Below are 137,468 nucleotides of genomic sequence, written 5' to 3'. Positions count from 1 at the left end.
GGTAACCATTGGATACGCGTTAGATTGCAGTAACATCCATTACAAGGAGTCTGAAGGAGTTTTGAATTATTTGGCCAATGTGACATTTACCGTTCCCTACACGACGAGCGGATGGAGGTTCTATTTCCAATTCGACCGGAATTTTACTGGAATTGGGGTAAGTACTTTTTTCGTTGTCATGTCGACAAATAATTTTGATAATACAAACCCGTGTTATTTGGTTCGCGAGGGAACTTTTCCGAAAATGACACTCATATTGTAGAAATCCTAAGCGATTTTCATATACAACTCTCGTAAGTTAGTATTGAGAAGTAATAGTAACAGTAAAAGCTCTTTGTTAAAGTTTTTCCATATCAGTACCAAATTTTTACCGACTGGTATAACTTTAATACTAAATGGTACAAACTTTAGTTCCGAGAAACAAATACCTGCCTGACTATGCCAGACTTCAAACAGTGAATTTAAATTATACTTCTTTTTCTTAGGTGTGGGACGGTTTCATTCAAACGAATGGTGACGCAGGGAGCGCAATTATGACGAACAAGACGAGCAATGGAGAATTGACCAGAGGCGATGAATTCAGTTTCAGATTCCGAATTAATTGGAGTGAAGTTACTCCGGCGAAAAATCCCCCAGTTTTGGAACGCTTTGGAGTTGGGGATGTCGAATTGTGCTTGTAATTCGGAAATTTAATGAAGAATTATTTATTGTTCGGTTGTTTCCACCCATGGTTACGAAGGAAATAAAGAATGTCATTCTTCATGTACTGCACCCATTGTTTGTTGCCACATTTCATACATAATCCATGTCAGTATGAAGAATTTGGTTTGATTCCCAAATTTTAAAAATATTCGATTTCAATGAATATTAAAGATTGGCAAGAAATTGTCACCATTAAGAACTAGCTGTAACTCTTTGTAAGAATTTCACATTATGGAAAATTTACACGACACACTTCTCTGCACGAAACTTTCCAAGCAATTTATAAAGAAATATCGTGGTATCCATTTAAATATGTACATACATACCTATGTACACATGTCTCTGAATATCATACATGAGTTTATTACATCAAGGAATGGATGAAACAAACCACAAAACTATATCTGCTGATTATTTTATATATTCACCAAATCATGATTGAACCTTAATTTTATTTATTTTGGAAACAACTACTGTTCGTCAAAAAATAGGGAAAAAAGTCATTAAATGATTTTTTTGGTAGCATGTACATGAATAGCCTCTCAGGCTTTTTGACTCTATTTATTTGAGCGCACACTAATTATTTATATTATTAAATAGTTCAGAAAAGAATTAGTGTCGTGTGGAAAGGAAAATACATATATGCATATTGTGAACGTCTGTATGTCGCAGGATTATTTTCTTATATGTAATTTAGGATCCATTTAAATTTGGTATCGGGCCGTGCTACAGGAGCGTCAAAAGGGTATAATACATGCATGCATGTTATCGCCTTGCATGAATTGGTCCCATTCTCCCCGAATACTACATGTGACCGAGGTAAGGGGACATACATAAATTGTGACCCAAAAAAAGGGATTTTCTTGACCCCACTTTAACATGTGTCACATAAGAACAATATATTATCATTGGAGCCTTAGCCCCCACTCCTCATTTCCGAATGACATAATTTATGGACGGTCCCTCATCTGAACTTGTGCTTTGAGCAACACATTAAATAATTAATTATGTTTAAATTAACCTCTAAGCTACCAGTTAATTCTAAGAAATATGTATTCCGTTTTGTGTCAAATTATATATAATTTGAAACTTATAATTTGGAACTAAACAACGTGTATATACGTTGTTGTATAAAAGTTTCAACACTTGGTTACGAAGCTATTTTTCGAAATACGTATTTCTATATATACCTATCAATTAAACACATTTGTGGAGCAAAACTATATCTCTTAGCTACTAATTACAAATGCATGAGATTGCATACCAGTTACACAAATGTGTTCGATTATATCGCAATATTTTTAATAATCAGAGTTTATTTATCACGTTGTAAAACATCGGAGAAAGTCAAACTTTCAGAAATATCTTGGTAGTCAAAAGGTTAATCTGACTGTAAAATGTTACAAAAATTAAATATCCGCAAAAACAAACCATGCCAACAATACTACATGTTTATTATTAAATACAATCAAATAACAATCTGGGTCACGTAGGTCAGATCCATCACCACAGCCAACCTGGCAAGTTGAACGAATAAAGTAGGCCACCGGAAATAAATCCCCATCTGTTCAATCGTACCTAAAATTATGAGGGTTTCCGTCGCCATAACCATATTGCTGGGCTTGGGTAAGTAACCTTTAAGCAAATAATTTTTAAATCACTCATTAACTAAACTCTATTTATTATCCAGTCTGCCAAATAAATGGAGGGGGTCAAATGCCCCAAGCCATGTTTGACGAGATGAAGGGTGCGTTTTTCAAATTTATGGATGGGAACTTTCCAAAAGCCAAGGAGGGAATTGTCGCCGCCTTGAAGCCTTTGGCTGCCTCGTCAGAAAAGGAAATAAAACTGGCCCTTAAGGACGCCAAATCATCTGCCGGGATGGCTAGTCCAGCCGCCCTGGTTGGACAATTCGTCTCCCCTGCAGGACTCGCAATCGGACAATTTCCGGGACGATGTATGGAAGGGCTGGCCTCATTTGCCGAATTTTACACCGCCAACCAAGAACAATTGAAGAAACTTCCTCCCTTCAAAATGGGAGATACGAGGTGAGCCAAGTTGTAAATAAAGGGTGGTCAAAAAAGGGTGTTGATATTTCACGGGGAGATTCTATTTTTACTTTCCGAACTAAATGTTTTTTCTATGAAATTTGAATTATGACTTTAATTTGTGGTATTATGGTTATTGAGTGACGTCAGCAGCTTTATGTTATCGCTTTGTCCGTCCGTCCGTCTGTGGCGCGATATATCCAAAATGTCTCAACATAATCTAACGTCGTTTTCTCAAGGAAATTTCGGCACGAAATATTTTTGACCTCGAACTAACCCATGACCGTGAGAACTAAATAGGTCAAGGCTTTATACATAATTTTAGTGTGGTATTATTTTGCATTTGACCGTATGACGCCACTTTTATTGTTCCTTTATTTATTTATATTAAAAAACACCATTTTTTGACCACCGTATATATATACATAAAGTACATATTTAACTTATGTTTAACTGTATGACCTCAGTATTTATTTATACAATAAGGGCACCCGCCTTGATGGACGAATTCAAGAAGAAGTTTGAAGGGTACGTGGCTGAACTGGCGCAGGTTGTTAATGCCAATTTCGAAGACTTTCTTCATCTCGCGGACGCTGTCAAGAAAGAGTTTGAACCCGTTTTGAAGAAGTCCATTGGAGGGAGGGACGGCGACTTTTTTGGAGATCTGAACCAACAATGGGGACAGGCTGTTAAGGACGCTAGGGCCGACATGCAAACAAAAATTAATGAATATAAGCAAAACTTAATTGTATAAGAATAATGGACATAAAATTATTGATTCCCAAGTAAATAGCTTCATTATTGAAGCAAAAATAAAATAAAATTTTGACAAGGATTTTGGTTCATTTAAGATTGTACTGACTATACATACCGTAAAACCTATATTTATAGCCCTCTTCTAATTATAGCCGGTCTCCAAATATAGCCGGGTCTAGGGACCAAGATTACCAAATTTTAGCCGGGTCTCTAATTATAGCCGGGTCCCCAATTATGGCCGGGTCTCTAATTATGGCCTGTCTTGTCCGCTGTGTCCCTGTTCATAGTCCATTAAAGAAAAATGTTGCACATTATGCCAATCAACGAATAAGCTGAACTACTAATTTTTTCATATTAATTTCAGGTTAATAATGGATATAATCATGACAGACAATTTAAAAAACCTGCTAAACTTCGTTTCAAGATGTAGATTAAAAGAGAATGGGTTACTTATGGCTTATCTTGCTAAATTAGAAAACTCAAATTGAGTCAACATGAATTATATTTGATTTTGTAGCATCTAAAATTTTTGGAGCAACAAAATTTAGCCGGGTCTCTAATTATAGCCGGTCTCCAATTTTAGCCGGGTCCGTGACCCTCCGGTTTGGATTTTAGCCCCGGCTATAAATAGAGGTTTTACGGTATGCATGTATACCTGAAAGAAATACATACTAAAGAATTTAGGTGCTTGATAAGTAGAGGTGAAAACAAGCAGGCTATTCATTCAGAAATTTTCGATAATTTTCAGAAAATTATCAGCAGGAAATTTACTGGAAGTCTTGAAACTTTTATTAAATTTCTGTTTTAAAACAAATTTTATGTGGTCTATATAAAATAATTAATTGTAAAATTGATATTTACAAAACAGCTTAAAATTTATATGAACAATTACATTAAATGTTTTGCAGGAAAGATACTGAAAGATTGAACGACTAAAATAAATATAAACTTTGAATAAAGTTTGTACAGTGTAGTTTAATTGCAGATTTATTAAGATATCAAGTCAGCCCAATCACGTTTTAATGTGAGACCTGCATAATTTACAATCAAATTAAATGCTAATTTAAGAACAGTTCAGCGATAAACTTTATTTCGGAGTATTTGCGTCATACACAATAAAGTGTACCACAGCGTGTTTGCTGAGCCCGAGCCAGGATTTAGAGTGTGACGGTTCTGAACCAACAATAAATTGTCCTACCAAATGTCCAACAAATATGTACTGTTAATAATTCGGTAATAAATTATTATCAAGTTGTTACGTATATGAGTCTGCAATATGGGAATTTAAAGCACTACTGTGTTGTAACGACTTGATAATTACCCGTTACCGTCATAGTAATAATTTTTTAACCATTTACATATAGCAAAAAAACTACCTACCCTTGAAAAATTATTCGAAAAAATCGTAACGTGTATGATCCTGCAAAATTGTTTACAATACATTTACTAAATCCCACTAAATGCCAATAGGAACATCTAACAGAACATTATTCTCACCGTAAACTTTAAATTTGGGACCTGTATACCAAATTTCAGGTACCATAATTTATTAAAATAGCCTAGGTCATGTCAGATAAAAAATTCGGCTTCATATTTATTTCTAGACACACACAAACGACGGACAAATCAGCTACATAAGCCCTAGACCGGAGTAAAAATTTTGGTTAAGAGGAGTCCCTGAGACTGACAACATTTCAATTTTATGTGCATCTGCTAAGCTCAAGTTCCGTGTGTGTATAATGGGTGTGTATTTAAATGAAGCGTAAGGATCCATATGTCCTCATTCAATTACACTTTCTACACCAAATTGTCCAACAACTCAGAAAAGTTTCCTTTCCAAAAATGAAAACTATCTTACTTGTCGGGATTTGTGTCATTGTGGGGCTGCTCATGTCTTCATGCGTCCAAGGGGAGCAGTCTCCCGGGGTCCACCGGGGTGGATTTCTCAGGCAAGTTAACTCAAAAAAGTAGTATTTAGGATAAAATTTTACAGACATTAATGTCCAAAAAGTGATAAAAAACCTTTCCAAATTTGAATTTGGATTTTTCGTAGGGGAGACCGTGCTGGACCACATGGACGACAGTGAGTTTTGCCACCCTCTGCCCCCAGCTCTGGATGGAAAGCTTGTCTCAATTGATACGATGGGCAGCAGCTTTAATTTGTACGATGACCTGATTTGCATCTCACAAATTGGCTTCGTCCAAGAAGGAATCTACCCAAACCTTGATTTTGCTGAGGGGTGCGAAGGCTGTGCAAATAAGGCACGTGCCATTAACTTTATGTAATTATCCAGTCAACTCTTTATATAATTTTCTGTAATAAGACCATCGCAGAATGAAAATAAAACAATGAATTGAAAACAATGAATAAAACAATGAAATGCAACTAGAGTACAGAATGTTTCATTGTTAAGTATTTTATTAAACAAGTTTCATTTACTTTCAAGTACTTTCCATTTTGGCATTGTTCGCCATAATTTAGAGCTGTCTAGTCTGCACACAACTTGTCATGATCCTCCTGTGTTTTCTGCTTCCCGTTTTAGTTTCCGGGAAAATTTACATGGATGAGGACTGCACCTGTAACCTTGACCGTCCCTTAGCGTCTGACAAGGGCCAGACTTATCTGTTATGCGGCCACGAGCTACAAGCTACCAGTCCATCCTGCTTCCCCCATGCTGAGTACCACTGTCCCCACGGGAAGGGTGGGAAGGCCTCCGTCTTGGCAAATAATTGTCTAAACACGCCCTGCAAATCTGCCGTCACTCAGCCAATGATGCATGGGAACCTTTGACTCAAGTGGGATGAATATGCGAAAGGTAAATATTTTGTAGAAATCAGACTGGATTTAAATTTGTACACATTTAAAAATATATAATGTTGATGTAGGGATTAAAATAATAATTGGGCACACTCACGACCGTCTTATTTCGCATCGCAACTCTTTTAGCAAACTTGCGAATATAAAAATATTTCTGTCGTAAGGGGATTCGCAAAATATGACTTCGTAAATCTCCTCTCCAATCTCGCAAATCTACTGAAAATATCTATTTTGATGTAGTTTCCATGGATTTCTGTAACTTCCCTTGCTGGCGTTTGCGAAATAATTTTGCGAAATAAGAACATGCCCAATTGCTGGGTAAATTTGAGAAAAAATCCCATGGTTTTGCACCAAAATTTTTGCGAAATCTCGCATATCTCGCAAAACTTCGCAAATTATGTTGCTATGCTCAATTTGCGAGATATGCGAGATATGCGAAGGTTGACATGAGTACGCTCATTACATTTTTCTCTCGGCAGGATTTGATTAATGTGCATGTTTAATTTGCATTCCATCGATAACTATAGGCGTGAAAGCGGGAACTATCGAAAAGTGCGAGGGTTGCCGACTTATCGAGGATAAGTGGGATAAAAATTCGACGGAGCCTTGGGACTGGAAGCTTTTTGGCAACACCTACTACGAAGGACCCTACAATGTCAGACCACACAGGTTTAAGCTCATGAAAAGGTAAAAGAATTACAGAAATGATTTCAAAGTACGTGATAGTTTTTGATACAATTTTTATTTCATAGGATTGGCGACACAGACAAGTTTGAAGAAGCTGAACGTTAGAATGTGCCGACTTGAACAATTTTAAATTAAAGTATAAAGGGATTTAATCATTTATTATTAAAAATTTGACCAGTAATTTACGTATTAAAATGAAATTTGTTTCCGTTATTCTTTCCATATAATAAATTTCTAAATAAACTGGCTAAATTTTAATTAAATTATTGGATAAATTCTTTAAATTGGGGAATATGGTTCCGACCAGATATCTGGTGGTAAATTGATTAACATTGAATCTGATATCTGATCTGATATCTGGTAAATGTTAATCAAGTTACCATCAGATATCTGTTGGGAACCATATTGGGGAACGACAACTGACACCATTCTTTAAGCTTTTCCATACCATTGTTTTAATTTCCTACCAAGTAAGACGGGTTTTTCATAAAGATTTCACTAATTTTTATGATTTTACTCCCAAATTTTGGTATTTGATGACGACGGATTTTCTAACCACTGGACAGGAAACAAGCTCAATTCACGGCTCTCAGCCTCCGCAAAGTCTCAATTACATAGTAGCAGGAACCATTTGGGGATAAGCAGAAGAATATGACGCCAGATATTGACATAGGTTTAGGGTTTGCATTTAAGGTTCTCGCCCAAGAAACTCAGACACTAGGTATCTTAGTGGGGGAGGGATCAAAACACTCAGAAATAAATTCAGAAATCTGAAATTTGTTTAGAATTTGCTAAATGTATCTAACTACGCACGCTCAAAATTTCAAACGGTTTGAATGAAAGATAAGTTACGAGGAACCTAGAAACGAATTTATGCAAGGACGAGTTGTGGCGGGAAGAATGGTGTTGTCACTTTTCGAAAATATCAAGCTTTCGAAGATAAGCGAAGTGACGTTAACTAATTTGACGAGAATTATAGACGCTGACAATAAATAATTTATACATTCATTCCTCTTCCTGGGCCCCCAACATTAATATGAAATGATATTTAGCTCGTAGGAATTAAAATATTGGACCTTACAAATTTCAAGTTGAAATAACTGAAGAACTACGTAGGACAATATATGCATGAACACAACTATAGGTTCCGGCATTACAAATAACATATACCTATTTATTAATTATGTGGAACTATTGAAAGTTTTAATTACACACGAGCCTACTTATATATGTATCTAATTAAAAATTTACGTATGTATTGTACCAAAAGATATGAACGAAGTCGTTAATTGCAAATTATTAATTATCCCGACAGGAGCTACTAATTGCTTCGTGCTAATGAAATTCATACCGTCCGTGTCAGTGCATGTCAACATCTGATCAATCCTTGCAGTTGCCACTTGGTTGCGAATCATATTTTTAAACTTATCTTGAAATTGTTTGAAACCGATAATTATTAAAACTCAGTATTCATCTAGCCTAAAAAATGACCAAATTGTCTATCCTCTCTCGCGTAAAGCATCACCTCAAACTGGGCAACTTCATCTTTGGCGTACCGGCCAAATGGGACAAATCCGAGGGAAAAATGATCTCAATTTCCGAATCGAAGGAAAAAATCGTAAAGGCCTTTACTGATTTGAACATCCTCTTCATCATTGCCAGGATTTGGACCATGCTTACAAAAGAGGCAAGTCTGCTTGAAAGGATTGTCGGTAACACGTTAACGTCACTGGCCGTTGTTGACTTTTTGCTTGGATATAATCCTTCTGACCACGCCCACATGCAATTCGTTAACTGTATCTTTTCCTCAGAAGGTAAGTCCACTGTTGAAAATCTGGCATGACATGTAGGTAATGGATTTTCGGTATTAAACTTGCTACCGCTCGGTCTTGAAACTATACAAGTCCGTAAAAATTTCCTACCGAAGTGATGAAACCCTAATATGCAGCTACTATATTTATGCTTTACGGTACTACTTATCAATATCATTTTGTTAGAGTCAGATACGAACACAGGTTGATACTATTTTAATGCATGAGCTGCAAATTTTTTTTAGAATTATTACGGGGATTGGGGCCAACTGGTTTTGAGGTTTTCAATATCACAATATATTCTCGCCGTACTGGATATAATTTCCGCATAGATTACTGATTTATCAGTCTAGTTGACAAGCGAAAAAATGGATATCGTAGCTCGCCAATAATTTTAACAATTGACTAACAATCATACATATATAAATTACTATTGTATCGGATTTTCGTTCATTTTTATTATCTCCACAGATATCGAACCAGGCAAACAGTGGGCAACCGTCCTTACTGTCTTGGGCTTCTTTTTCGATGTTATCGAAGTCGGCTACTACGTCATAGGCGCGAGCCATGCCATGCATTCTAACGATACTTTTCCCATGTCAACCTGGACTGCTCAGCTCAATCCTTTGCTCGTCAGAGGGGGTTTTTGTAAACGTTCCCATCTTTAAATTCCTCCACTTCGCTTTCTTTCCCGCCTTAGAGTTTCTCATTTTCCTCCAACTCTCCGTTTGCACGGCGTACTACCTCCTGACCGTTCTCCTTACGGGCGTCACCTTTCTCTGGATTGAAATCGAAACTTTCATAAAACGCTGCAAAACGGAAATATTTGACCAGGCGGAATACAGGAAAGTGCAAGTTTTTGAAAAACTACTCAACTCTTGCATCCGGGAAAGCATTTTTCTAAAAGTTGCCCTTCTCGTGCCTGCCTTTCAAGTGATAATTCTCTACGTGACGATTAAAATGTCACACGCCCATCAGTATTTCCTAACTATGGCGTTTCTCTATGTTTATCTTGGCAGCATCGGATTTACGGTGCTAACCTTTTCTGCTGCGGGAAAAGTGTATGCCGCGAGTCAGGATTGGATTGCGAAAAGTAAAACTGGCGAAAGGAAGAAGTATGGGAGGAAATTTCACTATTCCTTGATCCCCTTAAGGTTGCAGTTTGGTAGAAATTTTGTCGAGCCTCTAACGCCATTAGTTGTGCAGGAATTTTGTATCAGACAGACGATTTCGTTCTTGCTTGTGACGAACTAAACACCAAAGGGCCGTTCATAAATTGTATAACTAGAAAGAGGGAGGGATCTGAGGGTTGTTACAAAAGGTGACGACAGGAGTGGCGGTCGTAGTCCTGCGTTACGTCAGTCAAACTAAAGTAGGCCAAAATCAGTTAATATAGCAGTTACACCAATTACTTAATTAAAATAGAACAAGGAAAAATTAAAACTAAACTTCAATCAAATTCTGACCAACAAAGAAATGACGGAAGCATCCATTTTGGGTTGAACATTTTTCGAGGAAAATGAGATTTGCGTTACGTAAAACTAGTGGTCTTGCGTTACATTATTGTCCATTATTATTTTTTTTCGATTCAAATAAATTTAGGGAATTTCAACCTTTTATTACATATATTTAAGATTAATTCATACAATGAGAATTCCAAACACAACTAGTCTAAAAAACGGAACAATCATCATACAAATGCTGCTATAATTAGGCCATGATTTAAAATATGCCGAAAACTTAGAGATACAATTTTATATTTCATTCATTCACGAAAAACTGAAAGAATGGCTTTATATGATAAGGAAATAAGAAGATTCAGCCTAACCTGACACCTAAGTTGTTGACATACCCACGACGCCAGGTAATGGGTTGGGATCCTCCCTGGGGCTGTGGGTATGTCAACGCATCCCTAACCTTACCAATGCCAAGTGCTAGGAAATGACTGAAAATAAAGAACCTTCCCAACCCGGGTACGCTCGCATTTTTTGAAATTTCTATAGGTTCTTTAAAAGAATTTAGGAAAGATGTGCCAAATGCAACTTAATACTAAGAAGTAAAATTACATGCTAATTACAGTTCAGTCTCCCACGGCGGTGGATCTTCTTGGGAGGAGGACTTTACTTGTGTCATCAGGGGTAGGAATTAAACACTGCCTCTGACTCACTCTGCTTCATGACCACGTTAGTTAGTACAATCACAAATTAATAAATAGTTCTTAGGAAGAGATTTGTAGAATAATACATGCTTGTGTAAGAATATTTTAACTACCTAAAGGTGGGAGATTTTATCAAAATATTATTTTAAATTAAGATTAATGTTTATTCTATTATTGATCATAGTGTATAGTTTATATTTTTTCCATTTTCGATGGAAATTGCCCATCAAAACTTTCCCACCTCGCATGCAAACATGGAATTCAGACAAAATTCGTCCGAAAACCATGTGCCCAAAGTGGGACAAATAATCAAAATTGTCCCCAAAGTGATTAAGAAAGTGAACATATGACTTGTATATCGTGCAAAGACCATAATAAATAAATATATTATCGTACTTCATATTTCTAGACCCATTAATCCCTAATCGAGAGACATTAGTCAGGTCTCTGCTCAGAATTTTTGAAATAAAAAGCCAAAGGGGCTGAAAATGGATACATTTAAAATAATGACTCGATTTGATATCTTTAAATGGACAGAAGGGGCAATCCCTACCCTCATGTATTCCCATTGATTCGGCCATTTTTGGCGTAAGACCAGTATTGTGCAAAAGTTTATAAATTACGTCTTTCTCCGTATTACTCACTTCGCTTTTTTGAAGGGTAAGCAAGGCGGAATTATTTAGGGTGTCAAGTGATACCTCCGACCATTTTATTTTTCGCAAATTTTAGTGTCCATTAGGGGGGAATGGGTCTGAAAAAGTAGATTCGGCCCACAAGTCGGGAGGCAACTCGGTAAGTATGTAATATCAAGTAGGTAACTCAATACCGGATAATACTTGAATTCATCTATGCATGTTTCCAAAATATATTGTTTACTGAAATTACGAATAAGGTACATAGCACAGGCACAATTCTTCCCTGGGAATTGTAATTTCGTCATTTTAAAGCATACAGCGTCGGACGTACATACATAGTAGCGATGATGGATATTATTGTTGTTTAATGTAAACCGTAATAATTAATTAATATAGGTACCTCTGTATGCGGTATTACTTGAAATGATTTTGTGAATAATAAATAACGCAGATCAATCAATACAGTCTATTGAACATAGATAATTATATTCACAAATACTTGCATACATGCATAAATTACAAGTGGAATCTTTTTAATAATTACAAACTTTTTCCGCTTACTACGGAAAAATCATAGCCATGCACAAAAAACGGACCACTATGATTTTGGTTTGGCAGTCGTAAAAAGTCAAGATATCCCTGTTAGGTTAACAGATATTGACAGATTGGATTATTTCGGATTTTTCATCCTGGATAACCAATTTTTACATTCGACGATCTACGGATTTTGAGGTATCCAGGAACCCTTAAGGCTTACCCTCAAGCCCAGAGGAGTGAGTTGGGTTTGGGGCAATATCCCAGTTTCAACCTTCTCTCTCGCTTTGCAGAATACATTGTAGTGCCTATCTCGAAACTTCGCATCGACCCTGTGGGTGGGAGGAGTCGACCTCAGGGTTCATAATAGTGGAATGTGTTGCACTCGTCTTTCTGCGTCTGATGGTATTTTTTTCAAATTTTTTGGACTCGCGCGAGGGGCTACAAATGGTTTACCATCAAGTAATGTAACCTTATGCAGACTGCTAAACCATTTGTAGCCCCTCGCGCGAGTCCAAAAAATTTGTAGGTTATAAAAACAGCTTCTTGGGCCACCCAACTGTATTACCAACCTGGTACGAAATTACTACCAAATCAATATCAGTTCCGACAGCGGAACAATATGTATGTGGCTCTACCCGATGATTTACAGTCCGCAAAATAATTACTTCAAGCAAGATATTGCAAATTTTGATTACACAAGAGTTCTTAGATCTCGTTAATAATTCATGTAGGTATGCATATATCTATGCCTTGTAACTTAGAATGTGTGCATACGAAGTCGTTACCTGTAAATTATTAATTATCAGAGCAAGAGCTACTATCTCATTATTTAGTGGTTATGAAATTCATCACATCCTGCCCGTACGAATGATCAATCCTTGGCAGTAGCTAGTTAGTTGCGATTGGTTCACGTTTTCAAAATTGTCTCCAAATTTCTTGAAGCCGATAATTATTGAAACTCAATAACCGCACTAAACTATAAAAAATGAGCAAATTGATTATACTCTCCCGAGTAAAGCGTCACCTCAAACTTGGCAACTCCATCTTTGGCGTGCCGGCCAAATGGGACAAAACAGAGGGAAATATTACCTCAATTTCCGAAAAAAAGGAAAAACTCGTAAAGGCCTTCACTGATTTGAACTTCCTCTTCGTCATTGCCAGGATTTGGACCATAGCTAGAAAAGAGAAGGCAAGCCTGTCTGAAAGTATTGTCGGTAACACGCTAACATCACTGGCCGTTATTAACTTCTTGCTACGACATAATCCTCCTGACTACGTCCAAATGCAATTCCTTAACTATCTTTTTTCCTCAGAGGGTAAGTTTATTTTAAAAGCACGACGTCTAGTACAGTCACACAGGTGTTGGTATTAATATCTCGGTATTAAAATTATAGTAATCGATACAAATTTAGTTTCGGAATGGTAATAGTCTAACACCCAGCCATTATATTCAGCATAGCGGTACTGATCAATACCACTTCGGTAGCGTCAGAAACATAAGAATACCGCCTTAGAGTATTGAAATAAATACGGGATTTCGATGAGTATCACCTTATATACGGGACAGTGATTTTCGTTATGTATTTTTAAAATAATTTATTTTGTGTTGTGATGAGATTTATAATAGTCGAAATTAAGTTTAATATGGATTCATACACTTTAGTTTCCACCCGATCCATTGAAAGAAGACATAAATGCTTAAAAATTTGCGATGATTTTTTTCTGGTTGTGAAAGTAAATTTATTTGGATTACATTGCACATTACGAGCCGGAAATATGCATGGGTTGCAGGTAAATAGGTTTTTCGAATTGCTAACACCCTCGTTTTGAAGTACCAATTTCACTCAACGCTCACCGTAATGGTTACATATATTTAATTTTTGGCTAGAACTAGTTTTTTATTTGATTTGTCAGGTAAGCATTGTTCAAACGCTCACTTGTATGTATCTAATGTATGTATGCAGGATTTCCACATCAATCAAGTACCAATAATTTTAACAATTGACTAACAATCGTACATGCATATAGAAATTATGATTGTATCCAATTTACGTTCATTTATTTTCTCCACAGATATCGATCCACGCAAACAATGGGCAACCGTCCTTACTGTCTTGGGCTTCTTTTTCGATGTTATCGAAGTCGGCTACTACGTCATAGGCACGAGCCTTGCCATTTTAACGATGCTTTTCCCATGTCAACCTGGACTGCTCAGCTCAATCCTATGCTCGCCAGAGGGGGTTCTGATAAACGTCCCCTTCTTCAAATTCCTCCGCCTCGCTATCTTTCCCGCCTTGGAGTGTCTCATTTTCATCCAAGTAGCTGTTGGTTCGGCATACCACATCCTGACCGTTCTCCTCACTAGCGTCACCTTTCTCTGGATTGAAATCGAAACTTTCATAAAACGCTACAAAACTGGAACATTTGACCAAAAGTTGTACAGGAAAGTACAAATTTTTGAGAAACTACTAAATTCTTGTACCAGAGAACGCATTTTTTTAAAAGTTGCCCTTCTGATGCCTGCCTTTCAAGTGATGATGCTTTACGTGACGATCAGGATGTCACACGCCCATCAGGATTTCTTAACTGTGGCGTTTCTCTATCTTTATCTGGCCAGCTCTGGATTTACTGTGCTGACCTTTTCTACTGCGGGGAAAGTGTATGGGGCGAGTCAGGATTGGATTACGAAAAGCAAAACTGGTGAGAGGAAGAAGTATGAGAGGAAATTTCACTATTCTCTGATTCCGCTAAGGTTACAGTTTGGTAGCAATTTTGTTGAGCCTCTAACTCCGTTAGTTGTGCAAGAATTCTGTATCAGACAGACGATTTCGTTCTTGCTTTTGACGAAATAAATACTGAGTCATTCGCATTCAGTTATTTTAGTTCAAATTCATTTCATTTCACCGGACTTCATTTCTTACTTCAACCATGCATTAAGCATTCGGTGGAAAATGAAAAGAGGGAAGAATCCTTCATTGAATCCTTCATTCATCTGCAATTTTTCACTCATCTTCACTTAATAGGGACGAAATTCATACTCCTTCACTATCATTCCCTATGACTATCGCTCATATGAATGAAGGTGAACAGGTGTGATCCCACTATTATGGGTAGTTACTTTGCTTTAGCTATGCATTTTTACGGAAATAAATTTTTTACTGGTGTTACTAACAATTTGCGGCACAACCACCATATTTCGCTCGAATTTGAGTTGCACTTAAATATTGTATTTCAAAGCTCGGTGACGATGTTGAATATTGTTGTTTAATGTAAATCGTAATAATTAATATCTATCTCTGTTGTCTGAAATAGAGTTTAAGAATAATAAATCAAACAGATCAATTAATATACTATTTACAACATACATACTTGCATGCACAAATACTTACATGCATGCATAGGTAAATTACAAGATGTATGGATAAATCATGCTAGGAGTTAGCCTGTAAGTCTATGGGCTATGAGCCTTGTAAGAATTGATTCGTTGAATAAATAATTAGTATTATTCCATTATAAATTGCAGCATCAATGTTTTTGGTAATAAACTATGTAACGTAAAACAAAGATTTAACATGGTCAATGTATATCGATGATGCAGATATATTAACCAATGCGCACTTGATTTCTTTTATTAAGTTGTAAAAATTTTATTTGAACTGAAATTTGTGTACTAAAATTTTACTTATTTTTATTTTATTTTCAGTATTTAAGAGTAAAACAATTTTCGATTCTATTTATTCATGTATGTATTACAAAATATCCATGCATATTTGTAGGTGCAACTCAAAATTTGTATCATGGACCATTTTATTTGTCCAGTTACAGTATAGACTCTCGTGTCGGCACATAATGACGATTGTATTTAATTATATGCAGATCCGCAATAATATATTTAGGTAATTATGTAAGTAAATATATTTACATAGCTACAAAATGTGTCTAAATTATGCGTTTTATCCTTATAGTTTTTATTTTTGCACACAAATGTATGTACATTTTTAAAATCAGCTCCATGCAAAATATATAGGTACGAAATTTTCCAAATTTCACAAAAAACAAGGTTGATCATCGCTTGCAGGTTTAAATGGCTTCCTTATTTGGTCAACAACAGGAACGTCGCCGTCTGTCTAACACAGTATTCTTGGACCAACAACGGAGTCAAAATTTCGACAAAGTTGTTCCCAAAATATAACCTCAACGGAATCAGAGACCTGTGCATTTTCCTCGCATATTTTTTCCTCTCACCTCCCCTGCATCCCTCGATCCATTTTGTACTCGTATCATAGACCTTCGCCGCTGCAGAAAAGGTGAGCAGGGTGGAGCCCAGTATTATCACGTACATCCAGACGAACATAACCGCTAGGAAATCATGACCTGAATGTAACATCTTAATCACCACGAAGGATATCAACATTTGTAACGATGGGATAAGGATAACAAACTTCAAGAAGATTCCCTCCCGGGTGCAAGAGTTCAAGATTTTTTCAAAAATTTGAATTTTCCGGTAATCCGCTAAAGAAGCAAATTCCTTTTGGTAACATTTTATGAAAAATGCACACTCCAGCCAGAGAAATGTGACGCCTGTGAGTAGAACGGTCACAAAGTTGTATGCAGTGCCTACGGTGACCTGCATGGATATGAGGAACTCCACGGTGGGAAAGAATAAGATGTGGAGAAATTTAAAAACGAGATCGTTCGGCAAAACTGCGTCAGATGAACAAATGACCGAGCTTGTCAATCCGGGTTGGCAAGGGAGGAAAAGTGCCAGCAAGCTCAGAAGCGTTGAAACACTGTAGTACCCGAACTCGACCACGTTGAAGAAGAGAGCCAAGTAGGGCAGAAAACGAGTCGCTTTGTCGCTGAGTACATCTGAAAGTTTCATAATATAAATATATCCGCACCGGTAAACGCTACATATTTAGCAGCTTGACGGAATTTGTTGCACGTTTGGCGTATTACGTCAAGCTGCGTATGATTGAACTCAAAAAAATGGTATAACCAACAATGGAGGTCTCCCAACGTATGCTCACAGATTTAGACCAAACTAGTATTAATCGATCACAAATATAATCAGTACGAACTTTGCAAATGGAACTATCTGCCAATGCGCAGGTTTGGCGGAGATATTTGCATAAAAAGAGGAGAAGACGCACCCCCAAGGCTGGCAAATTTGTCATTTTCCAAATTTGCTGCGTATTTTTCCCGCTTTTTATGCAAATATCTTCGCCAAACTTGCGCATTGGTAGATAGTTCCATTTGCAAATTTCATACTAATTATATTTGTGATCGATTGACACTACTATGGTCCAAATCTGTGAGCATACGTTGGGAGACCTCCATTGTAAGTACTCTAAAGCTGCGCAGGATTGATCTTGAGAAATCTGAGAAACTACGCCACTGCCAGTCTCGAATTCCCTCAAATTATGTTTACGGGGAACTTTGGGATTGTCAGTGGTGTAGTTGCTCAGAATTCTCAAATTCTGTAAAGGTTAAGTCCTACGTGGATTTAGGGCATGTTCATATTTACATAATGTTCTGGTTGAAGAACCCACCTTTCGAAGTAAATACATAATTCAGGAATTGCACTTGTACATAATCCGGAACCGGGTCACATCGCACCACGAATCCAATAACTGTCAAGGAGGCAATTGCAACACCCAAAATACTTTCTAGAAGATTCGCCCTCGTCGTGGCGATCGACCAGATTCGAACGATGATAACCATGAGTTGCAAAACTGTGAAGGATAACACGAGTCGTTCTTTCTTCTTCGAAATTAAACTTATCTTTCCGCCCATGGTGTCAAATGTTGCAAAAATGCAGTAGAAGTAGTTTCCTATTCTAAGGTGGCGCTCTACCCGACGGAAAATAATGATTTTTCTCATGATTTTTGGGTTGGTTGGAACAAGCAATTTGGATTTCGCGTATGGAAATCTTCGTTTTAATGATTTTTATATGCTTCACTTAAAGCTGACAGAGTTAAACTACTACGCCTTCAAATTGCATTTTGTGTCTGTGTAAATACTAAATGCATAGATTTAATTTTAAGTATGCAAATATTTGTCAAATATTGTCACAAATAATTAAATAAAATTTTCTCGGGCGGAAGTGTGTAAATATTCACAATATAGGCGTATGTATTTAGACAATAAGGTGGACTTGGTATAATAACTTTAGTAAATAGTTTTTTACATGTGCAAAACTTCAGGCTGCTTGAAATGCGTAGAATCTTCTTCATATTCTGGAAGCCTTTCCGTGGACCTTAATTGCGTCGAGTTTCAGCGATTTATCTATCTACACATGTAGCCCAATCAATCAATTTGATTTTCCAGGTTAGCCAGATAGTGGTTTATATTAAATATGTATTTACATAGTTAACTTGCAATATTCACAATTATTTGATTTATGTACCTCACCAGCAAAAGGTTTCTCGAACAAAATGATCAACACAAAGTGACGTCAAACTTCTAGTCACACTATTAAACTTATGAAGGTCAAACCTAATTATACAAAAGATCAAAATACAATATTTATTAGCAGGATTGTTGTCTTGTTTGACGTCGTCGTTTGAAAATATTTCGTTTAAATTTGGAAATGGCTTTACCTGAACTTTTGCAGGAAATTGAAACCAAATTGTTCTTCATGAAAATTATTCCAAGCCTACATATTTATTATTTTCCCGTGCATGTACATACATATGTACGTACGTTATATCACTGCAACATGATCTATTTTTTGGATTTAAAATTGATCAACAATTTTATATGCGGGTCTTAGCATCGTTGCAAATATCTATATTGGAATATGTTTTGGCAATTCAATGGAAAGATAAGTGCCACGTGGACGTGATTGTTGTTGTTAAGACGAAAATTGGTCTTGTTTGAAAACAATTTGATATTTTCGTGTGATTAGATGTTTTTTAATACAAAACTGTGCGATTTGAATTGCGAGGATTAGAATTAGAATTAGAATTAGAATTGCGACGTGAATCCAAGGACTTTAGGTCTAAAATTTCTACTTACCTTTTTTATATTGAAATAAGTACATAGCATATGCAAGTACGTACTTGTGTACTTACTAATGGTAAGTAAGTCATTATTTCGTAGTAAATTACTACATATATAATAATGACATCAATAAAATAAAATAAAAAACAAAAATATGTATGTGGTTTAAAATAAAATGGAGTAATACATATACAGAATATTTATATTATAAGTACTTTCGCCCTGTATGAAATAGGATACTATGTACATACTTTGGATAATTCAGTCACGTGATCTCTTCAATTACAAGTACTAGCGATTAAAGCACGTGCTAGCATTTGCATAAACACTTTGTCAAAACTGCTCATGTGACATGACTCATGTCTACTTAAGTTGGCAATGTGTAGAGAAGTGCATGTCATTCATAAATACTCCTTTGTACATACATACATTGCAAAGGAAAATTTGTTTAATTCTGTACCAAACTTCTGCACCGATTAAAATAAACAGGCAACAAAAAGAGTGGAGAAGAGAAGCAAAGATGTTTTTTTTCAGAAATATATATCATTATGCTGGACGGTTACTCACCATCTCATCTCATGAATCATAATATATACGCACATTGGAATTTGATCAGCAGTAAAAAATCATTTACTTGTACAGGAATACGGGATACGACGCTTGTACAAACCCATCTTTACATACATAACTGAATGGTTAACTTATTTTTTTTACAAGACCTCCACGCGTTTCGTAGTACGTGATACATGCTTACATATTTCGCGATTATTAATTTCTTGGGAACATGTCGATACTTATTACGCTCTGGTTCATTAAATTGAACATGTTTGGATGATTTTTAACCATTTAGCCTCCTGTGAATACTTGACTATGCACAAGTCTTGCCTAACTTTGCATACTTTGTAAAATTTGTGTAATACATAAGTGTAAATCAAGGAATTTAAAAGAAGTTACAAAATGTACAAAATACAAAACTTAATACAAAATGAAGTCAAGACTGGTAGTAATAGCAGTGCTGCTTATCACGGTTAGAATTCAGCTAAATTTCGCGTCCTTAATTCCCCGAAACATTGAAATTCATGTCACAAATGACACAAAGTCAATAGGTAAAAATATAAACAAAAATTAGTTGGCTCGAATTTTCACTAAATTACTGTATTAAACATTAAATTATTTTAAATTAACATTAAATTTATATAACAATAAATATTTATATAACAATATTTATATAACAATAAATTTACATTAAATTATTTCGAATTTTATTTTTTAAATCGATTTATGCAATTGCATTAGATATACAGTATGTGCACCAATCGGAATATTTATCCATATTTTCTTTCTAAATATTTGGCAGTACGTTACAACGCGGATCGTTGCATTCCCGTCATACCCAAATCCGAATCTGGCGACATCTCTCAACTTGAAACAAATGGGAACTGTATCAACATTCATTCTCGAGAAAACTGCACAGGTCAATTCATCCGACTTCAAACAATTCCTGTGCTCACATATGTGGACGACATAGCGGCACATCGTTCGGAGGACGACATTTTGGTTGCCAATGAAAACATGATAATTGGTTCAATCGGACCTTGTTTTGAGAAATGTGACCCTCAAAATTGGAATGAGGACAGATATCCCAACTAATGTTACCCTGTATGACGTGGAGAAGTATGAAGGTGAGTAGAGAACGGTACATATATGATAAGCTCAATTTGTGAGAGAAAATTAAACCAATTGACGTCTCGAATATTTCAGGAGCCAATTATACATCACTAGCTGGCATGCAGTGCATCACAACTTCACCCCTTTAAGTTGTGGGAGTCAATTAAAATTTCAGGAACTAAGACAACCGCATGTGTCGAATTACATGGAGACCCCTCGTGCGGGGGGAATTCGGTCCAATTGCGGCCAGGATATCCATTCCTGCATCGAATATGGCGGTTGGGCTTCCATGATGGGAAAGATATTTCTATTACGTCCAGTCAATCTCACCTTGCGGATATGCTTGCCCAACATCGTTGGACAACTGCTCAATAATGAATAGTACATCCACCACCACGATGACAAGTACTACGCCCACCACAATAACCACGCGACCAATAACCAGCCCAAAAACGACGACAAACACACCCGCAACGCCAAGAACAACAACAACCACACCTACAACAATCAAGCCCTCAACGACGATAACCACGCCTATAGCAACAAAAGCAACACCCATTACGACCAGAACCACACCCACAACGACAGCAACCACGCCCACAATGAAAGAAACCACACCTGCAGCGGAAACAATCACACCCACAACGACAACAACAACGTTCGAAAGGACAACGACGACGACGACTACCACACCTACAACGGAAACAACCTCGCCAACAACGACAACGACAACGACAACGACAACGACAACGACAACGACAACGACAACGACAACGACAACGACAACGACAACTACAACGACAACGACAACGACAACGACAACGACAACTACAACGACAACGACAACGACAACGACAACGACAACGACAACGACAACTACAACGACAACGACAACGACAACGACAACGACAACGACAACGACAACGACAACGACAACTACAACGACAACGACAACGACAACTACAACGACAACGACAACGACAACGACAACGACAACGACAACTACAACGACAACGACAACGACAACTACAACGACAACGACAACGACAACGACAACGACAACTACAACGACAACGACGACAACAACCACCACAACGACAACCACTATGACTTCAATTACGCGACGCCAATAAGCTTAACTTAATTCAAATATGCATACTGAACATCAGTTATCAGTAAATTCATGCGTATATTTTTATCATTTGTTTTAGCTGATCATTTTCACAAACACACATCAAATACACAATCATATTATGAATGTTATACATTTACTAGGCTATCGACCTTGTCACACTTTGTCGAGATTGCTTACGCATTTATCCAGTCCAGGCCTGTGCTATCCATCAAGTTAAGGCAACACTTCAAGCAAACTCTGATCAGGAAATATTTATATGTACAGTGTGTATCTGAATTTGCAAAATTATTAATTTCTATACACAATATGGGATGGCATACTTCGTCAAACCTAGATATGTATCTTCAGGTAACGGGATGGTTAACTAATTTATTCATATATGTCGTAGATAGTTAAGACGATCACGAATTTTGCATTACATGATATGTATATTAATTATGATTTTCTTGGCCATATCGATGTTGAGTAAGTGGTGGTTGATTAAGTTAAACATGCTTGGATTATTGTTCGCCACTTTTATATTTATGTAGAATATGAAGTATATATAACCTCCATGCAAACTGTACAACATCTGTGTACAAATCTTGACAAAATTTGTATCATTTTTCAGATTAGTTACTTGTGTGTGTAACAAACTACGTTGTGTGTATGTAACAAATACATACGTAAATAATCAACACGTCCATAGCTCTTTCTGATTTGATTATCAATCAAATTAATAACAATTATTAATTACACTACTATTAATAATATAAGTTTACTAAATGCATACTGCAGAGTCAAGAATATTAAAGATAACAGTGCTACTTATGACTATCGGAATTCAATCAAGTTTTGGATTTGCTCAAACCATTGAAATTCACCTCATAGATGACAATACGACAATTCGTAAGAAAAAAGCATAAAAAGTATTTGGATTGACTTATTAAACTGCATTAAGGAGTTTTCGTCTCCTCATAATGACGGATTTATGCAATTCCATAAGATACATAAATATATGTACATTACTTTTTCGCGTATATTTAAATATTTATGTAGCCCGGTTTTTCTTTCTAAATCTTTAGCAAGAATTTTTAACGTGGAACGTTGCATTCCCGCCATACCCAAATCGGAATCTGGTGACATCCATAAAATTGAAACAAAAGGGAACTGTATCAACATTTATTCCCAAGAAAACTGCGTCGGACAATTCATCCGACTTCGAACTAGTGGTTATTTCAAATATGTCGACGACATGGCAGCACATCGTTGGGAGGACGACATTTTGGTCGCCAATGAAAAAATGATGGTTACTTCAATCGGGCCGTGTTTGGAAAAATGCGATCCTCAAAATTGGGCCGGAATAAGGAGGGATATTCCAACTAATGTTACATTTTATGATCAGGGGACCTATAAAGGTGCAAAGAAATATTATGATCAGGGTTCGGAAAAATACGAGGTTTTTCTAGAAAAACCCAACCTCGGGTGTTGTCCCGGAGTTTTTCTGGGTTTTTGGATTTTTGTGGGTTTTTGTTGATTTTGTGGGCTGAAGTAAAATTTCATATTAGAATTACATATTATTAGAGTAAAACTAATTCAATGTTCTAGTTTAGCATGCAATTTTAAATATTTTCATTGGATTTTTAAGTGACGAGTTAATGTTTAGCGTGACCATTAAAGCAAAGCAATAATGCTAAATACTTGGCAATTCAAGTCGAACATAAAAATGCTCAAAATTTGATACTGAATCCAGAATAATTCAGAATTTTATTTCAATATGCCCTAAATATTTCAAGAATCTATGAACAACCCGCAACAACCCATTAAGCATTGGGTTTTCCCGGAAATTTGATAGCATAAAAGCGGACAAAAACTCCAACGCCACACAACCCCGAGGCAGCGTACCCTGATTATATGATCAAGTGATTTTGTGAGAACAAATTCACATTCTGAGCATTTCATACAGGAACCAATTATACATTCTCAATATCTGGAATGCAGTGCATCACACTTCCGTCACTTCCGACTGGGAGGATGTCCATTAAAATTTCAGGAACTGCCACAACCACCTGTGTCGAATTACATGGAGACCTCTCGTGTGGGGGGAACTCGGTCCAATTGCGGCCAGGATATCCAAACCTGCATGGCTTATGGTGGTGGGGCTTCCATCATGGGCATGTTCCTGCCTTTTACACCCAGTCGTTCTCACTTTGCGGAAATACTTGTCCAACAGTCATGCAATCCTTCGTAACAAAAACAACCCCAAGGACGACCCAGCCGCCTGCTACAACTGCGACTATGACAACGACGACGGTGTTAGAAGAACGGGTGACCAATCAGTCTAACTTGGACGTTCATGAAAAAGAAAGCAACTCGCAAGGGGACGAACAGCCATCGGATTCACCAGGTTGGGACATTCTGCTGATTATATTGGCAATCTTGTCCGTCCTGGGTCTTGTCGGGTTTGGTGGGGTTTATTTTTTTCAGCGGTATCGAAATGTCCACCTTCAGTCTGACCAAGAACGTTACAACGTCAGGTACAAGTTATAATGTGAAAACTTTTACATGGTAATGCTCTGAATGTTAATAGAAATATTGAAATTTAGTTTTATTAATTTAAAGGTTTAAGTTAATAAAACTAAAAGCCTTCAAAGCTTGAATTGTATCCACAATTACGCATGGTACAGATGTACACACGCATGCATGCATGCATCTACATATGTGTATTTAACTTTCTTTAGTCAAATTCCAACGTATTTCATCTTTGAACATTAATATCAGTAAATTCGCTATAAGTTTGATTCAGTTTTTTCAACTCCTCATCAGGATTGATCACTCCATCATGAAACAGTTCGGTTCATCTCATATGGTCTTAAATTTTTTGTTAATGTAAATGTACGTACATCTGTAAGTATCACTTATTTTGTCACGTGTCATGCCACACTATTCCCAACAAAATTGCTGGCAATGTATTTAGTAAAGTGCTATATATGTCATTGTGAAATGCCCAATCCAGTTTTTCTTAATTACACGTCCAGATTTTTGTTTGTGCAAGTTTTATCATCACCATCCGGGTGGAAATTTACAGCTTTTGTCGTGGCAATGGCAAAGCAGCTCGATTATTTCATATCCATGCCGTCCTCTTCTGCGCAGTTCAAGGCAACATGTGCAAATATTCCGTGCAGGTAGAATTTACTGCTATCTTGTCCGGGACAATACATATATTTGCGATTATGTACATACATACATGCAAGTTTTCACAGTCTATGAAATTTAGTGATTACATAACAGCTACGCCTATGTATGTGACATGCATATGTATGCTTGATTGAGGACTAGCCTCCCCTAAAAGTTTTATTAAGTATGCAATCGCATCTTATTGAAGGTCGGGGTAGTAGCAAAATTTATTTCACGGGAGAAAGATGTTTCTCTATTGCGCTCTTGGAATCACTGCTTTCCTGATACTTTACTATTTGCTGTTAAAAAATAATCATGATGACAAGGAACCACCAGGTATGTAATTTTTAATACGTTCAATTTTACATACGTGCACACATTGTGAAAACTTCACGAAAATTAAAAACAAATACATATAGGGAAGTGCATCTAGCGCAAGAGACTGGCATAAAAATGTGGATATCTGGAAATATAGCGGACTGGGTGTACTAAAAATTTACGATGATAAAGTAATGACCCTACCCTACAATCACACTCAACCATAGTTTGCTCTGCTTCGTGTGTGGCTTCCACAACCACTTTCTTCCTGAAAACTTCAAAAAAAACTTTCTCACCCACCTGGAGCTAGCTTGCTACCACATTCGGTTGAAATCAGTCCATCCATTCTGTATTTCTTAGGATATTAGCGTTTAAAATCCGTCCCGGCTTTTTCAATGTGACCACATCGGGGAAAGTTTTGGGCAATTTCCTCTCGGCAAAAAAATCAAAATTTTTTAACTTTTTGGCAATTTTTAGGAATTTTGACTTATTGACAGCGAGTTACGTTAAGCCAAAAAATAATTTTCTGCAGAAGATGATGACCAATGACCGTGGATTCCAAAACTCATTTGATCCAGTTTTTCGCGTACGTATTTTGGTCACTGGGGTCATTTATAGTGAAGAATTCAGGGTCATTTCTTTTCTGACATATTCCCCAATTTTTTAGGAAACTTGCTTGTCGATTTAAATTTGAAGCCATATCAGACTTTCTGACCCTTGACTGAAAAGAAAACCGCCCATTTGAAAATTCGGCTAAATTCTATTCTGGTTAGTTTCGATCATATTTTTTGAAAAATTTTATGTAAAGTGTCTGCTTTGATTTCGACCTAAAAAAGTTGTGGGCATTATTTAAAATAATACTTGTAATACATCATGATTTTTGAAGTCAACATAAGTTTGTCGAAAACTTTAACAAAAGATTTTATTTTTAAATTCGCGTGCGGAGCCATACGGCGTTTTTCGACCAGTGTCCTCCGCTAGGCGCACTTCCCTAGATAGAATGGGAATTTAGTCTTTGCGTAAGTCCGTAACTTACAAACTTTTCTAAGTTAAGTTTTACTTACGAACATATGTATGTACAAAACGTTATGTACGAAGATCAATGGCATGTTTTTGGTTCGTAAGCTGTCGATCTGCGGAAGTTTATGTGGTTACGGAGTTACGAAGGTTGACATGAATTGTCTCACCATAACTTGCTAATTTCGTACAAGTTGTAAATCTGGAGTTTATTATAAATCGTAAAGTTTTGTGATTTTTCTGCAGGACCAAAACCGTGGCCAATTCTAGGAAATTTGCCAGATTTGGCGAACGCGTCGGATAAAATGACCTTAGCCATGGGAAACTTGGCTGAAAAATATGGAGAAATATATTCCTTAAGGATCGGATCTAAAAAGTCAGGTGAGTCCGGAGGACTTATGTAGAAAATAAATACAGATTTTAAATGTTCTCATATCCAATTTAGCCTATAATTTTAATCGTGCAATTTTAAGTATGCAAATTAATAGATTAATTATGTAAATTAAAGACTTATGCCAAATTAAAAATTTATTTCAGTCGTGCTCACCTCAAAGGAAGCCATGCAAACCATCCTCTCCAATGAGGCAACATTTGCTCGCGATTTTTCAGGAATGTTTGCAGATCGATGTTTCCATAAGAATTTAGGAATCTCTTTTTCTGAAGGAGAAGTCTGGGAAAAGTTGAGACCTTGGACGTTTAAAACGTTGAAAGATTTCGGTTTTGGCAAATCTTCTGATATGGAACGTTTTATTAAAGTAAAACAAAAAACTAATCCTATAAAATTTAAAAATTAAGAAATCCAAACATAAAATTTCTAAGTAGGTCGCATCGAAACGTTTATTCGCCTCAATTGATGATAAGATAGGATTTGAAAAGACGAGCTGTGACCTCGATGTGGAACTTCTCTACAACGATTCCATACTTTCCATCATGTGGCAAATGATAGTTGGTCGTCTGTCCCCAGAAGACGAACCGTCTATAAAAATCCTCTCCGAGAAAGGAGATGCTTTCGTTCGAGTCAGCGTTTTTGGGACCGGAATCGTAAATGCGTTTCCATTTTTGAGATTTATCTTTCCAAACGCATTAGGATACAATGTGCAGATGGACTTTTTCCAGACGTGCAATTCAATTGCGCAAGTAAGAACATCAAAATAAATTTTTAAATAATTAGTCCTTTATGTAAAATCTTTAGTAATCCTATGTGTTATATATTTTTGGCGAAATTTCGAAACAGTAGATTTAACTTTGACGAGTTATGTACTGTTCAAAATCTGGTATATGTATGTAGTCCCGCAGGTACTGATTTCGCGGTATTACATTTCCTACAACAGCTTGGTGTTAAAATTATATGTACCGATCCGTAAAAATGTACTACCGCTATGGTAAAACTATAATACCAAAATATTACTTACCGTATTACTTATCAAAACCACTTCTGTGCAGTCATTCATGAATACCACTTGGAAATATTGGATTTCTAAGAGTGTGATAATGTATAAAATATGAATTATAAGATTTATCTATCTGAATGAAGTGCCTGACCATGATGAACAGAGAATAACTACTTTATCGTCCAATTTGCAGAATTTGTTCAACGAAACTGATGCAAAAATGAAGACAGTGCAGGTCACAACGCCAAAAAATTTATTGGAAGCTTTCGTCCAAAATTGTACCACGGATCCTAAAATTTTTAATTGTACTTAAATTTAAATTATGCATTACATAGTTTGACTTAATTATTAATTCCATTAATTAACTAATCTTTTGCTTAGCTGACAATTTTCTTCTTACATTTCAAGATTTGATGCTCGCCAGTACCGACACGTCGAACACGTTTATATTGATCGTAATTTTATTCCTCATAACTTATCCGGACGTACAGGAGAAAGTTTATCAAGAAATTTTAAAAGTTTCACCGGATGGAGGAGACCTTAGTTTTTCCGATAAGAAAAAGTGTGTAGGATTACCTCATTTGCATTGAACTGTTACAGAAATGTACACGTGGTTCAATGGAAAATATTGCAAAGGGAATAGTCCATAAATCTCTCTTACAATGCGATGGTGTGAAGTGTAACCCTCCAATTTGGTTGAAATTTTGACATTATGTGATCCATGTCAATACAACTAAAGGTTTCTTCAGGCAGTTTGTGCGATGGTCAGAATTTGCCAAAATATTTGAGGCCAAATTTAAAAAAAACATGCGATTTTTAACACCGGAAGTAAATGGAACTTGAGTTTGCTTTCTCCGCCAGGAAAAATCACCCGTTTTTCTACTTTGCCCTCAAATATTTTGGAAAATTCTGACCATCGCACAAACTGCCTCAAGAAACGTTGGTTGTATTGACATGGATCAGATAATTTCAAAATTTCAGCCAAATCGGAGGGTTACACTTCACACCATCGCAATGTTAGTTATGAGGATTTTGGATTGAGATTTTTGTTGATTATCCAACTCTCTTTAATATCAACCTTGCTATATAAATCCTCAAAATGTTGACTTTAAGAGGCAAAATTTGGATAATTACCAAGGTAATGGAAATTTACTGATTTTCTAATTGGAAAATTTTCCACTGTAATGTGACGTTTAAACCACCCCGTACATTTTCAAGTAAATAACTAGGCATATTCATTCTTCTCTTTACTAATTAGAATGCCGTACATCTAAGCCTTCTTCTTGGAGGCGCATCGGAAGGGACAATTCGTCCAGAACTTGCTCCCTCGTCGTGCCTTGTCGGATATTGCCTATAAGAACTACATTATTCAAAAGGTATGAAGATAAATGCGTCAAAACACTATAATTATGGCACAATTATGTAACCTTTAGTATTTATTATTAATTTAGTATTTCAACATCAAATTTTCATTTTTATAAAAAAATTGCAAAATATTTACAAACTAACTACCAAGAAAAAAAAATAATTTTCGCAAAGTTTTGTATTTTTGAATGTAATGAACTGGAATTTTTTGTGGTCGAATATCTCAAAGTAAAAAAATCATTTTTGGAATATTTACAGAATATGTGTATATTGAAAAAAAATGCCGATAAAATACGTATTTTTCAGATTATAGCGGAAACATTTGGTACATATCTGAAAACGTAGAAATGTGTGCCAATACACATATTTAAATTTTTGGGATCTAGATACCCGCCCTATGCTTATCTGTGATACAGATATTTGGTATTTAATTATGTATTCATGATTGCTAGGACACAATCATCATAAGCGACACACGGCTGTACTATGAAAATAAGGAGGATTGGCCTGATCCAGCAGCATTTCGACCGGAACGTTTCCTCGACAAGGCTGGACAGGTCGTCAATGCGGGAAAAATTATTTCCTTTTCATTCGGCGAGTTTAAAATTTTTGTAGTTTTTAAATTTGCATGATTTTATAATTTCCAAGTATTATTTATTTTTTATTAACGTTTCTTCAGGGAAGAGAAACTGTCCTGGAGAACTGCAAACGAACATTGTTGCATTTTTGGGAATCACCTCACTCTTGCAGCGGTACAAGTTGAGCGTCCCGAAAGGTCAAGAAGTACCCAGCTTGGAAATGAGACCTGGCATAGTTTTAAAACCGTACCCTTTCCAAGCCACGTTTGCTAAGCGATAGTTGATGTTGTCTTCGACTATTGAAAAAATCCTAATTTTTTTAATTGGTCAAGGCAATTTTTCTCGATTTGCCCCATCTACCAGGACCAGTTTAATAAATCTTAGCTAATTTATGTGTAGATTTTCTGGTATCTAAATATGAACATACAGATATTGTCATTCAAATTTATTCATTTGGTTTTCATGTAAATAGTCGACTGACAGATTTACTAACAACAGAACTAACAAGGTGCTACTTTTTGTCACCATTCTCTCGCTAACCCGAAAAATAAAGGCATGAATCGTTTTATATAAATCCTTACACAAGAAAACGTTGTCTTTTCTCTCGCCTTGGCAACTAATTATCTGACCAAATTTTTCATCCCAAAATCACGTTAACTTACTTATCACAAGTCATAAAATCATAGTCGAGTGTCGAACGGGAGGAGAGGATGCAACACAAAATACACTAATGGCGATAAAAGAGACATTTCAATTGCAGATTTTTTCACAGTTATTTGAAATTTGTTTGAATAAAGTTGCATTTCGTTGCAGCGTATCATTCTTGTACAGGCGAACCCTATAGAACCGTGTCATTCTTACATACGAGCAAGGACACGTAATGGATAATAGTTGTAAAAACAGCAACAAAATCACAGGATGCGATACACACAAAAAGACAAGAACGAGTGCCCCAACATCAATTTATCACACATTTATTTATGGGCGGTGAGTGTGATCCTTGCATGGGGTACTACACATATTTATTCCGTCTCATTTCCATCATGTTATTTATTTTCAACTTGTACGAGCGACTAAAATCTACCAAAAGCTATACATGATGTATGTACATAAATTATGTGTGCACTCGCACAGCTATCGTCATCATCACGCGAGAAGTTGAGTTCATGTAAATTGAAAGCTATTGTAAAAAGTTAGCTTTTTCAAAAAACCTTTCTGAGATATGTAGAAAGCATATTCACCAATTGTACGCTGCCGGACGCCGGTAACATTTTACGCGCCGATAAATCTGATTTTCTTCACATACAACATTGGGGCGCCGCGCCGAGCAGAGAACGCTGCCAAAAATCATTCAAAATTGGCACGCCGGCAAATTTGTCTGGGTTGACCTCTGATATTCCTGACAATCCGATTTATCAATTACTGCATGTAAAATGTAAAACGATTTATGTGTAAAAAATTCAATCCACAAGTTTATTTTATTTTTCCAATGCGAAATCATTTATTGATTATATGTAAATGTATGCATGTACGTCAAGATCCGCTGATGCATCATTTTGGGGTTTTGTAGTAATGATGATGAATTACGCTAAAAATTTGTAGAGAAAATATTAATTGGGATTACTTGACGAAATTTTTTTATTGCAAATGCATAGAAAATTTTAGCAAACTTTGTACAGATTTCTCCAAATTACAAGGTGTAACTTGAGATTGAAATGATAAAGCATTTCAAGAAAGGAAATACAAGAATAAATATTTTAGGTAGCATATATGTTTTTACTCGGAACATTGAAAATCTTAAACCAAATCCAAACTAGAATCTCTAAACTCTATCGAAATTATTTTTTCCTCTTTGATGGAGGTTTCTCGTGCTCTTCTATAAAGGCTGGAAGATCACTTCTGGTGACACTCATGTCAGTCAGCATCTCGAGAGCTGATTTACTCGATGTGCTAGCGGATGAAAGACTGGAAGGGATTAGAGAGAAATTCTTTATCTTATAAAGTAAGAAAGGATTGCCAAGCTAACTTCAAATTATGGAAGTATCGTTAAGGGCCGTACATAAAGCATGTGATCGATTTTTGGAGAATTTTAACCCCCTATATCCTTTAAGGAAAGGATATAGGATAAGGTGCATTAACCCCCCTTAACATCGATTACATTCTTTCTGCACAGTCCTTTACTTACACAGAGTTGGTCACGGCACCACGGTTCCCGGAGGATATTAAAACCCCTTGACTTTGGTTGACTGAAGTTACTACACCTCCTAATATCAGAACCAAGAATTGTGCAGTGGGTCGTGTCCACAATTGAATTTGGCGCTTGATTACATGTGTCTCGCATTGCCCAATAATTATCCAAATTACTCGCCCGCTCCACCTATCGGCTTTTTGGGGTACAATGTTGCATTTTTCGCCGCTAGATGGTGATTTTGGCATTTCTTCCCAAAACGTTATGCAAAGGTGTGACAGCGACTAAAACGTTTCAACGCACTGCTAGCACGTTTTTAGGTCACTTCGCGTACCTTTATCGAGAATGGTTGTGTGGAAATTTTGTTCCGCTCTACAGCAAAAAAAATAACGCATTTGTTTTCAAAAGTATTTGTGTTGTTTATCACACTGACTTTGAAATTGATGTTCAAAGTATTTCCAGCCAATTAATCGTCAATTTAGGCAATAACCCAGGCGCCAATTTTGGAAAAAGAAATTTCGTTTCGTTTCGGGTTTTCAAGGTGAGTTAAAATAATAAATTGTTTACAAACTATTCTATGGTTTGTTCAAGCATTATCTTTCCGAACAAATTGTGTTAATAGCCGAATTAATCGAATTTTGTAAACTTTTGTTTTGATTATCAAAACTCGCGCTCAAATTTGTAAATCTCGCATTGCTCCTATTTCCCTCATTTCAGGACGGATAAGGCAAGAATTGAATTCTAGTTCTAATTCTTGTTGTTTACAATTTTTATAAACATCAAACAAGTGGTATTTACAATAGTTCATATTTTGCAGTGTCGATCGTTCCACAGCACTGCCAACAGCAGTTGTGACTTCCAAATCCTCTGGCTTCTTTCTGCTCCGTCGTAGTCTCCACTAGGTAAGTGATTCATAAATAAATCATCAGCTTTATGATTGTCCCTTTGCATCATACTAAATTTAACTGCATTTATATTATAGGAATTCATAACTCCCTGTGTGTCACCTTAGCCTAATACATGCTTAAGACTAAGGCTAAGCTAAAAGTGAGTATCTGTTCTATGATTATTTTTTTGCTGGGCTAAATATTTTGTTTACAATTTGATACTAACAGCAATCTGTAAATTTAAGGATCGACGACTGTAGCTTGCGCTACACCCTAGGCCGAAGTGGCTTAGTTTCCATTCTCCTCCCCCACATTTTGAGACTTAATTACCAGCCTACGCTCCCCTGAGGCCAGTCCCTTTCATTTTCATTCTTCGCCCATCTTTGAGGCTTCGGTGATTTTTTAATTGAAAGGCGTCAATCACCTTTGAGACCAACTTTAAGAGGCTTGGGCCAACTTTGAGACCAACTTTTAGAGGCTTGGGCCAACTTTGAGACCAACTTTTAGAGGCTTCGGCCAACTTTGAGACCAACTTTTAGAGGCTTCGGCCAACTTTGAGACCAACTTTTAGAGGCTTCGACCAACTTTGAGACTAACTTTGAGACCAACATTGAGAGGCTTCGGTCATTTATTAATTAATTTCCTAATCTATACAACGGACTGAATTAGTAACAATGAGCAGAAGGAAACAGACCTTCGTTGTAAGAGATGATGCTTCGCAGTCCCAGAATGACATGGGTGCACCATCGCCTAAACGATCAAAAGATGCTGCACGAAAGCGACTAGAGAGAGAAAATGAAAGCGAAGAGCAGACTGCGGCTCGACATCTCACGAACTCCCGAAGTTATGCAAAATCTAGGGAAAACGAAACTGTCCCCGAGACTTTAGCAAGGCTAGAACGGCGGAGAACTAATCGAATTAATGCAGCTGATCGCAGAATACAAGCTACTTGCCGAATGGCATTAATCAACGAAATAGACGAGTCTCAATTTCCCTTACACAATATTGGACAATTTGATGTTATTTGCAATGACTGCAATGCTATTCATTTTGAAAACGAAAGAGCAGGAGATGGAAAATTTACTGTTTGTTGTAATAAGGGTAAAGTAAAATTACCCGAAATTCAGACCAATGATTACATTAAGGGATTGTTGACAGGAACAGACCCTGATTCAAAGCACTTTTTTGATAACATCCGATCCTATAATAGTGCATTTGGTTTTGCATCTGTTGGAGCTCAAATTAGAGCACCTCCAGGTTTCGGCCCGTACTGCTTTAGAATCCATGGTCAAATATACCATAGAACAGGAACATTACATCCTGAAGGGAGTGAACCTAGGAAGTATGCTCAAATTTATATTCTTGATCAAGAACAAGCTACTGCCCAGAGAATGAATCAACCAGCCAACGCAAGTTGTAAAGAGCGCATAATGACAAAATTATTTGATATAATGCAGCACAATGATCTTGCAAAAGCATACAAAATGTTATATGAAGTTGAACAGGAGGAGAAAGATAAGGCAGCTCGCGAAGGACGAGTAGAAAATCAGATTTCGATGGCCATTTTACAAAACCGAAATTCTGATCCAAGGCGATATAATGTCCAACGGAGCAATGAAGTTGCAGTTATTTTTAGCAACACAGATGGAGAACCCCCACTAGAAAGAGATCTATTGGTTCACCTAAGATCAAGAGGACAAAATGTTCATGGAACTAAAAGAATTAGCATTCTCCATAAAAATTTAGATTCGATGACATATCCAATTTTTTATCCTAATGCGGAACAAGGTTGGGGTGAAGATTTGACCCTGATTAATACTGGCAATACGAGAAGAAACAAAGCAAGAGTGGCTGATGAACTTGCAGCCGACTTGGCAATTTTTAATCCTGCTGAAGCCCCTGTAGCAACTAATAAGCGGAAACGTGTAACTTTGAAAATGTATTATTCGTATTTATTCTCGATTAGAAATCAGTTTAGTCCGATTCTAAGCGGCGGAAAACTAACTCAACAATATTTTGTTGATGCATATGTGAAAGCAGAGGCTAACGATTTAAATTACATCAGACACCATCAAGGTGATCTACGAGCTGATTCATATTCATCATTAATAGATCATGTTTCTGAAGCTCATGATGCAATACCTGGAAAAAGAATTATTTTGCCCTCAACCGGATTTGTTTGTCACAATGACTTGCAATCCGAAATGGGATGAGATAGTTCAAAATTTAAGAACCGGAGAGCGAGCAGAAAATAGACCCGATTTAGTAGCTAGAGTGTTTAAACTCAAACTGAAAGAACTTCTTGATGATTTGATCGAAAAACAAGTCTTTGGTACAGTTTTGGCTAAAGTGCATGTTATCGAATTTCAGAAACGAGGTTTACCTCATGCTCACATTTTGATTATCTTGAAACTGGAAGATAAACCTAGAACAGCGACGTTGATTGACAAAATTGTTAAAGCAGAAATTCCCAATAAAGATACACATCCACGAGTATTTGAGGTTGTGACAAAAAATATGATTCATGGCCCGTGCAATAAGCCAGGATCTAGATCACCATGTTTAATAATTGGACTTAAACCTAAATGTTGTAAAGGATTTCCAAAGCCTTTCCAATCAGAAACACAAAACAATGTCAATGGTTATCCAGCATATCAAAGACGAAATTTAGGTACCGTGGTACTCGACAACCAAACTGAAATTAATAACAGCTGGGTTGTCCCTTACAACCCTTATTTAAGTTTGAAATACAATTGTCATGTTAACGTGGAAGTGTGTGCATCTATAAAAAGTGTTAAATACCTCTTTAAATATGCCTACAAAGGACATGATTGTGCTAATGCACAAATAAGTATCGATGAAGTACAGACGCATGTCGATTCAAGATACGTCAGCCCACCTGAAGCGGCCTGGCGAATTTTTAAATTTAAAATGCAAGATCAAAGTCATACCGTTAAACGGTTGGCTGTGCATCTTCCAAATGATCAATCAGTCACATTTGATCCTGATGAAATTGACGAAGCAATTCAAAAAGCTGAACATAGAGATTCGACTTTGATGGCTTGGTTCAAGCTAAATCAGACAAAACATGAAGCTCGAAATTTTAAGTATCATGAAATTCCAGAGCATTATGTATTTAATGCAAAATGTCAGTGGGTGATTCGCCAAAGAGGACAAGAAACGACAATTGGTCGAATGTATCCCGTAAATATGAGAGACACTGAAAGGTACTTCTTGAGATTATTACTTTTACACGTAACAGGGGCAACGTCTTTTGATGCCCTCAGAACATTTAATGGACAAATATTTCCGACATTTTATGAAGCCGCATTGGCTAGAGGACTTACTATGAATGAAAGCGTTTGGGATGACACTCTTAACGATGCAGCATATTCCTCTATGCCAAGACAACTCAGAGAGTTATTTGCATATATTTGCGTGTTCGGGGGTTTCGCTGATGCTAGAGATCTCTGGAATAAGCATAGAGAAAATTTAGTCGAAGACTTTGCTAGAGTTCACGGTCATCCTCCTGGATCCACGTGCGAAGGCTGTGATAATTACACCCTGAGAGATATTCAAGATACCTTGATTGGCCATGAACACAAATGTTCCGACTTTCAACTTCCTGATCCGCCTAGAGATATGCTAATAAATATGATTAACTTTGCTGAAATTGAAGTTGAGAGGGAATTAGGGGAACAGCTGAACGCTACCCTCAACAGCGAACAAAGAGCAGCATTTGCTGAGATCGAAACTGCAATGAAATCTGAGGTTGATGGCAGTAAATGCTTCTTTTTAGATGGGCCAGGAGGAAGTGGAAAAACTTATGTTTACAAGACATTGTTGAGTCATGTTAGAGGACAAGGAGAGAATGCCCTACCAGTTGCTTCAACCGGTATTGCTGCAAATCTTTTAAAAGGCGGAAGAACCTACCATTCTCAATACAAGCTTCGTCTGAAAATTGACGAAACTACCGTATCTGGAATAACAATGATGAGTAAAGATGCCGATATAATCAAAAAGGCGAAATTATTGATTTGGGACGAATCAACAATGGCACCTGCTCATGCACTAAATTGTGTTAATCGATTACTTAGAGAGATTATGGAAAAAAATGTTCCTTTTGGAGGGAAAGTTTTGTTATTGCCGACAAACACTTCCAATTATTTCTCACGGAGACGCAGTTGCAGTAGTACAAGCAAGCATTAAGTTCAGCCCATTGTGGAATAAATTCAAGGTTTTGAAATTAAACAACAATGTTCGATCACTAGATATTGAGTACAGCAATTGGCTCATGAAACTTGGTAATGGAGAACTGAAAAATCAAGATGGTTTGAACGAAAATTTGATTGAAATTCCTGAAAGCATGTTAACCTCCGAAAATATAATTAAAGATATTTTTGGCGAAACTCTGACTCCAGACAACGTAGAACAATTCTCACAAAGAGCAATATTATGCCCAACCAATGACGAGGTGGATAATATTAATGAAAAAATCTTGGAGATATTGGAAGGCGAGGCAAAGACATACATAAGCTCTGATTCGTTGGTTACTGACGAAGACTCTGACAGAAACGATTATCCTGTAGAATTTTTGAATAGCTTAAAACCCTCAGGTTCGGCACCGCATGAATTAAATTTAAAGAAAGGCGCTTTGATTATGTTATTGAGGAATTTGAATACAAAACGTGGTTTGTGCAATGGAACTCGACTGAAAATAATTGATCTGAAACCAAATTTGATTATTGCAAAAGTGCTTACAGGATCGGCAGAAGGAAACGTTGTATTTATACCACGAATTGATCTTATTACTGATTCCGATCTGCCTTTCCAGCTGAAGAGAAGACAGTTTCCGGTGAAGCTTGCCTTTGCTATGACTATAAATAAATCACAAGGACAGACTATGGACAAAGTAGGGATTTATTTACCAACTCCAGTGTTTGGTCATGGACAACTTTATGTTGCTTTCTCTCGAGTCCGAAGATCGTGTGATGTGAAAGTACACGTAGTGACAACTTTAGAGCATGGGAAGCTGTTACCAGATTCGAATAAAATATTTACAAGAAATGTAGTATACAAAGATATCCTATTCCGATGAGTTGTCCGATAGGCGGAGCCACAAGCTAGAACAAAAAACTAAATAAAAAATTAATTCTGGATAGTTTAGCGACAATTTATTTAATATTCATCGGAAACAGCAGATACATAAAAATTAAATCTACTCCAAGAACACGCTAACAATGGATGCTGCTAATTATATTTGAAATTTTAATAACTTCGATTGAAATTATGAGTCGATTGTGGGGCGATTAAAAAAGTTGCCCAGGGTAGAAAAGGGCGAATGAAAATGATGCGAAGTTGAAGTATCAATTGTAACTTATTAGTTCGGACTGGGTTTTAATCCATGTAATCTGATGGATAAACGAAGGGGGAAAGCATAATATTAGACAACTTGGACTGAATTAATTGTGTAGAAAGTTGCAACAATGAATCCAATAATTACACTGCCCGAATTTTGGCTGATGAGGGGAAAGTTGGAGAGGAAGGGTTGCGTGGAGATTTATGATTTGATATTTTCTCCAGTAACGCCTTCAATCCATTTCATTGGGCTCTATATTCGAGGGCGGACCGTGTGTGGAATCCGATTGGAGACTATTAACAATAATGCATATGCCAAAGCTCAATCAAATGATCTTAATATCTTAATGAACACGGGAAAATATGGCAAAATATAGGATGGAGGCCTGTGCAATATGTAGGAGGATTGTCAGGATGCAATGGTGATTGTGCCAAAATTTGCAAAATGAGATCTTTTATACTATATAATATGTAACCCAAAATGATGTCGAAGATAAATGCTCTATTTGGTGAAATAAATCAAAATGTACGTTCTATTAATTTTATGCACCGTAAGCAGATGTAATTGTTTCATGTAATTATGATTAATGAATTAAAATATTAAACAAACAGAGGGAATTTTAAATATTAAATAACTTTATTTATAAGTTTATCTTAAAGAAAACAACTGAACGGATTAGCGCATATATATAAATATATAATTCGAATTAATTAATTACAATAATTACTATTAAGTACGTGAGGCAGCAGACGGAATGGAACATCGATTAGATATAACAGGAATACGTCAGATAATGGAAGAAACCAAGAAGATGAGGCGACGTCGTTTAGCTGAAATATAAAAAAACCATTGTTACGGATGTGATCGACAAATTATTACAACAATTTGTGAAAAATTTCTATAAAAATTTGCACAACAATAAAAGTGGTCAAAGGGAAGGAGAAATAAGTATGATCACTATTTCTGATTGACACAAATCAAAACAACTTATCAACAACAACATTGATTTTTTGGTCCTGTTGTTGTTTGTATTCAGCTGCAAACGGATTGTTCGTCGTCTTGGTGTACCCCATCACTTGCACTGCAAATTCAGATTAAATAAAATTAATTACATTGGTTAATAAAGCATTGCAAACAATAACTAATATTAGCATTCTAGCATTGCAAATATTATAAACAATAATAATTAAATTTCGTTACATATTGGAGTTACAAATTGTTTTCTTACCATTCTGAGTACGGATGTATGACATCAAAGGCGTCCCTGCATTCGTGACGCCTACGATAACCTGTTTAAAGCTGGGGGCCAACTCAACTTTGAATACTCCTAAGAGATAATTTAAGTATTAGAAGGTTAATAATAATAATCATTAATTCATAAGCTTAATCATTTTTGTATTACTAACCGTTTTCTTCATCAAGTGGAAAGAGAAATTTGATGGGCCGCACACAAATGGGACATGTGGGTTGTACTGGCGCCAATTTCTTGAATTCGTTCTCCCCTTTTTGGGTGCGGCAGCCCTCCACGATGCAAGCGAAGTGGAAGGGGTGGGAACAGGTTTGATTGGTGCTTGATCCACTAGAATACAGGTTTCCGATCTTGAGAGGACCAAGGCAGATCATGCAGCTGTCTTCTTTCGAAATAGCTGGAGCTGTGAAGTTAATGTCATAATAAAATGTTAATTCAGTAATAAAACGGAAATTAATAATAAAATAAATAAATAGGGAATAATCAATAGAATAAGTAGGAATTAATAGAAGCAATAGAACAATAAAAAAACATTTAAGACTTTAATTACAAATTCGCATTATCAATGAAAGCACTCAAATATCTTATTTAATACTCAAGTATTTAACCAACCAAACCAAGTTCCAGTATTATCTGCGTGAACCCTGTTTAAGAAATTACATATTGAATTTAAAAGACTGAAATTCAAAAATCCAATCCCACCATCCGTATCCAAGAATTCCAAACTATCCATTTAAAAATTTATTCATCAATTTGCCTCTTTTAAAAATACAAAGGTTAAAACAAAATATAAATAAAACTTACCCATTTCTCTCCAAAAACAATGTTGATGATTAGGATAAAATATTTTACGCGAGCGAGCTCTTCATTCGGGGAGATCTGACATGGGAATGAGAGCAAAACGTGTTGAAACGCCAGCTACACAGACTCCCAGCAGAGCAGTCAGATCGAACCTGGAACGAATATTGAAGTCTGGCGTAGTACTGCGTTTGCGTGACGTTTGGTTCTGATAAATCTTTGATGGAACTTACAAGCACGAATGAATTATGGGGAGCCACCACCGAGAATGTATTTTTTTATTTTGATTAGCCCAACTTATCTGTAGTTTTAATAAAAATTTCAAAACGGTTACAATATAAGGTGTTTGCTCCCATTCTAATGTAGAGTTGAGATAATAAATGTTCAAATGCAATTGAATTGAATAAAATACTAAACTGTGTGAAATGTTCTAAGTACCAGACGTTATGTATCCTGAGTCTTCTTGCAAAGATAAGCGTGTTTTATTGTTTTATTCCTCAGTATTGCTGCAATATCGTAAATGGGATGAATAAATTAATAAATTACGAATTTGAGCAACTAAGTAATTAACGAATTAAGCATATTAAATCACTGATGAACTATAGCCGATATGAATATTTAATTAATTTTAATGTCAGACTGAATTATTTAATGAAATAGAATTATTATTATTTAATAGAATGAATTATTATTTTATGTTTGAATAAAAAATGTAACTCCTGTTTGCAGTGGAAATGAAATTTTGCATGTATGTATCATAATTATAGGCACATTTATGAAAATATGACCTAACAATGCTAGCATCTGAGCACAATATGAAGATTAGTCTCTGTTAAATACAACTCAATTTTTTATCTGAATTACTTAAATGAGATTAATGAGGCATCGTCAATTAAATTACGGCTTATTAGTTTAGAATTCAAATTGCAACAACTAAAAATAATATTTTGGTTTGCATAAGATAATCTTAATTAAATCATGATAATTCTAAGCACTATAATGGAATAGTTTAAACTAATTCTTGAAATGAGATTATGATTGAAAAAGCTTTAAATAGTTTTATTGCAGTATGAACTGACTTTATTTCATGAATTATTACTTAAAAATTTACATAAAATGTATACTTTAAAATAACAACTGTTATAATTGTAAATCTTTTATACGATTAAATTAAAGTTGGTATATATAAAGATAACTGTAATGTTGGGCTTATGAAGTCGATAGTTAATAGTACAAAAGTTGTGATCTTAAGATGAATTATTTTAATGGAAATAATTAAACTATAAGAGTGAATTTAAATGCAAAATTATTAAATATAATTGACAAATTAGTGCGTCCCTTTCACTGATCCATGATCTTCTGCTGACTCTTCTATTTTCCTTGCTGTCTCCGTTTCTGCGACTTTCTTCCATTCATCCGCTTTTCCATCTACTACTTTTTCCTCTCCTGTTCCTTCTCCTGTTTTTTCATTTTCGCCTACCTTCTCATCTGTGTCCATTAGGGCGGGATTATTTTCTGAAACAGCAGCAGCAGCAGCCAGCAAAACTTCCTCTTCTCTGGCAGCTTTCTCAGCCTTCCACAGAAGAAAGTCTGGATCTTGCAACTCCATCCGAGCTTTCTTGACTTCGGCCTCCAATCGGTTCTGCTCAATTTTCTCTAAGCGCCGTTTTCTGTTTATTCCAGCAGTGTTGGAGGTACCACACGATTGGCAAAAGCTCATAAAGCCTAAATTTAAAAACAACTTATAAACACGTACCTAGAAAAATTAATTGTTCAATAAAACTTGCTGACTTACTGTGGATGAAAGAATCACAAATTCGGCATCTCCCCCATTTGCTGTTCGCATCAAAGCCATCACGCAACATCATCGGCGCCTTGCATGTTTTGTACGGGCATTTGTCTAAAATTAGAAATTCAATGCAAAATTGTTTAACTATGAAATAGAAATTTGGTTAATGATACAAGCAGGTTGGAATTTACCTAGACGCTCCTTGGCCTGCCTGTAGATGACCAATCCACATTCAACACAGTGTCGATCATGAGGGCCCTTCAATTCCCTTGGGGCTTTGGGGTCGAAAATTCCTACGGCACCAGGTGCGAACGTTCCCAGGGATTCAAAAGACATTTTCTGCTAAATAAATTACAGCAATATTTTATTTGGTTTATTCATAACTAATAAACAGGTTAATACTATAACTAATAAAGTGCGGCAAAGCACGATACATAAGTAGCGCAATAATGCTTAGAATGCATCACAATATAAAGCAAATAATTAACCGATTCAAATTTTAATAATGCCTAAAAACGAATTAATTAAAAACAAATTAATTATCTCTAATTGACCACATGCGCTATACTGCAACATGTAGACCACACCACAAAACATGTTTTGGCCAAATTTCATGCAAATCGCCTTAAAAATGGCGAAAAATACCTGGATTTCATTCATAGATTAATTTGCGCTATAAATCTCAATTTGCCCCCATCACACTGTGACCATACCCCCTGCCGCCGAGGGGGTGTGGCACAACTCAGATACACGTAATTTAACTGGATTTCATTCATAGATTAATTTGCGCTCTAAATCTCATTTTGCCCCGATCACACTGCGACCACACCCCCTGCCGCCGGTGGGGTGTGGTCCAAAAGTTTACGGGATCCTCCCCTGGGGTCATATGTATGATGCCGCAAACCGATTTCGATTATCTTAATGCGTACTCGAGTTTTAGTGTTGACAGACGGACAGACAGACTAACTAACCGATCGCATAAAGTAGCTTGCGCTACTTAATAAATAGGTCACTATTATGGACTAACTGTTTGTTCAAAAAATTGAGACAAAAGTCCTTAAATTTTTCTAAATGAAATTTTATTTAGTGCTGTGCTAACAAACTCTGCCAGATAACCTCACAGTTTTTTGTCCGTATTTGTTCCTAATGAACGTAATTATGAAATATTGTATTAGTAAGGAATTACCTGTTCCAATGAAGTAAAACTCGGAGCTGATCACTAGAATTGCGTCGTACACTAGGATGCAATATAATCCCTGAGTTATAAAATTTAAGGAGATCCAACTTCGTCTGAGTTTAGTCGTCGACTGTACGGAGTTGGCAAAAGCTTACAGGCTTATATACACGTGTTGATCTATAAACGTTTCTTGAATGAAATTGGCATACGTAAACGTTTGCCTATGGCTGGCATACGTAAACGTTTGCCTATGGCTGGCATACGTAAACAGGATTGGACAAGTCTGGAAATGTTCGACCTGACTATAGTACAGGTTTGAATTTAGCGGCCGGGTTCACATTGCCCCATTTTCACAAAGTGCTCAATTTAGTGCCACCTATCGATATTTGAAGAATTTATGTTGTGCAATTGTCGTCCAACATCAGTAAAATTATAAAAGTAAAATTATAAATCGAATATTCACTACTTTTCATTTGATGGAGCTATGGTAAATGTCAGATTTAAACAAATCGGACTGCTTAAATTTTTTGGAGTACGCCCACCACCACCACCGTGTGAATATGCAGATAGTGCCGTATGCACTGGCCCATATTCCATTCTTTATTTCGCACAAACCACATTTATTCCCTTCAGTTTACGGCCCTTATTTTGTCTCATAAAAAATCTCACCAGTACCCTGCCGAAGGGTCGCACGCGGCCCAGTTTTAAATTTGAACCCGATTTCCTTAGATCTGACATTTACAATAGAATGTAAAAATGAGAATTGTGAGTAAATCCGAAGGCATAGTAGAAGGGACAGACGAAATCCCTAAGGCAATATTAAATTTTAGAGTTATATAGGCTGTTAAAACATCGACTCCATACATGGTTGCAAAATAAGCTCTGCATTGGGAGCCCGCTGGGCGGGCTTTGAGACTAGTAAGAAATAAAATCGAAATAAACAGTTAATCTATATTTTAGTCTATTTGAAACTAACCGCTGGAACCACTTGGCTGAGGTTGTGAAGAATCTGAGCCCCCAACGTCAACTTCCATCACGTTTTCTGTAAAATGGACGCTTTTAGAAATAAAATTGAAAATAAGAAATTCAAGAGAAATTCATACCTTCCAAAAGCTTCTGTAGTTTATCTCGTATTTTTTCCTTTTTATTGATACGCTTTCGAAGTACTTTCTTCTTCTGGTCAATTTGCTCTGTCATTCTAATTTTCTTCTGGTCGAGCTGCGCCACCTCATTTTCCATTTCTGATAACTCGAAGCGAAGAAGCTTGATAGCCTCGTCTAAAATTAGAAAATGAAATTCATGCTTGAAATAACTTAGTTTTGTATAAATAATTTTCCTCGTTTTTTTTAAATAAGCGGTTGCACTACTCACTACTCTATACGGATTAGTATATTGTTAAATATTACTTACGGCACACATTCGCTACGGAACCGGACTCATCCCCAGAATCGATGGAACTCACGTCTGACAATGCGATGGTGTGAAGTGTAACCCTCCGATTTGGCTGAAATTTCGAAATTATGTGGTCCATGTCAATACAACCAAAGTTTCTTCGGTGAGTTTGTGCGATGGTCAAAATTTGTCAAAATATTTGAGGTCAAAGTTGAAAAACGGGTAATTTTTACCAGGCAGAGGAAGCAAACTCAACTTCCATTCTTTTCCCGTGCTAAAAATTGTACATTTTTCAACTTTAACCTCAAATATTTTGCCAAATTCTGACCATCGCACAAACTGGCTGAAGAAAAATTGGTTGTATTGACTTGGACCACCTAATTTCAAAATTTCGACCAATTCGGAGGGTTACACTTCACACCATCGCATTGTGAGTCACCGTTATCCATGTGGATTTTTTGCACAACGAAAAATAAACCGATACCGAGATTCAATCGCGAAAAACACCAGGAAATGTAAGATTGTTTAATACAAAATTAACGAGGAAAACTGATTTCTTTTTACTTCCCCTAAGGACCAATGAACAACTACTAACTGGAATTTCAAGTGATTTTCTCAGGTAATAATGCAAAGTTCAAGTTAAGAGGCAGTGATATTAATAGAACGCACATATTTTATTGTTTGGCCCATAATCTAACCTTTTTAATCTAACAAGTAATATTTAGACATGTGTGAACACATAATCCTCCTCCTGTGTTACCCAAAAGTACCTTTAAGGTAGAATGAGAAATAGGAACAGATTGTGACAATAAGTATGCAAAATAGCTTAGGATGGTTGGACTAAATAATTTAATCATAAAAAGGTTCAGTGGGTCACTGTTTAATTTCTATATTAAGTAGAAGATTATTTTTGTCACAGACATGCCTTGTTTGGAATTCCTAATTTTGTAAGTTATGTATGTGCATTAACTTTACACTCGAAACATAATATTTTAAACCAACCTTTCATTTTAAGTACCTTTGTGTAGGCTTATCAATACTTCCAAGACCTACGTATGCAATTTATACCTCTCAATGTACATATATATTTAAATATTAACCACATGCACAAACAGCGAAGCATTATCAGCATTCTACATACATAACTTTGCTAATTTAATACGTATCATTTAAGCCCGATCACACACCATTCTCGACTTATTCATAATTGAAATGGATCTGACAAGCACGACCATCATTATGATCCATCTTTTTATGGATGTGTGGGAAATACACGGATAAGACGTACATACGTGCATAAATGTTACACTACACATTACAAAATTTCAAATAATTCCATAATGGTCACCCTGCGTCGTGAGTTCGCATATTGAAAACTTGACAAAAATTCAAAATTTATGTTGGATAGTAAAAATTATGTACGACTGCAAAAATTGTAATCTCGTTGTAGGGCTCTGGGTCCTGCTCGATTTTTACGACTAATCCCCATATACGTAGCACCTGGCTTTGAATGGTTCACAAAATTATTTCGATCTTCGATTGAGTCTGGAAATATATGTATGAAATTTACAACGGTTTAATGAGCTACTGATCCTATATCCCAGTTTAATTGTCAAGGTCACAGAAGGAATCCCAACCTAACAAATACCTATATACATATCGCCACATATGTAAGAAACGCGGTAGGAAATGAGTCACGGATTACGATACAGATCAGTAGCCACGGAAGAGTGGGGACAGAGGGAAAATGTCCCCATCATCCCCCCATGTTATATACATAAACCCGTCCTTCCCTTATCCTGCAATGTCAATGTCCCCAAGCTTCGGCCTGCGTCCACTGGGGACGCAGGCAGTTGCAGCTACGCATATTTTATTCAAAGAAAGGTGTAATTACAATTAAATTTCATTCGTTTGCTGCCCTTTGTCAATACGGATTGTTACAACACATAGATGTACAGATGTGTAAATACATCCATACATATTACAAGTACAGATTGTAAATCTATGTTAAAGTCCAAGTGGTGTCATCGCATCATTCGCGTCTCATCTTTCTGTATCCTTTTTGCAAATAAATTAATTACAGTTCCGAAAATTTTACAAATTTCTTTAAATGGGTGGGTTTGGATTCAATTGTTTAATATGGACGTGAAAATGTACACACAAAAATGCTGATCGGTGGCTTCGTCATCTTCCTATTATTTTTGTGTTCGTGCTGTTAAAACTTATACTTTACATTATACTTTGTTCACAAGGCAAGACAAGGAATCAAGAACTTAATTTTCTTTGATTATACACTCTAAATAAAGCTTTAAAATTTGCGATGACACAAAACTAGTAACTATTTAGTTGTGTAAAATTTACTCGACGAAGGTAAAATTTACTCAAGGTTGAACGGATATTTTACAACGTTGGTTAAATTTTTACTTTCGTATAGTAAATTTTACCCAACCAGTTGTTTCATCGCAAATTTTACACAACCTTGAGTAAATTTTAGTCAAATTTATTTAGAGTGTACATTTGGTTTTATGCATAAATAATTTTAATTAGCTGTAACTCTTACGTTTGAAATATCTAGAGCATTCTCCTTATCTATTATCCACTACAGATGTCAACCAATAATTACGTGCATAAATCTCGTCAAAATAAACAATACCCTAGCCCCACACCCATGAAATCCTGTGTACAGACAGTGGTTATGAAAAGAAATATGTACATAAAAGAATGCAAGCATACATATAAAAATTCATGCATATACCTTAATAGTTAAAAGTTTCTTGAAAACATGGATTATATGTAACTATGTATGTAGGCAGCACAAAAATCCTTTAAGCCTTTCGTGACTTCTTTCTACAAACAATATTTAATGATTTAGACTTGCATGCTGTCCAATTATCATAATGTCACTACATTTATTTTACAACTTATGTAATTGAATCAATTTGTTGAATAAAAAGATGACTGCCAAATTGAGACATCTCCGTTTCTCCTGGAAAAATCTTATGAAACATGCAACCGTTTTGGTCATTGCGCACTCTAAATAATTTAGAGACAAATCCTTACCCGCGGGGGTACTATAGTGCTCCATTTTTTGGCAAAGATTTGTCACCAATAGAAAATAAGTCAAAAACTCGGGTACCAAACAGACGTGATATTTCCCATTGGGGACATGGCGGGTCACAAATCGTTACCAAACCAAATATAGAGCATAATAGTGCCACGACGATTGTCTCCAAATTACTTAGAGTGTAGGCATTTCTTTTATTGTACTGCTAAAAAATTCTTTGACCTCGACCAAGGTTTGTCTGTTGAGATACATATGTACTTATTACATACATAAATAATAACTCGGCATTAACCTCTTAACGACGAAGTACACACATTTGTGTAGTATTTATTTTTCCGTTGACGACGAAATACACAAATGTGTATACTGCAAAAATTTCCTTGACACCAAAGTTTTTTTAAAAAAAGAAAATTTCTTTGGTATTTTGTGGAAAACTCGATGGTGAAAAGTGGATTTTTTTCGACATTTTTCTCCCAAAATTTTGGAATTTTCCCTATACCGACCAATGTTAAAAAGTGGATTTTTCGTATTTTTCGTCAAAAACTCGAATATTGGAAACTGGCAGGGTATTCCGACATGGGTTTTAATGGGTTGGGTTTTATTGGGTTTTAATGGGTTTTAATGGGTTGTAAATGAATAAAACCCACTGGGTTTTACCATGTTAACTGGGTTTTATTTGGGTTTTAATGGGTTTTATTGGGTTTTAATTGAGTTTTACCTTAAAACCACATTCTAAAAGTTAAATACATCTCCTATACGTTAGAAGACGTTATCTCAATTCATTCTAAAGTAGTTTATTTCATTACTATTCTAATGTATGAAAATTCGGAACAAATCAACAATTGACTCCATCCTTTAGCATCACAGATTTCAAGTGTTATAAAACAAAAATAATTTCTGAATAGATACAAATTCCGAATTATTTTTGTTAAGTTATTACTTAAAACTAATAAAACCCAATAAAACCCATTTAAACCCAATAAAACCCAATAAAACCCATTAAAACCCAAATAAAACCCAATTAACATGGTAAAACCCATTAAAACCCATGGGTTTTATAATTTTTGATTAAAACCCTGGGTTTTTTCGAACCCTGGAAACTGGTAGAAAATTTTAATTGGTTGCTATCAGGTATAATTATGAAATCAAAATCGTACCGAAGGGAAATTTTACTGTATTAAAAAATTAGTAGTCCTAAAGAGGTTAACCTCTTTACCTAGGTGGTGATGTGATGATTTCTGAATGCAACACGAGACAATAAAGATTTTTTTTATACTTTTACCAATCACTTTATCCAAGAGTTAAACCATCAAATGCAATATGTTGTAAAGTTGAAGTCTGAAAATAATTCCGTGTAGCATGTAACATTTACAAACACACGGAACTAATAATGTGTAATTGTCAGTGATTATCTTGGTACATATGTATTACACAAGTTTCAGTCATGCAAGATCATGAAAAAGGAATTACCGCATTTTCAAGGCGAATAGGTTCCTTAGAATACCTTTCTTCTCGGTGTCTGAAATTTTTCATACTTTATTTGAGCTGAGCTGAGATACACAGCACATTTTACAATGATTTCTCTGTGGTTCGGATTTTTAGCAGTGGCACTTGCTTTTATTTTGATGCAATTATCAAGAAAGGATAAGCTTGATCTGCCAGGTATGATATTTACTTCGAATATTATTTCATTGTTATTTTGTGGAAAAGGAACTAATAAATATTTTGAATATGGGTGCCTAGGTCCCGTTGCATTTCCAATGTTAGGTAACATTGTGCAAATGATGTCCGCATTTCGAACATACACTTATCCCTTCACTCACTTTGCCGAGAAATATGGGGAGATTTATCGTCTCAAGCTTCCCTTTGATGAAATGGGTAAGATACATCATCAGCAATGAAGGTCTTCTAGGCCATTGCCACATATTTTATTTTGTGTAAGTTAATACTGAGCGTAATCACGTCAATTTTCGCAAATCTCACAAATTGAGGTTAGCAATTTAACTTCCAAAGTTTTGAGATATTTGCAAGATTTCGCAAAAATTGTGCTTAGAAACCATGGATTTTATTACAAATTTACCCAGCAATTGGATTGCCCAAAATTATTTTTCAAACTCATCCTCGCCATCATCAGCAAGCGAAATTACAGAATTCCATGCGAACAGTCAAAATATTTAGGTGTTTTTAGTAGATTTGCGAAGTAATATTTTACGAATCCCCTCACGCCATTATTTTTAATCTTCGCAAGTTTGCTAAATGAATTTCCATGCGAAATAAGATGTTGACGTGAGTACGCCCATTATTTACACTTGTCAGCATATTAACTAAAAGCATGCACGTATTCATTTCTAGTTGTTTTAGCATCCTATGAAGCAGTTAACACTGTTCTTAGCAAAGAAGAGTCATTCGGTCGTGACGTGAGTGGGATCATGATTGACCGAAATTTCGGCCAAAATTTAGGCATGCTTTTTGGCAATGGAGAAATGTGGGATAAAAGTAGGAAATGGACGGTACGAAATTTACGCGATTTCGGCTTTGGAAAATCGCATCTTCTCGAAGCCTCTGTGAATAATGAGATTGAAAATTTCTTGGAGAATTTGGAGAAAGGAGAAAAGGATCCTTGCAAAATAATTTTACCCGTAAGTCACACTTTTCTCGTCCCCGTGAGCCGCGTCATGTACAAAATGATGGCTGGATATGATACAAAAATCGAAAATGAGACGCTGGTGGAAATGAACCGACAAGATGGAGAAAGCCAGTGGAATTACGGGAACGGTGGGAGCAGCATTAGCAATTTATATTCCTCAAATTAGATTTATTTTCCCAGAATGGACAGGTAGAAATGTGCAATTAAGCTGCAGAGAAGCTATGCAGAAGGAGTCAAGAGTGAGTTTTTAACTATCATTGATGATCTATTTATTATGATAAATCATTAATATTTGCATAATTTTGGGTCCCAGTTAAATTAGAAAGGTTTCTCTGATTTTGTAGAAATTGCTGGAAGTAGCTAAAGATAAAATGTCCAAAAATGGGGTACAAGCTGACTCATTAACGGAAAAATTTGTCTTGCAAATGAAAGAAGAATCTAAGTCAAACATCAATTCTGGAATTTTTACTGGTGACTACAATACAATTATATAACATGAGTTACTACGGATTTTACAAGTGTGACATGCCTAAATTTCTAGACTTGAACCATGACATTCTGTTCGCCGATCTTTTCCAAGCATCGAGCAACACTACTGCTTCATATTTAGAGTCCCTCTTTCTACTCATGATTCTTTACCCAAACGTACAAGAAAAGTTGTTCGGCGAGCTGCAGGATACCATTCCGGATGGACATGAAATCACATACCAGGATAAAAATAGGTGATCATCACTAACAATGGAGGTCTCCCAACGTATTCTCGAAGATTTAGGCTCAACTAGTGCCAATCGATCACAAATTATGTATACAATTATACAAATTAGTATAAAATTTGCAAAAGGCGATAGCTGCCAATCCCTAGGTTTGGCTGGAGATATTTGCATCAAAAGTGGGGAAAATGAGAATCGAATTTGGAAGGTGCCAAATTTACCAGCCTTAGGGTTCGTTTTCTTTTATTGCAAAAATTTCTTTTATTTGAATGCAAATATCTCTGTCAAACCTGCGCATTGGGAGACAGCGTCATTTACAAATTTCATACGAATTAAATGTATTTGTAATCGATTGTGGTTTACATCTCACAATGGGCCAGGTGCCTAAAAATGTGGCCATTAAGGCGGTATTTTGAATTGACTATTCACATATTTCAATGTGTAGTACAGACCCAACCTGTCCTCCATGCAAAATATAAAACCAAACGTTACACCCACACAGGCGTACCAGTGGGGCAAACTTTTTGTAACACATTACGAAGATAGGGCGGATACATTTTCTAAAACTTCGTAAAACTTCGCGCCTGACGGACTCAAAACGTATGTCATTATAGAGACCATGGTGTGCTGAGTATACCCTGCTGCGCCCGTCTGCGACCATCAAGCTTTGTTCCAACCACACCCACTTTTAGTCATTAAACTTAAAAACAATCAAATTTAAGTTGAATTACTTTTACTCAAGTATGCCTTACGTATACTCAGTTAGACTTTCTCAGCAAACTGAGGTGGTAGCTGGAAAGTATTTTGGCTGTAAAAACCACACCCCCTATTGTAGAGGAATCAAAATTAAAGACATTTCTTGCTGAGAGCCTTATTGCCCGACCTCGTAATGCTTAGTAACATTGTTGACTAAATTTTGCATTACTTCACCAATTGATGACCGATTTTCAAAATGGCGACGGTTTTGGAAACCTCAGGTCAATTGGCGAAATATATATTTCCAGATTTTTGATATTCGACCGCACCCCCTCGAAATTAAGGTCACAAGTTCAAAAACTAAATAAAATATACTTAGTGCATACAGTGGAATTTGAAACCACAAAAATCGAGTAGAATGTCGAAAAAATACCTCGACCCCCTGGACGATCCTGTACGCAAAGTTCAAGGGGTCGAATGCCCCACCCACTGTGGGTGTGGTCCTCGGCGACTTTTAGATTTCAACGAAACCATGTCATGTGATCTATCATTTTTCTCAGAACGATGAGCACGTTACGACTAAATACTTAAAATTTACGAGCCACACCCCCAGTGGGCGTGGTCCTCGATGACTTTTCGATTTCAATGAAACCATGTCATGTGATATATCATTTTTTTAGGACTATGAGGACATTATTATTTAATACTTAAAATTTACGAAACACACCCCCAGCACAACGAGGGGATCTCGATAAAATTAGTAGATCTTTAAAACCACGCACCCAGTGGGTGTGGCATTCAGCGACTTAAAGTTGTTTTCTCTGATTTTAAATTTCTCCCACACCGAAATAGCACCACCTGTATTTTTGCGTTTCCATGAAGGCTCGTGTTTTCGGTGCTTTTTAGTGCTTAAATTTAAATTTGTCAAGAACTTTTGTCTTATAATTTTAATGCTATATCAAAAACGAAAGAACTAAAACATTTTTTCTCAAAAATTACTAAACATAAAATTATAAAAATGCATTTCTATAAATTTAAAAGTTGCATGCTATTTCGGAATTTTGAAAAATGTAACAAGAAATTGTGAAAAATTATAATTTTTGAAAATGGTAGTTTCTTAATTTACGTAACGAAATTCTAATTATTTTGTCGAAATCCCCGTCGTTAAGTTAACAGAAACGATGTATTACATGACATGACATGGTTTAGTTAAAATAGAAAAGTCGCTGAACGTTGGTTTTAGGTATTCCGTCGAAACTCCCTTGTCGAGCTGAGAAAAACGATATACTATATAGCATGGTTTTATTAAAATCGAACATTTTCTGGGAACCACACCCACTGGGGGTGCGGTTTCCCAATTTTAAGCATTCCGTCGAAACCTCCTTGTCGAGATGAGAAAAATGATATATTACATGACATGGTTTCGTTAAAATCGACGATTTGCTTGGAGCCACACCCACTGGGGGTGTGGTGTCAAAATTTCGATGATTCTATCGAAACCCCCTTGTCGACCTGAGAAAAATGATATATCACATGACATGGTCTCGCTAAAATCGGAAAGTCGTCGAGGGCCACACCCACTGGGGGTGTGCCATGTGACTATTAAAAATTTCCGCATATAATATATGCCTTGGGTTATTGTTGCACACCAAAATCTAAGTTTTGTTTCCTCAGATACGGCTCCTATATATTTTTGGCCAAAATTTATTAAATCTGGCCCACTGTGCATCTGTGAGCAGACGTTGAGAGACCTCCATTAATAGTATAATTTTATCGCATTGAGCTAATTTTTCTTCGTCTATGCATTTAGAATGGTTTATGCACAAGCAGTGATCCTCGAAGCACATCGCGTGGCGAAAATGGCGAAAATTACACAACATCTTCTCCCACGAAGGGCTATAAATGATTTTCACTACAAAAATTATAGAATAAAAAAGGTAAAATTAATATTGAGGAACTTAAAATGCAAAATTGCCTAGCTACACATGTTGCTAAATATGTACGTACGTAGAACTCCATTATTATGGCTGATATGAATTCTCTCTTCAGCAATCCTCGTATTTTTCAAGATCCTTTGAGTTTTAATCCAGAGAGATTTATTGATCCAAATGGATCGTTGGTCAACGATAAGCTTGTGATTCCATTCAGCGTAGGTATGTATCGTGCCCTTGAATGATTCAATCAGTGGCCACGGAAGTAGGGGGGACGTCTGGGCACATTAACATTATTGGATAAGGGAGGGAGTGGTTTATATAATATGGGGGCATCGAATTACCATGGTGACATTGTGTCCCTCTGTCCCCACGCTTCCGTGGCCACTGCATTCAAAGGCTAAGAGTTAATCGAAACAATTTTCGGAATAAATCTTTATATGTTTGCATATTGTAGGAAAGCGAGGCTGTCCTGGAGAATTATTCGCAGATGTGACAGCTTTCTTAATGGCGATGAATTTGATTAAAAAATACAAACTGAGCACCGTCCCTGGAGAACCGAAGCCTAAACTGGCCATGCACATTGGGCTGACTTCTTGTCCTCATGAATTCTCAATGCTTATGACAAAACGACAATGAATTTTGAAAACTATAGTTTTGCATAAAATTGAGCAATGACTGAATGGAATTATGGATTTAAGTACATATTTGATGAACTAATAAATGAGATATCGGCGTTACGGATGGAATAAAATAAAAGTACACGTTTTCTCGCAGCGTGTTGAATTTAATAAAATGTGATAAAATTGCCACGTTTGTAGTTTTGTTTTGCTGAATCATCCAGTTTGTAGCTAAAAATAGTACATAAATATGGTGGCTGGCATTTTTGTAGCTATTTATTTGAGAAATATTTAGCTAGGCATCAGAGTTGTTGAGTCGGATGCCCATTTTTTCGGGTTATTCGGGTTATATTGATTTTAGTTTATTTGCAATAATTCCGTAAAAAATTCGCATGTACATAGATACTCGTTTGAACAATCCATGAAAATTTTTCTTCCAGTTTACCTCCAGAATGTTTATTTAGGTAGCTTAGTGTTAAAACGTAATTTGAATTATGCAGTTGAGATGGATATCGTATGTTGGCTTCTTTTCAACAATTTATTGTTTCAATATTTGACAATTGAGACAATTGAGTAATTATTGTCTTCCTCACTTACATAAAACATGAATTTATGTATTTACGTGTTCCCATATTAAAATTTGGATATTATTCTGCAATTAGGTAATATTTTAATTTCGATGGCTATGATAACTTAATAAATAGCAATTTATATGCAAACATGCATGCATCCTGGAAATATGTGAAAAGAATATTCTGCCAAAATTATGCATAATGCCGGAAATTAGCTCCGATATTCCAATTATAATATTTTATTACTTATATATAAACCCTCATTATTGCATATGTATTAATGTAAATTGTAAGACGGCGCAATAACTAATCTTACGAAATGTATTAAAACACAACGGTAACCCCTAAGTTGTCATGGAAACAAGATAACAAACATACATAAATCGGAATAAATCCATTCGTATCTAACGCCCTGGGGAACTAACAATTTATCCATCTTAACAAAATTAGTTTAGCAACATCAAACATGTTTACCCTATATTTAAATTATTTCCCATCCATCATATTTTTTCTGTTAGATTCAACCCTTTGTCACAAGTTACAGGATGTTTACAGATTTTGTGGAAAGACAATTACATGGATTTCTTGTAAACGCATGATCCAATTTGTGCCAAATTTGGCACACACGATCTCGAAGGTCACGACCACATCTGCCCAAAGTTTCAAATTTCTACCTTCAAAGATGGCGCCCAAAAGTTAGCCCAAAGTGGACGAACCGTAAAAGCGGTTTCCGAAGCTAATTTGGCCGCGAAAAGTGCCCAAACGATAATCCAAAAATCTGGAACCCATCTTATCGTGTCCCCCACATATAATTGTATTAATTTTGTAATAAAACGACGGTAATTAGTTTCATCCGACCAACGTATACCACGAAATGCATACCCCTCAAAACGATGAATTCTGCCACCCTCAAGAACATTGATCGCCACGATGGCAATCAGAATCCTAAAACCAAAAGACAGGTCACATTGCAATCCCAGATGTCTCCTGGACACGTTATTCGTATTTTATGTCACAATTTCAAAAAGCCGTGCAGAGGAGGGCGAAAGTCCGCGCACTTAAATTTGCCCATATGGTTAACAAAAAAACTAACAGTCGGAGGCTGTTTGAAGGTCATGTTGGGAATAAAAATTCCGAATTTGTCGTCACATTGACCGGGGCACTCGGCTACCTTCGAAACTATAACAGGACAAAAATAATTTGCTGCAAAACGGACCGAAAGCAGATTTTAAACCACGAGTCTGAAAAGAAGGAAAAGTTGTCTGACTGATTTCTGGTGGTAGATGCAACGATGGACCGTGGAGTGCTAACGTTGGTACCTGTTGCGTCTAATGCAAAAATAAACTCGAAGCACTTTATGGACAATGTTTTACATAAGTTGTTCGAGGTCAAAATTGCAAAGAAGCATTTTGAAGAGCCTGACAAAGTTTGCATCCATCACGACGCTACATTTTCGTATACGGCCGAAATTATCCAACCGGACGGCCAAGATTTAAAGGAAAAGCCCGGAATGACCTCGACATCTTTTCAGGGGTACATCTTAAGTAACCTGACACCAGGCCGATGAATTTTTTGGGGCTTGGATGCCTAGAACTAAGCCTTTTCAATGGCAGAGATAAAAAATGTCTGCTGTTTGGAAATCCATTTCACCAATTCCACTACTTTGAGGTCACTTTTTGAGCTCATTTTTGAAGATACAAATTTGAAATTTGGTACATATGTGACCGTGACCTTGAGGATTACGTGTTCGAAATTTGGCGCCAAAGTGGTAGATAGGTTCGCAGTTTACCCATGAAATTATCTTTCCACAAAATCTGTAAACACCCTATGTAGAGTCTGATGTGGAAAAATACTCCTTAAGCCTTAAGTTACCCAAGCATTGCGTAATTCACACAGTCTCCTCGACAGCCGGAAATTTGAATAATTTCTTAAATATTGACACCATGGCAAACCCACGACTAATCGAACTAATCTCAGACTTTAATCGACAAAATGATTACGCCTGGAGGGTAAAATCTTCTTGCAGGATGGCTGTGCTAAATTTCCAATTTCCCCAAAAAATGCCGTCCAAGGAGAAGGATGCCATATTCGACGGCATGATTAAAACTCTTCTAACCAACAGAAATAATCCTGACGCGTTGCTCATCCATGGAAATGATATTAAGTTCCTGGTATATTTCCACTTTCATGAGTACGCCTTATCCTGTGGAATCGGTGTCATTCTGCGGGATTCAGAAGTTGAAAAAGCTACTCAGATTTCCATGGTTTATTTGACCTATAAAAACAAAAGATTTAAGAACTCATTAATCCCACTAGATAACTCGACCTCTGAAAATTTCTTGGAAACCGCTTCCACAAAATGGACCGATCTCTACAAAAACTTAAATCTCGTTCCTATTTATGCACCCGGACTTCAGAAAAAGTACTTTGCCCCCGGTTCATTAGAATCAAACTGTTACAAGGTACCCACTTGTGTACATGTCACACTTTCACGCCACTTTAATTACACTCCCGCTCGGAAATATTTCTTTACTGCATCCACTGTCATGCAACGCCTCCAAATTGAAAGACTTCGGAGACGCTTCGAACGCGCTTTTTCCATGACGTCACATAACTCAAGGCTGGTTTTAGTCCCATCGGAAAAGGATGGTGAACCTTACACGTTTCAAATTTATACGAAATCCGTCACATTTTCTTATACCGCGTTAGTCAAACCGTACTCGGTCAGAGTTTGGGTACTGATTTGTGGAACGTTCCTAGTAACTTGTGTGGCGCTCGATTTGATTCGATATTCCAGAATAATCCGGTTTGACACGATCTTCTGGGCGTTTTCCATCCTGATTGAACAATTCTCGGAAATCAAGACGCCACAGAAATGGCGAAAATTCAATATGTTAAGCCTTCTTCGGGTAATCTCCGTTTTCTACTTTTTTGCCATCCTTTACGTCAACAATTTGTACAAGGGAGATCTTTACTCGCTAATTATGTATCGAGAACAGCCGTCCGATATTCCCACGACGTTTGGCGACTTGTATTTGAGCTCAGTGAAGAAAGTCAGTTTTGAGGCGATTCACGAAGGCGAGAAAACATATTCATTCTTTAAGCGGATAATCGCGAAAGAAATTTATCTAACTGCATCAGATACGGCTAAATTGGCCCCGAGTTACAAAAGATTCCCGAAAGCGTTTAAAGAAACGTTGTTCAAAAGACCGCTAAATATTTTCTGGTTTGCCGCCAACCTATCGAAAGGAATATCGGTGGAGATGGAGGATGGCGAAGTGTTAGAGCAGCCCGAAGTGTTTGCATACATTGGGGGGCAAGATGATACAGTACCTAGACTAACCGCGAGTTTTGCATTGTTTAAAAAATACAGGGTTTATAGGAAGCAGGGTGTCGGAATTTTTAAAATGTTTATGCCATGGACGGTTGATGGGAACTTTTTTAGCGGGATTTTTAAAAAGGGATTTTTCCGCCTGGTGGAGGCTGGGTTTGAGAATAGGTGGATAAAGTTGGGGTTAAGAGATAAATTGTGGAGGGACATTAAAAGAGAGATGGCCCTGTCGGACGTGAAGGTGGAAAATCTCCACAGTAAATTATTTTCAAGTGAGGATACGGATTTTAATAGTGAAGCGGAAGTGATTAATTTGCCGAAATTGTATATGGCTTTGGTACTTTGTGCGGGTGCGTCGGTCGTCGCGGGGGTAGTTTTTGGGTTGGAGAGGTCAAATTATGGGGAGAAGTGTAGAGGCAGGATCGTTATGGCGGGGATGATCCACTACTTTTTGAAGGGGATAGAAAATAGGGGATATTAATTTAATTAGGGAGATGCTGACAAATATCAAAATCATGCGTTTTCTGAATCCAAATGGCTTTGAGTATAGCGTAAATGTTTTTCGAAACATTATATCTAATCGATTTCACATTTGTTAGCGTTTTATGTACGCATATTTCATAAGCCATGCCTTATTTATTTTTTACATATTTTAAATCAGAAAATCTTACGAGACTAAATTTAAAAAAATACATGAAATCTAATCTAATCGAATTTAAAGATGAAATTATCTATATAAGTATTTGAAGATTACCCTCGAATGTTAATCAAATCAGGATGTAAGTAATTTGTAATTGAAGTAAAATTTGGAGTTCTTGTTTGCAACAATTTTGACCTAGCAATTTTGAAACTGTGCAAGCTATTTTACACACGGATAATTAAACTTAACATTTTAACAATGCAAAAATATTTAGCATTGCAATGTAAAACAAAGAAGTAGTACAGTAGTAACGAATACATGTATGTTTATATCTACATTTTATATATGTTTATATCTGTAAATTTATAATTCAAATAATCATACCGCCTAACGGGTAAATATCGCTTAAAAAATTATTTAGTCAGTGGCACTAATTTGCAAATTATGCTCTCCAATAAACGTCTGAAAATTATCCTTAGTCTCCTCGTCCATCTGTGTAAATTAAGAAAATAAAAATTCACACATTGCTCTCACATTTTTCCAACCCCAACGTACAAAAATGTATCTATATACCTGAAATCCGGTAAAAGTCAAGCTTTTAATCGTCCTGCAAGACAGGATGGCTTCTCGCATCTCGTCCAACAATCTAAATCTTGCATGCCACAGATTACCAGTAAATTCAATCGACGTCTTCGTCAAGCCTATCAAGTTTAATTGATATCATTAAATATTCATTTTACCATAATTATGTAAATATGTGCAATGATAACCTCTCCACCCTGCCATCCCTTGCAATACGGCAATCACCATCAGCGACCCAAACTCATGATCGTAAGGGCCATGCGTTCCGTACACTGAATAAGATCCAATTTCAAACTCGACCTGTCCACACGCCAACTCCCAATTGCCGAAGGACTGCATCGTTTCCTTCAAAGCGAGAAAATACTGATCGTAAGGAATGATGAATTCCACCGTCAGCTTCAATTTCAATTCCTTCACGGCCGGGAAAAGATTGACCACTTTTCGGCCAGCTTCAACATCCAGGCCAAATTCTGGATAATGGGTGCAATCAATATCGAGCGACGTTGTCCCAGTGTGACGCAAATGGTGGCTGTCAAGCATTGCAAAAATGATGCACATGTTGTCAATATCCAGGCTCGACAAGGAGAAAAGCTTCAATTTTGGTAGATTGGTCACGTTCAGCGAGTTCTTAATGATGCCAGCATCGTAGTCGTCAAGTCTGAGGTGCTTGAGATTCGGGAAGTACAAATTCCGCTGAAAATAAAATACACTAATTAAACTTGAGTAAAAAAAATAATAAAAAATTGCAACGATTTTACCTCTATGATCGCGTACGGGACATCGTCCCAACCAATATAATCCAAGGTCAAACTTTCCAAAGTAGTTCGACAACTTTCTAACATTTCTGTCATTTCGGAGATTTCAAACTGATCACTACCCCAATCGAAATGTTTCATCGTCAACTTTTTGAAGTTTTTGCATGCCGTCAAGTCCAAGTAGAAATTTGTGTTGAGGTGGAATTCTTCCAGGTTGGGGGCTGAGTTGACCAGGTTTTGGCAAATGGTTGACATCACTGCCCTTGACGAGGGCTTTCTACAGACGGGTGAGACTTCCAAGAAGAACACTTTCAGGCTTGGGAGGAGTCGAAATTCTGCCATTTCGGGCCGTGGTGGTTGCTTTTCATCAAGATCGTCTCCATCGGCAAGGATCGAGATGCGAGTCAAGTTCGGGAAATAATAAGTGCTCCAAATTTCCTGTGCTGGTTCAAACGCCCGGACACCGAAGAACTCGAGTGTTTCCAACTTTTCGGAAATCTTGGGCAAAATTATGGCAAAGTTGGAGGGCAGCTTGGTCAAACTTGGGGAACATGTACAAATGTGGTAGCAAAAACAGGTCATGTTGAATCGTAATTGAATGTTATTGGCCAATTTGTGATGGAATGAGGTCAACCCTGTGTCCTCTGGCCATGTCGAAAAGGTGAGGTGAGCCTTCTTGCCGAGAAATGTGGCGCCCACGTCGGCCCAAACGGTGCAGACGAGGCGAACACGCTTTAAAGTGGGGACGTCCATGGAGCGGAAGACTTTGTCTAGGATCTGAAACAATAATTTGGACAAATTATGTTCAAAGCTGACTTGTTTTGGGCAGTATTAAATATTGCAATTTTTTAAGTTCAATGAACTGGTTGAAATTGCTAAGTGTAGATAAATTATGAATTGATTGAATACCAGAGGATTTAGCAGAGCCTCCATCGTCACTTCAGTGACAAGGTCAAGATTCTCCAATTTTGTCGCCGCTTGGTCAACCCGGGCCTGCATATTGGTGTCACCTAAAAAATAAAATATGCTATTAATGACAAATTGTCAGCGTTGATTAAAATAGAAATAAATATCGAATATTTAGTATCACATTATTGGCAATAATTTATTGCTAATAATTCATGTATTTCATATACAGAACAATTATTCACCATAAATTCAATTCAGACCTTCTTAATTTTCTTCCGTATGTAAATCACGAGCAGATCTTGATCCGACTTCTCTTAGTCAAGCAGCAAAGTTAGTTTCAAAATTGGTAATTAACTTCAATTCATCAGAACCAAGAATTGTGCAGTGGTGTGTGTTACCAGTTGAACTTGGCGCTTGATTACACACGTGTCTCAAATTGTCCAAGCTAATGTCACCTAGCGGCAGGTGGGGCACTATGTTACATTTTTCGTTTCTAGAGGGCGTTTTTCGCTAAAGTGTCAAAACGTGTCCAAAACGTTGACGAACACGATAACAACGAAACACACCCTTTAGATCTGCCGAGACTTGATCAAATGAACGGGCACACCCCCTAAACTTGACATTTGACCTGTGACCTGGGCACACCCACTAGATTTGACATTTGACCTGTGACCTTGGCACACCCACTAGATTTGACATTTGACCTGTGACCTTGGCACACACCCCTGGACTTGACATTTGACCTGCGACCTGCGTACAACCCATAAAGTTGACACTTTACAGAGTTGACACTTGACCTGTGACCTGGGCACACCCATTACACTTGACCTGTGACGTCGGCACACCCGCTACACTTGACCTGTGACCTGGGCACACCCGCTACACTTGACCTGTGACCTCGGCACACCCGCTACACTTGACCTGTGACCTGGGCACACCCACTAGATTTGACATTTCACCTGTGACCTGGGCACACCCACTAGATTTGACATTTCACCTGTGACCTGGGCACATCCACTATACTTGACCTGTGACCTCTGTGCCCCACGGTAAAGTTGACACTTGACCTGTGCCTTACTAATTTTAATTACCTACCAGCGCCATCTATCGGATGTTGGCTGTTTTTCAGCGCTAGAGGGCGGGCTTTTGGTTTAAGTGCCTAAACGTACTTAAAACGTTAGAACAATGCCATACTTCAGAGTCGTGACCTAACGTTTTTCGTGGTCACCCCTTTTAGAGTCGTGACCTAACGTTTTTCGTGGTCACCCCCTTTAGAGTCGTGACCTAACGTTTTTCGAGGTCATCCCCCTTTAGAGTCGAGACTGAACGTTTTTCGTGGCCACCCCCTTTAGAGTCGTGACCTAATGTTTTTCGTGGTCAACCCATAGAGTCGTGACCGGACGTTTTTCGTGGTTACCCCGTTTAGAGTCGTAACTAAACGAATTTCGTGGTCACACCGATAGAGTCGTGACTGAACGTTTTTCGTGGCCACCCCCTTTAGAGTCGTGACTGAACGTTTTTCGTGGCCACCCTCTTTAGAGTCGTAACTGAACGTTTTTCGTGGCCACCCCCTTTAGAGTCGTGACTGAACATTTTTCGTGGCCACCCCCTTTAGAGTCGTGACTGAACGTTTTTCGTGGCCACCCCCTTTAGAGTCGTGAAGAACGTTTTTCGTGGCCACCCCCTTTAGAGTCGTGACTGAACGTTTTTCGTGGCCACCCCCTTTAGAGTTGTGACTGAACGTTTTTCGTGGCCACCCCCATTTAGAGTCGTGACTGAACGTTTTTCGTGGCCACCCCCTTTAGAGTCGTGACTAAACGTTTTTCGTGGTCACACTCAATTACAGTCGTGACAACGTTTTTCGTGGACACACCCAATTAGAGTCGTGACAACGTTTTTCCGTGGTCACACCCTTTAGAGTCGTGACTAAACGTTTTTCGTGGTCACACGCAATTACAGTCGTGACAACGTTTTTCGTGGTCACGCCCATGGGGTCGTGAGTGAACGTTTTTCGTAATAAAATAATAAAATCGTTTTGCTTAGAGCCCGCACTGCGGGCTTAAGAGACTAGTACTAAAAATAAATGTACGCCAGCCTTGTGGTAAAGTAATTAAGTTCGCCGCATGCTCAGGGGTATTTTGGTCTATGTGCCTCAGGTTTCAAGATTAGATATGTACGTCTTACAAATATTTGCTTCATTTGCATATCTTGACGCATCGTGAAAAAATGGGTAAAGAACAGTTTAATTCTTGTATGTCAATATATTTCAAATATATTTATACATTCGGAAAAGAGAAACATTCGGAAATATAATATTTCCGAATTTCTGGTATTGTACGAAATTCGTAATTATGAATTAAATACTTATCTCGCCATAATTAAAAAATAAGTAAATATATTTAGAAATGTGTGGATTATGCGCTTTCTTTTTTGATTATCCTTATGAATTTTTATTTTTTGCACACACATTTTGCACAAAATTTATTGAGCAGGTCATATTATTTTTAAAACATCTCAATTCTGCATGCATACAAAATTCTTAATGAAATATACACATACCTATATGAAAAATATAACTAACTAAATACTAATCTTCCATATTTAAAAAAAAAAAAGATTTTCCAGTGGCAACCTTATTTTGTCAACAGTAGTAACGTCACAGTCTGCCTTAAACAGTATTCTTGAACTACCAACGGAGTCAAGATTTCGACAAAGTTGTTCCCAAAGTAGAGTCTTAACGGTGTCAAAGACCTGTGAATTTTCCTCGCATATTTTTTCCTCTCGCCCCCTTTGCATTTCTGTATCCATTTTTTACTCATATTATACACCGTCGCCGCTGCAGAAAAATTCAGCAGAGTGAATCCAAGAGTCACCGCGTACATCCAGCCAACCATAACGGCTAGGAAGTCATGACCTGAATGGTACATCTTAATCGTCACGAATGACAACAAAACCTGCAAGGATGGGATGAGGATAGCAAATTTCAAGAAGATGCCCTCCCGCGTGCATGAGTTCAATATTTTTTCAAAAATTTGAATTTTCCGGTAATCCGTTAGAGAAGCAAGATGTTCTTGGTAACATTTTATGAAAAATTCACACTCGAGCCAAAGGAAAGTGACGCCTGTGAGGAGAAGGGTCAAAATGTGGTACGCCGTGCCCACGCCGACCTGCATGAATATGAGGAACTCCAACGAGGGAAAGAATAAGAGATAGAGAAATTTTAAAATGAGCCCACTTAATACAACTCCCTACAACGAGCAAATGATCGAGCTGGTCAACCCCGGTTGGCAAGGGAGGAACAGCGCCAGTAAGCCATGAAGCGTTGCAATGCTGTAGTACCCAAACTCGATAACATCAAAAAAGTGAGCCAAATACGTGAGGAAGCGAGTCGCCCTACGGTCGCAGAGTTCGCCTGTAAATTGCACAATAAATAAGACCCAGTAAAGCAGATTTCGTCACATTGCGTATGATTATGTATACTCTTAAAAATCATGCAAATCTCTCGACATGTGTATTCTGAAGTCTATATTAAACAAGTAAACTGTACTATTTAAATCCAGAGTAACTTCAAAATTTATCAAGTTAATGCTACTCTTGATTTAGGAATGGTTTGGTTTACTTGATTTCGAATTTGGGGTGCATTTACATATTTGTTAAGCGTATAAATTTAGTAGTGCTTGGATAAATACATATGCATATATCTAAGCACTCATTACAAAGAATTTCGCAATCAGAGCTTCACGCCGTTGCAAAATCTAAGGCGGCGTCAAGTATACCCATAAACAATATTTTAAGTTTTCATGAAATTTGCATAATAAATTTAATGACTTGCGCATGATAAGTAATACTCATAGATCTGACTTTGCCAACTTTTTGGAACCCACCTTTCGAAGAAAATATATAATTCAGGAATTGGACTTGTGCATAATCGGGAAATGGATCGCACCGAACCACGAATCCAATAACTGTCAAGGAGGCAATCGCAAGACCCAGAATACTTTCCAAAAGATTTGTCATCTTCGTTGCGATCGACCAGATTCGACCGATGATAACAACGAGTTGCAAAACTGTGAAGGATAACACGAGTCGTTCTTTCTTCTTGGAAATTAGCGTTATCCTTTTCTCCATCGCGTCAAACGTTGCAAAAATGCAATGGAAATAGTTGCCTATTCTCAGGTGGCGTACTACCCGACGGAAAATAACGGCGTTGCTCATGATTTTTAGATTGGTTGGAAGCAATTTATTTGAAAATTTTGTTTCATTTAATTTTTTGACAAACTTCAATGATAGCTGACCGGGCTGAATGACGCCTTCAATCTAGAATGAAATACTTAGATTTAATTTTATGTAAATATTTGTCAGACAGGAAGCCACATCATGCATAATTAATTTCTAGGTAGACATTTCCGGGGCAGAAGTTTGTAATCATGATATAGACGTAGACGTAGATTGTCAAAAATCTGGTTGACTCACACATAAATAAATATTTACACTCCGTGTTGGTATTGATTTGTTAATAAATTCCTACTGGATTGGTAATAATTTGTTTCTATGGATTTGTTCCTAAGTGGTAGGTTTTTTTACCATAATGTTAGTATGCTGCAATGCCATTTATTACCGTTCCGATGAAGTCATAGATAGATATGTATATGTACTCCGGTAATAAATTACTGAAGGCTTTTAGTAAACTTTTTAAGTACATGTGCAAAACTTCAGGCTGTGTGCAGTAGAATTATTTAGATATTATTTTCTTCCATGTTATGGAAACGTCAACGTGTCAAAGGAAACTACGGCGTTGAGTTTTAGCCATTTATGAAAACATAATAGATACATCCCAGGCTGCACAATCACGAGATTATCACCAATTTTTAACGAATCTGGCGACCCCAGTTTTCGTGTTAGCGACGTGGGAGACTGGTATAGATTTGGTGCTCAACTGGGTGCAAGTGTCGCGATTTTTAACGTATCTTATTCGTTCTAAACACGTGTTGAAGGAACGAGTTTCGCGACCAAATCACGAGAATAACCCCAAAAAAACACGTATTAAAAAGTGAAATTATACGTTCAGAACACGAGATTTATTTGCAAATTAGATGCGGGAATTATGATTTATTACTGACCATTAACATTACATAAAGTTTTAAATCCAAATAACAATAAAAAATTGTGAAAAAAATCAATTGTCTGATTCTGGTCCAGTATTTCTTAATGGAAGAGCTGCATTGGACTTCTCCAACTTTTTCCTAATTAAATAAAGTAAAAATTATGAAAGTTTTATAAATAGGTACAAATAATATTGCATTTTGTCCTACCGATTCAATACGCTTGTTGGAATTTTTGAGCCAATTTTTAATTGCTTCCCAAATCTCGTCGTCGTCAGCGTTGCCCAAGTTTTCCAGTCCTTGAATTGCCTCTGAAAACACAGCAATTTCATTGGTGAATTTAATTTAAAGGAGCGCATTATATATTTAATTAATTCACATACAACTAATTTACCATATATAATGTGCTTCATCCATGATTTTGAAAAAGGTGACTTCGGTCCTCTTGAACCAATCCAGTTGTATGACGATGCATACTTATCTGTCAGCAACTTGGCTAGTATCCGCTGTGTAGCAATCTTTACATCCTTGGTCGCACGTATGCCTTTCTGCAGTTCTGTAATCTGTCAAAGTTGCAACAATTAATATATGCATAGTTAAAAATAGCAACATGAATAATACTTATATAAATACTTATATTATTACTTATATTATAATACTTATATTACGCCACATGGTAATTCGCAATATTATTTGATAAATATTTTACCAATGTGATTCTTGATGCCTTGGCGAAATCCTCGAGTTTCTTCAAGTCAGACTCATCATCCACTGGTAATAAACCCACTGGAAACTTTTCGTTTTGACCACCCGTCTTGGTCCCCCAATTGTAATTGCTCACTAAAACGTCTACGCTTTCCTGTAGTTGTCGCAGTTGGGCTTTCATCACATTCATTTGACGTACCATCCACTTTTGGAATTCTGTAAAATACAAGTTATTTATTACTGAGACATTACATAAATTGTCACACACCTACCTAAATTTCCTGCGTTTGGTGACGTGCCATTATCTCTGCCGAAAGTTGTATCAATGTCCTCTGCCTGAGGAATCGAACGGCTTTCCAATTCGTGAGAGCTAGATAAAACTTGCTCGCTAGAGAGTGTGCCTTGGTATTGCTGTGAATTAGTTGGCGATGGGGGGTCACTCGGTCCTGGTAAACTTGATTCGTGGCTGTCTTCCTTTTCTGATTGCAAGCCCTCTCCCACTAAACCTGGATAAACAGTATTATTTATTATACTACTTTTTTGGTGCAATGGAATATAAAAAATGCGCGATTTTAACTTACTAAAATATTGTGGTGGTGGCGGTATTGTCTTCGTGGGAATAGAACGATTTTGCTTCATTTTGGGCGGTTCTTCTTCACTATCGGAGTCGCCGGGCGGTGGTAGATGAACAGTTTTCTTGTGTCGTTGCCCTCGACAAGTTACTTCCTAGTCGCTCTCAAATTCCGGATCAGTTTCTTCCAATGCTTTTCCAACATTATTTTTTGCTTGATTATAAGAACCTTAACAAACAAATAAACAGCATTTTTCTTTCTTATAAATAACTTTATCAATGTATGCAATAAAAAAGACTCACCAAATATTTTGCCTCCGCCTAAAACTTTTACGTCAAACGATAACCAAACTTGCTGATTTGGCGTGTCCCCATTCATGACGGCCTTCGATTGGCGTTCTGAAGATTTGTACGGCGGCCACCAACATTTATTTTTACTTGCTGACAGCCAATTGATTGGGATAATTTCTACCTCGTCAGTTTCAACAAAATGAACTATAGAGTACGGCATTGTAAAAAGTCACTGAATTTCACTGTGAATCAAGGGATAGCATATAAATTCAGTCTCAAATGGAAGTACTACACATTTTGATTCGATTAAATTAATATTAAATCTTCGTACTGCACTCAAGTCGGAGATAAGTTGAACACCAATTAAAGAAGAAGGACAAGGAGATTGAAAAAAATCTTCACGTTTTTTAAACTTCTGTCCAAATAATTCTGAAGGTGATCCTCTAACAAAATGGTGAATTTTAATTATAGTTCCATCTTTTAGTTTGCAAAAATTGTTCCCTAATTTGTTGGATAATTCGAAATTTGCAAACTTACACACTTTGAAACACTCGGGTGAATTAATGTCGACTTGGAAAAACGATACTTGACAAACTGGCTGCTTGAAAGAGGACAGGTCTATTTTTTCTCTTTCAACTAACCGCCGGTAAACTTGTTGCAAGGGGAGAGATGGAGATCTCACCAATCTCTTTATTTGTTGTAACTTATTTTCAAACGGGAAAGCACTAAATTGGTCAAGGGGACCGTGTCGAATGCAATCCCGGGATAAATGTAGTAAATTATGAAGATTATGACTGTTATACTTTTTCCCATATAATTCACCAAAGTTATTAACGAAATATATTAGTAGCTCTTGTGCATAATTATTTTTACTCAGATAAGTGTTAGGATTTGCAAGAATCGTGATGGCTACGTGGAAACACAAAAAATGCTGGTAAAATTGAGGAGCAAGGATTTTCTTCAAAACTGTGGGGCCAGTATATAAAATAAACTGTCTGTATTCAGTTGCTTTCCAGTGTTCGAGATCTCTAATTGGACGTGGCTTTCTTGAAAATTCTTTTGGTATTGAGGTTTTGATTTTTAGCAAATTAGTGGATAATTGGTCAACTTGGTGAGGACGCAGACGACCTGGACATTTTTTTCCTTTCACCCATAAAAATAGTAATTTTCTGGTCACTCCCAAGCACACAAGATGCATAAAATCGACTGGCACATCTTCTACTAAATCAATGGGTAGTAATTCTATTATTGAGGCTTGATTATGATGTGCTGTATCTAATTTTGATCGGAAATTTTCGTTATTTCTTAAATTATAATTTCCTGGTGGAAAGGTAACTCTATTATCCAAATATTCACCCTTTATGTCACACTTTCCACAAGAACTATAACCATTATGACACTTTGTCCCCAAAATAAATGATCTTGCTGGGACGTCATACACAATTGCAGATATTTTAAGTTTTAAATTCGAAGATTGCTCTATGGTGTTGAATTCGTTGACAAACTGTCTCAAAAAATTATTAATATTTGTAGGTTTTCCAAAACCAGAATAAATTCCAATTACAACGACCTGATTATATTCTACAATTTTCGCTAAAATGGGCCAGAATTGTCTTGTGCTGCTTTTATAGAGGGGGATTCCGTCAATATTAATTTGAATTTTAATATAGTCTGCTGTTGTAACTTGAATTAACTTTTCGACGGATGAAATCCACTCAAAATGTACGTATTCGCCAGGCTCCACCTTTTCAATTGTAGTCGATCTTGGAGTGCATAAAAGTGTTCTAGGATCTTTCGGTAAATCAAAATTAGGATGTCGATTCAAAATTTCCAGCAGATCTCCTAAAGCAGAGAATGTAGTGTTATGCTTTAGTGCCCACCCCCTTAAATCACTTGCACTACTTTCCGTATTAGACTGTTCAGAATCACTATCACTTAGATTTGACTGCGTGGATAAATTATTGTCAGAATAATCCGAGATGGCATCTGCTTCAAAAATCAAATATTCGGGTGATGGTGAACTCTGTGTGTGTGCCTCTGGCAAGGATGACGAGGGCAGCGGTATTATTTTTTCTGCACTTTCTGAAATTAATGCAAAATCCGAATTTCCTTGCCTTACTTTTCGGAATATTTTTCTTGATCGTGCTTTCTCCATTACTCATCTCGAACTAAAGAATTGTCCCTCTTTCTTTACAACGGAGAGAGCAGCATTTAGGTTTCTGTGACCAACAACACTAGAAATTCTCGTGAATTTCTGGTGTTCGAAAACACGAGTTTCGGGTTGTTGTAATTCTCGGGTTGTACATGTGTTATGAACGAGAAAATTGGTGATAAAGAATCCGTTTGAAAGTCGTTTTTGTAATACGTGTTACGAACGTGTTTAAAAAAATATTTACACGAATAATGCCCCAAACACGAAATTGACACCGGGGACACCAATAATACATGTGATTTTCTCGGTTGGTGCAGCCTGGGATATGGGGCAGCCATGGACATATAACTTATAACTTAAAATTATGACGTATAACTTATTTTATAAATTATAAGTCATAGAAACGCCATAAGGCGACGTATACTTATGTACGTATACTTACATATAAGTCAAGTTATACGTCATAATTTTAAGTTATAAGTTATCTGTCCATGGCTGCCCCATGTATCTAATATACGTCGCCTTATGGAGTTTGTATGACTTATCTATCTTATAAGCTGGAAATGTTTGTCTGCAACGGAAGTGAAAGTAATTTTCCGTGACGGAAGTGAAAGTGGAGAAAGTTTCACTTCCTCTGCCAACAGACATTTCCAGTTAATAATATAGATACAAAAAAATAACTCGGTGGAATTATGAACAATCGTACTTAATTTTCACGAAAATCAAATAAGCCCGTCGCCCGGCAGGAGACGGGCTTATACACTAGTAACTTATAAAATAAGTCATACGTCATAATTTTAAGTTATAAGTTATATGTCCAGGGCTGCCCCATGTATCTAATATAAATATAATGATACATGTATGTATTTATAACGAAATCATTGTAAATACCTACTTAAACAAATACACACTGCCAAACGGAGGGACAGATAGTTTCTGTCCGTCCCTTTGGACCGACAAAGAAATTTTCATAATTTCGATATGTCAATTATTATGCTTTAAAAATTGTGTTTTTATTTAGCAGTAAGTATATACAAATAAGTCATTTTCCACATTTCATATAAAAAACCGAAAAAAGTTTGATCTTCATACACACTCGAAGTGAAATGGTTACCTCATTTTGTCAAAAGTAGGAACGTCACCGTCTGCCTAACACAATACTCTTGGACCACTAACGGAGTCAAGATTTCGACAAAGTTATTCCCAAAGTGTAACCTCAACGGAATCAGAGACCTGTGCATTTTCCTCGCATATTTTTTCCTCTCACCTCCTTTGCATCCCTGTATCCATTTTGTACTCGTACCATAGACCTTCGCCGCAGCAGAAAAGGTGAGCAGGGTGGAGCCCAGGATTATCACGTACATCCAGCAGAACATAACAGCTAACAAATCATGGCCCGAGTGGAACATCTTAATCGCCACCAAAGACATCAAAACCTGTAACGATGGGATGAGGATAACAAATTTCAAGAAGATACCCTCTCGTGTACAAGAGTTCAAGATTTTTTCAAAAATTTGAATTTTCCGGTAATCCGCCAGATCAGCAAGTTCCTTTTGGTAACATTTTATGAAAAATGCACACTCCAGCCAGAGAAAGGTGACGCCTGTGAGGAGAACGGTCACAAAGTTGTACGCCGTACCCACCGCGACCTGCATGTATATGAGGAACTCTAAGGCGGGAAAGAAGAAGAGGTAGAGAAATTTGAAAATGAGCCCGCTTAACAAAACTCCCTCCGATGAACAAATGATCGAGCTGGTCAACCCCGGTTGGCAAGGGAGGAACAGCGCCAGTAAGCCAAGAACTGTTGAAATGCTGTAGTACGTGAACTCGACCACGTCAAAGAAGAGAGCCAAAAGATTGAGATAGCGGGTCGCTCCGCGGTCGCTGACTTCGTCTGAAAATTACGCAATGAACCAGACCTTTTATTTATTCATATGTACGTAAGGTTTTTAGAAATTTATATATGTAAATGTATTTGTAGGGCCATTCAACCGAAAGATAAGTGTCATGTGCCTCCTAATTTTTGGCTTGATTTTTATGTATTGAACTCGCTGAGACAATCCCGGTGTACATATTTTGAACAAAGGTCACATTGTTTGACAATCACTCCAGGGCATTGCATAATATTCTGATTATCGTTTAAGCATCCAACCCACCTTTCGAAGAAAATATGTAATTCAGAAATTGCACTTGTACGTCATCCGGAAATGGGTCGCACCGTACCACGAATCCAATAACTGTCAAGGAGGCAATTGCAATACCAAAGATGCTTTCCAGAAGATCCGCCCTCGTCGTGGCGATCGACCAGATTCGAACGATGATAACCAGGAATTGCAGAACTGTGAAGGATAACACGAGTCGCTTATTCTTCTTCGAGATTAAACTTATCTTTCCTTCCATCGTGTCAAACGTTGCAAAAATGCAGTGAAAATAGTTCCCGATTCGGAGGTGGCGCACTACCCGATGACAAATAACGATTTTGCTCATGATTTTTAAATTGTTGGCAGGCGTAATTTAGATTTCACGGATGGAAATCATTATTTTATTGAGTTTTTTTATATCCTTCACTTCACGCTGGCAGGGTGAAATTATGCTTTCAAATTGAAATGAAGGACTACATATATATGTATATGGATTAAATTTTATGCAAATGTTTGTGAAATAGTGTGATTAATATTTAATTGACTAGGTAGAAGCTTCTAGAGCCGAAGTGTGTACTTATAATATAGATGTAAATAGAAAACAAATTACGTTAGACTTACTAGACTTTACTGAATAATATTTTCGATGTGCATATGTAAGTAAGTGACTAAAGCAAAGTGAAATGGAATTATTATCTATTTTGAATCAAACTAATAACCTTGAGTTTCAGCTTCATATTTATTTGACGCAATTGCCCGGTTAAACAAATAGTTGTTCGTATTTCATAGTTTACTTGCCTTATCGCCTTAGACAAATCCTTTCCATTATGCATTAGGACAAAGTAATTTACTTACAAGGGACACTCATGACCTGTCGTTTGAGTCCAGGGTGGCCACTATGTTTTTTAGAATCTGCTAGGACCCCAGATGAAGGATTCATTCATATTTCCGTGTAAAACTCATATTTGGCGTCATGCCGTGGCGCCAAATTCGCCAAATTTGAATGTTTTTATTTTTGAAACCGCCAGAACTTTTGAAATCCTGGACGGATTTTAAAAATTTTTGGCAAAAATCATGACAAGGAGTTAAACTTTCGTATTCCATGAAATTTTTTCCAAAATTATCGCTTTTAACTTTTCGAAAAATTTCGTAATTTTCTTAGAAATGGGGGTTCGTCGAAAAAATGCTAAAAATATCTCAAAAATTAGAAATTTTTTATTTTTATTTTTTTCTCAAAAATTTTGACTTTTGTGGTCATTTTAAGCATAAAATTTTGAAAATCCGACATAAACTACAAAAGTTATGAGGGGTTGAAATTGGTCGAAAATGCAAATTTCTAAGTTTGGCGCCACGCCATGGCGCCAAATATGAGTTTTACACGGAAATATGAATGAATCCTTCATCTGGGGTCCTAGTAGATTCAAAATAACATAGTGGGTACCCTGGACTCAAACGACAGGTCATGAGTGGGAAAAGGTATTGCTTGACCTTAACGTCAAACTCATCCTTGATTATCAGGAGTAAAACATAATACTAACAGATTATCAATTTACTTACGTAAACGACCAACACCTTACAATAATGCGTCAATCTGAAAATTAATATTATAGTTAAAATTGAAGTGTAAACTAACCATATATTTAGTTTATTCAAGTTCTGAAGGTTAAGCGGGATTAAACAAAACATGAAGATAAAATATGTTTTGCAGGACTTTGGTGTTGTAGTCGTGATATTTACCCATCACCCAGTGAAAGCATTCCTCTTTAACGAGAGCATTCCAGCCAACTAAACAATTAATGAGATGTAAATGGGACTGGTCATAGGACAAGATTGACCAAAAATTGTCTGATAGACTTCAAATAGATAGAAGAAAATAAATAGACGCAAATAGCTTTCCCTGTAACGAAATTAAAACAACAGAACTTTTGCATGAAATTGTTCTTCATGAAAAAATTAGCAAATCCGCTTATTATTGAGCATACTCACGTCAACCTTCGCATTCGGTATGCATTATTATTAATAAGTCGTATGAATAATTGATACAAATATTCAACTACAAGTAAGCATAAAATCACAACAGTTATTAAATGATACATTAAACATAAAAAATACAAAATGATCATTATGTAGATAAAAAAAACATGTTATACATAAATATGCAAGTACATAATAAAATTTAATTTAATGCACGAATTTAGAAAATATTCATGTTTTGCATCGACTCTTCGAAATTTGTTCCGCTGGGTGTGGGCCTCGTTTCATCTATCGGAATAAATATTAAGTTGTTAGAAAGACAAAGCAAAAATTCATCGGAAATTAAACCATCAATTTTATTTAAAGGAGTCTTTCTTACCAGATTCGTTCACAAACCACAAGTCGAATGGATAAGTTGACGTAGAGTCAGCTCGCGATGTACGAGGGCGGATCTCAAACATGCCACTTGGAAAGCAGTAAACCTTCCCTAGCTAACAAGCAACCCAGAAATGTCATTAATTTTCAGCTTTATACAAAATTCACATCACAATTCTTTAGTTCATTTGCATAAATAAATTATATGCATACCTTATAAAATTTTTTCGCCACGTGGTAAGCATTCCCGAATGCAATGGCGTCTATAAATGACGCCCCCTCATCCAGCACCAACATGACGCGCAGGTAAGGCGTCGTTTGACCAGATTCCTCGAAAAAGTTCTCCTGCGTCCACCAAACTTCGGCGATGAAACTGGATCTGAATTCAGAATCATCAATAAAATAATTAATTAGCATGTATGGAAAAGTGTATTAAATTTGTCAAATATAATTTTTATTACAGATAACATACAAATATTTTAGAACTTTTTAATGAAAATTATAAAAAAATTACTCACTCTAAACGTCCAACATAGTTTGCTTGATAGCAATTGAAGATGGATCCCATTTCAGAAGAGGTATCCATGTTAATTATTCACGAAATTTTAATTTCACAGGTTAATATTATGTAGGTTGCAAATTTTGAAGTTTGACTAAGTTCTTTAAAACGGAGGTTGAATTAAGCAAATCTACTTTTTAAGTGGCGTTAAGCGAGGTTGAAGATGTTGAGATGTTTTAAGTGCAGAATGCAGAGTGCAAATGAGAGCAGAAGTCGAGAAACATTCACGTTATGAAAGGGTTGGCCAGTGGTGAAGGGTTCAAGTTTGACGCTGGAAATAAAATTCTAGGAAATATTCACTCCTTTCTTTTGTGTTGGTGAGTATTTTTGTAACGTGACCGTGCAACGAATGAGTAACTTGGGTTAATGTAGTATTTTTCCACTATGATGTTTCATAATGCTAGTGTTTAATATCGTATGAGAAATAATTACGAGATTAATTTTTACGATGTTATAATAATATCTAAAATTAGCATAATTATCGGTGGAGAAAAATATGTGGAATCGTCCAAGTTTTCATCTACACGGTTACATATTAATTCTATGAGGTCTTATCGTTAGTTTGATTCGAATAAGTTTGGCCAGATTTACCTATAGCCATAAGTGTATTTCTAAATTTGCCGAAATAAGTAAACCACAATTAAATTTATAGCTTTTTTATTTACTTGAAGTATTCAAAGCTTTTAATCAACAATCATGATTTTAATCTTGACTAAAATCATAATTTTTAATTACTGGCTGTTTAAAATATTATTTAATCCGATCCGAAATAAGAATCCGTGATTATTATTTAATCTAATTTACTTCGATATTAGTAACTTTATTGGATGCATTTTACGGAAATTAATATCAATTGCAGTGGGATTAGTGTGTATTTGGAGATTGGGAGATCTTTACAAAGAAAAAATACGCATCAAAAGCCACACAGTTAAACAGGATACTGAATTTGAAGTCATAGAAACACAAATTCGCATAACATATCGGTCGTAAGACGTGTCGGGTTTTTATTTACGGCGTAATAAAGCCTAGCAAAAATCGGTGTCGAAATACCCACTTGTGAATACATAGGTAGTTTAAAGTGGCAGACTGGAATTACTTAAGATGGAATCAAATATGTATGGGAATTGGGAATGGATTGAAATCGAGGGTTTAGTGTCACTGGAAAGGATAGAAATAAAGTTCCTGGAAATTCTTCCCTATTTTTGTGCCATGGAAAAATTGGGTATATCAAAAATGCATGTAGTCTCGTGCAAGTACTAAAAATACAAGTAAGTACAGTATACAAATAAGATCAAACGGGAAATACAGATAAATGCTTATATATTTAGCCATGTGTGTAAAACATATTATTTCACATTTTTAAACAAATTTTCATATTTAATTTTCTCAAAATTAACCCATGATTAATTTATTCTCTTATCAAGGAGTTTGTCAAGTTTTTGCTCGTTTGTAGTAAAAAATGCAACCTTTTCCACATCACACAAAACTAATACATCAACTTTACGTTTTCACCTGCTCTTAAGAAACTCCTACACATGTACAAACTTGATAATTAATCAGTCCAACACAACACACGGTAAGAAACAAAATTTAACGAACTGAGATTACAGCAGTGTGTCAAGCCAATAAATACATAGTACACAATTTATTTCATGTTCTAATAAATATTATAATATCGATAAGCATTTGCGTTTGATATTTGTAATTGTATGCGTTACCAAAAATTTGCCGAAATTTGAAAGAATTTGTTTTCTTATTTAGATTTGCAGCTAATTTACAAAAAACACGCAACTACATGATCTTCCCACATGTCGAGTAATGATAAGCAACCAAGTTGTGACACTTGTCACCAGGTTTTTTTCACCCTTGGCACTTTACGGCGACATATTGCGGTCATCCACAGCACCATGGAACGACCTCGTTTCCCGTGTTCATTCCCCGGCTGTTCGAAAACCTACCTATATAAACGACATATCTTGGAACATGTGAAAATTGACCACGCCAAGAATCCGGTCAGATTTCCTTGCACACTTTGTGGGAAGGAATTCAAAACGAGAACTGAACTTGAGCGTCACATTCCCACCCACACGACGGAGAAACCGTACAATTGCGCTACTTGTGGGAGGAGTTACGCCAATAGGGGAAACATGATATCGCACCAGGTAAAAAACATTTTGTGGGAAAAACTGGGTGAAAAATTACTAATGTGAATCTTCGTTTCACAGAAGACGCATTTGGAAAAGTCTACCCGACCGGTGTCAAAGTGTCACGTGTGTCCGCAGACCTTCTTAAGTAGTCGTGGCCTACAATACCACATCCGAGCTGTGCATGAAAGTCGGAGGGATCATCCATGCGAATTTTGTGACAAGAGACTCTCCACTCCGGCCAGTTTGAAGCGTCACGTGGGAGTGATGCATGTCATGAATAAGGGGCTGATCCGTTCCTGCGACAAATGCGAGTACAAGAGCTACTTGATCGACAATTTGGCCAGGCACAGAATGCGTCACAATCCAGCGAGGCATGAGTGTTACTTCTGTAGGAAGAAATTCTTCTCTTTTGGCGAATTGGGCAAACATTTTTCAGTTCATACTTTAGAAAGTTAAAATACTTATCTATGAAGCGGGCATATGTATGTAGCAATAATTTGCGAATTTTTATTTGCGCCATGTGGCTAAAATTAGAAGAAAGCTATGGGATTTTATTTGCAAATTTATGTGTGTAAATACGTACTAGCTGGGCATTTGGTTACTTTGCTAGAATATTTCACAAACCTTATTGATAAGCGAACTGCATAAGTGCGTTATATTATGAGTAGGTTCACTTAATATGATGTAAAATTGCAAATGACTTAATTATTTTATTTAATAAAAAGGCATTTAGGCAAATAATAATTTTGACTTTCTTTTTTTTTCAACAAAACACTTGAATTTATTCCAATTTATCATTATCATGGTTTATAATAATCAATTACATATCAGATTTGTAATTTTTGACTTTCGTGTTTCTTAATCAGCATGTGTATGTACCTATGGAGGCAAGTACGGTCTACGTACGTATGTAAATATGATTATTAAGAATAGTAAGAGAATTTGTAGAATTGCTGGCATGGGAATTTTATAGAACGTCAATCAAATGCATTAGCATGAGTATGTATTTCATTGTGAAGTCGTATGAATAATTAATACAAGTATTCAATTATAAGTAAGCATAAAATCACAATATTTATTAAATACTAAATAATATAAAAAATACAATACGATGTTTGTGAATGTATGTAGATAACGACATATTGCCATATGCAAGCACATAATGCAATTTAATTTAGTGTACACATTTAGTATATGCTCATATTTTTCATCGTCTATTCCAAATCTGAAGTCCGGCAGGATTTAGGGGCTCGTTTCATCAGACGTGACTACCAGAATAAATATCAAGTCGTTATAAAGACAAAGCAAAATTTCATCAGAAATTACATACCTAAATAAGCGATCAATCTTTTTAAGTGAGTCCTTCTCAACAGAAAAGTTCAGAAACCACAAGTCGTATCGATAACTTGATAACGAGTCCTGCGATGTACGAGGACGGATCTCAAACATGCCACGTGGAAAACGGTAAACGTTCCCGACCTAACAGAAATATCATAAAATTTTAACTTCTGTTCGAAATTTTGTAAAATTTGAACCACGATTATTTTGCTCATTTAGGTTTTATCAATTTCTTATGTATGTAAATATGTACCTTATAAACATATTTTTCCACGTGGTAAAAATTCCCGATCGCTATAGCATCCATAATTGTCGCTCCGCCATCCTGCGTCAGCATGACGCGCAGGTAAGGCATCAGTCGAGCGGATTGCAAAACTCCTTCCTCCATCCGACAAACTTCAGCGAGGAAGCTGGATCTGAATTAAGAATTATAAATAGATACAATAATTATTTAGTATTGAAGGAATAATGTTTTAAATTTGTCTTAAATAATTACTATTACAGTTAACATTTTAGAAATTTTTAATGCAAATCATAAAAAATTACTCACTCTAAACGTCCAACATAGTTTGCTTGGTCCAGAGTGAAGTTGGATTCCATTGCAGAAGAGGTATTCATCTTAATTGATTGTATAGTACTGTCACAGGCTGGTATTATGTACTTGGCAACTATTGAAGTTTGGCTTAGTTTTTTATAAAGCAGTTTTAATTACGCAAATCTACTTGTTAAGCGATGTTGAAGATGTTAAGATGTTTGAAGTCCAGAATGCAGAGTGGTAATGAGAACTTAAGTAAAGAAACATGCACATTATGAAGGAAGGGCTTGGCCAGTGGCGAAGGGTTCAGGTTAGACACTGGAAATAAAATTCCTGGAAATATGTATGCACCTTTCTATTTTTGTGTTGCTGGAAAATCTTGTAATGTCATCGTGTAAGGAATAAGGTAACTTGTATTAAAAATAAATGTAATATTTTTCAATTTTGTCTGATGTTTCGTAAGGCTAGTATTTAATATCGTATGGAAATTACAGATAATACTATTTATATTTAGCGTGGATGGATGTTTGTATATATTTAAATATGCATGAAATAGTAGTGCAAGTTTGAATTAACACGGTTAAATATCTCCGCTAAGCAGTGGCCGCAGAAACCGTGGGGACGTTATCATTGTACGATAAGGGAGGTATGTTGGAATTTGTATACAATTGTCACTTAAATAATAGCAGGTATGAAATACATTGAGGCAAGTTGTTACCAAAGTGGAAATAATGCTTAATTAGTTTTTATTTTCATAGTAAGCAACTTGAATTTCGATTTGTCATGAATGCGGAAATCATAAAATAGAAACTAAAAGGTGTTAAGCTCTGTAAAGTGTTTCTGCATTCTGCATACGTCAAAAAAGGTCTTAATCAGATTAAGTTAATCTTGCTTAAAAAGTTGCATGCATTTATTTATTTATAACTAATTAAATAATCATGTAATATATAGTTCGAAAGTAAGCAATTTAAAGAAATAGTTATTCATTTTGAAATTTGATCCCGTTATATGAGTTAAGAAATTCACGGCACAAAGTTAAAACAAAAAAATCTCTGTAGTAATTATTTTCAAATCCATTGTGAAAAATAAATAAAGCTAAATACGTATTCACCTCGTGATTGAATCTTTCTGTGAGTGAATCTCCTCCCAAATTTCAAAGCTATTCGCATGATTTACTTATTTTTGTATGCTCCTTGGCCTTTCAGGGAGCTGGTTATTTTTACCCAAGAATTTTTCACGTTTTCATTCGCTCCTACATATAGTTGAAAAACGGAACCTTTCTCACGAACTCATTCCCTTTTCGTGTTCACTGACCAGGATAAGTAATATTTAAGCAACCCTAAATAACATACGGGAAGAAATGGAAATTTGACACGTGGTTTGTCACGTTCTTTAGTATATGAATAATTAAATAGTATACAATTTATTTGTTGTAATAATAAACATTATCATCAATAAAAAGGATCGGGTTTAATGTTGGTCAATCGTTTTAAAATGCGTGAATTGTTGGGAAAAAAGTGTTCAAATAGTGCATGAATATAAGCGAATTTTGACTACAAAACAGATAAAAATTTAATTCGCTTCAGCACATCAATTTTTTGGGGAATAGAAATTTATAAACTCAGCAATTAAAGAATACACATGGATCTGCAGCCTGGAAAGAAATTGGAATGTCCAAAGTGCTCAAAAATGTTTAAAACGAGTTTCGAGTTGACTAAACACATCGTCACACACGACCCGGATGCCAAGGTCAAATGTGAGGTGAGGGTATAAATTTGCAGTAGAGAAACTAATTTTACAATCCACATTTTTCCCACTAGGTTTGCGGCATGATTTCCAAAAACAGATTTGCATTAGCTAGCCACATATCTAGATTTCACACCAACCCGAAACAAGCAAGTTGCAACACGTGCCACCGGGTGTTTTCCAATCCCTACAACTTACGGATCCATATTAAAAATATCCATAACACGAAGGAACGACACCTTTTCCCATGCACGTTTCCTGGCTGTGAGAAAACCTATCTAGTCAAGGGGGATGTCGTAAAACACGTGGAAACTGAACATGCCAAGAATCCGGTCCGATATCCGTGCGGACTTTGCGGACACGAATTTAAAAAGAACACTGATCTTGAGCGACACATGGCGACCCACACGACCGAGAAGGTGTACAAGTGTTCCACCTGTGAGAGAGATTTTACCCACGTGGGAAGCATGAAACGGGATTAAATAAGATAATGTTGCACTGCATATCCATCTCGTAGAATATTTCATACCCGAGACCTGTCATTAAATTAAATCACTTTTGTTTCAAAATTTTTCGGGATATAAATATGATTTCTAAAATTGGGCGTATCTCACTGGTAAAAAATCCCTTTTTCGTCTCTTGCCACTCCTTCCGTCTCTCGATGGCCTTTCCAATCGTCATCCCCATCTTGGCCACGGTCAGTCCCAAACCAGCCAAAGCTTTCCTGGGATCGAATAGTCCAATAATGGCCAGAACTACATCGCCAATATTCTGGGTCCGTGGTGGATCCGGGGCTGGGTGGGTAAAAGTAAAGTTTAAAATGGTTTTAAAAACTTCAAAATTTTGAAATTATGTAATTATTTAAGCCTTAACCCCGCACCTTCTTTTTCACTCTCGGTGACATTTCCAACATCTACGAAATCCAATTGGTTCGGATAACGGGCTAAGATTTCTGCATCTGTTAGTGTCGTGTTTTTATGCTTAAAGCATAAAAACTTCAAAATTAAGTTACCGTCGTGTTTTCAGAATTGACCACTCCACCCAAGAAGAATGACAGGAGGAGGAACGTTCCCAGGAAATTGGCAACTTTCCCGGTTGCGGACACCATTTTTAAGAAAGTTAGTCGACACTTGAACTTTAATCGGCTCGGGAGAAGGGGAGTCAAGTGTCAAGCAACTACAAATTTTCAATCGCCGTTAATCATCTATGTCACAGGATACGAATTAAACATGAATGGCGAATGGTAGACACAGTTTGGCTTCCTGTTTTTTTATGCTTGACCACAATAAAAAATGTAGGTTAAATATGTAGCACGATTAGAAATCCTGCACACGTGGAGGTAATTAACGGAACAGAAAAGTAGGCGGTTCTCGACCTTTTTGGAAAATAATGCACCTACCCATATGAGACCGTTCCAAGCAGTGTTAGGAGGCGTAATATTTCGCCATTTCGAGCCAAAGTGTGCAGAAATTGTGCAAAATCCAGGAAATTGAGTATATAAAACTTTTTTTTAATTTTGTGGGTGCATACACAATTTTCCGATATTTTTAGACATGAACATTTTTTAAATTAAAATTCTGAAAACATTATTCACACCGAATCTACCAAATTGAATTTATTCCAAATATTTCTTCCAATACTAATAATTTTGTTGATGCATACCCAACCCCAATTTAATTACATAATTAACAAACTCAAATTAAAACCCAAGCAAAATATGAAAACACTTATTAAGAAACATAAAAATTTATTTGTCATATGGTCTTCTGTAGCAGGGCCGATGATCAAAGACGACCCTGTCCTTGAATAGGCCGGACATACTGTAGGCTCCCGCAAATCCACATTTATCCTCCTTAAACCAGTCCAGATTCGTGAAACTGCCCCCCTCCGTGACCCACACGCCGAACCAGGCATTCTCCCAGTTGTACCGCTTGTAGTAAACGACCCCATGGAGGTCCATCTTGTGTCGCTTGTTAAGGTTGAACACGAGGACGTTGCAGAGCTGCTCGGTCTGAAATTGGACTTCGTACATGATCCCTTTGAGGAAGCCGGTCTTCGACTCCTTAAGTCGATTGAGCTCTTTACCGATTTCGAAGCCCAGTTGGGCCGCATTTACGAGGCCGCCGAGCACGGAGGTTCCCGTATTTCCAATCTTCTCCCCGATGCCGACAACGGTCTCGGCTCCTTTGACTATGTCCCCGATTACGGACTGTGTCGAAGCAACTCCTGTACAGGGATGAAACATGAACAAAGAAATTTTGATATACTTTTTTACATGAGTTTTTAAATATTTTTTTTTTATTTTTTGAGGTTACGCAGGACGACGATTTGATGCAGCATAGATTTTTAATGTCCGTATATATACGGACATTAAAAATTTACATTTCCTGAAATTTATAAATTTCAGGAAATGTAAATTTTTTTAAATACGCCAATTTCATAAGTTTTGATATTTGGTGCTAATTTTTGGTACTGCAAGACAGTCAATTTGAAAAAAAAAATTGTTCACATTAAATATATTTTGGTAATTTTTTATAAATCGACTGCATATTTTGCAATATCAAAATTTTACTTTACATACATGAAAGCTTCAAAAATTGCATTTAGCTCAAGAAATTGATACAATTCCAGAACTTTGTATTTAAAGACATTGAACAAAGGTATGTAGAATGGGACTTAAAATCTATGCTGGTATAATTCCACCTTAAATTGATATATTATACCCCGGGCAGCCTCGGTTTTTTTAGATCGCTCTGTCACATTGAGGCTGAGATACTTTGCATCCTCCTTGGCGAACTTTTCCTTTGTGTTGTCCGTTTTGGCGATGGCTGCCTCCATTTCTTTGTCGATGGCTTCGAGCTCCTTGGGCGTGAGGGGTTTATCCTCATCCGCCAAGTGACCGCCGGGTAGGGCGAGGAGGAGGACCACACCCACCAGTAATATGGACAGTTTGACAGTTCCCGTCATTATTGGCGTCATTGCGAAGGAGAAGTGGGTCGGTGAATGAACAAATTCAGACGCGTGTGTCATAACCGGGTTTGGAGGACGGGATGTTTATTGTCAACATTTCTAAACAAATAAAAAATCTAGTCCAGGTGAAAATTATGAAGGAAGCTTTACGCGTGCCACTCATTAAATTTAACAATTCATAAGGAAATAAGTAACTAATTGGTAACCTACATTTTTAAAAATCAATTGTGCGTACAATGAAAATCAGAGCTTATTTATTTGGCTTGATTTATGCATGAATAAAAAAGTGGCCAGCAGAAAAGTATGGTTTTCAAATGTAACGAATTAACTTTTCAGCAATTCTTCCAAAGTTCAAAATTAGTCATGTATATAATTTATGTGTACATGGTTGGTTATTTTCATCCAGGAATTTGACAACTTTTCGTTTGTTGGTTGTTAAAAAATGCAACCTTAATTACTTAAACGTGATAACTTCGTCTTAACAAATATGTATGTACCTGCGTAAGTAATAATTAAGTATGTAATCTATCAGAACACACGATCAGTAAAAAATTGTCACTGCGGTAAACAAAACAACTAAATAATACAAAATTTGTGTTATTATGAGCAATATTATTATTATGATAAATATTTTTATCGCGTAAAATTTCTGGAAATGTGTTTCATATTCATGCATCATTTTCAATTGTGACAATTTACTACGCTATGTCATCAGCAGAAGCGACACCGTCCAGTTCAAACAGTAATCCAGGACACTCAACGAGGTCAAGTGATCCACAAAATTATCCCCGAATCGAATCTTTAACGGGGGAAATGATTTCGCAATCTTCCTCGCTTCACTTTTCCTCCCCAGGTTTTCCATCTTCCTCCACGTTTCCGTCACCTCGACCGAAACGGAGTACACGCGGCCAACTGAGGCGAGATCAACCCCCACCGTGAGAAGAAAATCCATGAGCATCATGATAAAAAATGACAAGCCGGCCAACGAGATTTCTTCGTGCAGTCGGATGATGACGTAAAGTGCGAAAACGATCCCGTTCGAGGCGACGCAGTAAAGCCCGGGAATGAATACATTTCTGAACATGATGTTCATCTGTGCGACCAAAAGGCGACATGCGTTGTACTTCCGGAGTGACGTGATTGCTCGAGTTTCACTCTGGCCTTGTGTAGAAAAGACGTCATTATGTAGCATCAATTTTCTAGATGTACAAAAAAAACAAAAATTCACTATGAAAATACTGGGCACATTCACGACAACTTTCGCATGGTTTAAAATATGGCAAATTTAAGGTATTAAAATGGCTTGCAAAGTTTTGCTAAATTGGCTGTATGCCGAAAACTTTGAGCTAGAAACCCGGGAGGTTTTCTATTGAAAAATTTATTTCGCAAATTTAACTGCTTCTAAGACTGTTTTGCCACCGATCTTACCATATAAAATACATTTTTGATGTGAGTGCGTACATTATCGACTTTCAGCTGATACTTTGCTTGCAATTTTCGCAAAAAAACCTTAATTTTTTATAACCTTAAGCTTGTCAATATGTACATATTATTTCCAATTTTTGCCGCCATACAAGTACATATTCTTACCCTGACATTACAGACAGATATTCTTGTAACGATATTCCCATGCATAACAGATAACTGGCAAGGATTAGCCCTGCAGGTGGCGCTGCATGGAAATACATCCCAGCATCAATTAGTATCCCAATCATGCCGAGAAAGTCGATCGGTCCTGGCGATTCCTGATTTAAGCAAGCAGACCGCATCGATCCAAGGTATGGCGGAGTACAAGGAGCAAAATATAATTGGACTCCCACAAGGATTCCCATCGACATGCAGGATGCGTTTGCCAAGACAAATACCACTTTTGCATACGTGACACCATTTCGAATCTTGTCACACAAGTTGTCGACATCTAAATATGAGGAAAAATTAATTTTTGAACACGATTTCAATTTTAACTGTAATTTCACGTACCCTAAATTGATTTGTAAAAAAACGAATTATTCAGGCATAGATGTTTAAATTTTCTAAGTATAATTGTAAATTTTCTAAGTAAAAGCTTACTAACTTCCCAACAAATTCGTTTCAAACTGTAAGAATCCATTGAGCAGGCAGAGCCCGTCGTCTTCCCAGAGAAAAAATGTTAATCGACAAACGCCCGCCGTAAAGTAGGCAAAGATTATAACTGCACCGACTAGCATATTCTGAAGTGTGATTTTGTCTCGATTAAGTAGTAAATGTGCGCACATTAAAAACAGATAAGCTACGTTGGATAGCAGGGTCACTTTATAAACTCGATTCGACCTGGAACCAAGTAGTTGAAGGGATTCAGATTTTTCATCGTATTTGTACGGAATACAAAAACTAAGGTTGCACAAGTTCGTAGGGTACACCCAATAAAAGAAGTAGGATTGTCCTTTGGACAACATTGCTACATTCTCGTACGAAATTGTTGAGTGATCTGATGAAAAATATGTACCGTGGAGTACAGTTCAACTTTATATACCACAAGGTCATGCATCCAAGTTTACATCACTTTGTATGCACCAGTGGCCTTGGTGTTACAAAATTTTACCGTGAAACTCTTGCCAGCAGTGGCCGCGGAAGCGTGGGGACGGAGGGACAATATCCACACGGTTGTTCGAACTCCCCATCTTATATAAACCCATCCCTTCCTTATCCAACAATGTGAATGTGGCCGCGAGTCCGAGGCCACTGGAATGCACTGTTTAAACCCCGTTTAAGCTTTGCCCTTTTCTATAATTCACGAAGGATGAGTTTGTACACAAAGCTCAGATTAAAATAGCGATTAATAGTCGCTCGCTAGAGGTAATGATGATGACGATGCAGGTAAATATTTACATACATACATGCATAGGTCAACTAAACCTTAGTTTTGTATATACGGCTTGCATACATAATTGCTGGTCTAGTATTGATAAGGTATGTAAGTAAACATATTTAAACGGTGCATTTAATAATACCTGACAACACAAGTAGCAGGCTACACTCGAGAAAGACTACACTAAAGAAATTTGACACCGGATTATCACCGACCGGTGAGTACATCTGACTCTACCGGATGGTGATCATATGTCACTGGCTCGGTGACAGTGTATGACCAAGCGGAAGCGTACATAAATATTACTACTGGAATGGTAACCACCTCGCTACCCAGGGCCAGTGATCCGTAGTCGTGTTTGTTTGTTACCGTACTTTCTAGAGTGTACATTTCCAAATTTTGATCAGACTAGTGTCAATCTATCACAAATATAATTGCTATGAAATTTGCACCAGGTGCCAGTCACTATCTGTCAATCCTAAGGTTTGGCAGAGATATTTCCATCCAAGGAGGAGAAAAATGCGCAGTAAATTTAGAAAGTGTAAAATTCGCCAACTTTAAGACGCGTTTTATCCTGTATGTATGTAGATATGTATTCTGTATAATTTTACGAAATAAAGTTGGTGATTGGATCTCCTCCTGTGTGCGAAACTCATCCCAAAAATTAGATTCTTAAAATTATTAATGATCGCAGTATTTATGCAAGGTCCCAAGGGATGGTTGGTTATTTTTATACAGGAATGTATCAAATTTCCACTCTATACTAAAACCTATGGTTGAAAAACGTAACCTTTTTCATACCAATCACGAAGCAACATTAACTTCACGTATTCACTTACTCACCTGAAGCAGCACCTGAATGATTACTTTATTTAAACAATCCTACACAACGCACGGTAAGAAAGCCAAGAACCAAATAGTACAAAACTTATTTCTTGATATGTAAACATTACGTATCTTTAAGAATTGCCAGACATGTGTTTCATGTTCCTGAATTCTGTCAAAACGGTTGCATTTTTTCTCGCAGACGCCAATCATTTTTTGTGAATATATATGCACAAATCTGCAAACTAAAAAATACCGAATCCGCATGGATCTGAAGCAAGGAAGGAAGTGGGAATGTCCAAAGTGCTCGAAATCGTTTAAAACCCATGGCGATTTGAATAGACATATCGCCAGGCACGATCCTGATGGAAACGTCAAATGTGAGGTAAGCGTGCCAATCTACAAAAATGAAACCAATTTTACAATCCGTATTTGTCAACTGCTGTCTTGTCCAGGTTTGTGGCTTGCTTTCCAAAAACCGAGTCGCCTTATCTTCCCACGTGGTGAGGATTCACAGCAACCGGAAGCGACCAAGCTGCAACACGTGCCATCGCATGTTTTCCAATTCGACCAACTTACGGGAACATATTAAAGCCGCCCACAACACGAAGGAGCGACCTCGTTTCCCATGTACGTTTCCCGGCTGTGAGAAAAGCTACCTAAATAAGGGACACATTTCGCGACACGTAAATTATGAACACGCCCAGAATCCGGTCCGATTTCCGTGTACCCTTTGCGGAAACGAATTTAAAGCGAGGTTTGAACTTGAGCAACACATTTCCACCCACACGACCGAAAAGCCTTACAATTGTGCCACGTGTGGGATGAGTTTCGCCCAAATGAGGAAGATGAAAAGCCACGAGGTATTTAAATAAATATGTCAGAAACTGGGTAAAAAATTACCAATACATACATACATTCATATTGGTTTTATAGAAGATGCATTTGGAAAAATCTGCCCGAGAATCAAATTGTCACCTCTGTCCCCGGACCTTCTTATGGAGACGTGGTCTACAACGCCACATCCGAGTTGCGCATGAAAATCAGAGGAATTATCCCTGCGCATTTTGTGACAAGAGATTTTCCATCTCATCCGAATTGAAGCGTCACGTGGAGGTGAAACATGCTACGAGTAATGAAATGATCCATTCCTGCGACAAATGCGAGTATAAAAGTTTCTCGAAGTACAATTTGGCTAATCACACAAGAAGGCACAAGGCTGCTAGTCATGAATGTTACTTCTGTCAGAAGAAATTCGTCTTTTTTTCAGAATTTGTCAGACATTGTCGAATTCATACTTTAGAAAAGATAAAATACTCATGTACTCGTACGTAATGGGCGTACCGATCAAAAATTTACGAATGTTTACTAAATTTGCAACATTTTTCAAAACTTTTTCTTAGAAATCCATGGGATTTAGTAACAAAATACATAGTAACTTGACATGTTGCTACTTATCTAGAATATTGCCCTAACTGTATTACTACGCGAAATAAGTATGCACGTTGTTGTATATAAATGCGTCCACTTGAACACGTAACCTTACGTAAAATATTAGAGTAGAGTGAATTTTGTGCAATTGGGCGGAGACAAAACCTATTCTTAAACTGAATACCTGAAAATCGCTTATTACCTAGAAATGTTCTTAACGTGTAGTACTAAATGCCTTCCTTATTTAAAGGTTCACCTAAAGTATTTGATTATGAGGTTGTATGCAAGTATTGTATAAGTTTATCGGCTAGGCCAAAACAATTCGCAACGTTTTTGATCACCCATTACTAGGGTTGCCGCGGGTAGCGAAAATGCTACCCGTTACCCGACCCGTTACCCGCTGCCCAACTACCCGTACCCGCACGGGTACCCGTGCGGGTACCCGTTACCCGCTACCCGTTATAAGAATTAAGTTAAAAACTAACCAACCTTCATAATATCTCTGATTTAATCAATTATTTCCTCATTTGGGTTGTTCAGTAGTTTGAGATAATGCTGTGCAAGTAATGAATGCGATAATTTGCTAGATGTCATTAGATGTTTCTAAAACCAAACTTTTTGGCTTACAATGGAACCTTTTTCAAGCTACACCTGAATTTCTTATATCAAAATTATATCAAAAAATCAAGCCAAAAATTAGAAATTATCACTTATCTTCCCGTTGAATATCCCGTTTAAAGAAAACTATTGGGTGGCAGAGTTCAAAGTTAGCCTTAGTTTTCGTTAAGTGGAGGAAAAAGAAGCAGAACATTTACTTAAAAATTGAATTTTGCAGCCAATATTTTTCTTCAAAGTGGGCACTCAACGGAAAGTATCACGCGATTCCTAATTTTTTGCTGGACTTTCTGATATAAATACTCGCTAGAGAATCTTGGTGTACCTTGAAAAAAGGTCAATGTTTAGTTTGATTTTTTGAAATTTTGACTTCAATGAAGTTTTCATTAAAAAAATTGCTACCAATAAAATTTTTGCTTTCAATCTGATTCAGAATTTTCATCTTCAAAGCATAAATTAAAATCTCGTTGGTCTTACAAAATACATACACACAAACACAAGTCAAATTATTATGACAACTGATATTTTACAGCAGGTAAATTACATATACCTGAGAATTACTGAGAAACAATAATTTATCCGCATTTTCGGAACGTGAAAAGCATTTGAGGCTGCCGTAGGCTTCTGTGGTTTCGAAAAAGACACGCTCGCTATAAGCGCTAGTTTATGGCAAATTTTGAAGTGATAAATATTAAATTGAAGCTTTTGTTGGTAAATGCACTAACTTGCTGCTAACTTTCTTTGTGAACTGATTTATGTCGGAAATTAAATAAAAACTGAACTACCCGATACCCGTGCGGGTAGTTCTCGCTACCCGCAGATAACGGGTACCCGCAAGAATCGTGCGGGTATGCGGGTAACGGGTACCCGCAAGAATCGTGCGGGTATGCGGGTAACGGGTACCCGCAAGAATCGTGCGGGTATGCGGGTAACGGGTACCCGACCCGTTACCCGCGGCAACCCTACCCATTACATAATCAAATGCATTATTCCTAGTAAAATTTAGTAATCATATTTCCCAAGTACATACTTTATCAGAAAGTAAGTAGTTAGGTTTGAAATACATACATAAATTTGGAAAGTTTATGCTTATTTATTACGTAATTAAAAATTACAATTACTTAAATATTGGCCAACTTATTAATCATAAAGTCAAAACAGCGTGGGTTATAGCTTCACTTATTATTATCAAATAATATTACACAGTTTTATCAACCTTTATCTGATAGAAGTTTTGAAATATTTGTCATTTATTGCACACAAATTATCGTAGCGAAATAAAAATATTTGAAATCTTCAAAAATGCATTCCAGCCCAGGTGGTTTACCCAATCACGCTATTCAAACACCCCTTAAAAGAGCAAATTTTATGTTGTAATTATAATAGAAAGTCAATGGGTTGAGCAGGTATAACATATTTAACTATGAGCTTACCAAAAAAATCACGAGATAAATACGCCAATAAATTATTTACTTCAAACCATTCCGTCGGATTTATTAAGGTCATTCCGCCTTCTGCATTTTGGTTGGACTGCTCCCGTCCTGCAAATCATGCGTGGTAATATTTAGTGTAATATATCACATATTCAGTAATATTTATATTAATATTTTCACGATTACATCATAAAATTTTACACCATGCTAAAAACATAATTAAGTATCTATGTATGTATATATGTACCAGCATTTCCTCCTCGTTATAATGGCCAACTTTCCACTCCGATATTTCAAAATCCTTGCATTCCTCCATCCAATAACGTTCGATTTTTTCGAAATGTTCCCACGTAAACATATTGTAAATGGCTTGGCACTTCCTTAACATTTGTCGTTGAGCAATAGGGTAGCCATAGGCAAACATTTGTATTGCTAAATCGGCAGTGTTAACGAAAAAATTAAAATTTCTACATTCCTCAGAATTGCCAATTTTTCCCCTACACATTCCTCCTTGCTGTCTAATTTTGCATTCGATACAATTCTCTCGGCGACCATCGTCCGTCACAATGCAGGCGTGGTAATCTTCAAACAGTATTTTCACATTTTCCAGAGGAACTTCCAAATTTCCAGGGAAAACGATTTCCGGATGTGTCCATGCTGAACATTGATGACAGTAAGATACGTCCCAGTCGGAGCTGTCAGCTTCAAGTTTTTTCAGGTTATAGACACGATTGATTTTTTCGTTGTTATGCCATATTTTTTGCTCGGCAAGGAGCCACCACTCGTCCGTAGCATCCACAGATAATAACCTTTGCTGTGAATGCTCTCGGAAATATATTTTCGTGCCAAGATTTATGAATGTACTTTCTTCCATGGAGGTAATATCGTGAAGCATTACGGAAATTGTGCTTGCTCCGTAGCGGTTTTCTTTTGCATATTTACTTCTCATATTGTCACTTATCGAACTTGTGTCAACGCCAAAGTAGATGAGGCCTTGTGGACAAATATCTGACTTCTTGACCGGATCGGTGGCTCTTTTTCCAATAAATTCTATAGAGTCTGGATCTGTCAGCATGTTCTGTAAGGCGACACTAGTTGTGCAGTGCTTAATCTTTAAGTCGAATAACTTTAGTTTTATTGAAAATTTATTGGCACTGGGACAGTTGCACATTTTCATTTCGTTAGGAAACTGATTGCAACCAGAGACATCCTGCCATACGATAAGTGGTAACTTGACGTCAGGGAAATGATTCAAATTAAAAAAGTGTTCAGGCAGCAGATTGTGCATCGCTGTCAAAACGGAGACTAATTCTTTGTTGACATCTTGGTTCTTGTTGTTGCATAAAAACTCGCAGATTAGAGAAACGTTGTTTCCTAATATTTTGCTGGATATGCGTGAACACTGGTTATTTTTTTCCCTGTTAAGTGCCTGACACAATTTTGCTAAGAAAGGGATTAAAATGGATTTATGTGCGAATTCAGAAATGTGTACGATTTCCTTGGACAACTCGAGTACCATTAGTTTTTTAATTACGGCGTCAAAATCTTTAATACCGGCTATCGTATCTTCATAATTTGCCCCAATTTTCGCCAGTGAATTTTCAAGTGATGACTTTATATCTGCACATATTTTTAAGTTGGATGTCGTTACGAGAAATGACAAATCCATGATCTGCATTGAAAATAGGGTGATATTAATTGTTGTATGTATGTATCTGTTGCAACCAGTTTGAAAAAAAACTACCAAGCTGTCAGGGTTGTATTTTGTTGTTTTATTTTTTCAGCATTTATGTAGCAGGCAGTGAGTTTTATATGGAGTACATAAACTTGAAAAAGTATGTTTAACTCAAACTCTTTAATCCGATTACGGTGGAAATGTTTACAGTACAGCTGAGAAGTTGTGTGATACTGAACTAATGTTGCGTAAGAAAGCCTAAGTGATGAAAGGGTTGAAATTCCGTCCCTCTTTTTTACATTCATATATGGTCCATCCATTAGGCACTTTGTTGTAAGGGCCAAATAATGAACCAGCCCCTGTGCATGACAAATGGTAAGCTTAAAAACAGGGAAATAATGCAACGCATAAGAAAATTTTCTTATACATACATATGTACATATGTAGTTGGATAGAAATACAATGTTTGCCAGTATATGTATGCATATATACACCAACGCATTAAAGGTTTGTATGAAAATCTTTACTTATATAGGCAGAGAGAAAAAGTTTCCTTCATGTGTCATGGGGTTCTTACTCATTTAGCTTTTCTTAGGAAATGTAATGAGGATGTCAGAGAAATTGCGACTTTATAGGAAATTTACAGCATTACGTTTAATATTTATGCTACCCTTAATATACTCCTCGCGATGTAATCCTCATTAAAATTATCTATTCGGGGAAAAAAGTATCAACCATTGTCGCAAAGGGAATTGAATTACGATGAGTTAAATAGGGCCCCATACACATATTTATTTAATACAAGTCAATTATAATTTATAAACGTACACTATTGTGGCATGTCTGTATTGAAGTCATTCTGCCTTGTGTATCTTGGCTGGACTGCTCTCGTCCTGCAAATCATTCGTGGTAATATTTAATATAATATAATATTTCACATATTCGTAATACATACATGAGTAATTGTGTTTTTGGCATAGTCAAAAATTTTGTGATTTAATCTTTAAAATATGTGTTATGTACCAGTACAGGTACATATTCATGTACCTGTATTTCTTCATGATGGCCAACTTTCCACTCAAGTATTTCAAAATCCGTGCATTCCTCAATCCAATAACGTTCAATTTTTTCGAACTGCGACCCCGTAAACATACTGTAACAGGCTTGGCACTTCGTTAATAGTTGTCTTTTAGCAATTGGGTAGTTATAGGCAAACATTTGTATAGCTAAATTGGCAGTACTGTCAAATAAAAAATTAAAATTTCTCCATTTATTAGAGAAATCGCCGAGCTTCCCACTGCACTCGCCTTTTTCCTTTCTAATTTGGCATTCGATACATTTCTCTCGGCGACCATCCTGCGTCACAATACAGACGTGGTGATTTTCAAACAATATTTTCACATTTTCCAGAGGAATGTCCAAATTTCCAGGGATAACGATTTCTGGATGTGTCCATGCCGAACAATTTTCACAGTGAGATATTTCACAGTCGGAATTATCACTTTCAAGTTTATGTAGGTTGACGACCCGACTGCTTTCTTCTTTCTTATCGTTACGCCAAGTTTTTTCCTCGGCAAGGAGCTATATTTTCGTGCCAAGATTCACGAGTGCACATTTATCCATGGAAGTAATATCGCGAAGCATTACAGAAATTGTGGTTGCTCCGTAGCGGTTTTCTTTTGCATATTTACTTCTCACATTTGCAGGTATTGAAGTTGTATCAACGCCAAAATAGATAAGGCCTTGTGGACAAATATCTGCCTTCTTGGCCGGCTCTTTTTGCAATGAATTTTATGGAGTCTGAATCCTTCAACATGTTCCGCAAGGCGTCACTAGTACTGCAGTGCTTTAACGTTAAGTCAGACAATTTGAGTTTGAAAGAAAATTTCTTGTCATCTGGACAGTCGCACATTTTCATTTCGTTAGGAAAATGGTCACAACCAAGGACATCTTGCCATGCGATAAGTGGTAACTTGACGTCAGGAAAATGATCCACGTGCCAAAAGTTTTCAGGCAACAAGTTGTGCAGTGCTGTCAAAACTGAGACCAATTCTTTATTGACGTCCTGATTGCTGGAATGGGATAAAAACTCGCAAATTTGTGAGAAAATGTTTCGTAATATATATGTAGTTCCATATGTAAGAACACTGGTTATTTTTTTTCCTGTTAAGTGCCTGACATAATTTTGCTAAGAAAGGGATCAAAATGAATTTATGCACGAACTCTGAAATATTTTTGGATTTCTGGAATAATTCGAGTTCAATCAGTTTTTTGATTACGTCTTCAAAATGTTTAACGCCAGTTATCGTTTCTTGATAATCTAATCCAATCTTCGCCAGTGATGCTTCCATTGATGACTGAATGTTTGCACATATTTCTAAGTTGGATTCAGTGATGAGAAGTGAAATATCCATGATCTGAATCTAAAAGAGGGTGATATAATGAAATGCGTTGTTACGTATGTGCATACATACATACATATCTTTTAAATACAGATAATTTAAAGAAACATATGTACGTACCAAGTTGTCAAGTATATGGAGCAAGCTTAAAAAAGTCAATGTAAAACTCTTTAATCTGTCTGATTTACAGACATATTTTTACCTCAGTTGAGTTGTCTTACGGAACTAATGAATAACGTTGGGTTAGAAACCATAAGTGAGGAAAGGGTTAAAAGTTCGTTTATTTAGTCGGTATACTCCTTGGGAACTTTGCTGTACATAAATAACAGGACCAAATAATTAACTAATCACAATGAAAGACAGATGGTAACCATTACAGCAAAACTTGGCTTAAAAACAGAGCAATAATGCAGCACTATATAAGAAACTTTCTTACGGAGAAATGCAAGGCTTGTCCGTATAAATATGTTCATATGTAAAGTATAACATGCATGAAGTTAAAGGTTTGTATGCAAATCTTTATTTATAGAAAAAAGAGAACTTTCCTTCACGGTTTTCTTACTCGTTTCGCTTTTCCCCTGTCTGCAAGTTGATTTTCATGTAAACGCGTGTGTAAAATATCCCTTGTTCATAGTATCCGTTAATTTTAGCATTTTTGGATATGGGCCGTCCATTAATTATATAACGCGATAGGGTTATGGCTCCAATGCTATCGGGCCAATGTTACACATGCACAACGGGGGGATGGAGGGGGTCAAGAAAATCGCGATTTTTGCATTAAGTAATTCGTCAGTGAAATCATATCACAATTTATTTTATGCTACTTTAGCTTCCAAATTTAAAATTTTCAAAGAATATCTGTACTGCATTACATAAACAAATTTCATAATGCAGTGGCTATACGGGAAATATACTATTAGTTCAATTTCTTTTTCCGAGATATGTATCCTTCGTAGAGAAAGTGCGAAAAAAGAATCACATAAGAGACGAACATGAACATCCCATTTCTGCTGCTTTCATACGAAAGGGCACACTCCTGACCGTTCCCTGGAAGCAAAAACATGTCAGCTTTATCGTCCTTTTTAAAAAGAAAAGGTCTCACATTTTACTGTGGCGGCGTAAATGTGAAGAGCGCATCCCACTACAAATTGTGCGATTTGTAGAAGAGTTATTGCCATTGCTAATGGTCTCGGAATCTTGTATGACAAGGCCTACATTAAAAACAAAAATATTAAGGGAACCATGAAACAGAACTTGTACAAGCTTTCTGAGCATTCAGTACGAGTTTCTCATGTGAAAAAAATTAAATTTGCAGGCTTCGCAAATTTTAGTTAATTGGCTTGAAAACTAATTTGATTATGACTCGTCTAATCTAATCGTTTATATTTTGAAAATATACGAGCTCGCATTAAATATTCAAAAAATACTCGAATCCTCTTTTCTCAATCATACCGAAAGGGCGAAATATGTGTACATTATCCTAAAAAGTTTAAAAAAATACGTGTGTATCTGTACATATAGTAGTTGAAATTTTCGAAATTATAACTAACGAAGGAATTTATTCATACGTGTGCGCAAAAAGATTCATTGTGCCATAATATCGTAAAATAGGGTCGGTCCACGTCAATACCCATGATCGAGCGAGAGTCATGAGAGCGGAGATGTTGTCTCTCCACTCCGAGCGACACTACTGATGGTGGTGCTCACCAGCAGTGGGCGTAGCACGTACTAAGTTTTTAAATGTCGACGCGGTCAGGGCTACATTTTTTTAGTCACAGTTTTTTAAACTCAGCGTTAATAATCTGGACTGGTATGGCATTTGAATTTTGTCACTGAAAGTTTTGTTTACGCCTCTTGTTTTTTGATAATTTTTGGGAATATTCCCATACATAAGCTTGCATGTGTTAATGTGTGTCAGAAAAATCGATATATTTTTTTGCACCCTGTCGTGTGCGACCTAATTTTTTTATGGTGGATTAGAAATTTAAAATTACGTTATAATTTATGAAATTTAAGTTGCACACGACAGGGTGCAAAAAGTTATAGCGTTCTGAAGTTACCATTACAAAATGGCTAGAATTCAAATTTTTCAAATGTTTTCAATTTTAGAATTTAGTTTATAGTGCCTACAACAACTTTTAGGTTTAGATAAACCTTCCCAAAATTACGTGACACTCAGTGCATCAAACGGAAAATTTTTCTTAAATTTTTTACAAATTTAAATTATCGGCCAATTTCTAACATAGAATTTTTATTTTTTCACTAGTAACTTTATTTAAGTAGTACGTATTTATGGTAAAATTAGCCCTAAAATCTGAGACGTGGCCCGCAACACATGATTGACATTGACGTGGACCGACCCAATAGGTTCCCCTTGAAGGGCAGAAGAACCGGATATTATAATTCTGGCGGCATGGTGGTACCTGTAAAATAAAAGGGGTTCTCTGGAAAATTCTCAGCCCAACAACTACTTACATGTACATATTTATATTTACTAACAAAGTCTTACCAGTGCAGAAATATAAGTGGCTTCTTCCTCAAAACTATGAATATTGTGTCCATAAATTCAAAGAGTTTCGACCAAAGACAAACCTTCACCCAAAATCCCATTTTGCCCCGACCACACCCCCTGGCTCCAGGGGGGTGGCCCGGTTGCCTCCAAAAGTTGATAGGATCCTCCCCCTGGGGTTGTATGTATGATGTCGCAAACCGATTTCGATTATCTCGATCCGTTCTCCCGTAATCCTGTTGACGGACGGACGCACAGACAGACAGATAGACGGACAAAGTCTTAGCATAAAGTAGCTGAAGCTACTTTATGCGAGATGACTGGAATATTGGAACCAACGAATATTTGTATTTTGTAGATATCTTAGATCTAATTTTGACATTTCTTGCTTATCCAAAACACATTACTTTCCAACGAATTGATCAGCCATTTTGTATGTACGTCAAAAAAATTCGACATATTTACTGAAGGATGATCATATCATTCTATGTATGGAAACGAAATCTGCCATAATGCTATTGGGTTCCATCATGCGACCTAAGTTTTATTGCATATTAAGATACGCAAGGATTTACTTTATTTTTGCTGCAGCAAATCTATGTATTTCTTCCAAAAATTTTTTATGTACGTAGCAAATCACATAGGTGCTAGTATAACAAAAGCTTTATGTCCACACATAGTCGACCACCTAATTGGTCATAAAACTGATAGTGAAGTATGCATGTATCTATGTGTAATGCTAGAAGGTTAATTTTCTACTATTTTTCTATTTAGGTATCTAGTTGGAAATCCCGGATTTGCATGTCTTCTGATTTCCTGGATTTTCTGGATTTCTAGTACTTAAAAGTATAGAACATATAAGTATTTAATCAAATTTAAAATACAATTTTATTAAATACGTATTTATATCTTCTATCTATATTCACATGACAGGTAGTTTAGTATTTCTTCATTTGCATTATCATAATAAACACTATTTATTGTTGAAACATCCATCTGGATTCACCTGTATCCTGTATTTGCTGAGAATGATTTGCGAAATAATACACGACGTATGTATCTCAACGAGTCTTGTGAAAATAAAATTGCATTATGCAAATTTACAAGATACAATGTTTTCTAGTGATCGGGTACCTGAGCGAAAAATCTTGAATATACAAGTAAATACATTCAGGAGGGGAGCTTGCGAGGTTGATAATAACAGATCTTGATGCCCTTTGGATATGTGATAGGGTCCTATGAGTCTACTAAAACCCTGAAGTGGTTTGACTCCATGGCCACATTTGCGCCCGCCACACCCACTCCAAAATACCAAAAAAACGCTTTCACTCCAGTTTTCACTCACTTAAATCCACGCCAAAAATCCAATTTTACTCGGATTTTGAAATTTCTTTCACCATTACACTCCCAGATAGTTGCTTTCTTCTATCCAATATCAAACTCAATTTTGCTGATGATTATTTCGCAGGCATAATTTGCGTTGTTGATTACTACAACAATCCTCATTCAAAATTTCAAATTTTAAAAATACTAAAAATTTCGAAAAAATTGAGTTTGATGTTGGATTGCAGGAAGCAACTATCTGGGAGTGTAATTGTGAAAGAAATTTCAAAATCCGAGTAAAATTGGATTTTTGGCGTGGATTTGAGTGAGTGAAAACTGGAGTGAAAGCGTTTTTTTGGTATTTTGGAGTGGGTGTGGCGGGCGCAAATGTGGCCATGGAGTCAAACCACTTCAGGGTTTTAGTACACTCATGGGACCCTACCACATATGCAAAGGACATCAAGATCTGTTATTATCAACCTCGCAAGCTCCCCTCCTCAGTTGTCCGCACATAGTTATGCACACATATGCATGTACACAATAAACTTCAGCGATTGAATTGATAATCCATGAGAGCATTTCCGAACACCCCGGTTTATGATAGCCGTCTTTTCAATACAAAAAGCATCATTTCGATCTTATTCGAGCTTGGGATGAGTATTACTATTTGAGTGTCGTGAGTACTTGAATCTACATAAAGACCTCAACACTCTTACAAATTCGGTCACGATTATAACCGGAAAGTAAACGTATGTATATGACTCAACCGCCGTGGTGATAAATTTGTCACCGATTGGTTATAACTATTTGCCACTGGTGATAAGTTGCTCACCAACTGGTGGTAAATTTATAACCAATCGGTAACAACGGCGGTAGAGTCATATACGTTTACTTTCTGATTATAATTTCTGATACTTTCTGATTATAATTGGATTTCTAAGTGTGTAGAAAATATCGAGTTAAACAGTACTTCATAAACTACGCTTTACAGGTAAATTGGAAAAAATGCGCAAGACGGAAGTATTCATAAGTTTCCAAAAAAATCACTTAAATTGAATACTGGCAGTTGTGATAAGTCTCTAGGAAAACAATGGCCTTAACAGTACGCAATATTGTGAAGAGGTACGAATCTTGTGGCGAACTCGTGCTGAATAATCTCAATTTGAATGTTGCCGTAGGAGAAATGTAAGTTACTAAAATATGTCACTTCCGGGTCTGTCGGACGTATGCATAGATATGTGCTAATTAGAAGTCACGTCTCGATTCTGGATTTATGTAGCTTTAAGTTTAAACATATTCTCAAAGATTATATTTCCCTTTTCAAAAGTAAAGATACCCTTAATTTGCATACATGCAAATTAAGTAAACTATCTAAGTATGTATATCAAATCAATCATGAGCAAAATTTACTATCTGTCAATTTCAAATTACTCTGGATTTGATATACATATTTTACTTAATTTAAAATTAAGGGTTAATTTACTTTTAAGCGGGGAATATTATTATTATTTGCGCAAGCAAACATAAAAATAGCATAGGCTAATTGTAATTGTATTCTAAATTACTAGAGTACATATTAATTTATATGTAGTGAATTTATAGTATATTCACCTTTATTTAGTTATGGTCTCCTTGGGGCGAGTGGATGCGGGTACGGATGTATATATTACAAGCCTCCCAGTTCATATTGTGAAAATATTTTGTTCCGTGATTTTTACTAATTTACATATGTATTATTGGTATGCAATGTTATTGATTTGTTTGGGGAAATTGTGAAATAAAATATTGTTTTGATACGTGCATTGAGACTTTTTCAGTATTATTGAGAAATTTAGCGAGTTCTGATGCATTTACAAATTTGTGAAATTTTACACTGTGTTTCAGTAAAAATTCGGGAATAAACCTAGCGAAAGTTTTAGACCTCAGAATTAAATGACAACAATTTATTTAATCACATAATAAATCTCTCTTTAGCATGAACCGAACACAAATTAATTAAATTAGCGGTCCTAATTTTTAAACAATATCTCCATAACAAGGCGGCGGAGTACAAGAGCGTCCCTTTTCCATGACCCCATCATAAGGGGGTGGTGGGTCAAGGACAATTATTTCGGGGTCAATCGACACACTGCATTCGTCCCTCTGATAAGCAGTTACGTTGTTATCACTGCTTATCCCACGGGAGTCAATATTTGGGCCAGGATTGACGCCAATCGCTGTGTCAGGGTTCATCCGAGATCGGTTGGAAGTAGCGCGAAGGTTTGAATTTTTGCGGAATTTTTTCTTAACATACATAAGACTCAATTAGGCGAAGGGTTACACAAATTGCGAAAACAGAGAAGAGTAAAATGAGCAGGTTTTTCTCTTGGGGAGAAAACGGACGGTGTCCTTGGTGTAGGTTAATTTCTGATTGGAGGATGACATAGGTGGGGCGAAGGGGTGTGGAGGGAGCTTGACCGGGTGGGGGGTGAAGGTCGGGTTTTGCTTCCATGGTTAGAGGTCAGAGGTCAATCAATTACCTGATAAATACTAATCAAATTAAATTGGGCGTACGCAGAACAAAATCTTATACAGAAAATTATTGCAGTATAAATGTTGTAAAATCTGATCTTTGTAGTTGTAGTTGAGAAAATTTTGCAAAAAAAATTCCAAAATTTTGCATATCTCGAAAATTAGTCTTAATAAGAAGCTAACAACTTGCAAAAATTTAGTAGATATGCGACATTTGGTAAAGGTTATGATGGAAAAATTCCAGGATTTTTTACGTTGCAAAAACTCCCAAATTTATTCTGAATAAATTTGCGGAATATGAAAAAGTGATTAAAAGTTTACCATGAATTTCCAAAATTTGAGAATCCAATCTGAAAACTGACCCTCTTTTAATTGACTTAATGACTTATGTAAGACACTTCTACATTATATTTAATATATTGGTTTGCGATATATTGGTACGTGTGCAAATAAATCCATCTTTGCAAATATTGGAATAAAGGTGTGCAACTTTATTTGCAAGTCAAGTTGCATAATTTGTAACTGTTTTAGTGAGAAAGTTGCAAAGCACGATGCAACCTCGTGTATTTGTTAGCTTGAAATTTTAGCAACATCACTGAAAATAATTAACTTTTCAACAAATATTTGAGGATTAATTAATGTACTCGTTAACCCTAAAAATCTACGGTACAATACTTGTGTCAATAGAAAACCAGATGAGAAAAGTCATTCTAAATATTTACTCGGGTTCTGCAGTGGTACGAGAAATCGATCCGTTTCGGGGAATCCGGGTAACAAACATTTTGCAAAAAAATTGTGCAAACTTAAGCTTGCACATTTTCCATGCATAATGATACAGTTTCATGAATCTGATCCCTAAATAATTTCATTTTCACAAAATCGTACAATTGTAAATACTTCATTTATAAATTTCTAATTTAATCATTAAATAAATATTGGATACAAACAGTAGTTAAATATTACGAAGTAAAATATTTATTTAAATAATTGTAAAAAAGTATTTGCATTAATTTACACAGTTTACATGCATGCATAAATACTTAAAATTCTATGTTCGCAATTATTCATACGTTGCGTTGGTCATGATGGTCAGGATGTGATTGTAGAGTAAAATGTCGGCATCTTTAGCAATTGCGAAATCAAGGTGGGTAAAAAGAGGGTCGTCTATTTGGTTAAATTCTTTTAAATTGGGGAATTTTAAGGCGGATTTGGTTGCATCCTAAATAAAAATATACCGGGAATTTAGTAATTTTCATTTTTTCCATTAAATTCCATGCAAAAATTCTTGTTATTTTTGGGCGAATTTTGTTGCAAAAAAGCATACGAATGTTGAGAACAAAGCCAATATTTTTTTGCAAAATTTTTTGCATACCTGCGGCCTCACAAAGATGTGAGAAAAGTTAGCCCCTAGCCCCCATAAACTCAGCCCCTATCCCCTAACCCCAAAAACTCAGCCCCTAGCCCCATCCCCTATAAACTCAGCCCCTACCCCTATCCCCTAAAATCTCATCCCCTACCCCCTAAAATCTCAGCCCCTATCCCCTAATAACTTATCCCCTACCCCCTAAAATCTCAGCCCCTATCCCCTAAAGACTTATCCCCTACCCCCTAAAATCTCAGCCCCTAGCCCTTAATAACTCGGCCCCTACCCCCTAATAACTCGGCCCCTACCCCCTAAAAACTCAACCCCTAGCCCCTAAAGTTGTCATACTTCCCCTAAACATAAGATACTTCAAATTACAAAATATTGCTCAAGGTTCTGCTTCAAAAAGAAATCAATTAAATCTTGTCAGTTGTACTGAACTTGTTACTGACCTATAAGAAAGTGACAGACCTTCGAGACCCTGCACACACCCTCAGATTGCTTCCAAATTTTCACCAATAGTAGGTCTTAGGTAGTAGACGATAACTCCTGAAGGATTAGACGCAATGGTCACACCCCCCGGAGATATTTCAAAAGAAAGTTTTAAATTTTCCCCCAATTGCTACAAGTATGAGGATTTAATTGGGTTGTGGAGAGTAAGTTCTATTTATATATTAAAATCTGCCATAAATCGAAAATGGAGTCCTTATTTTACAATAGAATTTAATATTTTACAATCTATTAAATTTAAAATAAAACTTTTTTACCAAAAAAAATACAATCTGCATAGGAAATCATCCTCCTAACTACTTCAAATGATATTATTATCATATTATTTATATTTAAATTTAGATTGTATTTTTTACGGTGAGAAATATTTTCTTTTGTGAAATTTTTTTTGTTACATTTAATATTTTGTAATAGGCGTGCTATATTTCCTGACGTGACCACGTTCTCCTCAAAATTTAATTTAATAGATTCTCTATCATTAGATTTGAAAAAATGAAGGAGAGCTTTTTTCAACGACCTACAAAATCAAACGGTTTGAATTGGAATTGAAACATTACTTGGGGAATGGGATTCCTATCTTCAGTGACTATAAGAAGTCTGACTAGAAGAACCTGGAGACTGATATAACGTTTGGCATTCAAATTTCTTATTCACTTGTACCACCTCTTTCTCTTCATTTTCTCCATGCGCATATAATAAGTACTTTTTTTAAGCCGCCCTCGCCTCACTTTTCACATTTGTGAAGGATGGTAGAAGTAGCATTTTTACCAAATTTCGCCCAAATTGATTTGACGAGTACAGAATGGGGGTGTGAAAACTCATTTTTCTTATTCGCTTGCTCCCTACTGTGTAAGCAGTGAGTCACTTTTTAAACACCGAGACCAGCGGAGTTTTGAATGTGTCGAAGGTCTGTCACTTTCTTACAGCCAGTAACAAGTTCAGTACAACTGACAAGATTTAATGGATTTTTTTTGAAGCAGAACCTTGAGCAATAGTTTGTAATTTGAAGTATCTTATGTTTAGGGGAAATATGACAACTTTAGGGGCTAAGGGTTGAGTTTTTAGGGGGTAGGGGCCGAGTTATTAGGGGATAGGGGCTGAGATTTTAGGGGGTAGGGGATAAGTTTTTAGGGGATAGGGGTAGGGGCTGAGTTTATAGGGGATGGGGCTAGGGGCTGAGTTTTTGGGGTTAGGGGATAGGGGCTGAGTTTATAGGGGCTAGGGGCTAACTTTTCTCACATCTCACAAAGATATCGTTTTGTCCCCAATAAATGATTATGGGAGCTAACACAGTGTCCAAATTGTAGCAATTTGGACTATCTCTGCCATACTTTGCTCTGTTACTAGATTTAAATCCGTAATTAAATTCGCAAATTTGTCCGTGTTGATTAATTGGACGAAGTGTGTCCATGTCTTGGTTGACATGGTGTCTAGGAATGCGCCCAGGAGAAGAGATAGTGTGGTCGGAGAAAAATAAGAAATTTATATTTTGATGAAGATGAAGATTAGCAATAATTGATTATTTAATTTTTCAAGCTATACATAATTCATTTGGGGCCCGTTATATCCAAATCCTAATGAAATGAAGTTTCCACAAGCTTCTATATTTTTAAGGTTTGAATTATTTCACATATATGTTAAAAATGTCTGAATTACGTACTGAATATTATATAGCAAAATTTGCATGCAAATTTTACATACCACAAGCATCTCGTTTTTTCGCGCAAAGATATTCTGGCCTTTTTCCCGTATATTTTTCAATGATTTTGTTCCCTTCGTATTTTCCTTGGAGAAATTTATTGAAAAAATACTAAAACACGGAAATACCAATTTGTATTCCCCAATTAGACAGCAATTAATAAAATGTTCAATTTGACCCACCTGAAAATAATTGCTCCCCCTCGTAAAGAATTTCAGTTGTGGGGCCGTCCGTCCGAATTGTATGGCAGGCGAGAGAAGAAATCCGGTCAGGGTGCGGGTATTATATTCTGGCCGGGTAGATAACAAGACAGCCAACATGGCTGTTCCCATAGAATGACCGACATAGAACATGGCGTTATTTCCGGTCGTTTCCGTCACCATTTCAATTATTGCGGACAAGTCGTAAATTCCCATTTCGTGGAAACTGGATTTAAAATAATTGAAATTGGAATGCATGCAAAAATTTTACATGAGGCAACAAACATCGATTTCTCAACTTTATCCAGAAACAATTATTAAAATTTTTGCAATAGTTTTGCTTAATTAATAGGAATCATTACCAACCTAAAATCCCAATATTTTACGTTATCCGGTGTCATTGCAGGATCCACGTGACCTTGTGAGTAAGTGTTTCCTCTTGCATTTAAGATAAATACGTCAAAACCACGGTCAGCTAATAACATGGTTAAAATTTTGGAAAGCGAGGAAAGTTAGTGAATTTTGTAAATATTTCTGGGAAATTATTATTTAGCAAGTTTATGTATTCATATAGTTGCCTAAATTTCTTGGACCACTTTGAACAAGCCAAGCCAATCCGTTAGCACCTTGGCCGTGTTGTAAAAGAACGGCTTTCTTAGCCACGCCAATGGAGGATTTTGGGCTGAAGGGTATTCTATAAACGCCAAGAATGTATCCGTCCTCTGTGGTGACATTGATTCGTTGGACTGGATATCCATGTCGGGTAAGAAGTTGGTCCTAACGGAACATGGAAAATTATTAAGTATTTTAGTAATCATTTGTAGAAAATGAGCGTTATTTTTGCAAGCATTGAGAACATTTATGTAAAGCTGGTGGACATATTAGAAACTTTATAGGCTTTATATATATGACCATAATACCATGGTAGTAATTTGTTATCAATTCGTACTAAAATTTGTTACCAGAATAAATTTAGGCAAGTTTAGATTTACAATCAACATGGTTTCCCACAGCTAATTATTGCACAAATATTTGTTACCGGATTATTTATTAGTGATAAGGAGGTTAACATGGAACATTTGTCTTACAATTGATAGTCCCGTGTCAGGATTTTGCTTCTCTCCCATGGCGTCAAACTGGTCGTAACAAATCTTTCTATCGGTGGATGTCATGGGCCATCTAATTTCTGGATACTCCTCACCAATCTGACGGATCAAATCGATCTCGTTCAATTTTGACCACAAGAGAACAATCGAACTTATCAGGATAAATTTCATGGTATGAGAAGAATATAAAGAGGGGATTTAAATTTCAAAGGATGAGCATTTTCCAAATATAATTTGAAAGTTTAATCCGTTCAACTAATTATATTTTTAATGAGGATCCGTAAAGGTAAATGTTTTAGAAAATTGTAATAATAATATTTTATTAATAACGATTTCTTCATGGTTGGATTTTAATTAGTTGATATCTTATAAAATACTGAAAACTTGTGACAATATTCTCAAAATTAAATATTCTTTTGCAGAAAATTTCCATTCTCTTGATTATTCCTCACGTCTTCAGTTTACGAACTGGAGTGAGACTACAAATTAAATGCATTTGGGCTACCTTAATGGATGAAACAAACCAGTTTTCTGAAGCTTTGAATGCAATGAAAAAAGAAACTTTTTTGTTCAGTTTTCTGTAAGTGCTGAACACCGCTTGGATATCGGTAAGTATGGTCTGGATTATGCGGAAACTTTGTATGCATTTATTACTCCACGTGGCGACCGGTTTTGCACTAAAACATTAATAATGTGTACTGGGAATCTGAAATTGTAATTGTGTAGCATTCGCGTTACCTGACTGGATTAAATGGGAGGAAATTATCGACGTGATTACACACCTTAGGGAGTAATTTAATCACGATTTATTATGAGATTTTGTGTGTTCCGTGGTGTGTTGTTAAGTAGAAGAATGGAAAATGTTTGATGTGAAACGTCTTATATTATTTTTTACTTGAACTATTTTTTATAAAGAATAAGGCGTGTGTTTTAAGAATGTAATATTCCTAATATTATGTATTTTGATTATTATTTATGATATTGGAGTTCCGCTGGTTAAAATTTCTCTGGAATGATAACATATCTAGTTGCATATGTTTTCGAACATTTGTATTTTATTGACTTGTGAAATTTCCCATTTCGTGTTGCTAAAGTTTAAAATTAAATTTATCAATTCAAATTGTACCTTGTTACTATATAAGAAATATAAATCATTCAAATACGTGAATTAAAATTAATTACCCTACAATCGATTCGATTCAAAATTAATGGCAATTTGAAATTAATTAGCTCAGCCACGCCACGTGTTAACCAGAAACTTTGTGAGACTAACTTGAAGTCAAGGATTTACAGGTATTCAATATCAAAACTGAACGGACTGAATTAATTCTTAATCAAACATTATGTTTTAAGCTGGCATTAATATGCTTCGTCTGACATTAACTTTAACATATTTCCACAAGTTATTATCAAGGCTAACAGTCTTGGCGTGAGTGGGGCACGCTCAGTTAATTACGCTGCACTTCTGGAGATTATTCAACAATTGTAAAAAGTACATCAGTAAATTGTTCGAGGTTTATCATCAGATTCAAATATCCATTGAAAAGTTCACAACCGAAATTTGTGTCCGTTAGGCCAACCAAAAAATGATACATCCCGAACGGTATTGGTAAAATTACAACCGAAATATTGTTTACATAAGATTGGATTTTTGGGCGTGCTCCGCTAGCGCTTAGACTGACCGTGGATGAAGCATAAATTTTTCGTTTTAATCTAGAATGTCATTTTAAGGTATCTACTCAACCAAAATTAATTAAAACACATAATTATTCCTATGTATTATATTACGTGGGTGTTTTAATTAAACGCTTGTAACGCTTTCGATGACAATGTTAACGGACTGCTGGCTTAAAAACGGAATATGCAAACGTCACGAATCCATCGATACAAGAGGACTACCAAACACAATTTATGTCTATACTAATTATTAAGTTCGTGAATAGAGTTCTTCTTCAAACTTATTAACAAAGAGAATGATCAGATAATTTTTTAGTCACCCTTTATATTTCCTACGAACATTGTCCGGGTAGATTAGTTTCAAGCTAACGTAACAAGTAGAGTTGCCGGTGAGACGAGATGAGGTGAGATAGACCCCATCTCATCTCACTACTCGTGAGATGAGACGAAGGCTAATAGAGATACTCCAAATTTCAACTCATTTCATCTCATTTAACTTGAGATGAGATGAGACACATAAGAACTAATAGATCACTCATCTAATTTATCCGTCATCTCATCTCATTATAAATACGTCTCATCTCATCTCGTCTTATCTCATCTTATTTGTAAACAAGGGAGACAAAAAAAAGATAAAGGTAAAAATTCCCTACATTCTAACTTTGACGAAATTTTTAAAAATCTTAATTTGGAAGCATAATCATTGCCCAAGAATGTTTTCATTGAGAAATAAATTAAAATGTATCCGCCATTATAAAACTATGCTAAAGAGCTGGAGGAAATTTGAATTTCACAATTATTTGATAAATAGCTATTAAGCCCAGCTCACGCTGGTCAGGTGATTACGAATTTTGGGTTAACGGATTTTTGGTTAACGGATTTTAAGCAGGCGGAGCTAAGCTCCGCCACCATCAATTACACGTCGAAGTAGGCGGAGCTTGTCACGGACAAACTCCATCTACTTCCGTTACCAACAGAGATTCTGAATTATAATATAGATGAGATCATCGCATTTCACTGACAACTCTAGTTACAAGCTTAACCTGATTCTTTTATTTATTTCAGAACATGTATTCAACTCACTTTCTTCCATTCTTACTCCGGCAGTTAAAAATATGTGGAAAACTTCGATCCATCCCGTTCGACTTGGACAAAAAATCTGGGAACCTTGTTATGACTAAGATCCGATCTCGCAAACGGGCATTTCGTCTCCAGCTCGTTTCCCACTTATCATACTGCGTTGTCATGGTGATTCATCTTATCGTGACGGACTTACCGAAGGCAAAAACATTTCAGGATTTTGTCATCTTTTGCGTTTATTTTCTACTTCTATGTGGACGTTGGAATTACAGTTTGGACGTTGCTACTATGCAGATAATCAATTCTTGTATGGAATTTGAAGCTAAGTTGATGGCAGGTAGGACGACGATAAATGTTAATTAGCAACATTTGGAATTAAGTTACTGTCATATCACAATAATACCATTATCTAAAAGTTAAGCATTACTAAATGCTAATGGCTTATCAAATTTTAATCCTACAACCAGGGTTGTAGAAATCTCATCTCACCTTCACAAATCTCATCTCAGTGAGAAATAGTGAGATTAGTGAGAAATAATGAGATTAGTGAGAAATATGAGAAATAGTAAGATTTATGGGCGCCATCTAGCGGATAACGTAATGCACGACCAATAGTACTTTACTATTACCACTAGATGGGGTAATAAATCTCACTATTTCACATTTATCTCACTCAGTCCCAAATGAGATGATTGATATATATCATTAAATCTCATTAAATCTCACTTGGTGATATATATCACTTGCAACCCTGCCTACAACTGATACATATGCATGATAATTTCCTTAAGGAAAACCTTCTAAGGAAACTATGGAGGCGAAACTGATGAAATTGCTAATTCAACTGACCTTCTTCACCGCCTTTTTTGTTTCACTGTCCATCCCCTGCTTATTATTGCTGGATCCTTTGTCACCTCCCTTCATCTTGTCGATGAAAAAGGATTGGGGAAATATATGTTGGACGAGTGGACTAGGTTTTCAACATCTTGTCATCCTCTTGGAAGCATATATGGCTATGCATATCGTAGTGGGCGGTTCGGTAGAAATTTCGTACGTCTTAATTGCTGGAATTGTGACGTTGCTGAACTATTTTGATGTGCTCAGACGGTAAATACTGTTATGGTAGAAATTTTATTACTAGACCCTTTTTTAAGGATCTTTTAAGTGATTTCAAAAATTAGAACGGTTCTGAAAACTTTGGACAATAGCAAAAATTATGAATTTCCAATTTTTGAAATCACTGAAATACTGATCGATTAGTGCAAATTCAAAGCACTGCGAAAATCCTTAAAAAAGGGTCTATTAATAAAATTTCTACGATAGGTATTAGCTATTAGCTACAGCGAAAGAGTTTATTCTCTAGATGTATGGGCTTTTAGCATGGAGGGATAGGAAAGTATCCCGCAATGCTATAAGTTTATGTGGAGAATAAACTCTTGGTGTGGCGTACTGTATCGAACGAAAAACGTTAGGTGCGCGAAATTTAGCGAATTTTTGTATTTCTTTCCCTAGGGAAATCCAAACAGCTCAGAGAGCCGCCGAGTTCAAATGTTGCATCGAATTGTATCGAAATATTCAAATTTTAGAGAAAATGTTCAACGGAGTTCTTATGGTTTGACTCGTTCCCGTTTTCGTCCTGCTGGTCCCGACGTTACAAATTCTTACGCAGTACATTTGCGTAATGATGCACGACGAAATACCAATGCCAGCTTATCTCATTTTCCCCCTCGTATTGCTGAATTGTTTAGGCAACAATATTTTCATTTTCACGTTTGCCTCGTGGGTTAATAATGTGTCGACGAGAACGTTGAGGGAACAGCTGATGGGAATGGGGCGGTGTGGATGGGGCAAGAGGAGATCCATCTTGAGTAAGGAGGCGAAGGCGTGCACCGTGCTAAAAATAAAATTTGGCTCGAATTTCATAGATAGAGGGACACCGTTAGTAATTCAAGATTTTTGTCTGACTCAGACAATGAGTTTGATTTTGATTGATGAGTCAATTAAGGGATGTTGATGGTATATATGTAAGAAGGATAAAATAAGTAAGTGTTGAGGGGATTCATGATTCCGTCGTATCCTTAGTATCGTAAAATAGAGTTTACGAAGATAAATCAAGGGGTCAAGCTTAGTAAAAACCGTAAGCTTAGTAACGCAATTTTCGATGGCAAAATCTTACGACGCTTACAAAATCTCGTAACCTTCGTAACTTATTTTACGATACGAAGAATACGACGAATCATGAATACCCTCATTATGTTGTCTTTTCCTTAAAATTTTGGTTTAGAAATACTAAATATATATATGAAAAATGAATGGATTTGTATTGTTATGATGCTAAATTTTGTCAAATTTGTGCAGCATGGTCTGCCCACATTTGAATTGTTATCATGCATTTGTTTTAACTCTGCATAATTATTGCCAATAAGTATGTAATACTAATACTTAGTATTACATACTTCAGTTCATACATCTAGTATCTTATCAATACTTCTAATATTCAAGTTTTAAGATATAATGACTGGGTGTCAGTAATAATTCAAATTAATAATAATAAGTCAAATGTCTGAAATTCAATATGATGTAAAATTTCGAATAATACGAAATACCCTGCAAAATCTCTAACTGACTGAATATGGATGCATTATTTATTAAAGTATTTATTAGTACAACGTTGTAATTAATTTTCATCCACTAATAATTACATAAAACTACTTATTATGCCATGCGGGGAAATAACATGATTTTGCAAATCTCAAGAATCCATAATCGATTATGTTTTATGTTCCCAACAGAAGAAACAATTCTATGCAAGAATACTCCAGGCTCCGTCTGCCTGGAACGTATCCAGGCAATGTATTACAGACGATTGCATTGAAGGATAGCAATATTTTAGTGTTAGCACTTTTCTATTTTGGTATTCATTATTCATAGTATGTCTGAATTGCCGTAGTTATTAAGGTATTTATTAAAATACTGAACTGAAAAATTAATGAAATATTCAATACTGGGGAAGTACTGGACGGGAATGGTGCCCGTGTTAACACGGGTAAACTTCTAAAATATGTTTCTATATAATTAATTTCGGTTTCGACAGAAATCCTCGGACTGTTAAATAAATGAGTAGAACTGAATTACTTGCGTAATTAGTTGCTGGTTCTTCGTGGTTGATAGTTCCATGTCAGATTGGCTAGTCAAGCTTTAGCCTGAAAGTCTGACTTATCTTAGGAAAATGTATTCAACTCACTTTCTCCCTTTTCTACTCCGCCATTTGAAAGTATTTCGGAAACTAAGGGCCATTTTGTTCGACTTTGATTCCAAATCTGGGAATTTTGTAATGACCAGGAATCTCAATAGGATACGGATATTTCGCCTTCAAATAGTTTCTCATTTAGCGTACTGTATTGTTATGCTGGCTCATTTAATCTTAACGGATTTACCGAAAGCCAGAGCATTCCAGGGGTTAGCGTTCTTTTCCATCTATGTCATCATGTTGTGTGGGCGGTGGAATTATGACGTAGATGTGGCCGTGGTACAGACGATTAATTCGGCGATGGAATTTGAGGCAAAGTTGATTCAAGGTAATTTAGTTAATTTAAATGATAGTTAATTTAAGGATACTCCATACAAACCGCGGTGAAAGCACGTTACCAATGGTACTCCATAAACCTATCATGGTTATCAATGTATTACCGGAATTTATAATAAATTTGTTGCTACTCTTGAAATAAATGCAACGTCAGGATAACAAATATTACCAAATGGAGGTTAACGCCGCCGGTTTCGCGCCGTCAATAGCAATTTCCTCGCCTCGGCCGGCGGGAAGTTTGAGTTCCTACTCTTTCAAAATTGAAATACCGCGCCGCCGAGAAATCACCAAAATTGGGACCGCCGCCCCAGCGTAGATTCACAACCTATCCTAGAGGGAATGCTTTGTTACCAGTTTTTAGAGTGTACATTTTGATTCGAAGTTTTAATTCTGTTTCACGATCACAGACAGATGTGTAAAGCGAGGATTTGTTTTAAGGAAACCCTCTTCCGAAATCAAATATGGAAACGAAACTGATGAAATTGTTCCTCCATGTGGCCTTCTTCTCCCTCATTTTAGTCGCGTTGTCCATCCCAGGACTAATATTATTGGATCCTTCAGCCCCTCCTTTTATACTCTCGATTAGAAAGGATTCCTCCTCGATAAGCTGGACGAGTTCTTTCGGTGTGCAACATATCGTTATTCTTTTTGAAACGTGGATGAGCAGCCATATCATGATGGGGGGATCGTTGGAAATTGCCTACATGCTGTTTGCAGGAATTGTGACCATGCTGAACTATTTTGATGTGTTGAGGCGGTAAGTAAATTAAGATTGATTTAAAGTTCGTTTAAGGGAAACCTTAGTTGCACTCAAAGTAGGGCTTGCAATACCGGTATTCGTAACATGTGGTATTGGCGGTATTACCGACATACCGCATATTACAATACCGGTATTGTAAGGCCTAACTCAAAGTAAAGAAGTAAATCATTACAATGTGGAATGACTAGATGGTTCAACCAGGTTGGTTATAAGTTTTGGCGAAAATGGTTATAATATTTTCAGCAAAATTAAAATTTAATACCGTAAAGTTTTTACCGACGAGATAGAACTAAATAGTTACTCCACATTGTAATGATTTATTACTACCTTACCTTGAGGTCATGTTTGTTTTAATTTTTCAGAGATATTCGACTAGCTCAAGGATCCACGGATTTCAAAAAATGTACCGAATTTTATCGAAGTATTCAAATTTTGGAGAAAATGTTCAACGGATATCTGATGGCCCGCATTGTTCCGGTTTTCATAACGCTTGTCCCCACCATACAGATCCTTACGCAGTATGTGTGTGTAATGATGCATGACGAAATACCGATGCCAGCCTTTCTCATTTTCCCCGTAATTTGGGTGAATGTTTTTGTCAATAATATTTTCGTTTTTACGTTGGCCTCCTGGATCAATAATGTGTCGGCAAGGACTTTAAGGGAGCAGGTGGGGGCCTTGGTAAAGTGTCGGTTGAGTGGGAGGAGATCCCATATAATTAAAGAGGTTAAGGCCTGTACCGTTCTAAAAATCAAATTTGGCTCGAATTTCATAGACAAGGGGACAGCGCTAGTAATTCAAAATTTTTGTCTAGTTCAGACAATGAGCTTAATCTTGATTGGGGGATCAAGCAAGGGAGCTTAATGTTATTAAGGGCAGGGTTAATAAATAATTATGGTACGTTTTTTAAAATTAGAAATATTTTTTAGTGATTAAAACTCAACACATGAAAAATTGAAATTACTACTGCTCGGTCGATTTTTGAAGGATTTCAAAAATTTAAACGGTTCTGGAAACATTGAAGTTCACAGTTTCCAGAACCGTTTAAATTTTTGAAATCCTTCAAAAATCGACCGAGCAGTAGTAATTTGAATTTTTCATGTGTTGAGCTTTAATCACTAAAAAATAGTTCTAATTTTAAAAAAACGTACCATAGTTGTGTTTTTTGTGATACTCTTTCATGAAGGAATGTAGTAAATTTTATGTATGTATTTTTAATTTCTCAAAAGTTAGGAAATATCTAATGGCACTGCGTTAGGTTGTATTTAGAAGCTACTACTTAAATTGTTCATCAATCAGTAATTTGACAGTGAGATGGTGCAAATGAATGTTATTAAAAAATATGCAAACAGCCCTCATGCACCCTGTAGTTAAAAATATAGGAAAAAATCAATGAGAAATCAATTTATTTAGAGATGCACACTCACTGTGTGTGAACATGGAATTCGAACGGAACTTGAGTTTAGTATTGTAATATAATCCGCGTAGAAATTTGTTAGATTAGTATTACATAATACTATTAAGAAAATTATTAACTACATAACTAATTAATTACATTGTAATTAAATTTGGTTAATTAGATAAGAACTATATGCAGACATAACCCGTAGTAAATATAAGAAAAAAGATGCCTGTTTAATAAATATTCCATTCCTTGATCGACAATCAAGAAATTATTAGTTTTTAAAATGCTACAAAATCTCATATGATCAACTATTGCAAGCAAAAACTCATTAGAATTAGGGAAACGATATAATTTTTTATTCAAAAACAAAACATTGATACAAAACTACATCCAGTGAAACATGTCATTATCTTTTTTCAAATTTGTACCCGCCCTCGAACAATTTATTACAAACAGTAATCCTTCCCAAATACCGAATCTAGTCAAATTTCCAATAAACCTTCTTATCCGTATTTTCCTGTCTTTCAAAGAGCTTTTCCAAGCTTTCCCTATTATTCTGGGCAAATTGGATGGTTTTCTCCCAAAACTCGATTTCTTCCCAGGACGACTTTCCCGACCATGGGGTGGGAATTTGTCCCACCGCACCAATTATATTGTCCCCATCCACTAAACTTTTCTCCAAGTCGGTCTCATACCCCAGAATGTTGGCGGGGACGAGGCGGGCGTCATCTTGAATTGGCCGCGCCACGATGAGACGAATATTCGTGGTGGATGTCATCAGAATCTGAAATGTTCGATCGGCTGAGACTCCGCACAAATTGGTGAAATTTTGATTGTTGATGCGAACAATGTGGTCGCCCGGTTGCAATCGCCCGTCCAGAGAGGCCACGCTGCCCGGCGTGATGTCCTTAATGATAAGGCCAACGTGGTTATCCGAGGAGGATGTGAGAATCCCAAACTTTACGAGAGTACTGGCTTTAGCCAGCTCGATTACTTGAACGATCGCGTTTTCCGTGCGGAACTGAAAAGTACATGTTTTGTTTTGAAAAGTTAGTGTTGGAGGTTAAAACTAACGTGATTCCTTTAGAGAATTAGGGTAATGTGTAATACTTTTTAAATTGTCAAGAAATTAATAAATCTTACCCCTAAATTGGTTACGGGTGGCAAGGTAGGTGCGCAGTTAGGTTTGAAGTCGCCTCCGATGACAACTTGGAAATGTGTTTTGTTAGCCATAACTGGATTGTGGGTTTAATTTTTGAATTAGTAACGTAGGAATGGTATCGATATCCGGAATGAAATTGTAATGATTTTTGACAATTAAAAAATATAATTTTCAAGACGTGTCGCTCTATCCTGCTCAAGGCAATGTGTGGAATTGGACTCAAGGAGCTTTCTCTTTTTCCATGAGGACTGCGTACACCCTTGAATGGAATGGAACGTATAAATATGGTGTTGTAAGTTTTAGTATACCAGTTAAGGATATAACTTTAAATGACGACAAAATATTTTCGGAATTTCATACCCTAAAATTTAACCTTTCTCAGAAATGAATATGCTTTCCATACATATTTAGGACTGACTTGTAAACATGTCAATATGTGATGGGGTAAAAAGTTTTTGTGGTTAAAAATAAATTTGGTGAACCGAACGTTTGTTGAATCGAGAGCTTTTTCAGTTTGACTAACATGAAATTTATTTCGGTTAAGGGTATCGGCCTTTATAAAATGTTATGCATGTATGTATGTAGCTATGGTAGAAATTTTATTAATAGACCCTTTTTAAGAATTTTCGCAGTGCTTTGAATTTGCACAGATCGATCAGTATTTGAGTGATTTCAAAAATTTGAAATTCATAATTTTTCCTATTGTCCAAAGTTTTCAAAGCCGTTTCAATTTTTCAAATCACTCAAAAACTGATCGATCTTTGCAAATTCAAAGAACTGCGAATATTCTTAAAAAAGGGTCCATTAATAAAATTTCTACCATAAATAAAATCAGTTTTTTCTCTAAACCTAATTTATGAAACGAATCTGCAATAATATTTTCAAGTCTTGTATGGCTTGTAGGCGGGTGGAAGTTGTCGAAGCAGTGGTATTGATTTGGGGGAGGTGATATATGTTAAGTAGCAATAGGAGATACATGAGACATCTCTCTCACCACCACCTCGCAATGTTGAGCTTATGGCCCGTTTTTTTAGGAAATATCTAATTTCTCTCCACAGGGATGGAAGTTGATGAAACTGATTATTGAAAATGATAGATTATTAGTTGTACTACATTCAGATGCTCCTTACTAGTAAATATCTTATTTGTGATAAAAGTTTGAAAGCTTGTAATATATGCACTATGTTAAGGTTAATATCTTTTGCCACAAATAGGGTATTTGTCAGTAAGGAGCATCCGCATGTAGTACAACTAATAATCTTTCATGTTCAATAATCAGTTTCATCAAATTCCATCTCTGTGGAAAGAAATTAGATATTTGGTGACAAAAATTGCAATTTTCTAACCACCAAAGTGACTAAATCTTGCCTACACACTCTAGTCACCCAAAGTTTAAAAACATTAGTGCTGGTGCTGATGATTCTCGGCTGGCAAGCTGAATGAGACTGACAAAGTTATCATTGTGGTATGGATGATTGATAGAAGAGAAGGCAGGCGACCTCTGCCTCCTCTTTCATTACCATATTTCCGGTCTTTTCCTTACTATTCCGCAATATGTAGTGTAAAAATACTATTGGTCCTTAACTCCTTTCTTGGATAGGATTGGGGATGAGAAAATGTCAGAATTTTAGAAATTATTTTGGAAAGCTAAGATGATGTTGGGATCCGTGAAAGTCCGAGAAAGTGTTGGTATATGGTTCGAGTCAAGTTTATGGTGGGAGAGATTGTGGGAATGGAAACCATGTTTGAGAGCATGGAAATGTACGAGGGCGTGCTCAATGTCCCACTCTTTTTCGAGATACATCGTATCTGAAAAATTACCAAAATATGGGTGTGGAATGTGCCACGGATCAATTAAGTCGAATAATCTCAGAGTCTTCCTCGAAGCTGAGGATATCGTTTTATCTTTAAATTTTAATTTAGGCAAGTTGAGGAATTGTGAATGTAAGTCTGTCGCCCGTAACGCCCATTCTAATACTGAACAAAAAGTGCTTCCAGGATTAGGAGCATTATTAAATATGTTTTCCTCAAAGGAATACGGTAACAGGACGAAGTCTTGCTTTTCATCGAATCTCCGAATGGACTGATTTCGCAAGGCTTCGATCGATAGGTTAATATCATGGTTTGAAAACCGTGGGTTGATATCTCTGTTCCAAAACCTTTTACCGGCATGCCAATAATTTCCTAAAATGGGCAAATATTTTCCAATTTGTTCAATTCTACTAATCGGACATTCAATGTTGTTCCAGTCACATCCTGGTTGTGTCAGCTGGCTAAATTTTGTAACCGATATTGATTCTAAAGGTGACGATATTGAGGTAATGCTTAGACCCAGGTAGCCATTTGTTAATATTGGGACAAGCAGGGCCCATAACCCAAATAGGAATTTAAATGCTGAAATTTTTTTTATGTTTGTGTCAATATCGGTAGGTTTTTCCAGCACAATTGATATCATTGCCAGCTGTGCGAACGATATCGCATCAAAACATCCCCCATTTCAATTTGTTCTTAAAAAGAACCACAAAAATGGACCCAGTAATTACCATCGTTATCAACAAATCGGTCCAAACTTCTAACTGAAACGGTTTCAAGAATATTTTGAACGACAACTCTTCCCTCGAATAGCACGTCATGAATGAAAATCCTTGTTTCCTGGTGGTAACGTAGAGAATAGGGGCGTACGGTATCTCCCTGTACGAATCCATGTATATATTTTCATATGTCAATTTCTCTCCGATTCGCTGAGCGCGATGATGATTGACCCAGACAAACCATCGTCGTGGGCTTTACCATACGTGAAATTTCCGAGGCAAACGAGACTAAAGAATAGAATGGCACGGGGACGCAATAGCTTCTCTCTAATTAGATGGAACGATTCTTGCCATACGCCTCACAACACTCCTTTCGACTATAATATCCGTGTATGTTGAGAAAAGAGTTTCGTTTTGTTCTAAGATAAAATACATTAGGAGGTGACATCAATGTCTGAAAGCGGGAATGTTTACGTATTGCCTGAAACACTTCATGTGCAGGGAGTAGTGTTGATTTGTAATACCATGGAGGAATTGGAGTGATATGATACCACTCCTCACGGCCTTTCACAATAATTAAATTGCATACAACTATGAATACCGCGGTAAATATCCGGCTGTCATACATGACACGGTTGAAGTCCAGCTGGACGCGAACAAGTAGTGAAACGTGGAGATTAGAATTTTCATTAATGTACATAATGCCAGGATACTTGACGTACATAATTTTATACAAGATATCTGTTTGGTGTCCGGTCAACTGGGACAATACGTACTCAGAAAGTTGTTCTGGTTTCCGGTCGAAGTCAGATTTTTTTGTGAGGATGACACCAATGAAACAGAAAGCAGAGGATAAAAAGTGACTTTTTTGAGAAATAGTGTAGATTCCGCGAGGGCCATTGTTTCGATTATTATCAGAGCTGGGATAAGTGTCAAGTTGTGGGAGTTGATAGATGTAAATTCCTTTATTAGCTTCTATTGGAGGGGAAAGAGTGTCAGAACGTTTGAAGTTGATGTGATGAGCTACGATTAAATGACAGTCAGGATCCAAGTGTTGAAATAAAGATTTAGTAAGGTTTATTGCATGAGTGACGGTATGACTAGAAATCACGGAGATGAAAATAGTGTACAAATTGGCACAGAAGAAATACTTCATTATGAATATGTAAATCTAGAAAAAAGCTTTTGGTAAGACTTAAGTTGGAGTCATGAAATCTTGTGAATGATTCAAAGTGAATCTATTGTTGAAATACGTGTAGTAAAGTGGGCTTCATTGTTGCAAACACCAATCCCAAATTTAATTATATATGAATAATTATCGTCTCAAATTTGTACAATCCTGAATTACACGTAATCCAGGTTATTAAAAGTGCAAATTTTTGTCAAGTTGAACGATTATAAAAAAGTTTAAAATGATTCATTCACAGGAAAGATATGTATGACTGATGAAAGTTAAGTACGGAATAACACTCTGATGTTTTCTAAAAAAAATTGAAGGTTTTAATATTTAAATACAAGTCCATGTAGCTCAAGCTTTGAAGAGAAAAACAATTTGCAAATGTGAATATATGTATATTTTATCCGCCCTCTTCGCATGTGCTCCTTCTGAGCGTTAACGTTGATATGGTTCGATCTAAATAATTCATGTAGGTATTCATCTTTTCAGAGTTAAAAACAATTTGCAAATTAATATTTGAATATGCATGTTTCTAGGCATACATAATTCTGGACCAACGACAGAATAACAAATGTCTTGTAAAAATGTATTTACTTGTATTCATGCAACTCGTAGATCTTGTAGCTATGTGTCAAATGTGTGATGTAGCCATATTATATGGCCCAAATGTATATAGTCGTACTAATTCTAAATAGACCAAAGTGCAGTCGATGCTTAATTCTAATAAGACCAAAGTGCACAAAAATTTTCCTTTGAAGACCTATCTGCAAGCATGTATTTACTTATGACTAAATCGCACGATATATGAAGAATCTTTTTGGCACGATGTAGCCATAGTAAATACATGCTTGCACATAGGTCTTTTTTTATTTTTATCTGTGCACTTATACATTAATAATATGTATTAATTTTAACCAAACATAAGGAACGAAAACTGTATCAGTAATTGAAAATTCTATGGGATTGGTAATACATTGTAAGACCAACGTAAATACTTTAAATATTTAATTTAAATATTGAAATATGTATAAAGCGAAGGTTACCAATACGATTGGGGTAACCGTTTATTACCAAACATGAATATCGGTGCGCTTTTCAATACTTATTTAGTTCTTAAAGGGGACGTTTAAATAGTATAGGATTAATGAAAAATAATAAATTAAATTAAATCATTCAACCAAGAAAAGTTTTGTAAGGAAACCTCATTTGTGAAACGAATCTGCAATAATATTTTCAATCTTGGGCCAATCAATGCCACAAAAGTCTGTGATATTTTTCTCCTTTAGCTTCAGACTGAACGGATTTGCCAGGAATGCGGGCGGTCCGGCGGATCGCATCGTGGAGAGGTCAACGCCCTCAATTTTATTCCCGCCGTACCGTTGGGTTAATTGGGATGGGTCAATCTCTCGGGATAATTCTTTAGCGAAAAGGTGTTTCTGAGTTCCGTGGATTTCTAGGAGTTTTGCGACACTGGAAGTTAATAGGTTTTTGTACAGGTCCCACAACGACAGGGAGAAATCTGGGGCTGAATAAGGGACAAACAAAACATTGTGTATTTTTTTTTGGAAGTTAGTTGATAAAAATATGTATGTGTAAATACTGTAAAAATTGTACGGTACTAAATCGTTACCCTGCACACGGTGAGGAGTAGATGATAAAAATAATTTTTAAGCAGGACGAATTTATGAGAACCCAATGAAAAAATCGACACCAGAGATAGGTGTCAAATTAGGAACAAAAATGTCGATAGGTTTAGAATTTTTTCAAAAGAGTTTTTGTTACCATTTGGTAGAAATTTGTTTAGATGATTAGAGGAGTGTGCTGGGTAACGATTTGTAACCACAATAATAATATTCATGAAAGTGATCAAATTTAAATGTACCGTATAGAACGTGGATTTTATGAGCAAATCCACTATAGTAGGTTTGAGAGAAACTGAGAAGTTCCAAATACATGGGAATACCTAACAAGTGTAATAATTTGGTCAAGTTTTAAAATTCCCGCTATTATTTAAAGTAGATTAAAGCTTGGGGATTAAAAATAATATTTACATCCTCCACAAACATGTGTGACCAAATTAACTCCTTTGAGATCAAAGAGGATCGTGGCCTGTGTCATGTTGAAGCCTTCTTCTTGACCCCATCGTAAAAACCCGGTTCCTTCTTCCAAGATTTTTTGAACGTAGCGCACAAATCGCTTGGATTTTCCCGCAATTACGATACGTCTTAAGTCCCAGTCTCCGATCGGTAATGAGATCACTGTATGCAATAGAATCAATAAAACCAAACCTTACTTAATTGGGATTTTTTTAATTGTGGTTAATCTAACCTGGATTTCCACCTTTGTCACACCCCTCCCTAATTACTCTATATTCGGCGTCATATTCAGGAAATTCCTCTCTGAGGACGTTATCGATATTATGTTTGGCTCGCCAGTCGACGAACTGAGATATAAATTTCAGTTAAGAATTAATCGTATTTGTTACGCGAGACTTCAAATTGGTTTTTCTTACACTTTTTATCCTGGCTTCGGCCGCATCCACGTCGAAATCTGAATCTGGATAAGTATTAAGTACTTTTTAATTAACACGTTATTATGAATACGGTACATGGTTAACGTCTTGTGTATAAGTCGTATCTTTGTATCGCATTTTGCAGAAACATTGGACGCAAAAAATTAACAAGTTATGTTACATTTTAACTCAAATTATGGAGTCGATTTGTTCGGAAGTTTTACAAAATCTCGCAACATTTGTGAATTTGCCAATAAGTATTACTATAGAGCGGAGAGGGTTGACGTGAATAACCCAAAGTAAGTCGTTTGTTTATCGTTTACCTCTTAAAAATCTTAACAGATAAATATCCTTCTTCATATAGTCATGCGGCAATTTATCCCGTAGTCTTTTTGACAGCTTAAAAAAGTCAAATAAAAAATCACATTTACAAATTTTGACATAAAAATATTTACAAATAACTAAACCATACCAATTCCAGACCCGCTTTCTGTGCCACGTTCACCGTAATAAATTCCTGAAACGATAACCCTTCACACATTGGAAGGAATAAAAATTGGGAAAACAGTGACAAACTTAATGCATAAATGGACCACATCTTCCTTCCTTTAAATGGAATAACTAACTAAATAATTCGACAGGCAGAAATGCATACGTTTGCAGAATCCAATCTAGTCTAAGGATGAAGATTGGGAAGCCATACAGACAAATAAATGATGCATACATGTGCCATTCCCTTTCCTTAATTTGGCTAAACAAAATGTAAGCACATTGTCGTAAGAAAGAAATAAGAACAAGACATGAAAACAGATCAAGGATGTGTAGATTTGAGGTGAATTCTGTGGTTCTATCCATTTCAAGGTGGTGGTGAAGAAGAAGTGAATGAAAAATAAATTGGGTCTATCTATGTATCCATCCGTTTACAATTATGTAAATGTTGATCATGGAAGTAATGTGAATCCAATGTAGTTATAATGTGTAGACTATTTTACATAACTCCAAGTAGGAACTGAAATATAGGACTGCATGCGTATTAATCTTAAATCATTTTATAATATATATGCACATAATATTTATTTATGAGAAAACCTGTTAAAATGTAATGCCGGCAGTAATAAATAAATATGTAATGTCTGCAGCAATTATTTTTGCAGCATGTATTTTGATTTTTGTATAGGTATGAAATTTTTATGGAAAAGTTCCATGCAATAAACAATGTCTCACTTGGGTCAAGCAGAAGGAATCGAGCAAACAAAGAAAGTGTGGAAAAGTCAGGTCATGTGTTTGTTTAGATTGGACTTTTCTTTCTGCGAAACAATTGGTAAAACTATTTATAAATCGTGGCTTACATTAATTTAAACAGATTTTAAGAAATATTTACATCGCATAATACTATTGTGCTGATTTGGTGTAAAATTTTATCCGCAATTACATCCTAGTAAAATTATCTTACTATTTTAGCTACAGATCATATTTCAAATAATTAATGTTAAATATTCTCTTAAAAATTTCAGATTCATAAAGAGTCATGGAAGAATAGCAATCTGGTAAACAGTTAGATAAAATTGTTTAATTAATTATTCTACGTTTATTTACTTTACCTCGGGGTGAATTATTTTCTTTAGAAATCATTCTTAGCCTGGAAATACTTACTTCCGGTCAAGATGGAAACACCCACGACTTTTAATTATAATTATAATATATAATTTTATAGATACTTATAATTTTAATTATAATTATTATTGTATTAATTAATTTTGCAATTAATTAATTAAATTCTGTAATTAATCCATCTAATTGTAAGTCACATATTCCTATGGTTCATACTTATTTTGAAATTATACCTCCTAAATAATTCCACTGTAATAATTACTCACAGATTAAACATTATTTACCTTAATTATATGTTCTCTCGCAGCTTCTGACGGGGCTACACGGATCTCTCTCTCGCTCCTGCTGCATGGATTTCTACAATCTGGGTCACGGGTGGTTGTCGAGGGCAAGTAAAGTGCGTGCCAGGGAGTATTGCCACAGTGAGCTTCGTCCACTCACACCCCCCATCTGCGACCCTGTTCACGCCCCCTGACCCCACCCGCCCCAGCAACGACAAGGTGTGCCATCAGGCGAAGAAGATACGCTGGACTTCCAGCCCCGTCAGATCTACGCTCGGGAGGACTCCCCCAGGTAGGTCTTTGTTTGGTACATCGGGGTGGTGACCGTGGGGAGGAGTGGTTGATGGAAGGGTGGGGGAGGGGATCGTGCATGCGGAGGGCAGCATAATCGGGTCTACGGGGGTCCCATGACCTGGGTGTGTTGTGATGGGGGAAGGGGCAAGTGGGGGGTCACTCGGCTCCGGCTACGGCTTCCATGGGGGACGTGGGCAATTTACCACGGTCCGTGGACGCCCCCGCCCAACAACCTTCAACTGTCTGCTTCTGCATGCCGTCGCCATCCTCATTTGGATACCACCACCACCCCTTGGAATCCACCTATGATCCCTGCCATTCATTTCCTACCTGGGTGCCACTGTGGTAGGGGCCAAATGGTGTATTGGGCCAACTTCCCAATGCATGTGGGGGTTTTCCGAACCCAACACCATGGTCCGGTTTTCCCCTAACACCCCTACTACTACTATTACATACATATTGTTATTTGATTATCGCTTGTCATGTTACTTATTATAGTATGTAGCTAGCCAGTATGGGGTGCTGCGGCTACTTGTGGGAAGTTCGCCCACAACTAGAGACATACTTTACTAGATTGATTGATTAGCTGAATATAAGATGAAACTATGTATGTATTTTGTTTGAATGAATTGAATGGATTTTATGATGTCATATATGATTGTAAAGGCTAAAGCCACATCGATCGAGATTTCAATAAATACCTACCTACCATATTTATCTACCTTAATTATATAATTTCAGACCCTGTGAACCTCACCCCTTGGAAAATATTACCCCTCTTCACTCCCAAACCTCTCCCCCCAAATTACTTCCGAAGCTGCAAAGTCTGTTCGGCACTCTTCTCCTCGCAAAAATGTTACGTCCTTCATTTAAATAGCCACACCCCGAAAGAATTCCGTTGGCGATGGAGGCCCAAGGAGACGAAATGTGCAAGATGTGGGTATCAATTTGCGGAAGAGCAGAAATTGCTGGAACATTTGGAGGAAAATGAGTAAGAAAAATTATTATTATGTAATTATTTAGTTTTAATTAGGGAAATATTAATTGGTATTTTATTTAACAGGTGCACCGAAGTAAATTGTCCAAGGGATGAGTTAACTTGTCACACTTGTGGGGTAACATTTCCAGAAAGGGATGCCTTAGATGAGCACTATGTTTTTGAAAGGTTATAATTGATACTTTTAATTAGGAATGGGAAATTAATAAATAATTATATGTACTTATTTAGATGTCGTGTAGATAGGACGGGTAAGAGGGCACGGTGTGGGATACAACCGTATTCTAAAATGGGTGTGGAAAGTGAGGGTGAAAAGTAAGTGGGTAATTTTTGTAAATTGTAAAATATAGCGAAGGTTTTTGCAATTTTTTATAAGCAAAATGTACAAAAATGCGAATTTATGCAGTTATTTTGTAGTAAAATGCAAGGAGATTTTTTGCAAGTATTTTAATAGCAAAATCTAAAAAAAATGCAAATTTTTGCAAGTATTACGTAGTCATCTTTTGAATGCCAATGTTTCTTAATTTAATTGCTCCTAATTGGAATACTTGGCATGTGGATAATTTTTGTGTGCAAGTTTTAAAGTTTTACTTTTAATTCATATTTCAGGAATTTTACCTCCAATCAGAATAACTTTGTCTGTCCGGTGTACACGTGTCGGAGATCGTTTAGTTCGGCGTCAGCTTGGGGGATACATGCCAAAAAAATTCACACTTCTTGGAACGGATTGTGCATCCTTTGTGGAGAGAAGGTCGAATTTTATAAACTTTTTGATCATTTAACGACAAAGCATAGTTCGTCCGGAGAAGAAGATAAGGAAACAAATTTTGAGGAAAATGTGGTCCGAATAAAAACCGAAGTGATTCTGGAAGATGATGAATTAAAATCTGGAGAGGTTAATAAGACTGAGGCAGGGTTAGGTCAAGGTGGAAAATAGTGTAGGGATAAAAAGGGAAAATAATTGGGGAGAAATTTGTAACGGGAAAAAAGTTAAATTAGAATCTGAGAAGGATTAAGAGAATAGTAAATTGTGATCTGAACTTTTATATTAATTAATTCCCTAAACTATACGAGATATGTAGAAAAGTTATTTATTTATTTATTCAGGAAGGTAGATATGAACAGAATATTTGTATTAATTCCAGAAAAAAAATTACGCAGTTAAATATTCATTTTGTATGTCTATTTATTTATGACAATTTAGTTTACTTAATTTAGTTTAATTTACACATTTTATAAATTAGATGTATGTATTATTCATTAAAGTTTAGAACCATCCATGCATACATTGTATGAAATGTACCACAGATTAAGTTGAAGGTGCTAAAAATAAGAATAAATTATTTTTACAATCTTTCACCAATTAGAGTTTTTGGCAAATAAGTTAAATTTTACATACGTGGGTTAGTAGTTGTGGGGACGGGGGTTGAGGTACAGGCCCATTTAGAATGTGGTGGTGGGGGTGGTCGGGTCGGTCGGGGTCGTCGGCCTCCATGATGTGTCGTGGAGGGTGGAGGTGTCGTTGTGGTAGTAGACGAGGTCGTCGTGGTGGGTGGGGCCTGACAAATACATGATTCTGAAGATCCATCCGGTCGAGTTATGGTCACCCTGGTGCCGACAGAGTGACATCGTCCTAAAATTTTGCAAAAAAATATTATTTCTTGGATATGCAAAAATACATATGCGATTTTTTGCTACTTACGATTATTCAACAAGAATCCTTCCTCTTCTTCAGAACTGTGGTTTCCTAAAGTTTCCGAGATTAGGAGGATGGCGAAAAGGGCGAGGATTGGGAAAGTTTTCATCTTAACTTTTTAGGTCTTAAGTTTTATGTTTGTTGTGAATTAGTTTTTTTAAGGTATGGTATGAGTGGAATGATGTCAGGTTATAAAATTTGAGACGATTTTATATTAAAAGATGACGTGCGTATTGTCCCTCATGCGTTAATAAGATGACTATATTAATCCAATTTGGGTTGGATTAGTCCATGCTGGATAACATGTACCCATAATTTACAAAATTGTATTTAGAACAACATGTTATTCTTTTATGTATGAAGGATGAGACAATCAAGAACGAGGACTTGTCATACATATAATTTAAGATGCCAAAAGGTTAATGACGCAGTACGAGGCCGATGAAATTCCAGTCAGCACGGGTTCAGATTTATTAAATATTTATGTAGGAAGGAAGAATATTGATAAATAATAATTCCTGGAAGCCAGACTTCCTATCGGAGCAGACATGGTGACGCATAATGTGTTCGTGACTACCTCACAAAATAATCAGAAAATGTGGGGCTTTCGTAACAAATATTTGGTTGAATTGATCCAGATGCGATTGGATATATATTTTTATTAATTTACATAAATGCTAAATTTGTTGACATATTTGTGTGTGTACCTGTTAACAAGGAAATGCGTTGATAAATACAGAAATTGTTGCATTTTACTTGAACTAAATTATTAATTGACTTATTTTGGTTGAGAATATCGTAGTATAATTTTCGCATATCTTGTAAAATGAAATGATAAACGCCGACAGGTATGACGTACTGTATTTAAGATTAGTCCAGATGAAATCGACATTGATTATGTAATCCATGACCATAAGCAATACTTTTTTTGAAATGCATACCGCAAATTTTGTGCATAATTTTGTACGTATGCGATAAACTTTTGAGTATTATGACAAACTTAGCGAAATTTTGGCAAACTTTTGCAAAACTCATAAGGATAAAATTTAACCGTGAAATGGACATTTGCTAAAGTTTGCTAAATTAGTTGCTAAATAAAACTTCTGGTAATTTATAAATTTTTATTGTTCCAACAAATCTCACCACTCAATTCTACACATTATACTATGGGAACATATTAGACCTAATTTTATCTAAATCTTTACAAGTACTTATGTATACATAAATAATTTCCAGAACCCGACAGCATATTAGTTTTCCTTAGCCCACTAAAAATATAAAAAAAGCCAAATTAAAAAATTTATATCCTAACCAAAATTATTGATCATATTGCGATTTTATTTCCTTACCTGCTTGTGTCGTGGGTATGATTGTGGGTGCGGGCGTCGTGGTCCTGCGAGGTGTGTTTGTGCAAACCCAGGTATTTCTTGGTGGGGGTGGTGGATGGGTTGGGCGTGGTCTGAAAGTTCTTCGTGGCGTTGTAGCAGCTGTAGAAGGTGTCGAAGCAGTTGACGATGGTCCGGGTGTCGTCGTTGTGGTGGGTGGGGCCTGACAAACGCAAGATTCAGAAGATCCATCCGGTCGAGTTAGGACGACCGTGGTACCGACGGTGTTACATCGTCCTGGTAAAATAAAAAAATTAAAAAAATAAATTTTTGATTTTTAAATTATTTCATATATCATATTTGAAATAATATTTCAAATTATTATTAATTGTTATTTTTAATTATTTAATTATTATTATTGTTGTACATATTATGTAAAACAATGCATGCAAATTTAAAGGAGAAAATAATTTTTTTAATAAATTTTTTCAAGGCATAAACGTTAGGGAAGTTAAAAATAACTTAAAATTTTAATTTTAGATTTTTTTTGCAATATTGCAATTTTAAACTTTATCATTGCAAAAATTTATTATTTGAGAAGATTAGTAGTTCACAAATATTAGAAGATATTAAACCAAGAAAAATTAGTTGGATCTTTTTTTCTGCAAAAAACTTACGATGATTCAAATGTAAATTTCCATCCGCTTGGTCATTACCACCAAAGCCAAAATTCGCTTCGGAAGAAACGAAGAGGGTTAAAATTGCGAAAAGTGTGCAAATTTTCATTTTGGCTTCGAATTTAATCGGTTTATTGATCTGTGGATGTGATCTGTGGATGTGATCGAGAAAGATTAAAGATTTTTGGGGTTGGTAGACAGTATTATATAGAGCAGGGGAGATGGTATGGATAATATAATCACCTTCTGGCATTTATGGATATTTTTATACCTTGATTGGATACTGGAAGGACGTGGGATGGAATTTATTAAGCAGAATTATTTACAGATTTAATTCCGTATTGGTATATCATAATTATGTGAGATTAAGCATACATCTGTAAAGCAGATTTTCTGAAATAATAATTCCCAGAATTTTTTAAATTAAAATGTGAACGTGACTAAGTTCTAGATATATTTAGAGGAATAAATGCAGAGGAATAAAGGAATAAATCTGTAAGGGGGAAGTTTTAATAATTAATAGTCCAAGATCACTTAACATGCGTCATGCAAAATTCTACTTTAGCAAGTACATTATGCGAAACAAGTGTTATAGTTATGACAACGTATTTAAAATTGAATAACCTGGCGATGAATTAAGCAAGTCAATTAAGAGCAACATGTTTATTATGACTCACACTAATATTACTTCTGGTCTGCATTATAATTTGTGTTGCGTAGGATAAGTGTAGAATCATATTCATACATATTACAAGTCTGTGTTAATGTTGTGTCCATGCCGAAATTTTTTGGACCAGAAGAAAAGTAAAAAAAAAATGACGCGACCTAAAGTAGGTAATGAGGTAGAGTTGCTTTTGTTGGATAAGATAGGAAATGTATATTTATAAAGAATGAAATGGAATTTAATATTTTTATTGATTTAGTCAAATCGTGAACTTGATTTTTTCATAATGAGATAGATACTTATGTGCATCAATAATTATTATGTGTATGGATCTCGAAAAAATTGTGAAACTATTTAATCTATTAATTTCCACAACTTTACAAAAGCTTCCTCATTTCCGATGAGCAGGCACGTTTCAATGCTGCGTTAAGATGACAATACATATACATACTATAAATAATTATGGATTTTTTATGTTATTTTAATCGATACTGCATGGGAATTGATTACGTTTAAATACATATACTAAACCAATCTAAAGTTATTTTTCCTCAAAATTTTCTGATTACAATGGTACATATGTAAGTTTTTCTGGTACAACATTCCTTTTAATTAAATTCCTTAACAATGTTTCCTGGCTTTGAGAAGGGTTGTCATTCAAGCTCTAGTGGGATTTACCTAATAATAGAATCTTAACGTTGGAACCGAAATGGCAGAAAACTGGTTAAATTTACTATATAACGTAAAATAATTTTCATACCTAACTGAAGAGGCTTTAAAAAGATTAAAAATCTTACTGGATATGTATACCATGTATTTAACTTCAGTTCAGGCACTTTCTTTTTAAACAATAGAGACTTGACCCATCAAATGGAACGCGACGAACCCTTTCGTATTTTACTGGTCCTTTTCATAAACCTTTTTTTCCTTCCCAACGGTCAACTTCTTTCCCAGGACGCTTCAGTCGTTTCGTGGACAGTGCTTACTAAAGTCAATCGTATACTGCGTAGTATCCCCAAAAATTTTTGATATTCGAAATATTTTCAATAAAATTGTAAGAACTGGCAAATTTAAAAAATATAAAATTTCGAGTAAAAAATTGGTACAATTTTGTACATCTTTTTTTGTTTTAAGGGTACCATGACCATTTGGGACATTTTGGTCCTCTGCCTCCTACAAATGAGCTGTTTAGGGGTTTTTCTTCTCTTAACTGGTGGTAAATCAATGGGAAGAAGAACCGTTACGGAAAATGCCTCAGCAACTACGCCTGGAGTTACTCCTCTGAAGGAACGCTCCACGGTGACGAAATCAAGCTCCACAAATTATGTGGTATTAAAAAAATGTAGATCATATCGTCGTACTAATTCTGAAATAACATAAGTGCACTCGATGCTTAATTCCGAAATAACATAAGTGCACTCGATGCTTAATTCCGAAATGACATATGTGCACAAGAATAACATGTAAATAGCCTGCACTTATGTTATTTCGGAATTAAGCATCGAGTGCACTTATGTTATTTCAGAATTAGTACGACGATATGCACTCAAAATAATCTGGGTACAAGTTACACTGATAATTTTTTTCTTTGATCATTATCACCATACTTAGACTCTATTGGTGATAATATTGTCACGAATTGTGATCACCTATCCAGTAGAGTCATACATATAGGATAAATATGAAGATAATTATCGCTCAATTTCTGTGAGTGTGTAAATTAATTTTTATCACACCGGTAATATATGCTAGTAATTCCCAGCGTGGTAATACGTTTACTACCAACGGGATTATTTTGAGTGCGATAAAAAAATTATTTTAAAATTTCCCACACTAAATATTACTCTAATTATTTCAGTTCAGCTCAAGGAACGCGATGGTCCAAATGATCGACTTGTGTAAACCACTTGAGGAAAGTAAACTTGGAATTATTACGACCTGGTCGAAACATCATGGGGGCGTTGTCGTAATTGAAATTGAATCTGGCGGGTATGCCCATCGAGATGGACGGTTACAACTGGGTGACTACATAATTCGCGCGAATGGGGAAAATCTCGCAAAATTGAGGGGATCTGAGGCACAGGCGGCGTTTACAAATGGGAGGAAGACAAACACTAAAATTTCCTTGGTGGTGGCGCGACCGAATCCGAATGATGTGAGGGTCCTGCCAAGTAATATACTGGGGGATGAGGAAGAGTTGAAGAAATATTTGTAAAGTGTGTTATTACTAGTAAGGTAAGGTTTGTATAGAAATTAATTGGCAAGGTCTGATTAATTTATGATGCATTATGAAATAAAAATTTAAAAAAGTTATAAAGTATTGTTTACTACTTTATTGATTAGTATACTATTGTAAATTATCTACGTACTTTTCTCCTGCATGCATGCGTATATTTTAAATTTTAAATTTATTATCTCCTCATACGATTTGCATAAGTATATAACAAGACACACACATAGTAATTTAGCATTAAAAAAATTTGTAAGGCGAAATAAAGAATATTGTGGGCAGCCAACATTGTCTAAACTTAAACGTTTATGTGAGAATACTCAATAATATGACTATGTATAGGTATACACAACAATATGTATGTATGCATGTCGATGATGCAAGTAGAGATTTTACAAAATATGCTAGGGGATTTTTACGCAACTTTACTCAGCAAAAAAGGGCATGTTTTCAATTCGCAAGCATATTTCGCAAAAGTTTGCTAACTTATGTGTTGACGTGAGTATGCCCATTACCAAATTTTCCCAGTCCGACAAGTACTGGATAAAATGTATTTCCTCTGCCGGACTGAGCCGTCGTGGTCGACGGGATAGGCTTCAATGCCAATGAGAGGGGACACCTATTGGGCTAGAAATAGCCAGAGGTTCGATTCCTCCTGGCCGGCGAAGAATTATTTTTTGCTTTTGATCCGTTGCACCCACAAGTATGGATGCAACGTGGGATATGATTTTACTATGTCACCATAATCTCCCCATGTTATATTAACTCCACGCCATCCTATCCTGCAATGTTAATCCCCAGATGTCCCCACGGCTTCGGCGGTCACTGGATATAAAATACCAGCCTTCCATAGAATGTGTATGCAGTTAGAAGGATACTTGAGAGAATTTTGGCAAACAATGAGATAAATTTGTCGAAATGAGTAGTTACAACAAGAAAGTAAAACCAATTTCATGTCTATCGAATTCAGGCATTCTTATTTAAATACATAAATTCTTTGTCTTTAATTTGAAATGATGTTTCAGAAATAAATAGTTATGACTACTCTCCCGGTCGCCGAAACCAGGGAAACCAAATTTCGCTTCGGAAGAAACGAGGAGAGTAGAAAGGATGAAAATTGCGAGAAGTGTGCAAATTTTCATTGTGATGAAATATTTATGAACTTTGTAGTTATCTATAGGTCCATGAATTACTAAAGAGTTCTGAAGGATGTGCGCAATATTTTATGGGATAGGAGATCCAACATAGATAATGAGCTTCTGGTTTTGATTGATATTGAATAGATATTACACATAGTAAGAGGAATAATTTAGCTTTTTAGAGCTTTTTTTAGACCTTTTTTTTTGTGAAATTTCTACGATTATTTCTACGATTATTGATACGGATCCAATTAGTTGCCATGGATACGATTTAAATTATTATGTGAACTCTGCGATACAATACTTTACTAAGAATCAATAAAAATATTATAATTTACAGATTTAATTCCGTGTCGATTTCATAAATATTTGCGATTAAGTGGTATAGTACATATGTTTTTGCCTGAGTGGATTCGCTGAAATAATAATTCCGAGAAGAGAACGTTTTAATTTTTAAAGGTAACATACAAAGGGATATGTGAACGCGATTTTCTAACTTATACCGGAATAAATGTGGATTATTTCTATGACGGGAAAGTTTTGGTGAACCAGAATGATTCAAGATCAATCAGGCAATATACATCAAAGCCGGATTTACTAAGCGGTGATAATAAATTATACGTGACGGGTGCTAGGAATCAGAATAACCTGGCGATGAATTAATTGAAAATAATTTATTGGAAACATCGCTATCATGATTCATCAGTGTTTTGGCTTGTATAACCGTGTTAGTTACGCTTGATAGTCATACTCAAAAAGTTTCGGGATAGGGGTTTTCCGCAATATGTACCTCGAAAAAAGATAAAAAAAACGACACTTGTACCCAAGAAGTCTGGTAGAGTTGACATTTATATTTATCTATGTCGATTTATGTATGTGGCCGAAAATGCATGTTTATCGTGCAAAAACATTACTGGCGTACTTTTATTGTTTCATTTACAATAGTTCCTTTATCTTCTGTCGCTAAACAAAGTTCAGCACTTCGTGATGGAAACGATTCACGTAAGGTTTTATGGACGGTTCCCTCGTTGGCATTATTGTCATGGGGGTAGGCTAATTTGTAGAATTTCCTGCATACATAATGCAAAAAAATCTGGGTTAAAAGTTGGCATGCGATATGAATGGAAATTAAATGTTTTTGAAATTATTTACCAGTACAGAATGATCACACATAAGACGAGTATGACCCAAAGTGGTGGATTTATCATGATAGATTAATGGCTAATTTAGATGTGAATTAAATTTATTCACAGTAGTTACTTGCAAACCAAGAATTTCAAAGTAATTCCGACTTTGTGGAAAATTTTATTTATTTATCACACCCTGTTTCAGAGCTAATGACTTCTGATAACTAAATATAGATAACTAAAGGTTCAACTGTTCAAGGTTCAACAGAACTAAGTAGGTTCACTTTATGTTATATGTATTTCAATGAAACAAACTTTTGCAATGATGTGAATTAATGAGGGGAAGTTAACTAAAGGGAAAAATTTATTAATAAAAATAAAAGTTAGAAATATTTGTTAGGAGGATATTTAATTTATAAGCTTATTAACGGTAAAAACTTAGGAAGGGATTTGTATTGGATTAACAGATTGAGGTATATATATATAGTGACTAATCTTTCAGCCTTTTCACGTATTATCGTCCATAAATACATATAGTTTAATGTGTAATTAATTAAGGTATGTAATGTCTGTGTAAATTTGTTCTCAACTGGGAAGAAACTACGCGAGTAAGTTAATTAATGAAGCAATCGTAGAGATCGTGCAGATTCATAATTAAACATACAATGCCGTCCAATTAACAAAAGACAACATTTTTTCTGATTAACTGTTCGAAGCATCGTCTAAATACAGTGAGTATCCATCCATAAGGGTAGGATATTATATCGTTAGGATAAACAACACGCTTAGTATGTACATATGTAGATATATAAAATTAGCAACAGTAAAGTTATTCATCTGCAAGAAGGTGGTGGAAGCCCGTGGCACAAAGTTTTGGAACAGAGTAGAATCTTCATTACGATTCCTCTGTTGATGGCATGAAATAGTGTAAAAATTCGGAATCAATCGCAAAATATGAGACACAAAATATGTGGTGCATGATTTCTTTAAAATCTAAATCTCACGACAAACTGAAAGTTTGTACGATATTTTACAAATAAAAGTATTTGATTGTTTTATTCTGACATTATTTATTTGGTGTGAAAGTTGATATATACTTACACCACATGCATATTTAAAACGTTACACATGCTTTTGAATTTCGCTGAGAATTTTCAAATTTGCACGTCATATCTCAAGCAAAACCCAGTATTTCCAATATCTGGTCGCGGCCCGAATAAGACCGTCGGATCGAAACCAGGAACTAGAAGGATGGGATTAACCTCACACTGACAACTCCCTTCTGCACCTGGGCTGGATTCTACAAACCATTCACAGATGAAAAGTCCACCAGAATTTGGTCCAGCCCTCACGCAGGATGCAGGATCTGCAATTTAGAAAAGAAAACATTATCAAAATTAACTAGAGATTAATTAGTTAACTAATTAATTTTCGAGAATTGAGTACTAGTCTAACAGCTAAATCTGCAATGTCAAATTATAAATTAATACGTGACCATAAATTTACCTGTCGCCCAGCCATCGCCGAGTGGGCTTGGAGGGATTTCCAAATCATCCAAGTTGACATTGAGCAAGAATGGCTTCCAGGTGGAGGTTACGCGTCCCGGGAAATTTGAACATCGCGGAAGATCTCCGTTAACGCCAATCCAATCTGTGTCACAACTTTCTTCAGGATGCTTGGACGATATTGAGAATGGTGAACCGCTGGGATATCCGTCTTCGGATGTGCAGGGTTTCCACTAGGTAGGAAATTTTATGTTGAAAATATTTTCGAGAAAGTTAAATAATTTGATAAGTTTACGATAATCTCTTTTCCATCTTCACTCTGCACACAGACAGTGTACTTTTGACTGTTTTGTTGTTGATTGGGATAGTCGAATGATCTGACAACTCCGGTTGTATAGCTGGCATTGTAATTTTGCAAACAATGACTTGGAACTGGAATAAAAGACAAGGCTTTTAACACAAATGAAATCTACAAAAAATAACTAAAAATATTTGAATAGAATTTACTTATCTACCCAAGTCAGGAGACGAGCATGGAATTGGCGTCATCGAAATACTGTATGCTCCAAAGGGTGACGTCGGTGAGAGTTTCGGTGTAATTTCTATCGTGTCGCAGGTCTCCCCAAAGGTAAGATACACTTTGGATTGAAAAGTGTATGATTAAATTTAAAAGATTTTCAAGAAGTTTAAAAAATACAAATATTTAATTACTGTGTTGTCCTGTCACATCTCCACATGTTGAGAAGCCATCGTCAACCGTGACCGAGTTGCGGATCGTTAGTTTGTCAACGTCACAATCTCCCGCTGAGTTAGCGGATGATGTTCTAAAGCTGGGGAAGTCGAGACGGAGTTGACAAATGCCGGGATTCTGAAAAAATTGAGATTAACATATTATTTTTCTGACAATTTTGATGAAAATAGTCTAATTAAGTATACCTTTTTGATGAGGAAGGTACAAGTTGACCAGGTATTGGTTGGTGATGATGTCAGCGAAGTTCGAACAAACCCGTCAACAGTGACCTTAGTTTGACCACTGGCACAAAATTTTTGGTCCATCCACTGGCCCTGGACCATCACAATGGCAACCATTATGAAAATTAGCTACAGAAATATGAAAAAATCTAGTAAATTGGTGAAGCAATAGAAATTAAATTTTGGGAATGTTAAATACTTTTAATAAGTGAAGATTCTTCATGATTTCAGAGCGTTGATTACTGACCCGTATCCTGTACCCGTATAAACCCTTGTAAATAATCGGCACGTTCCTTTTATTCAATTTGAAGGAAATATCTGTAATAAATGTCGGTCTGCTCTAATTATCCGACTGTTTTGGCGGAGGCTGTAAAAATTGTAGATTAAGCCGTACCCAGTCACTTAAAATATAATTCAGTTTATGACTTCAGAGAAATTTTATTTATTGATATAGCGTTTAGTATTTTTTAAGTGGAGAAACGCCGCCAGGTTAAGCTAAGCATGGTATATAGAAAACTAAGAAAGTTTCGTGTACTAATTACTCATCTCTGAGTTAACACGGTCCTTTTATTCAATTCGGCAACAATTTAGTAATTAATCCTTGCAAAATAATAGATGGGTTTGGCGGAGAGCGTAAAAATTATCAAATTTGTGAACTACAGCTTAAATGAAGTACTGTCAAGGAGTGACAGTACTCCACCCAAGTGGAGAATCGCTTGGTGCGAGAACTCCCGGTCTACATTCTCTCCTCGACTGTGACGGTCTTGGAAATGCCAACAATGAATGTACCTTACTAACCTCCCTCTACCTTGAGCATGCGACTTGCTCCCGGCACCTGGGTCTGAGTGCACGGTTCCCTTTACTTTTCGGTTAACTAACATTATGATATTTTGGTTAGTCTGTAAGCAATAATGGATGTAATG

The 137,468-nt window shown here is 36.3% G+C and overlaps 23 protein-coding genes and 1 long non-coding RNA gene across 43 annotated transcripts in view; 11 read left to right on the top strand and 13 right to left on the bottom strand.

Annotated features, from left to right (window-relative positions):
• LOC110857265 overlaps positions 1-771 on the top strand; it is an 859-nt gene extending 88 nt beyond the window's left edge. The window contains exons 1-2 of the mRNA XM_022105885.2: positions 1-157; positions 486-771. The exon at positions 1-157 is cut by the window's left edge and continues 88 nt beyond it. Coding sequence (XP_021961577.1) covers positions 1-157; positions 486-680 — 352 coding nt within the window. The 3' untranslated portion in view covers positions 681-771. The remainder of the gene's footprint in view (positions 158-485) is intronic.
• A 1,428-nt stretch (positions 772-2,199) lies between these two features.
• LOC110857361 lies at positions 2,200-3,585 on the top strand. The gene is made up of 3 exons (XM_022105963.2): positions 2,200-2,328; positions 2,393-2,750; positions 3,237-3,585. The coding sequence occupies exons 1-3, from the start codon at positions 2,289-2,291 to the stop codon at positions 3,502-3,504; spliced, it is 666 nt and encodes a 221-aa protein (XP_021961655.1). The 5' UTR covers positions 2,200-2,288; the 3' UTR covers positions 3,505-3,585.
• Positions 3,586-22,520: 18,935 nt separating this feature from the next.
• Positions 22,521-29,800, top strand: LOC110857110 (cytochrome P450 2K6). Of its 7 annotated transcripts, none has more exons than XM_035857753.1 (11): positions 22,521-22,848; positions 23,025-23,357; positions 23,906-25,452; positions 26,698-26,832; positions 26,989-27,206; positions 27,274-27,588; positions 28,036-28,147; positions 28,224-28,512; positions 28,885-28,980; positions 29,101-29,218; positions 29,660-29,800. In XM_035857753.1, the coding sequence occupies exons 3-8, from the start codon at positions 25,362-25,364 to the stop codon at positions 28,430-28,432; spliced, it is 1,080 nt and encodes a 359-aa protein (XP_035713646.1). In that variant the 5' UTR covers positions 22,521-22,848; positions 23,025-23,357; positions 23,906-25,361; the 3' UTR covers positions 28,433-28,512; positions 28,885-28,980; positions 29,101-29,218; positions 29,660-29,800. The 7 variants fall into 7 exon arrangements, with proteins under 7 accessions (XP_035713646.1, XP_035713648.1, XP_035713644.1 ...); XM_035857751.1 differs by having other exon boundaries at positions 22,522-22,848; positions 28,864-28,980; XM_035857755.1 differs by having other exon boundaries at positions 28,251-28,980.
• Positions 29,801-33,534: 3,734 nt separating this feature from the next.
• LOC110857109 lies at positions 33,535-37,958 on the top strand. Its single transcript, XM_035857908.1, has 3 exons — positions 33,535-34,785; positions 34,973-37,058; positions 37,132-37,958. Exons 1-3 carry the CDS (start codon positions 33,535-33,537, stop codon positions 37,956-37,958), a joined length of 4,164 nt encoding a protein of 1,387 aa, XP_035713801.1.
• A 935-nt stretch (positions 37,959-38,893) lies between these two features.
• LOC118438097 lies at positions 38,894-39,901 on the bottom strand. The gene is made up of 3 exons (XM_035857861.1): positions 39,626-39,901; positions 39,448-39,546; positions 38,894-39,300 (listed from the first exon to the last, which is right to left on the bottom strand). The coding sequence occupies exons 1-3, from the start codon at positions 39,840-39,842 to the stop codon at positions 39,197-39,199; spliced, it is 420 nt and encodes a 139-aa protein (XP_035713754.1). The 5' UTR covers positions 39,843-39,901; the 3' UTR covers positions 38,894-39,196.
• A 1,558-nt stretch (positions 39,902-41,459) lies between these two features.
• Positions 41,460-45,203, bottom strand: LOC118437954. Of its 2 annotated transcripts, none has more exons than XM_035857551.1 (7): positions 45,046-45,203; positions 44,643-44,696; positions 44,336-44,509; positions 43,242-44,274; positions 42,247-42,397; positions 42,062-42,166; positions 41,460-41,991 (listed from the first exon to the last, which is right to left on the bottom strand). In XM_035857551.1, exons 5-7 carry the CDS (start codon positions 42,389-42,391, stop codon positions 41,594-41,596), a joined length of 648 nt encoding a protein of 215 aa, XP_035713444.1. In that variant the 5' UTR covers positions 42,392-42,397; positions 43,242-44,274; positions 44,336-44,509; positions 44,643-44,696; positions 45,046-45,203; the 3' UTR covers positions 41,460-41,593. The 2 variants fall into 2 exon arrangements, with proteins under 2 accessions (XP_035713444.1, XP_035713445.1); XM_035857552.1 differs by having other exon boundaries at positions 42,247-42,394.
• Positions 45,204-49,444: 4,241 nt separating this feature from the next.
• LOC118438137 (methyl farnesoate epoxidase-like) lies at positions 49,445-50,568 on the top strand. Its single transcript, XM_035857938.1, has 2 exons — positions 49,445-49,566; positions 50,041-50,568. Exons 1-2 carry the CDS (start codon positions 49,449-49,451, stop codon positions 50,499-50,501), a joined length of 579 nt encoding a protein of 192 aa, XP_035713831.1. The 5' UTR covers positions 49,445-49,448; the 3' UTR covers positions 50,502-50,568.
• Positions 50,569-53,764: 3,196 nt separating this feature from the next.
• On the top strand, positions 53,765-54,409 carry LOC118438124 (cytochrome P450 2U1-like). The gene is made up of 2 exons (XM_035857907.1): positions 53,765-53,894; positions 54,130-54,409. The coding sequence occupies exons 1-2, from the start codon at positions 53,765-53,767 to the stop codon at positions 54,309-54,311; spliced, it is 312 nt and encodes a 103-aa protein (XP_035713800.1). The 3' UTR covers positions 54,312-54,409.
• Positions 54,410-58,967: 4,558 nt separating this feature from the next.
• On the bottom strand, positions 58,968-61,471 carry LOC118438024. The gene is made up of 6 exons (XM_035857703.1): positions 61,342-61,471; positions 61,082-61,182; positions 60,176-60,949; positions 59,606-60,110; positions 59,409-59,536; positions 58,968-59,327 (listed from the first exon to the last, which is right to left on the bottom strand). Exons 2-6 carry the CDS (start codon positions 61,169-61,171, stop codon positions 59,253-59,255), a joined length of 1,572 nt encoding a protein of 523 aa, XP_035713596.1. The 5' UTR covers positions 61,172-61,182; positions 61,342-61,471; the 3' UTR covers positions 58,968-59,252.
• Positions 61,472-66,257: 4,786 nt separating this feature from the next.
• LOC118438123 lies at positions 66,258-67,598 on the bottom strand. The gene is made up of 6 exons (XM_035857906.1): positions 67,470-67,598; positions 67,161-67,394; positions 66,893-67,104; positions 66,578-66,746; positions 66,370-66,494; positions 66,258-66,317 (listed from the first exon to the last, which is right to left on the bottom strand). The coding sequence occupies exons 1-6, from the start codon at positions 67,525-67,527 to the stop codon at positions 66,258-66,260; spliced, it is 858 nt and encodes a 285-aa protein (XP_035713799.1). The 5' UTR covers positions 67,528-67,598.
• A 6,585-nt stretch (positions 67,599-74,183) lies between these two features.
• Positions 74,184-75,209, bottom strand: LOC118438091. The gene is made up of 4 exons (XM_035857848.1): positions 74,911-75,209; positions 74,606-74,771; positions 74,397-74,508; positions 74,184-74,305 (listed from the first exon to the last, which is right to left on the bottom strand). The coding sequence occupies exons 1-4, from the start codon at positions 74,976-74,978 to the stop codon at positions 74,238-74,240; spliced, it is 414 nt and encodes a 137-aa protein (XP_035713741.1). The 5' UTR covers positions 74,979-75,209; the 3' UTR covers positions 74,184-74,237.
• A 1,194-nt stretch (positions 75,210-76,403) lies between these two features.
• On the top strand, positions 76,404-77,854 carry LOC110857350 (oocyte zinc finger protein XlCOF14). The gene is made up of 3 exons (XM_022105957.2): positions 76,404-76,527; positions 76,713-77,113; positions 77,177-77,854. The coding sequence occupies exons 2-3, from the start codon at positions 76,760-76,762 to the stop codon at positions 77,552-77,554; spliced, it is 732 nt and encodes a 243-aa protein (XP_021961649.1). The 5' UTR covers positions 76,404-76,527; positions 76,713-76,759; the 3' UTR covers positions 77,555-77,854.
• Positions 77,855-78,153: 299 nt separating this feature from the next.
• On the bottom strand, positions 78,154-79,232 carry LOC110857317. The gene is made up of 4 exons (XM_022105930.2): positions 78,987-79,232; positions 78,690-78,852; positions 78,429-78,577; positions 78,154-78,366 (listed from the first exon to the last, which is right to left on the bottom strand). Exons 1-4 carry the CDS (start codon positions 79,052-79,054, stop codon positions 78,357-78,359), a joined length of 390 nt encoding a protein of 129 aa, XP_021961622.1. The 5' UTR covers positions 79,055-79,232; the 3' UTR covers positions 78,154-78,356.
• A 923-nt stretch (positions 79,233-80,155) lies between these two features.
• Positions 80,156-81,316, top strand: LOC118437994 (zinc finger protein 2 homolog). The gene is made up of 2 exons (XM_035857627.1): positions 80,156-80,732; positions 80,792-81,316. Exons 1-2 carry the CDS (start codon positions 80,613-80,615, stop codon positions 81,197-81,199), a joined length of 528 nt encoding a protein of 175 aa, XP_035713520.1. The 5' UTR covers positions 80,156-80,612; the 3' UTR covers positions 81,200-81,316.
• Positions 81,317-81,749: 433 nt separating this feature from the next.
• On the bottom strand, positions 81,750-86,814 carry LOC110857362. Of its 2 annotated transcripts, XM_022105964.2 has the most exons (4): positions 85,762-86,727; positions 85,278-85,605; positions 83,441-84,886; positions 81,750-82,943 (listed from the first exon to the last, which is right to left on the bottom strand). In XM_022105964.2, the coding sequence occupies exons 3-4, from the start codon at positions 83,745-83,747 to the stop codon at positions 82,465-82,467; spliced, it is 786 nt and encodes a 261-aa protein (XP_021961656.2). In that variant the 5' UTR covers positions 83,748-84,886; positions 85,278-85,605; positions 85,762-86,727; the 3' UTR covers positions 81,750-82,464. The 2 variants fall into 2 exon arrangements, with proteins under 2 accessions (XP_021961656.2, XP_035713517.1); XM_035857624.1 differs by lacking the exon at positions 81,750-82,943 and having other exon boundaries at positions 84,045-84,886; positions 85,762-86,814.
• A 559-nt stretch (positions 86,815-87,373) lies between these two features.
• On the top strand, positions 87,374-90,557 carry LOC118437993 (gastrula zinc finger protein XlCGF7.1-like). Of its 3 annotated transcripts, none has more exons than XR_004836554.1 (5): positions 87,374-87,431; positions 87,563-87,745; positions 87,816-88,223; positions 88,297-89,067; positions 90,403-90,557. XR_004836554.1 is itself a non-coding variant. In XM_035857625.1 (3 exons), the coding sequence occupies exons 1-3, from the start codon at positions 87,626-87,628 to the stop codon at positions 88,693-88,695; spliced, it is 927 nt and encodes a 308-aa protein (XP_035713518.1). In that variant the 5' UTR covers positions 87,438-87,625; the 3' UTR covers positions 88,696-88,824. The 3 variants fall into 3 exon arrangements, 1 of the variants encoding a protein (XP_035713518.1); XR_004836555.1 differs by having other exon boundaries at positions 88,297-89,078; XM_035857625.1 differs by lacking the exons at positions 87,374-87,431; positions 90,403-90,557 and having other exon boundaries at positions 87,438-87,745; positions 88,297-88,824.
• LOC118437992 lies at positions 90,480-95,326 on the bottom strand. Of its 4 annotated transcripts, none has more exons than XM_035857623.1 (6): positions 95,037-95,326; positions 93,562-94,937; positions 92,584-93,407; positions 91,087-92,511; positions 90,840-90,947; positions 90,480-90,756 (listed from the first exon to the last, which is right to left on the bottom strand). In XM_035857623.1, exons 4-5 carry the CDS (start codon positions 92,506-92,508, stop codon positions 90,909-90,911), a joined length of 1,461 nt encoding a protein of 486 aa, XP_035713516.1. In that variant the 5' UTR covers positions 92,509-92,511; positions 92,584-93,407; positions 93,562-94,937; positions 95,037-95,326; the 3' UTR covers positions 90,480-90,756; positions 90,840-90,908. The 4 variants fall into 4 exon arrangements, with proteins under 4 accessions (XP_035713516.1, XP_035713515.1, XP_035713513.1 ...); XM_035857622.1 differs by having other exon boundaries at positions 91,087-92,873; positions 93,343-93,407; XM_035857620.1 differs by having other exon boundaries at positions 91,087-93,407.
• A 3,983-nt stretch (positions 95,327-99,309) lies between these two features.
• LOC110857348 lies at positions 99,310-100,548 on the top strand. 4 transcript variants are annotated; one of them, XR_004836569.1, is made up of 3 exons: positions 99,310-99,424; positions 99,690-99,933; positions 100,370-100,548. It is a non-coding gene; the product is annotated as an uncharacterized LOC110857348 (long non-coding RNA). The 4 variants fall into 4 exon arrangements; XR_004836568.1 differs by having other exon boundaries at positions 99,362-99,471; XR_004836567.1 differs by having other exon boundaries at positions 99,367-99,497.
• A 1,179-nt stretch (positions 100,549-101,727) lies between these two features.
• Positions 101,728-106,791, bottom strand: LOC110857455 (lipase member K). Of its 4 annotated transcripts, none has more exons than XM_035857696.1 (6): positions 106,120-106,784; positions 105,610-105,808; positions 105,398-105,506; positions 105,014-105,257; positions 104,834-104,917; positions 101,728-102,478 (listed from the first exon to the last, which is right to left on the bottom strand). In XM_035857696.1, the coding sequence occupies exons 1-6, from the start codon at positions 106,306-106,308 to the stop codon at positions 102,320-102,322; spliced, it is 984 nt and encodes a 327-aa protein (XP_035713589.1). In that variant the 5' UTR covers positions 106,309-106,784; the 3' UTR covers positions 101,728-102,319. The 4 variants fall into 4 exon arrangements, with proteins under 4 accessions (XP_035713589.1, XP_035713592.1, XP_035713593.1 ...); XM_035857699.1 differs by having other exon boundaries at positions 104,834-104,942; positions 106,120-106,782; XM_035857700.1 differs by lacking the exon at positions 101,728-102,478 and adding an exon at positions 104,596-104,733 and having other exon boundaries at positions 106,120-106,791.
• An 8,186-nt stretch (positions 106,792-114,977) lies between these two features.
• Positions 114,978-116,079, bottom strand: LOC110857312 (patj homolog). The gene is made up of 2 exons (XM_022105925.2): positions 115,789-116,079; positions 114,978-115,666 (listed from the first exon to the last, which is right to left on the bottom strand). The coding sequence occupies exons 1-2, from the start codon at positions 115,876-115,878 to the stop codon at positions 115,124-115,126; spliced, it is 633 nt and encodes a 210-aa protein (XP_021961617.1). The 5' UTR covers positions 115,879-116,079; the 3' UTR covers positions 114,978-115,123.
• Positions 116,080-120,260: 4,181 nt separating this feature from the next.
• On the bottom strand, positions 120,261-122,698 carry LOC110857300 (SEC14-like protein 2). The gene is made up of 7 exons (XM_022105916.2): positions 122,500-122,698; positions 122,351-122,426; positions 122,028-122,071; positions 121,844-121,958; positions 121,567-121,773; positions 121,398-121,478; positions 120,261-121,040 (listed from the first exon to the last, which is right to left on the bottom strand). The coding sequence occupies exons 1-7, from the start codon at positions 122,623-122,625 to the stop codon at positions 120,718-120,720; spliced, it is 972 nt and encodes a 323-aa protein (XP_021961608.1). The 5' UTR covers positions 122,626-122,698; the 3' UTR covers positions 120,261-120,717.
• Positions 122,699-124,838: 2,140 nt separating this feature from the next.
• Positions 124,839-127,189, bottom strand: LOC110857240 (salivary glue protein Sgs-3). Its single transcript, XM_022105858.2, has 4 exons — positions 126,913-127,189; positions 126,610-126,843; positions 125,829-126,533; positions 124,839-125,181 (listed from the first exon to the last, which is right to left on the bottom strand). Exons 1-3 carry the CDS (start codon positions 127,013-127,015, stop codon positions 126,520-126,522), a joined length of 351 nt encoding a protein of 116 aa, XP_021961550.1. The 5' UTR covers positions 127,016-127,189; the 3' UTR covers positions 124,839-125,181; positions 125,829-126,519.
• Positions 127,190-128,007: 818 nt separating this feature from the next.
• LOC110857273 (mucin-2) lies at positions 128,008-129,097 on the bottom strand. The gene is made up of 3 exons (XM_022105896.2): positions 128,909-129,097; positions 128,256-128,528; positions 128,008-128,174 (listed from the first exon to the last, which is right to left on the bottom strand). Exons 1-3 carry the CDS (start codon positions 129,015-129,017, stop codon positions 128,167-128,169), a joined length of 390 nt encoding a protein of 129 aa, XP_021961588.1. The 5' UTR covers positions 129,018-129,097; the 3' UTR covers positions 128,008-128,166.
• A 1,288-nt stretch (positions 129,098-130,385) lies between these two features.
• On the top strand, positions 130,386-131,885 carry LOC110857453. Its single transcript, XM_022106049.2, has 3 exons — positions 130,386-130,626; positions 130,707-130,901; positions 131,431-131,885. The coding sequence occupies exons 2-3, from the start codon at positions 130,713-130,715 to the stop codon at positions 131,785-131,787; spliced, it is 546 nt and encodes a 181-aa protein (XP_021961741.1). The 5' UTR covers positions 130,386-130,626; positions 130,707-130,712; the 3' UTR covers positions 131,788-131,885.
• Positions 131,886-137,468: the final 5,583 nt, after the last annotated feature.

Source organism: Folsomia candida, unplaced genomic scaffold (assembly GCF_002217175.1).
Source record: "Folsomia candida strain VU population unplaced genomic scaffold, ASM221717v1 Fcan01_Sc018, whole genome shotgun sequence".
NCBI classification, from domain to species: domain Eukaryota; kingdom Metazoa; phylum Arthropoda; class Collembola; order Entomobryomorpha; family Isotomidae; genus Folsomia; species Folsomia candida.
This window is presented reverse-complemented; position numbering and strand designations above follow the sequence as displayed.

Coding starts and splice junctions, on each gene's coding strand:
- LOC110857361 (XM_022105963.2), top strand. CDS start 2,289: ATGAGGGTTTCCGTCGCCATAACCATATTGCTGGGCTTGG. Junction 2,329..2,392: donor AACCATATTGCTGGGCTTGG/GTAAGTAACCTT, acceptor TTTATTATCCAG/TCTGCCAAATAAATGGAGGG. Junction 2,751..3,236: donor TTCAAAATGGGAGATACGAG/GTGAGCCAAGTT, acceptor TTATACAATAAG/GGCACCCGCCTTGATGGACG.
- LOC110857362 (XM_035857624.1), bottom strand. CDS start 86,122: ATGTTGTCCAAAGGACAATCCTACTTCTTTTATTGGGTGTACCCTACG. Junction 85,606..85,761: donor TGAAACGAATTTGTTGGGAA/GTTAGTAAGCTT, acceptor CCTCATATTTAG/ATGTCGACAACTTGTGTGAC. Junction 84,887..85,277: donor TATCTGTCTGTAATGTCAGG/GTAAGAATATGT, acceptor TTGTACATCTAG/AAAATTGATGCTACATAATG.
- LOC110857350 (XM_022105957.2), top strand. CDS start 76,760: ATGTCGAGTAATGATAAGCAACCAAGTTGTGACACTTGTCACCAGGTT. Junction 77,114..77,176: donor GAAACATGATATCGCACCAG/GTAAAAAACATT, acceptor TTCGTTTCACAG/AAGACGCATTTGGAAAAGTC.
- LOC110857110 (XM_035857753.1), top strand. CDS start 25,362: ATGTTTCTCTATTGCGCTCTTGGAATCACTGCTTTCCTGATACTTTAC. Junction 27,207..27,273: donor ATATGGAACGTTTTATTAAA/GTAAAACAAAAA, acceptor ATTTCTAAGTAG/GTCGCATCGAAACGTTTATT. Junction 27,589..28,035: donor CGTGCAATTCAATTGCGCAA/GTAAGAACATCA, acceptor TCCAATTTGCAG/AATTTGTTCAACGAAACTGA.
- LOC110857317 (XM_022105930.2), bottom strand. CDS start 79,054: ATGAATACCTCTTCTGCAATGGAATCCAACTTCACTCTGGACCAAGCA. Junction 78,853..78,986: donor AACTATGTTGGACGTTTAGA/GTGAGTAATTTT, acceptor TTCTTAATTCAG/ATCCAGCTTCCTCGCTGAAG. Junction 78,578..78,689: donor TGGAAAAATATGTTTATAAG/GTACATATTTAC, acceptor TATTTCTGTTAG/GTCGGGAACGTTTACCGTTT.
- LOC118437994 (XM_035857627.1), top strand. CDS start 80,613: ATGGATCTGCAGCCTGGAAAGAAATTGGAATGTCCAAAGTGCTCAAAA. Junction 80,733..80,791: donor ATGCCAAGGTCAAATGTGAG/GTGAGGGTATAA, acceptor TTTTCCCACTAG/GTTTGCGGCATGATTTCCAA.
- LOC118438024 (XM_035857703.1), bottom strand. CDS start 61,171: ATGCAGGCCCGGGTTGACCAAGCGGCGACAAAATTGGAGAATCTTGAC. Junction 60,950..61,081: donor AGGCTCTGCTAAATCCTCTG/GTATTCAATCAA, acceptor TTATTGTTTCAG/ATCCTAGACAAAGTCTTCCG. Junction 59,328..59,408: donor TGACTTTTACCGGATTTCAG/GTATATAGATAC, acceptor TAATTTACACAG/ATGGACGAGGAGACTAAGGA.
- LOC110857453 (XM_022106049.2), top strand. CDS start 130,713: ATGACCATTTGGGACATTTTGGTCCTCTGCCTCCTACAAATGAGCTGT. Junction 130,902..131,430: donor CAAGCTCCACAAATTATGTG/GTATTAAAAAAA, acceptor TAATTATTTCAG/TTCAGCTCAAGGAACGCGAT.
- LOC110857109 (XM_035857908.1), top strand. CDS start 33,535: ATGAGCAGAAGGAAACAGACCTTCGTTGTAAGAGATGATGCTTCGCAG. Junction 34,786..34,972: donor CAACTAATAAGCGGAAACGT/GTAACTTTGAAA, acceptor CATCATTAATAG/ATCATGTTTCTGAAGCTCAT. Junction 37,059..37,131: donor ACGCAGTTGCAGTAGTACAA/GCAAGCATTAAG, acceptor TTCGATCACTAG/ATATTGAGTACAGCAATTGG.
- LOC110857300 (XM_022105916.2), bottom strand. CDS start 122,625: ATGTGGTCCATTTATGCATTAAGTTTGTCACTGTTTTCCCAATTTTTA. Junction 121,774..121,843: donor TGACAAAGGTGGAAATCCAG/GTTAGATTAACC, acceptor TATTGCATACAG/TGATCTCATTACCGATCGGA. Junction 121,041..121,397: donor TAAAATCCACGTTCTATACG/GTACATTTAAAT, acceptor TCCCTTATTCAG/CCCCAGATTTCTCCCTGTCG.
- LOC118437992 (XM_035857620.1), bottom strand. CDS start 92,517: ATGCAGATCATGGATTTGTCATTTCTCGTAACGACATCCAACTTAAAA. Junction 90,948..91,086: donor ATAACGAGGAGGAAATGCTG/GTACATATATAC, acceptor CATGATTTGCAG/GACGGGAGCAGTCCAACCAA.
- LOC118437993 (XM_035857625.1), top strand. CDS start 87,626: ATGGATCTGAAGCAAGGAAGGAAGTGGGAATGTCCAAAGTGCTCGAAA. Junction 87,746..87,815: donor ATGGAAACGTCAAATGTGAG/GTAAGCGTGCCA, acceptor TGTCTTGTCCAG/GTTTGTGGCTTGCTTTCCAA. Junction 88,224..88,296: donor GGAAGATGAAAAGCCACGAG/GTATTTAAATAA, acceptor TTGGTTTTATAG/AAGATGCATTTGGAAAAATC.
- LOC118438124 (XM_035857907.1), top strand. CDS start 53,765: ATGGCTGATATGAATTCTCTCTTCAGCAATCCTCGTATTTTTCAAGAT. Junction 53,895..54,129: donor TGTGATTCCATTCAGCGTAG/GTATGTATCGTG, acceptor TGCATATTGTAG/GAAAGCGAGGCTGTCCTGGA.
- LOC110857273 (XM_022105896.2), bottom strand. CDS start 129,017: ATGAAAATTTGCACACTTTTCGCAATTTTAACCCTCTTCGTTTCTTCC. Junction 128,529..128,908: donor AAATTTACATTTGAATCATC/GTAAGTTTTTTG, acceptor TTATTTTACCAG/GACGATGTAACACCGTCGGT.
- LOC118438097 (XM_035857861.1), bottom strand. CDS start 39,842: ATGATCTGCCTTGGTCCTCTCAAGATCGGAAACCTGTATTCTAGTGGA. Junction 39,547..39,625: donor TCCACTTGATGAAGAAAACG/GTTAGTAATACA, acceptor ATTATCTCTTAG/GAGTATTCAAAGTTGAGTTG. Junction 39,301..39,447: donor ATACATCCGTACTCAGAATG/GTAAGAAAACAA, acceptor CTGAATTTGCAG/TGCAAGTGATGGGGTACACC.
- LOC110857312 (XM_022105925.2), bottom strand. CDS start 115,878: ATGGCTAACAAAACACATTTCCAAGTTGTCATCGGAGGCGACTTCAAA. Junction 115,667..115,788: donor CACCCGTAACCAATTTAGGG/GTAAGATTTATT, acceptor TGTACTTTTCAG/TTCCGCACGGAAAACGCGAT.
- LOC118437954 (XM_035857551.1), bottom strand. CDS start 42,391: ATGTCTTTTGAATCCCTGGGAACGTTCGCACCTGGTGCCGTAGGAATT. Junction 42,167..42,246: donor GCAGGCCAAGGAGCGTCTAG/GTAAATTCCAAC, acceptor TTCTAATTTTAG/ACAAATGCCCGTACAAAACA. Junction 41,992..42,061: donor TTGTGATTCTTTCATCCACA/GTAAGTCAGCAA, acceptor TTTTAAATTTAG/GCTTTATGAGCTTTTGCCAA.
- LOC118438137 (XM_035857938.1), top strand. CDS start 49,449: ATGTTAGGTAACATTGTGCAAATGATGTCCGCATTTCGAACATACACT. Junction 49,567..50,040: donor GCTTCCCTTTGATGAAATGG/GTAAGATACATC, acceptor ATTCATTTCTAG/TTGTTTTAGCATCCTATGAA.
- LOC118438091 (XM_035857848.1), bottom strand. CDS start 74,978: ATGGATACCTCTTCTGAAATGGGATCCATCTTCAATTGCTATCAAGCA. Junction 74,509..74,605: donor TGGCGAAAAAATTTTATAAG/GTATGCATATAA, acceptor GTTGCTTGTTAG/CTAGGGAAGGTTTACTGCTT. Junction 74,306..74,396: donor GTGGTTTGTGAACGAATCTG/GTAAGAAAGACT, acceptor TTATTCCGATAG/ATGAAACGAGGCCCACACCC.
- LOC110857240 (XM_022105858.2), bottom strand. CDS start 127,015: ATGAAAACTTTCCCAATCCTCGCCCTTTTCGCCATCCTCCTAATCTCG. Junction 126,844..126,912: donor AGGATTCTTGTTGAATAATC/GTAAGTAGCAAA, acceptor GCAAAATTTTAG/GACGATGTCACTCTGTCGGC.
- LOC118438123 (XM_035857906.1), bottom strand. CDS start 67,527: ATGAAGCAAAATCGTTCTATTCCCACGAAGACAATACCGCCACCACCA. Junction 66,747..66,892: donor AGGCATCAAGAATCACATTG/GTAAAATATTTA, acceptor CAACTTTGACAG/ATTACAGAACTGCAGAAAGG. Junction 66,318..66,369: donor GACAAAATGCAATATTATTT/GTACCTATTTAT, acceptor ATTAGGAAAAAG/TTGGAGAAGTCCAATGCAGC.
- LOC110857455 (XM_035857696.1), bottom strand. CDS start 106,308: ATGAAATTTATCCTGATAAGTTCGATTGTTCTCTTGTGGTCAAAATTG. Junction 105,258..105,397: donor GTAAAATATTGGGATTTTAG/GTTGGTAATGAT, acceptor TTTTAAATCCAG/TTTCCACGAAATGGGAATTT. Junction 104,918..105,013: donor GGGGGAGCAATTATTTTCAG/GTGGGTCAAATT, acceptor AATTTCTCCAAG/GAAAATACGAAGGGAACAAA.